This window comes from Suillus clintonianus (assembly GCF_016758775.1).
Source record: "Suillus clintonianus strain FC179 chromosome Unknown DEU56scaffold_139, whole genome shotgun sequence".
In the NCBI taxonomy this organism is placed as follows: Eukaryota; Fungi; Basidiomycota; class Agaricomycetes; order Boletales; family Suillaceae; genus Suillus; species Suillus clintonianus.
The window spans coordinates 1-108,978 of NW_024539363.1; the positions used below are offsets into that span (position 1 = coordinate 1).

Sequence of the window (108,978 nt, forward strand, 5' to 3'; positions counted from 1 at the left end):
AAGGCTGTTGGGTAGGTGTTAGGGACTGGGGACAGTGGAGAGGGAGGAGAAGACGCACGTTTCGCGGTTATATCTCTTCTCATCTGATCGTTCAGTATTCCACTTCCGACATTGATCAGGCGTAGCGAGGACATAGACCTACTTTTCTCGGTTCCGTCAGTTGTGCGACCGAGTTTATCGGGACTCATTACACACCGTAGCAACCCTTACGCCTGCCTCTCGCGCCTTGCAATACAACTGGTATCTAAACCCCTTGATGTAGTTCATCCCGTCTACGATTAAGATCGTATCTCTGGCTATATGCCTTGTGATAGCGGTGAAGAGAGTGGCGCGGGCGGTTTTTTCTTGAAGGGAGTCTGATTGGTAAGGGGGGGTATGTCAGTCTACTGGGCACGAAGGAAGGAAGAAGACGGAGACAGACCATCGTAAGACGAGCGGTCGACAGCCAGATCATCGTCTGATATGACTTTTACTTTGAGCTGTGGGCTCGGATCTGAGGATTGGAGTGAGGAGGAGAAGAAGTCGTATATTTGGGCTGCGCGGGTTGATTTTCCAGAGGAGGGATAGCCTGAGATGGTGATGAGGGCCATTAGCCAAGATCAGTCAATCAGTTAATGCTTTCGGAGTCTTCCGCGGGAGTTGTACGCGTCGCACGTGTCACGTCACGTGCGCCTCCTATGATCAAGATTCAAATTCAAAGTCTTCTCTCCGTTTCCTCAGTCCTCACAAGGCCTCCCATTCTGACATGAACACTGGTTCGATTTTTCCGTTTACATCCAGATCAACTGACAGACTGGCTGCCCAGCTTCCTAATCCCGGTACTCAACTTGATACTCTAGAGCTGACGTGAGTTATACTTCAACATTCACCCACTCTAAACCAAGATAAGTACTTGTCAGCAACTTGTCTTTTGCATTGGGATCTAGACACGCCGATGCCATTCGGTATTGCAGGCCCCACCTCTCTTTCGGAGAACAGAGAACACATCCTGAGAGGGTTCTTACCGAGGTATGCAAGACGTGGCGTTCCGTAGCTGTGTATACTCCTGCATTCTGGACTTCCATTTCAGTAGTGTCACATGAGTCCATCTAGCTCATGAAGAAGTACCTCGCTAGAACCTGTGACAGACCGCTCGACCTCTACTTGGACTCGTGGTTGGATGAAAGGAATTGGAAAGGACTGCTCAAGTAGCGGTTAGGTGTCCTCCTGAGAAGTTCTCAATGGAGGTGCTCACTGTCGTTGAAGCAGATGGACGAAAAAACAACATGCAACTGCTTCTCTCCAGAACAACCTTAGTTACCTTCCCCTGCTCAGACATTTCATAGTGCACAAAAACGAAATGGCAGGCTTCGAGGTATTTCGACTGGCAGTCCAGTCTTCATTCCATACCGTCCTGCCCGGGTAGATTTAGGAGTTAGTGTTGCCCATGTTGTCGCTGGTAAATTCGATGATACCCGATAATGTACCGGAGGTGGGATTTCTCGGCTTCATGCTCGATTTGGCGGCCTAGTTTAGGTCTGTGCATCGCAGAGCGCCATTTACTCTCGAGATACGCATTCCGCCCCCAGCAACTAGATGGTCTAGAGGGTTGGTCATTGTGAATTTGCCGCGGCGCTATTGGAGCTGTAGGTTCATAATTAAGCTGTGGTCATGACAAAAATGTAACTCTTTTATCTGAAACGAAGGGAATTCTGACGACCACTGATATCATAGAGGGTGCATCTGCAACATCGCGAGGTCTTTCGTTCGTACCATGAAATGTATCCCTTTCAAATGCAATAGGATATCGAGCGAGAGTGCTAAACTTTATATAAGACCATCAAAATTACACCACTTTCCGTATGTTACCCACCAGTGATGGCCACAGTATCATCATAGCACGGTCTGTTGCGCTCTTAAAGCAACACGAGGTGTATGTGGAGAGCGTAGTGTAGCTGGAGGAGTATCAACGGCACCGTGTGTAGGGTCGTGAATTCAAAGAGTCCACGTATCCAGATCTAAGATTAGCCACGAGAGCCACCTGAGGAACAATAGATGATAAAAGACCACCGAACAAAGGGGAGAAAAATCACGAAAGGCCACAGTGGATGAAAGGGAATCATGCGCCCAATTACTACCTCAATCATTTCACGCACCATGTACCCATCATTCGAGCAATCATGCTTGGTATTCGAGCAATGGGTCCAAAACCTCAAATCCCAGGTCCGAGCCTACATCATCATTCTTCAGCGTTATGTATAGCATACTAAAACCTTACCTCAATACCACAGATCGCCTCGCCCATCCAGGACCCTCAAATCGATATCCAGTGCCCCCCTAGACAAAACCGCGAGCAACATTACGGTTATCGCATCGACCAAAGTTTCATTGTCGCCTTTGAGAACGAGATCAAGAAGTTCATCGATCCCGCCGATTTTTATGATCCTTCGTGCGCTTCGTTCAACTCGTTGACTCGGAATTGGATTTTGAAGGAGTTGCGCCTCCATCAATTGGATTACAAGTGCTGTGTCGACCCGGCCTTGGAGCTTGAGGATTCAGTGCATGAAGACTCGGAGGGAGAGGTAGAAGGAATAGTTGATGAAAAGGAAGACGACGCAAAGACTGGCGAGGGCGAGGGCGGTGTAATTGGCTACGAAGACACCAAGGAAGACGAGACCAAGGCTGACGAAGATGTGGGCGACACCTATGACCACGAAGATGAAAAGGACGACGACACCAAGACTGACGAAGACCAGGGCGACACAACCCACTACGAAAACGAAAAAGACGACGATCCAAAGACTGACGAGAATCAGGGCGACACAACCCGCTACGAAGATGAAAAAGACGACGATACAAAAACTGACGAAGATCAGGGTGATACGACTCACTATGAAGATGAAAAAGAGGACGATACAAAGACCGACAAAGAGGAGGCCAACACTCATGACCACGAAGACACAAAAGAGGACAACACAAAGACTGACGAAGAATCATCGTCTCCCTATGAAGACGAAAAGGAGGACGAAGACGAGGGTTATACAAGCCACGGCGATGGTGACCAAACTGAATTTAACGAGGCCGACGACGAACTTGAACTTGAAAATGAGTGCAAGTACGATTCGGTGGTGGTAGTCATCTCCGTCTGTTCAGACAATCCCGTCAGCTTCCAAGCACGACCAACACAAGCGCAAATGGACATGATGACGACGTTGCTCGCCCAACCGCCCCAATGGTGGGTGAGCTATAGGGACATTTACTAAAATGTAGGAACATGTGAGGAATATCAACGTTTGTACTTACAAACCCCCGCTTCCAAGTTACCCCGCTTTTGTCATGTCGCGATTATCTTTTGTCATGGCATCAAACAATCACACCTGAAACAAAAATCTGTAAAATTGCATGTACAATACACTCATCGGATAAAACGACAAGTCACGACATTATATATATATATACCATTATGAACTCTCCACGGAAAGCAAACAAGAGGATGACGATAAAAAGATGGATGTAGACGTTAGTAGCATGCAAGGTTTTGAGTGGAGTTGTATCAAACACGCGGAGCCGGCGCAGCGCGGGTTATGCAATGCACGCGGGGTTGAAGCAACGTGCGCGACGAGCGCGGCGCAGGTGATGCTTGGATGACGATCGTGACCTTGGCGATGTATGTGCAAATGACGATCGTGTTATGCATATATGCAAGCGGGGTGTATCGGTACAAGGATGTCGGTAAATGTATATGCATGTATAACAGTGCATCACGAGCGTACAGGGGCCTTGACACCAAGTGGAAGACGTACAACGAGGTGACAGGCGTACAACGAGGTGCAAGGCCCATGTGGGGAATAATCAATCATGCGCGGGATACAACAGTAGATTGAGACGCCTAACGCGCCTACAAGGGCCGGGCCAGCGATGTATATCGTCCGGTCCTGGGATGTAAATGGCAGCGGCGAGAGCTCGCTGGCATAACCAAAAATCCTATAATCCTGAAATGGATCAGGAGAAAGTATCGCTACATTGATATTGTGTGGGGGTGGTAGGTTTTGTGGCGGGGGCGTGATGAGTGACGGTGAGTGTGTGATAGGGCGAGCGTATGTGATAGAAGACGAGGTGAACGTGACGAGGTGAGGGTGAATATGGCGTGACGAGAAGGCGAATGCAATCAGTACAACAAGGCAGCTGACAATAGACATGCATCATGTCGTGTGTGTGGGCATGAATAATCATCAGGCGAACGACGACCAGCGCATTCACCCGAGCGCAAACCGCAGTGTACTGTCCGCTTCCCCCACAGTCTGAGAAGCACCCAACGTGCCCATTCCTATCCCTTGCGGAACACCCATTCCTGGCCCACCCGAGCCTAGAACCCCCATGCTTTGCGCCCCACCCAATCCAAGACTCTGCGCCCCACCTAAACTACCCATTTGCGTCCCACCCAAAACGCCCATGCTCTGCGGAACGCCCATCCCCTCACCACCCTGCGCAGTCTGCGCCTCAAGCTCATACCACCCCGCACTCCCCGTCCCATCCCCTTCAAGCATTGCGAATAGGAAACTAGTCCATTCGCCTGGTACAGAGTGCGTATGGGTATGTGTATGAGGTGGATCTTGGTGTTCGTGGGTGTGGGGGTGATGCGGATCTTCGTGTTGTCGGGGTGGGTGTTCATGGGAAGGTAGTTGAGGGTGATGTGATGGGTTTTCAAGCTGCAGCGCTACCACCGGGTTCTCTACGTGATGATGCTGAGACATATCCTCTTTATGCAGCTGTTCCATGTTCTCCCTGTACTGCTCCACTTGCTCCCCATGCCCGTGCCTTCCCAAACTCAACCGTCTCCTCTCAGCGCCCTTGCCTCCATATACCTGCACACATCCCCACCTCCCCCACTCGCTCAGCCGTCTCCTATCGGGAGGAGTGCCACGCCCCATGAATGCGCGGGGAGGCTCGGAGAGGAGGGTCACGTGGAGGGAGGAGAGGGGCGGGGTGCGTGGGAGGGTTATTTGATGAGTTTGTGGGGGTGTTTGGGGCGGTGTTTGGAGTACGGCTGGAGATGTTTGGGGCGAGGAAGGTGTTTGGGGAGAATGTATCGGCGTTGGCGTTGGATGTGATGGTACATGGGGTACGGATGAATGTGTTGATGTTGAGAGCATTTGGTTGGATGGGGGTATTGAGGGAGGCGTTTGTGCGGGCGTTGATATTGAGGGAGGCGTTAAAGGAACCGGCGTTGAAGGAGCAGAAAGACGTTGGGGCGTCAAAGGAGGAGAGGGCGTCTGTCGTGGAGGCGAACATGGTGGAGACACACACAAGGGTCGAGGAGAGGGCATTGTATCCAATAACGATCGCACAGCAGGCGGCGAAGTAGATCTCGGAGGTGATGTGGGTGGTTTCTGTGGTACCGAAGCCACAGTCGTAGGCGCCGGTGGCAAAATCGACGGAACCGTAGGTGTCAAAATTGACGGCACTGTAGGTGTCACAATCGTCGGCACACAAGGCGGCAAAATTAGCCCCTTGCCACCCTCCACATCCATCAAAAACAAGCTCTCATCCCCATCCTCTTCATCGTCATCATAATCATCATCATACTCACCCCCAAGGTCACATTCATCCAAATCTTCATCTTCATCCTCTTCGTCGTCCATATCAAAATCGATGGCTTCGAACTCTGCAGACTTGTAAGTGTAGCTTGCGCGTTCGAGGTAGGAAGCGGGTGTGTAGAGACGGAAACGGGTGTTGGAGGGGTGGGTGGAGGGAGATGGGAAACGGGCGCGTGCTTCTGATGCGACAAGGGCTTTGATAGTGTCTATGCCGTAGCGACGAAGTCTGCAAGACATCAATGGGGTGAAGTGAAGAAGGAGAAAAGACTTACAGAAATTCTACTCGTTCTTGACATGCCAATTTCCAGATGTTGACTTCTCGATCGCGGTGCGGTGCTGGTGTGTATTCGTACGAGTTTGGTTGGGAAAAAGTACCTGGGGTGGTGTTAGATACTGGAGTAAATGAAGCGGGAGAGCCATACCTTGTTGGGGGTATCCGTTGGATTGGGTGTATGCATTGGTATACTCTTGGGTAGGGAATGCATTCCCGCCTGTATTTGAAAAGGCGTTGTCTTGTGACGGAGCAAAGTCGGGTTGCGACTGGGTAGGGATGAATTCGTGAGAGAAGCCTGTGGAGAAGGAGCCGGGATTTGAGGGGAATGGATTTGACCCGAAAGGCCCCGGAGAAGACAGCTGGGATGAGCCGAATGGAAGGGTATTTGAAGAGAAGGGGTTCATATCTGTGCCAGGGGGAAATTCGGAGGTAAATGTGGCGTTGGATGAAAAGTCAGGAGAGTTGGTATAGGGCGGGTCATGTGGAGGGAATTCGGGTAAAGGATCTAGTGGGATTAAAGAGTCGAGGTCGACTTGTAACGGCGACGACGATTTAGACTCTTGTGACTCGATCTGTGGTTGTGGCGGGGAGTCGTCATCCTTGGGCGCTAAAATGCTCGGTTGATCGGTGAGAATGTCACGAAGGGATTCTTGAGTTGTGACGGGTTGTATAGGAAGATCGATGATTGTTGGTGCAAGAGGTGGAATGTGGCGTGGCTTGGGCACGTTTTGAGCACGGGGTCTGACTCGTACTTGGCGCATGCGGCGACGCACCTCCTTGACAGCTCCGACGGTCCCGACGATGTTGGCATGACTTGTATTGCCGACGGTGGCATTGTCATTCTCTTTACGTCTCTTCCTTCGATGATGTGTCTCTATGTGGGGGAGGAGAAGACCATCCGAGTCAAGGGCTAGACGCCGACGTTTAAGTGCTCTGAGTGCACGTGGAGTGAGCTCGTCAGACTCGCTGGTTGAACTATCACCCTCTAGGGTATCTAATAGTTCAGGGTTGTTATTCGGTGAAGGACGTCGTCTGGTTGTATGATGAGGGTGTTGTGCTATTCGGGAGGAACGGCGTAGTACGAGGAGGTCAACAGCAGCCATAGAACGAGCAAACAACGAGTTTGCAGCCAGCTAGACCTTCGATCAGGAAATAGAAATTGCAAAATGAATCAAACAAGCCCAACAAGAACCAGCGGGAACACATCCATAATCAACGGATCACGTAATCATGCACGGACCATATCACGTGATCACGTGTATCATCCCAGGGTACCCTGAGCGTAGTCATTAGACGCGAACTGACAAGGTGCCAAGTATCTAGACGCCCCCCAAGTGCACTAATCAGTTGGCATACAAATCATTGTATGTCTACCATGAATGAGACCGGGGTTTAAACGCTAGTTAAAACTCAACCCTCAGCGGCCCCTTTCCTTGGTGTGAACTGACGCCGTAAGTCACTCAGACCTTCGCCACCATCATGAACTTACACGAGAGCACCAGTTTCGCATCCCGTTTGCCAACCGAAGTCCTATGTCATATTTTTATTCACACTCTCCCCAAATACAAACATCCCAATTTAAAATCGTTTCCTATTCTGCTCACCAAAATATGTCGTCGATGGAGGGAGATTTCTGTGGATATGCCCTCATTGTGGTCCAGAATGCATATAGATGTTTACGTGACACATTTGCAGCAGGCGGCCTTCTACTACGACTCGTGGCTCAAGCGCACACGAGGACATCCCATCTCCCTAGAAATCAATTGCATCACAGACGACTATATCTGCCTACAAACCCTTCTTCAGCCTTACATCCATCAAATCTCCTCTCTCATCATCGCAATTAACAATCCAGTGGCACCCGAAATCTTGTTCAACGACCTACCAGCACTTCAAGAACTTTCAGTTGTCTCACGGAGCTTCAGTCATATTGCGAATCATGATACACTACTACCTATCTCACCTCACATCTCCCGGCCCTCCACTCTACGCACTCTTAAACTCTATAGAGTATATTCCACCACCCCCGACTCCGACCTCCTATCTCGCCTCGACCCCGTATGGGCCCATTTGACAAATGTGGAAATCGGATCGTCTGCGGCACGCGTTGTAATGCGCTTGCTCCGATTAACTCCCAACCTCTCCTCATTTAGAATCTGCAATTTGTACGTTTATGGATCTCGCCTATGTAGAACCACTAACCCACACCAACATCCGATCCTTGTCCATCACGTTTTCTGGCCTTTGTACTTTCTCCGCACGAATATCGGCTCGCTTTCTAAACGCACTCACGCTCCCCAATTTACGTGTGCTACACATTGGAAATAGTAGATCTTGGCAGCATGAAGAGTTGATAGCTGTTGGGAGTGGTACGGTCGGATTTGCGATTGGGCTTGAGCAGGAACAGCGAGCAGGTGATACTTTTTATCACATATACTCGCGACGTACTGTGCTTGTACACTGTTCATGATCTGTCTCCTGTGTAAAGTCATATTCGACGACTTGACCTTGCCCTTTCTGTACACGGAAGATTCAATCAAGATGCTCGTTCCCGGAACCTGGCAGCAGTCCCATTTCGACCTCAAGGGGTCATCATGCCTCAAATCCGTATGAGCCCACCTGGTAAATGTTGAGATCGGGTCATGTCAGCCGCATGTAGTACTCCGCTTGCTCCAGCTATCCTTGAACTTCTCCTCGTTAAAGATCTGCAGTCTTCCCCGACGATCATCCCTTAGAGTCATTCGCCCACTCCAGTGTTCAGTCTTTTCACATCACATATCCTTTCACAGCAGGAAACTAATTGGCTCTGCTGGTCAGTTCACTCACACTTCCCAATTTACGTGTACTCAAAGTTCGCTGAGTACCCCACCCTCATGCAGAGTTGAAGGCATTTTTATACGCTCGGATTGTCCGTTGGAGAGCCTCATTCTCGGTCCCGATGTGCTGACGACATATGAGCAGCAAGCGGAATACATGGTCCTTGTAAAAAAAAAAAAAGACTTACTCGCATGCAATCATCAAATGTCTATGCCAGAATGCCTTGAAATTTTACATATACCGTAGTGATGTCTATTTTGTACACGTTATTTGTCTATTGGGTACAAACGGTGATGTATCCGATGTGACACTGGCAGTCGTTAATCCCCTTCGTTTTAGATCAGTCGTATCGGACAACCTCACCCCAGCAACTTTATTAACACTATGACTCAACCTCAACTAATTGCGAGTCTAGACCAGAGTACGTGGACCAGGCCTTTATAGCTAACGGGAAGATGAGACGTCCCTCGATCGTTGTGTGATAGATAGTGATCGACTTGAGCTGCGCCAAGAGACATTCCGTTGTTATACTCCCGGACTCTATCTCCATGGACAGCATCAAGCAAAACGCGACGACGGCATGATGAACAAGTAGAATATGCTCGACGCTCGGAAAAGCACGAAGGAACTTGGTTCCATGAACGAATGCAGGATTTGTGCAATTGCTCAGAACAAGTATCTTTACTTCGGGGAATCGTGTATCGCCAGAATCATCGTGAAGATAGGTGTCTGGATCATCCCAGAATTTGTCCCTTTCATACGTAGGCTTTTCATCATCCACCGGATGGAAGAGCATAAGACGATGAAGATGAGGGGCGAATATGCCGCTCAGAATGGAATGAAGCTGATTCAAGCTGTGGGGTTGGAGGATGAGCGTGCGTAGAGTTGGGATATGCACGACGCCGTAATAGGGACAGTCGGTAAACTCAAAATCCTGTTCATCGAAATCGAATTCTACAACATCTCCTTGAAGCTTGAGGAATTCCAAGTTTGGCAAAGACAAAAGTAGTAGTTTGAACCTTGTCCAGCTGGGTACGACATAGTCATTTTCGGTGTCCACCGTGAGGTGCGTCAAAGAGTTGAAGAAGGAGGACGTGCCTCCCGCGATGGCTATGCCCAACTCTGTGAGGGCAGGACCGGGGTGTGAAGCGATGTACGGGAAGCAATGACGAAATTCTTCGGGACCCGTTTCCTTCTTGTGCACTGTCAAATGTCTGAGCAGTGGAAGATAGCCAAGGTTGTTGACTCTGGAGAGAACCAGTTGTGTGTTTCGCACGTCCATGCCTATCAATGACAGTGAGCGCCATCTTTGAGAACTTCTCATGAGAACAGCCAGCCGCTGCTTGAGTGGTCCCTTCCAGATCCCTTCATCAGACCACGTTTCGAAGTAAAGGTCAAGCGGGCTGCCACTAGATCTGGACAGGTAAGTCTTGATGAGCTGGATAGACCCCGGCGGCACTACCGAGATTGTAGTCCAGAGTGCAGGAGTGTGCACAGCTACGGAATACCACTTCTTGCACACGCCAGTGAGAACCCTCTCAGGATGTGTTCGTTGCCCAAGGTCGAGATTCTCGAAGATGGTGGAAAGGAGTTCATTTGGAAGATCATCTATTCTGAACACATCTTGCACCCTATGTGACTCTGAAAGAGAAGTGGGGCATGCGATACCGGACGCGCCATTTCCAAATGACAGGTTGCTGACCAGTATGTTAGTATTAAATGTGTGTATGTTGAAGCATAACTCACGTCAGTTGTAGAACGATGTCCATCAAATTCGATACTAGGAATCTTAGGAAGCCAGCAGCTACTCTATCAGTCGATCTGGGTGTAAAAGAAACGTTAGTCAGTGTTCAAGTCAAATAGTATGGATAGGACACGCCTTGGAAATCTCGGTTGATGTGATAGGACATTAACTTGTCATTAAGGGTGGAATCACACGTGCCCTCGTACTACTCGTTGTAGATTCTTCAATCTTTCTTCTGACCGCCTTTCAATTGTACGCGCTGGAGCTTGGAATAGTACTACGAGCACAACCAGGAGTTTGCGATGATCATTGACTGATTAGTCAGCTCGATGCAGTCACGGCGGCATTGTCGAGAACTCGCACTTCACCATGAGCATCAGCTCACCTTTTCATTGGTCACTGCCCCGGCACCAACCTGGTGAATATTTCTGCAGGATCTAGACGATTGGTGTCCCTGCGCGGTTCCAAATCCCCAGTGTCGTCTCTCGCCCCTGCAGCATTGACCAAACCATTATTCAAGTGGTTTGATCAACTTGTGTGCTCAGTATCAATTTTTAAGTCCTCCACTTATGCCGGGATTTTTTCCAGATGAAAGTTTACTGTGACACTCAAGCGTTGCCGGCATTTTATAGGGACACACACTTGTCTTTGACTCCTTGTTCTTTTGTGACTTCACGTTTTGAACGGTGCACGTTATACTCACAAGCACAAAGAGAACTCTTGAGAAAGACGTCAATCTTTAGTAGGGACCGCAAAAGACGGTTATGACTACGGAGAGCAGACACCCTGACCTCTTTCATCAACATCCCCTCGCTGAGCGTCCGCACCCGCACTTCAAAAAGGGCATGTCGACACCAACCTCCCTCCATCGTCAATAGCATGGGAGGTAGCTTTGATGTGGGAGTTGTCTTGGAACTCGCGGATCTTCGGAAGGAACATCCATCTTCCTTCTACTCGGTGGGCCTACTGCTATACAATCGACGACCGTAAACTAACAGTCAACCTGTGCTCTTGTGCTGGTATTAAGACAGTGTCCAACTCAATGCCGTTCCACGAGATGAACTCCATTACTTTATCAAACTATTTCGTTCACACTGTGGGTTGCAGTGGATCCACAATTATAGCTCAATATAACACCGATTTCAGTATTCTCCAACTTCTCTAACGTTTGCGTCACTCAGACTCGACATTCCCTCTATCACATAACATGTCCTCTCTTTTTTTTCTAGGGTTGTTCGAAAACCTACAGGCAGGTCTCATTTACCATTGTCGAATGTATTTGGATTTTTAATGACTTGAAGAATTTTGCGGTCCTGCAACAGACTGGACAGTCCATGAAGCGATGACCCTTCGAACTCGTCCGCCCACAAAGGCAGCTGCCAGCCAACCTGCGCACAGATCTTCCTTATGCCCAGTACTACGGATTTACAGTCACTCCTGAATCGTTTATGGACTTTGCGGAGCGGAAGAGCTACTCTCTCGGAATTCAAAATCCTATGAGGATGTTGCTATGATGCGAGCATTTCAGTTCATCTGGGATTGGGTGCCTATCTACACCTTAGCAAGCAGAACTTGTTTCAATCCCAAAAGTGGCTCAGTACCTCCGGAGACTCTAGTTTGTTCGGTATATGACTACGAAGATGACGGACTCGACATTGGAACCTTTCACGTGCTTGCTGTGTGCTCGGATCAAGAAGATGGCTTTGAACGGCGCCCTTCACGGGACAAGCTGAACGCGATCACAGAATTGGCCGGGCGTGCGCCGCGGTGGTTTGTGAGTTGTGGGTACGCCAAGTTGGAATGTTCAGTCCAAATTACAACAGTATAGATCTACAATCTCCTGTTCACGCCTTGTACTTATTTTCTTCTTCATTGGCGATTGTGCTACGGCCGCGAAAGACGGATCATGAATATGTATACTTGTGCAGAGTAATACTAATACTTAGTCCACCTCCTACCATTTGCGCACACGGAAGACACGATCAAGAAAGTGCTCGGTCTGAAAACCCTTGCACTCCGAACGGAGGTGCTATCAGCTAGAATGAGTTCCGTGATCTACTCGTATTGAATAGCTGCTCACTGAAAATCAGTGAAGTTTCCCAGTCAGGTCACTTTTCCCAGCATCAGAACGTCGCACTTTTCACACATTTACTGCCAAGCTACGTTATATTCGATACATGTCAGGTGCGGATCTAGGTGCCTGACCATATGGCTTCAATTCACCGTTTCTTCTGAAAGTACACTGGTCAAATCCTTGGCAGCATACCACGGTTCACCAAGAGTCTATCCATCACACCGTACAGCAGACCCCACAGGCACACATTTTAACAAGCACTTGGTTCACCGTTCCTGTGTGCGCCTCCAAAGCAGTTACAGGCGCCACATATGTCTTAAAAGATGAACAGTAATAGTCAATCCCGCAAATTCTGAGCTACAACACCCAAGCAACGCAAGCAAGCATCATGTTATCATTCAACGGCACGTTCTATGGTGAGATTGCCCTTGTCTGGCTCCTAGCAGCATCTAACTCACTGGCTGGTAGGTTGCATTGCGGGAATGTGGACAGTGGACTTCGCGAACACAACTCTTTGCTGCGATCAACTCGGAGGAAAGATGTTGAACGCAAACGGCTCGTATGCGTGCGCTTTTGTTCAGAATCAGTTTCCTGTTACGAATCAATCCATAAATGCTTGGTTTAATTGCACCAGCAGTCATCATACCAGTTCTATTTGCGAGACGCCACTGTCGTCTTTGAACTATACTGGTCTTCCGTTGGACGGTAGTACCACTAGTGGAAGTGTTGGTTTGGGGGGAAGGAGCGGTAGGGGACGCTTGATGATTGGAGTGTTTTTGTTAGGATTAATGGCTCAGGCTGCGCTAAACACATGACACTGAAGTGCATAAATGTCTGGGCACTTTAGCAGAGTTGCCCAATGAGGTTGTGGAATGCACATACCCGCAAATTCTTCCATTTATATCGTGACAGTTATTGATTCCACGGTGCGGTTCGACGCGAACAGCGTTTGCCTCCTCAACTGAACTGCGACAAAGGTTATCAGTGTACGGACAATTGAAAATGTAGGGGGTGAAAATCAATGTTCATGAGCTTGAGAATGTGAAGAGTGGAGAGTCGGGAGATGCGTGGCGAGATGGATCCGTAGTTTATCGAGTCAAATTGCACTTCTTAAAGCGCCGGGAGGTCGTTTAAGGATTTCCGGTCCGAAAGTGCTGATGAATGTAATGTTGAAAGTGGAGATATGACGTTTGTGAGATGGAAGGGTTCGTAGGTAAGAAGAGTCGTCGACAGTGCACATAATTTATAAGGGGATGGAATAACCTTGTATTAATATTCTCTAGATGAGCCATGAGTCATCTAGTAGAATTGCCTGTTGCCAGTTATCTCTCGTCGACTTCTTCTATAGACAGGCTGCACCACAACGAGGGCATTTCCACGGCAACGTCCCTCCATCGTTGGCACACACTGGGGAGCAGCATAGACTATTATTGTGATTGGCGAACAGTGGCCTGTGAGGGGGGAAGAGGATGAAAATGTGGGATACGACGATACCTGCGAAACTAGTATACCGTCATGACGGTAGCCAGAGTAATTGGACCGTGACTGAGTTCAAACAACATACAGAAATGTTCCCACGCCTATCTCCTCTCTGAGACGCTCACCAACAAGCGCCCTTGTACATATCACTGGTTCAGCTGGCGGATAGGTGATCGTGCATCTGTTCCCATATGATGAGGCATATTGATGATGTCCAGATTTCGACATAGGGACCAGTCTGTCATCGGGCTTACAGCTTTACAGACTCGGTTGCACCGCGCCCTGAGCCAACATCTTCACCAGCAGCTCGCCAAAAAGCAAGCCACCGCCATGCAACTGCACAAGGAGATTGTATCGGGTTTTTGCCGCTTGCCAACTGAAGTCTTATGCTATATTTTTATTCACTGCCTCCCCCAAATTGGCCACATGTTGCCCAATTCAAATTCACCTCCTATGTTGTTGACAAGCATATGCCGACGTTGGAGGGAGGTTTCCGCAGATATGCCCTCCTTGTGGTGCAGACTAGCCATGGATTTCAAGCACGCTACCAGAAGAAACCGGCGACAGGCAGTCTTCTGTTATGATTCATGGCTCAAGTGAACACAAGGACGTCCGCTCTCCTTAGAAATGATGTGCATCAAAAATGACACTACCGACCTACGAAGCCTTCTTCAGCCTTACTTCCATCAGATCTCCTCTCTGGATATCACATTTGACAAGGCTGCTGCACCCGCCCTCTTGCTAAACGACCTCCCAACACCTCAGAAGCTTCGAGTTGATATACGCTATCATGGTATTGCCGATGCGAAAGAAGACACACTTACATCTATTTTACCACCCATCTCGCGACTCTCCATTTTGCGCAGTCTTGAGTTGGAAACGCTGTCCCGCTACGACTCCAAGTGCTTATCTCGCCTCAACCCAGCATGGGCCCACCTAACAAATGTCAATCTCATTTTGTGCAAGCCACGCGAAGTTATGGGCTTGCTCCAGCTAAGCCCTAACCTCTGCTCGTTGAACATAGACATGCTCCTCAGTGATGGATTGTCCTTGGAGCCATATACCCACACCTCCATTCAGTACATCTCCATCACATTCATTCACGTCACTCTCTCGCATTCAGCACGACACCCACTGGAACACTTGTTCAATGCACTCACGCTCCCTAATTTCGTGTGCTTAGAGCTTGGGAATTACCTTTCACACTATGAGTATGGTGAGTAAATGAACACTCACCAGATGTCTAGCTGTACCCCCGTTTTGGTCACGACGACATACGAGTAGCGAGCGGGATAGACGCCCTCATTTATTTCCTTGCAGTAGTTGTGGGTCACATAGTTCATGTTTCGACAAGATTTACTTGCTGCGCATTTTCAAAAATGAGGACATGAAGTTGTGTTACACCTTGCGACCTCGAAACAGCCTACTGTGAGATGACAATCCTTCGAATTTTTCCGTCCGCAACGGCAGCCTCACCTCCAGTATTATGAACATGCAGTCTCTCCTGAGTGGCTTATCGATCTTGTGGAGCAACAATGGCCAGAAGTGTTACCCGATCGAAGCGCGAAATGCTATGAGGACACTGCCACGAGGCGAGCATTCAACCTCATTTCGGATTTGGCGGGTATACACAACTTGGGCCGCAAAAATTGCGTCAATCCACAGGGTGGTTCGGTGTCTCCGGAGTGGATCACTGTGTTTGAAGGTGATTACGACGACGAACTTGACGATGATGAACTTGCGGCCATTCAACTTGACACCGTTCTTGTGCTCACTGTATGCTCTAATCAAGGGGACGAGTTTGAAGAGCGTCCCATTCATGAAAAGATGGACTACATGACCAAATTAGTCGGATGTGCGCCCCGATGGTGGGTGAGCTGCGGGTTGGGAGCTTGAGTGGGTATCTACCGTGCATCGACATCAACATATTCTAAAATGCGCCACTAATCAGTAGTAGATAGGTTGACATTGCGGTTGAATCTCAACACATGAATAAATATCCTAATGGCTCAAGATATCAAGACATAATTAACAAATGTTACAATTCTTACTGTGTCAATGGCCTCAATATTACATCCCATTGTCACGGCCGTGGTCGACTCCCTGAACACTATCAATCGAGCTCCTCATCGGGAGCTCTTCTTCGTCGGATATCGTCCTCGCAAAACAAACATCTATCATTCCTGCACGACGCAAGTTGTCCTCCGTCGGATGCTCCACATCTTCCAAAGCTTCGTGGACGGATGATGAATGATGACCCAACCACAACAGTTGCAGTGCGCCTGTATTTTGGATGGAAGCCTCAATATCGTGGGATGCGTCGAATGCTCTCGTCGTGTGTAAAGCCAATCCCAACATGATCACCGACGCAGAGGTCGCAAACAGCAACTAGAATCAACTTCAGCAAACTGACATTGTGTAGGTAGTATCGCAAACTCACAGGAATAAGGGTGATCTGCAACGTGTGTGAATCAGTCAAACAGAGAAAGATTCTGTGCAGTTTAAACTGACATTGAGTCGTAGGGCAATCACCTCCTCGTTGACAAGGGCCATCCCCTCACCAGGTAGAATTCCTACGTTGGATCCCGTTCGGCTTGCCGAGGTAGTGACACAGTATGAGTAAGAACAGAGCCATGGCATATGATCCCTTACCCATCCAAGTGAGTTGTGCGACTGTTTGCGCAATAGCGGTTTCTAGTTTATCCAGGCTCAGGACGAAAAAAGCAGGAGGAGGTGCATCGGCGTTGAGCGATTGGTTATATTGAGCTGGGAGATCCAATCCTACCAAAGACATGATATACCTAGAAGAAAAAACTGTAGGTAAGGCATTGTAGGACGCAGTGAAGGTAAGGTCTGAACTCATCCATAATCGAGGGTTCATTACCATTTGCAAATTGATACCCACTACTGCCTGAAGTAGACAAAACTTGAGCCATCTTGTGTCGACAATGGATCATTGAACTTTGATAATCCCTCAAAACAAGTGTTATTGTTCAACGCACAAATTTTGACCACGGGGTAGATGTCGACTGATCCATTTCCTCCCATTCCGTGGATAACTGCGAGATGGGCATCGGATTCTGTAGAGTGTTGGTTTGCATGTCGATCACTACTGTGGTATTGTTGGTCGACAGCGAGCATTGCACAAAATAGACTTCAATGGATGTGTTCAAATCTACAGAAGGTTTATCATGGTTACATTCTGGGAAAGCCATACGTACATTCACCGGTAAAAACATTCAAGTTGCCTTCTAATATTGGAAGTTCCAAGGTCATCGGTACCGTAACCTCCTGTTGTACTGAAGGCTCGATCTCCAACAAGGTAGAGATCATTAGCACAACAGAAGGGAGTGTGTAAGTCTGACAGCCATCAATTAGCTTCAGAGTTGCGCACTAAAACCTTGGCACGAACGTCATTGATTGTATTGCCATCAATCTGAAGTTGTTGTATCTGGTCTGTCCCTGTAGGCATTTCCAAATATGATAAAATAACATTTCACGCCATGTTGACGTACAGGGGGGGGTTACGGCCACTTGGAATACACCTCCATTGCCAAATGGAGCAGTTGCTCTGCTGCTATCCTGAGAGTAAGTGGCATTTGGAAGCACTGCACAACTCGAGGTTATCGTCGTCGCATTCACTTCTGCATATCCGACTATAGAGTTTGTTTGCGAGGTGTCGTAGACTGTATTATTGGATAACCCTGTAGAGACAAGTCCAGAAAATTGAATGATAGTCGGTAAGGATGAAGTGATGATGGTTTTCCAGTTGTCGATGAGCGAGGTGGAGGTTGACAGATCTACCCATCCTAGTGATGTTGACACATTAGTCGTTATAGAAGAATTGAATGTTTGAAATTGTAGGAGAGTGGAAGAGGTGACGTGTAGCACAGAAACGCATAAGAGGTAGGATGTCACAGCAGTAGTCGCCCACAGCGATGCAGGGGCACCAGTTTGTTTCCAGACAGTATTGAGTGCGGAGCCAAGACCTGCCCATGCGCCGGAGATGTCGTGGATTGAGGTCAATTTCAGACGGCGCACAAGTGCCCTTGACATCGCAAGCCGTTGAGTAAGGAAGACCAAGACAGCTGTGTAGAGCTAGACGAAGTCCTGTGATTGATGTATTGGTGAGATAACAGTGAATACATACCGTATAAAATGCTTGTAGTGAAGCGCTCAGTACCACAGGCCAAAAATCGGTGTTCGTGGGCGTGAATGGGAGAGTCACACGGTGTTCCCAACAAGAGATATAAGACACGGTGAGGAAGATGTGTATCATAACCAACATGCCATGCAGCACGTAACATGCGCGTGCAGAGAATGATCCCCCGCTTGCATTTTCTGAAGGATTTTTCGAGCGAGTCTTCCAGGACGCTGGGGCAAGGAGATATAGTTGTTGGCATATAACAACATGACATTTACATACCGAACCAAGTACCTGGCGGTTGCATTATGGGGTGCTCGCCGTTTGGGGTTGAGGCCTCAGGGTTTTCGAAGGGAAGAGGCAGCACTAATGTATCTGCGAGGAAGGTAAGCGAAAGTGGGGTAGAACGACCCTAAGAATTGACAAGTGACTTATGGAAGTATCAATGTAAAAGAAGATGCTTTCAGCCTCTTAAGCGCCTGATTGCGATTCGAAGGAAAGAACCTAAAAGAGTACAGCGTGGCTGATGATGCATCACCATCATGATCGCACTGCAGCTGATAATCAGAATGCCGTCTAATATCAGTAGATATTTGCAGTGGATCCCGAGCCTAGCACTGTGCTGATGATGGTGTAAGATGGACAATACTTTACATGCGATGAATCAATCATAGCGCCGCTGAGGGCAGCAGTCCCCGCTCGGGCGTCGTAAAAGATGACTATCTTGCGAGCGCTAAGGTCATGATTTTGCAAGTCATTTGGTATTGCAAAATGTTTCGCCTCCAGTCACGACGACTCCACCAGTACTGAAAACGCTCACTAGAGAGCTAGAAAAGCTTGTTTTAGCCTTCGAGTCTTTCAAAGCCTGAACGGAAAGGAGTACTGAGTCACAAATTCTCAATTATCAGACTATCTTTCCTTTTCGGTAAAAACACTAAATATCTGTAAACAGCGTATACCAGTACTTACGTCGCGCTGTCACCTAGTGCTGTTCAGTCCATGTCTTACCTACGCGGTTGGTTCTCGCTTGATACGTCAAGCCCCGCTACCAAGATCGAGCCCAATGGCTCCTACCCAATCCTGTCACTTTCAGTCCCGGAGTTAAATGAAGAAGATGAAGACGATGGATCGGACACAGCAGGTGAAGACGACGCACCACCTGCTTTCCCCGCGATCAATAGTGCACAACGCGCAGCCGCCTCGCCTTCTTCATCCTCGCACTCATCTAGGGGACTCGGCATACCAATGATACTCACCGACTCAGCATTGATGCCCCCGCCGCCTGTTCCCAGCCTTGCCACACGCCGACCAGGTGTTCCCCCCCCACAGAGTTCATCATCTCTTCTTGCACCTATGACTACGAATCAGCCGCCGAAACGACCTTCCAGACGAGACAAAGTGGCTTTAGCGCCTGGATTTGGCCCTCTCGATTGGGGAAATCTTAAAGCATCTGGTCAGAATCTACGAGTAAGCATGTCTATGCATATCTAGTGTGCAATGTAGTGAAATTCTTAAGGGAGTTGATGCATTAATGCGCATCCCACCATCTGTGCTCAAGTTGCATAACAAGAAAGACGATGCTTGGACAGCGATCAATGGAAAGGTTTATAACATGACACCCTACCTCCCGTATCACCCGGGCGGTGAGAAGGAGCTCATGAGAGTAGCGGGTAGAGATGGAACCAAATTGTTTTGTGAGTGCTCGTTGTATCTTCGTATGGGCTGCACCATTGAACGGGGTAATTCAGCATCAACTCACGCGTGGGTAAATGCGGACTTCATGCTTGACGCATGCCTGGTCGGATTTTTAGTATCCGAGCCAAGCTCATAATAGATCGGACATGGCGTTTTGGTTAGACTGCGTGGATTAGAATTGCAGGCTGCTATCGATATCTGTATCCAATCACTTGCTGTGCTATAACGGGTGCCACATACTGGTAGATGCTGTGGCGCAAATTGCCCCAAAGCCGGACCGCCAGAAGATGGACATTTATGCTGTGGCTGCTTGTATGTTTCTATTCTGCTAACTTTAATGCCAAGCCCTAACCTGTGACTGCGAGAGTTGTTCGCATTCGTAATATTCAGTTTCCCCTATCACTTACTACGGGGCTATGGAAACCCGCTGTTGCCTTGATCATCACGATAGAAGCGTTGTCGTGTTGCCGAGGGCACCTCTAGCACCGGGTCGTCCGTCGAAGAATGCAAATATTGCATCAATGGTCATAATGTGGCTCAGAATGCGTGCTTTGATTAGATCGCATCCAAATATGGCAAGTAAGCATGAATAACAATCCCTCACATGCCCCTCATTGCGCGATAAGGGCTTCCACTGGCACCACATTCCGTCTTGAGTTTCCGGGAGTGGTCGCCTGACCTCTTTGCTCTAGTATAAAGTGCGATAACTGTATCCTGCAGAAGCTGACATCAGATTCTCCCCTTCTGGATCACGACAGTATGGCACCAGTGGCTACCAACCAAGAGAGCGGCAATGGAACCATTGACCGCGTTGCAGAGTTGAAGAAAACTTCAGCCAATAAGCCTATTGAAGACACTCAGTTCATCAATCCCTTCTACTCGCCCAGTGCTGGGAACGATAACGACGATGACTACCAATATGCCAAGTACAAGGTGAGCGACTTTGGATTTCAATCTTGTAGGCAAACACTGATACTTCACCAAGCCCCACTTCCCCGTTGTGAATTGGGAACCGCTCACAGAAGTTGAGGTCACCGATCGTGGCCACTTTGCAGACTCAAGCAAGACGGCTCTCTTCAGTGCTGCACAGAAAGTCAAACACCTTACACCCACTATTGGCACGGAGCTCGTCGGCATCGACCTCCGGCAGCTGACGAATCAGCAAAAGGACGAGCTGTGAGTACCACATCCACGACTGCAACTATCTTTTGATGAGTTTATCCTGCCAGCGCCCTCCTTGTTGCGGAGAGAGGCGTTGTCTGTGAGTAAACTAAATGCGTCACAAAGAGTTAACATAACATATCCCTCGCGTAGTCTTCCGAGACCAGGAGCTCAACGTCCACGAGCAGCTTGACATTGCCAGACACTTTGGACCCCTTCACAAGCACGCGACGACCCCCGTTCCTCGAGAACCGGGACTTGAAGAAGTTCACAGTGAGTCGGATCATTGAAAGAAACTTTGGAACTGTCAATGTCATCCTTCAGTCGTTTACAATGACGCTGCACGACGCCCTGATACTAGCGCGTTTTCGAAGATTGAGCTTTGGCACAGCGATGTGACATACGAGATCCAACCACCGAGCACCACTTCTTTGAAGGTGATTACTGGTCCCGAGTACGGCGGTGACACGCTCTGGAGCTCTGGGTAAGCAGCAGAAAATGACCCAGAAGTTATTCTGATGCATCGCCTACAGTTATGCTCTTTATTCATCCCTCAGTCCAGGCATGCAGGCCTACCTCGAGGGTCTTACAGCTCTACACAGTGCGGTCGCGCAGGCGGAGGGATCTCGTGCGGCTGGACTTCACGTCCGTCGTGAGCCCGTCGAAACCGTACATCCTGTCGTTCGTGTCCACCCAGTAACTGGTTGGAAGAGCGTTTACGTCAACCCTGGCTTCACACGTCGCATACTCGGTGTCCCCAAACCTGAATCCGACACGATTCTCAATTTCTTGTTCCACCAGGTCGCTGAGAATGTCGACTTCCAAGTGCGCTTCCACTGGGAACCGAATTCAATTGCTTTCTGGGACAACAGGGTCAGTACTGTTTCTTCTCGACGAAAAGCGTGAAGTTTGACCAGATACTAGATTGTCACACATACCGCGACTTTTGATTTCTGGCCTCAAACTCGCCACGCACTCAGGGCTACTCCTCATGGCGAGAAACCTGAGTCTGTTGAAGACTACGAGCGCCGGACAGGCAAGGAGGCGAAGGATCGCCAGATTGAGATCTGGAAGCAGCAGGGAATCGAGGTTCCTCAATCGAAGAAGGGTTTGTCCCGGGCACGCGGATACAATGACTGAGAAGCTAGTCTGTGCTTTTATTGCAGAATATGACAGAAGTCCAAGCCAGAGTGTCGTGGTGTGTGGACAGAGCTGGTGATCAGTCACGCAAGGCTTCAGCATTTGCATAACATCTGCAACTCCCTCCCACATCCCAAAACGTTGAACGCTGAGCGCTGAGCCTTTGAGGAGACCCCATTAGAATCTACTACTAACGACTTCGCAACCGGTATTAAGAAATGCTACGAGGACACTGCCATGAGGCGAGCCACACCTTGGGCCGCAAACCACAGGGTGCCAGCTCGGTGCCCCCGGAGTGGATCGCTTTATTCGATGGTGGTTACGACGACGAGCCTATGGTGATTTAAATCAACACCGTTGTAGTGCTTACCGTATGCTCAGGTCAAGAAGACGAACTTGAAGAGCGTCCCATCCAGCAAAAGATGGACTATATAACAAAATTGATCGAACGTGCACCCTGATGGTAGGTGAGTTGCGGGATAGGACATTGAATGCGTGGTTTTACTTGTATCATTTTGAGTCCTGTTCAGTAAAATTGAGTATATATACTTACCGATACATTCAGTAAGTTTCTTGGCGTCGGATTGGCTCTAAAATGGTCTATATACCAAGTAACTGTAGTCCGTGTTATTTAGTATGTGGTTGCCATTACACTGAGACAGCCACATGTCAAGGTATGATATAGTATCACGGACATCCCGCCAGACTACAGATCACAAACGCGTTAGAATCAGTCCCGCGGACAATTGTATGTGTCTTCCTGCCTGTTAGTGCTCAAACATCGCGAACGAAAATGATATACGCACGTACTATCGTCATGGGCTCTCAGAACCTTCACCATTGATTGCATTACTGAAACTTAGGCAGCACTTTGCCAGACGGAAAAGTTGTTTTCCGTCGCGATCGATAGCAAGTGATAGTGGAATAGGGATGCCATACTGTGGGTTGGCACCCAGATATTCAGCCAGATTGCGCAGGGCTTTTGCGCGATGTGCGATGTGTCCTGAAGGCTCCGCGTCCACGTTTGAGTGATCCCCAAATCCCTCTAAGGCGCGTTTTTAGTCAAGCATACACCAAATCAGATGAAAGAATTTTGCGCCATCCCGCTCAACAGCCTCCAGTATCCGCCCATCCGTTTCACTCTCGCCAAGGCCATCAAGCCAATCAGCAAACTTGGAGCAAAGTGATGCAGTCCCTGGCGCGTCTTGGATTGTGTTTGAGAAACATGATGATCGGTCGGGTGATCCTCGTTCATCATCCTCCCCATACTGAACATTTTCTCAGTGTGGCACATGTGTGGGATTGGGGAACCTACCTGTTTCCTTGGAGGCTGGCGTCCAGTGGATTTGCGAGCGATGTTCTTCCGATGGCGTTTTACTCCGCCAGGAATGGAAGTTGGAGTTGGATGAGGATGAAGAGAGCCTGCCATAGAGATGTTAGACGACATGCAAAGATATGGCGAGTCACCAGTTACTGTTAATAATGGGGGCTGCTCGCCGTATCAGGTAAGTACTCGTGGTCTAAGGTGCACTTCTGTGCACGTGGGACCCCTGAAGTTTGTAACTTACTTTTATGTAACGGTGTAGGCGTGCAGGCCAGTCACGGTATCATAAACGTTATCATGCAACGTCGCACCCCAAGGTCGTCATAACTATGAGAGGTTGAAGACTCCATAAGCGAGGCACTATAACTGATGTTTCCTCCAAGTATCTTCACAATTAGGTGCTAGCCTAAAGATCCGGTTCGGCTTCGAGGCTGAAGATCTGCGGAGAGAACATTTGATCAGTGCCATTGGCTTTCACATTGTAACTTACCGGGTCACCAACATCGCATTGACAGGCCGGTCGATGCGTCTAAGTTTTCGGAGACCGGTATGGATAATCCAAGGACACCCACAGGGTATTTCTCACATCACCTTGATACCATAAAGGTGTGCACAACAGACCTAAAGAAAATTTCTAGACTTGTGCCGAACCATGGACATGATCACTCACTGGGCATATGGTGTAGCTGGTTATCACATCCGCTTAGCATGCGGGGGGTCTCCGGTTCGAGTCCGGATTTGTCCACTGTTTTGCTCGGTATCCTGAGGCTCTACTTTGTCAACTTGCAGTCGATTGTCGAGTCGACATGCATGATCTGGCAGCACAACATTTTGTCGAATCTTCACCAAATTTTCATCTCAAATTGAATAACCTATATTTCCTTTCTTGCGAAAAAGCAAATACCTATAAACAAGTGCTACATCGCCTTCTCGCCCCCATTCAACCAAACACCAGATAACTTCGAGAAAATGCTTTCATGACGACTACATCCCCGATTACACCCCAAATCGATCCAGATCTCTATTCCAATAACTCTACGGATTGAATCTTGCTTCCGCCCCGATCAATCGAGATCTACTTAGCGTTCTATGGATAAATCCTGGAAAGTAAGCACTGTATTCGCGGTGGTCGTTTGTGTCAATTCATAGCGCACCTCACCAGACTATGTCAATGGTATGGGTACAGGACACAATTTAAGAACGCTATGTCAACGCTTGTCACAATTCACGCTCAATCCGAAATACTACAGGAGCAACCCACCCACCACTGTGGTCCATGCCCAATCAACTTTGTCATGTACTTGATTTTTTCCTGAACGCGACGCTCATCAAAAGAGTCTTCTTCATCCGAGCATACGGTGAGCACATCAACAGTATCTATGGGAATGTTCATGAGTTCTTCGTCATCGAGTACGTTGTACTCGGGACCAAGTAATCACCTTCAAAGAAGTGGTGCTTGGTGGATGTATCTCGTACGTCAGATCACTGCGTCAAAGCTCGATCTTCGACGCGAGAGCAGCAGGGCATCGTGTAGTATCACTGTAAATGACTGAAGGAATGACATTAACAGTTATAAAGTTTCGTGAACTTGAACAATTCGACTCACTGTGGACTTCCTGAAGTTTGGACTCTCGAGGAATGGGGGTTGTTGCGTGCATGTGAAGGGGGTTTAAAGTGTCTACTAACATGACTATGTGCTCATGGACGTTGAGCTTCTGGTCTCGGAAGACTAAGCTAGGGATAGATCACGTTAGCCTTCCAAGAGCTTCGTGACATATTTAGGTTTACGACAACGTCGTTCCCTGCAACAAGGAAGGCACTGGAAAGACTGGAGAACTGATGCGATAATGGCAGCGATCGAGATATGAAATCACCCAGTTTCCAAACATCAACACACCCAACTCCTCAGCACCGACTGCGACTAAGGAGGCAGGTGCCAAAGCGAGGGTCAAGTCAACACTCGAGACGGAGGTTGGTGCACAGCGGGTCGGTGGTGTGCCCGTGCCGTCGCGTGGTAATGATGCGCTGAGTCGTCGATGATGTGCCGAGGCTGTCGTCGGCGAGTGAGTGATGCGCTTGATTGTGATGAGACATGGCCTGTGATGGTGACGCGACTCGGATATGCACGCCGATGCTGAAGTAGCCGTTTGGTGAGTCGTAGAAGGGGCTTTGAGCGGTTACCGATGCTTCCAGTAAGTGTGGGTGCGCAGCAACAAGCGTATGCGACGCAGGTGTGGAGACAGAGAGATGAGGTGAAGATGGCTGCAGCTATGAGCGCCTCGAATAGATAAACAACTTCTTCTGTGCATGCTGTCGTCTCAGTGAGCTTTTCAACAGGAAGCCGCAAGCGCGACTGCCAAAAGGTTTGGAGGATGGCTGTAACGAGCGATGTTAGAGGTGGGATTAGAGAAAAGTGACGTGTTTGACTAAGGAGAAACATTTGTTGATCAATTGGGGGATATATGGGTTGAGAAGAAACGAAAAATCAAGACATATAATGTACTCGTCCCCTTCTCTCTATAAAAAATCTTGAAGTTGTGTTCAAGTGACCAGCAACATAGCACTGGCAAGTTAGGCCCCCGGAAGCTCCTTTCGATGTTCGGCCGTCAAGACCCTCAAAAATGGCCGTATAAGAGCAGATATAAAGATCCTGTCGGCATGGCTCCCTCCCAGAGTTATCTGCATTAATTCGGAAGGGGTCGAGGGATGGACGCGAAGGCTGCCGTCGGACACAGCCATATTCGAGCCCTGAGGCCGCAATTTCAGGTCATGCTGGAGGACCTTAACCACGGGTAGCATTATCTCGTCCCATATTATCCGCAAGAGTACTCGCAACTTCATCCTTGGCATATCTAGGCGCGTATGAGCCGTGTGCCGGATTGCGGTGGCGAAATCGTCCTTGAGCTTCTCCAGATCTGCGAGAGTAATGCGCGGGAAGCGAACATGGTGGGGCTCTCCTGACGTTGGGACAACAATGGCGCTGCATGAGTATTGACTCGTAATGAGGATGATAACTGGGCCATGGCGTGCTGCGGCTTGCAACTCTGTGTATGGTGGCGGGAGCAGGAACCGCGAGAAACCTTGAAGATTAAGTATTTCAGCTACCCCAGCTTCCCAGTGCCTTATCAGTTTCCTATACTCTGTTGCTGCCCGATCAGCGGCAGCTCTGTCTATGCTGTCTGCGGAACCCTGAGCGCGCTGTCCCCACACGACACTGCAATGATGACGAGTGAACAACGAGGAAAGATGAAATGCTACAGCATATGAAACATTTCTCGGGACATCTGGACGTGCCAGAGTCCCACAAGCACACAGCAACACTGGCGTGTGATAAATAAACGAGATTGACGCTCTAGCTTTTGGACTCACAGCCATGACCGCAGTTCCTGTGCAGATTTACGAAATAGCGCGCCTTGCTGCGCTCACGTTGTTAAAATCATCCTCTTGGTAACTCCCGTCTGAACTTCCAGCGTAGATCAACTGACGATCAGATCTACTAGAGGCACAGTGCTCTCGCAAGTGTTCCGGCGGGAATCTTCAAAACGACCAACATCAGATCTACAGCACACGAAGAGAGCGCACCTTACATTCAAACACATCCAGAGAATACCTCCCGGATTTAACTACTTGACAGTTTCTCTCGCAGAGACGCAGCCATGGCTTCCACATCGACGAAGGCAGCCGCCACGGAATCGGTTTTGAATCCAAAAATGACTTTGAAGGGTCATGGAGGGGAGATTGGATCCATATCCTACTTTCCTGATGGCCAGCGAATGATCAGCGGATCTTGGGACAAGACCGCTCGGCAATGGGATCTGAAGGCGGGTAAGGAGATTGAGGAAGCCCGGGGTGTTTACGAGAAGGCGGCGGTACGGGCAGTGGCGGTATCAAGGGATAGTCGATGGGTTGTAACTGCTGGTGGAGATATCGAACCCAGGGATACGGAGCTGAAAGCCTGTGAGGTTGAGACGGGGATTGTGAAAGAATTCAAAGGCCACTCAGAGAGCATCGAGCGCATTGATATCTCCGTGGACAGCAAGCTACTGGCGAGCGGGTCAATCGATCTTACAGTGCGGATATGGAAGTTGGAGACCGGCGAACTCGTGGCCGGTCCATTCGAGTTTGGTGATTTTGTGGGCGCCGTTCGATTCTCGAGGGATTCGAAAAAGCTCGCAATCACCTCGTGGTTGGGGACGTGCCTTGAGGTCTGGGATATCGAAAAAGAGAAATTGGATGCGAGGAAAGGGGAACTTAGTGATACCGATGCATGGTCATGTGCGCCAATATTCTGGACAAATAAAAACAAAAACATCTTGGCCGCATTCAACTTCACGCCGTTCACGGATGACCAAGCCAAGACAATTTACGAGTTTGACGCCTCGACATTGGAGATTCTTGGAGCTCCCTTCGAAGGGCACACCGAAACTGTCAATGGTCTTGCACTTTCATCCGACAACACTCTCCTCGCCAGCTCCTCGTTGTGGGACCACACCATCAAGCTCTGGGCCTTCGAGTCACGCCAACTCCTCGCTTCCTTCGACGTTCAACATCCCCGTGCCCTTGTCCTATCACCCGACTCGCGCCAACTAGCTTACACGAGTTACAATGAGAACAAGCCCATTATTTACATATGCGATATTCCACCCGATGTGCTTGCTCAGGCCTGTGTACGCATTCCCCGAAAACTTCTACTGCTCGTGTGCTAATATTTCCTTACAGACCAGTGCACTTCTAAATGTACGTGCCTCATTCATTTACTCATTACACCGCTCATCCATCGTTTAAGTTATCATTGCAGTCTGACGCAACTCGTCGTCCTCCTACAGTGCGTCGCAGCCCGCCGATACCCGTCACACCTATGGTGCAGAGGCCTCGTGAACTCCTTCTCTCTCCTTCCCACACCGATACAGTTCTCCCAGTTCGTAACGATGAGTCTGGTGGTTCCCCCATTGAAGCGATGCTCCCAAATCTCACGACATACATCACCAAGGACGACGAATATCCTGTTGCTCATGGCGGGTTTGGAGAGATCTGGAAATGCACCTTTTCCATAGATAGGAGACTGATCAAAGTTCGTTGGCAGTATTCTGTTTCTCCATCAGTCCAAAATTGACAATTGCGCAGGTTGCAGTGAAAGCATTGCGTGTGAACACTGCTGATCAACTTGGTCCAGCGAAGACGAAGAAGATCAAGGTAAGAGTCTTGCCGAAAATTTACATCTAATGTCACTTACCTCAGAGGTCGCCACTTCGCAGAGGATAACGCGCGAACTCAAAATATGCGCCAACCTCAAGCACAAAAATATTCTCCCCGTTTATGGTTATACTTACGGCTTCGGCCCAATTATAGCGCTGGTCAGTCCTTGGGCAGAGAATGGAAACCTGATGGTCTATTTAGAGCATGTGGGTGCGAATCTTACTGTCATTCGACGATTTCAGATCGTAAGTCCTCGCTTGTATTTCGTAAAGGCTACAGACTAATGGCAATCTCAGCTCAGGGATATCATGGCTGGTCTCCGATATCGTACGTGCTAGTTAGTTTAATGCCGGACCAGGAGTCAAAACTACTCCCCGTAGTTCACGACAACAGCGTCATCCATGGAGACTTCACTGCTGTGAGTTCGGACATTCTCGTTAGTTTCAGCTTGATTGAGATGTAATCTCCAGCCTAATGTACTCATCCATGGTGATGGTACTGCGTGTGTTGCCGACTTCGGTCTCTCCTTGATGTATTCGGAGGTCATAAGCATCTCTCAAGCCTCCTGGACATCCACGCTCAACGGCAATGTACGATGGATGGCTCCCGAGCTGCTCGCATTAGAGCGGGAGGATGGGTCTCTAGCACGGCCGAGCGAGCAGAGTGACATATATTCATTAGGCGGCATCATGTTGCAGGTACGTCTGGGGTAATTTCAACTTTTCAATGGGGTCATTACCTCCGCTTTTAGGTCCTCACCAATAGTACTCCCTATTATTACCTCCGGAATGATGCCGCCATCATATGGGCTATGCAGAAGTCAGAGACGCCTTCCCGATCGCGTTATCCTCCACTGCCTGAAAAATACTGGGAGTTTATTGAGGAATGTTGGTCTGCTGATCCGCGGGACCGTCCATCGACAGAGGCAGCTGAGGGAGTAATCAGGAATGAATATTATGCGCTATCCAGATCTCCTTAATTCTTCAGTTGTTTTTCATACAACCATGTGTTTACGATACGACCAATTGGATAGCTAGCTCGATATGCTACTCAGGCATAGCAAATGTAGGCCCCACCCCATACTTCTCTTGTACACTGCAGCATATGGCCATGCCTTCCCTCACATTTAATTTCAGTTGTGAAATGCTATATATACGAACGAATTCGAATTGCCAGTGATTCGTGGAAATTCATCGATACATGTACAGCTATCATTTTACGCAAAAACGGACGTAATTATGGAGGGTTTGACTACTTAGCTGTAAGGATATGCCGTCGGCGCGTCAGCTATATATGCCGCTGGGGACTTCACATGTTTGCTGAGCTCTGAGAATGTATGAGCTAGGTTGGAATTCGTGGACTCGAGGTCTTCCAGTGGAGTCCTGAGTCGAGAGGCTAGGGATCACTGCTGGCCACGGCCCTGCTCCATGAGTTCGATTGCCTGTCGTTAGTTGCCGTGACGTATGGCACATGAAGCTGCATTTACTGGCAACAGTGATTGTGCACCGCGAAAAGCGGTTACAGCCTCGCGCCGTGAGATAATTGACGATCGCGTTAATACGTGGTTGTCGAAAAGCTCCAAGCACATTTGGTACGCTTCAAGGGCAGAGTCATGTTGATGACTTTCAGCTTCATTGACCCAGCGCAAGGCGGTTAAAATACGATGTGGAAAACCTTGAGTGGGGTGTGTCCCGATACCAGTCTGAAGTTCTCCACTGCGAGCGCCAAATCAGCGGGGTCGTGCTGCATCTGGTAACGAGACAGATAGGCATTCTTCAGTAACATGTAGCTGAAGTACCTGTCAGGGTGCAGTGAAGGTAAGGCCACCAACGACTCTTGGGAGAGTTGAACGGCCTCCTGTTTGCAGCATTCTTCATCTAGAATAGAGGTCTGAGAATCAGAAATGGGCGCGTGGCCGTCAGTGACACATCGCAATTCGTCTTCAAAGTTGCTCACTGGAGTTGCGGATCGTCTAAATTCGACGCGTTCTGCAACTTGTCCCGTCCAGCTGACAAATCCCCGACTCCCACGATTAGTGGGAGAAGGGTTGTTGTTTGCAAGAAACGTCCAGGCACCTACAAACGCATGCGTGTGACTTTATTTCTTGTTTCCTTCCCGTGCGATTTCCTTAACTAAGCTGGTTTCGCAAATACCTTGTACGTCACTTTTGACCGAAGAGCTCGTCCGAAGGCTACTCAAGCTTTCCGTGGATACCCTGACAGCATCCATCCGCCTTCTGCCGTTGATCGGGCGTCCTGCGCTCAATAGTCGCTCCCGCGCTAAAATGTGTAACGGTCTCGTGACTCTCGTCCTTCTCTGGTGGAGCTGCCCACAGCCTATTGTTCTATAAGAGTCTGCAATAAGTAATAAGTATCCTCGCGTTAGATGGAAAAGTTGATGCACCCCGAGCAGATGAACTTATGGTCAACCATAGACTAGTAGTATTGCCGGATAGTGGGTGTCCATACGAATAAATTGAAGTGATTGCATATTGGAACAAGGCAGGAATGACCACAAGTGTATGGCCTAAATATTATTTGTGCTCTATGCCGGTTGGACTTACATCGGAGTCGGGGACCTGGTGCACAGCACCGTTACGATATTGCTAAAGCTTGCACACGATCGGATATTTCCGGGCGTTCACTGGTCGCTCCAATTGCTTCAAGAATGTTTCTCAATGTCACTCAAACGCGTTGGTGGCAAGTCTGACGGCGGCATCGACTTACTTGGCTGCTGGTGGTTACCCCTCTCCGAACCACAGTCTTCTCAATCCACCCCAATCACCCTTCCTCATAGACGCATCCACGTTCTCGCACAATGCAAAGCGGAAAAGAGAAATTCTCGCCAAATTATGTTCGGGAGACGGAAGGTGTATGGAATATGCACACTACCACTCAGGCCCCCTCCTCCACACGTGTCTGAACTGGGTACAGTGGCATTGCTCCTCTCAGAGTCAAAATTCACCACTGTGACCCTCACCCGTGCACTTGGTTCCAACTTCCAACGTCCCCTTTCTCCTTATGCACCTCCCACCTCTACCGGTGTCCCCAGATCCACGCGTTGAAACCCCCCTCGGAGAAGTCGGCTCCGCTTTCTGGAACTCCGCTCTAGGTGGTGCGCAAGGTCTTCTTCGCGGGGACCTTGATGTTCGCTGGGAACGTGACCCGGGAGGGGGCGGCCTGGGTTATGGTGTCGTGACAAAAGGTTGCAGAACTAGATACCGGATACACACGGGGAGTGTCTTAATGCGCTCGAGGACGTCGATCGATAACTAGGATAGTGAACAATCGATGGATGATTTGACTTCGGCATTGAATGTCGCTACAACTGCATGTTTGAGTCGCATTCCATGACCGAGGCACGAGGTGTTGGAATGCAGGGTTTAGGGCAAGTCGCGGGTGCCTTATAGTTCCGCTCATATCGACTTCACTCCTTGTTCCGCTCCTCCGACGTAGTCTGTAGCTCACACCCGTTTGTACTTGCCTTAGCTCGCTTAGGTTTTCTTTTGTTGCTTTAGTCACGTCTACGTCGGTGCCTTCATTTCTTTCCGTCTGTCGCCTTGTTTCCCCGTATGGTTAGACAATGTCGTGTTACACGCGCCGCTTCCCCCATGGCGGATACTTCCCTTGAGGTTCCCTCAAATATCCTTGCTTCCTCTGAGGACAGTGGCTCCCCCTCCATAGGGCCCTCTCCTTTCGATTCCATCCTTCCTGCGGCGGGCTCTGACCTCGATCTCTCCATGATCGCCGCTGCTGCAGAAAACGCTGGCGCAAACACACCCAGTGTTGTTCTTACTCGTCCTTCCGATGAACGGGCTCCTCACGAGCCTCCCACTTTGTTGACCCCAGATAGACAGACGAGGGGGCGTACCCGCACCTCAGCTGCCACTCCAGCCTCTGCTCCCCAGAAGAAGAAGTCCAAGGGTAAAGAAAAGGCCTTACCGCCCTCTGAAGGTGACGAGTCTCCAGGTGATCCCCACCTTGGGCTGCCTCTAGCCTCGGGTACTCCGTTCGCCCCTCGGGGCCCTAGCATTTGTCTTCCCGGCAGAGTCTTAAGTCAGTTACCAGCTTTCGCTCACGCCCCACTTGCCGCTTTGGCTCCAACCTCTGGTCCCAACCTCGTCGCAATCTCCAATGAGGCGGCATTGAAGCTCTTCAACGACCTCACCGCAGGTCACGACCTCCTGGACCCTATTATCCGTTCCCAAATCCGTCTGGCCTTCTTCCACGAAGCGCCCTGGTTTGACGTTGACGCGCTTCTCCCTGTGCTTCCCACTAGTGGTATAATTCCCCCTGTGGCTATTCCCCAGCCTGGTCAGTCTTCTTACCTTTATTGTTGGCCCCACTCTCTTCCCGGCACTTATATGCGCCCTCTTTCCACCCCCCTGGTGCCTATATGCGCCTGATTGTTGCTTCTAACACCTATTTGACCTCTTCCTTTCTGTTTCTGCTCATCTCCCTCTGCCCTGCTCCTGGCCTTGGCACTAATTTTTCGCCCTCAGCCATCAGGAACTTGCCTGCCCCTGCAGGGCGCACTCTGCTTCCAGGTGTAGTTTTGGACGATCGGGGCTCTCCACGCTTGGTCGCTTCCTCACACCGCTCACTTCCTTCCAACCCAGTGAAGCTTCAAGGGAACACGGTGCCGGAACCCAAGGCTATAGTGACCGCCCTGAAGAACAACTGGAACGTGCATATCCTTCTTAACGCTCTCTCCACCAATGCCCTCATCCTCCTGGGTTCGTCTTCGCGCTCGCAAAACGACTCTGACCACTCTCTCGCGGTTAAGGATGGTGTTCTCACTGTCGCCTCTCCTAGCCTCGATGCTAAACGCGAACCTGACATGTCCCTAGAGGACTGGATCCACGCTTGGCCCCGCCTTGTGCGGATGATATCCGTGTACCTCCCAGGCCCCTCCAAAGATGATATTTCAGCGGCTTGGGAGGTCCACTTCAAAACCATTTCCAATCGTCTAGACTTCTTTGTCAACTTCAAGCACTACCTGCTTTACGATATTCGCGTTCGCCAGTCGTTCGTCCACAATCAAGAATTCAACCCGGACGACTGGCAGGAGGAGGTTTGGAACGCTATCGGCCGAGAACGTAATATCTCTGACTTCCACGGGTCTCTCTCCCAGCCTGTGCAGCCTCGCGCTTCAGGCTCGTCCTTTCGAGGCACCACCGCCCCTCCCAGGAGCTCGCGGGCGAGTGGTAGCAGTTCGCAGCTCCGTCCAGGTCCCTCCAATCACAAGTGCATTTTCTGCGGCTCAGCAGACTGTCGTGCACGGGCCTGTGGACTTACCCAAACTTCCTTCATCAAACGTGATTCCTCGGGCCTCTGGGCGACAGCTGCAAACGAGCAAGTTTGCTTCCGCTACAACGGAGCTCGCGGCTGCCCAAAATCAGAGTCCGAGTGTGGACGAAAGCACCTCTGCACCCGCTGCGGACAACCTCACCCGGCTCAGAACTGCGCATAAGAACGGTTTCCTTCCCATTGTCACTCCCTTTCGCTGGGAGAAGTGGCAGGAGCTCCTCACTGAAGCAGGGGCCCTGGATGATTTTTCTGACATTCCGCTTGGTATCCGCTTTGGCTGGCGCTTAGGCGTTTCAGACTCTTTCCCTCTCAATTCTTCATTCATTCCAGACAACCATCAGTCGGCCGTCGAGCATCCCGATTTTATTCTCAACTACATTCACGCTGAAACTCGCGCTGGTCGTTATACCGGCCCCTTCTCCCCAGATCGTCTAGAATGTTTAATCGGCCCTTTTCGCACAGGCCCCCTCGGTGTCGTTCCCAAGCCCGGTTCTGCTAAACTTTGCCTCATCCAGGACCATTCCTACCCTCGAAACCATCCAACTATTCCTTCCATCAACTCCGACATCGACACTTCGAAATTCCAATGTGACTGGGGTACTTTCGCCGAGTGCGAAACCCTGGTCACTAACGCCCCCCCAGGGACACAGGTAGCTGTCTTCGATGTCGCGGCAGCTCATCGCCATTCCCCCATCGCCCCAGAAGATCAGTGTTTCGTTTGTGTGATGTTTGTCGTCAACGGCGTTAAACTCTGCTGGATCGACCACACCGGCTGTTTCGGCTGCGCTAGCTCGAACGGCCTCTTCGGTCGCCCCGGCGACGCGATCGTCGTCATTTATAAGTTCAAAGGTGTCCAGGACATTCTGAAGTGGGTGGATGATTATATATTCTTCCGCTATCCAGTTCCTCCCTCCGCTTCATCTCCTTGGCGTTATTCTTACAACGAATCTCTTATTTTTAGCATCGCGGAATCCTTAGGTTGGCCTTGGGCGCCAGAGAAGTTTGTTCCATTCGCCTTCGTTTTCATTTACCTCGGCTTCTCTTGGGATTTGCCCAACAAGCTCGTCTCCATCCCCCCAGCCAAACGAGAGAAGTATCTCGCCCGCCTCGCAATCTGGATCCAAGACTCTACCGTCTCCCGCTTAGATTGTGAGGGCCTCATCGGCTGCTTACAACATTGCACGCTGGTCCTTCGCGAGGGGCGCTCTCACCTCCCGGCCCTTTTCCGTCTCCTTGCCTCCTTCAAGAACACGTCCTCACCTCTCCTTCGTCATAAAATCCCTAAACAAGTTTTGGCAGACACGTCTTGGTGGAGATCCCAGCTATCTTCAGATTCATGCTCTCGCACCTTCCGTCCCGCGCCAGACCCTCTTCCCCTTCGCGTCTTTGTGGACGCTTCGACCTCCTTTGGCATAGGATTCGTCGCAGACGACCGCTGGCTCGCCTGGAAACTCCTCGATAGTTGGAACTCGGAGGGCAGGGACATTGGTTGGGCAGAGATGGTGGCGATCGACCTCGGTCTTCGTGCCCTCGCCCATTCCGGTTTACGCAACGCCCACATCCATTTCCGTTCTGACTAGTGCTGCCGCAGTCCGGTCCCGAACCGTGGTTCGAACCCGAACCCATCCAGACTGGACCAGTGGTTCGGTCACAGGTTTGGTCTCTCTCCTGGACCGAACCCCCTAACAGGTTCGGGGTTCGATGTCGTCACTGAAAAATGCGGACCGGTTCGGACGCGTCCGGACCGGTCCGAACCTGCACCACGCGCACAATTCCAGCTGCGTGTTTTTCGTGAGGCTTCCTGTCAGTTTAAGTAGTGCGCTCACCAACTTCTGTTCCTTCTCTTCTTTTGACAGTAGTGTTCCCCACATTGCGCAAGCAACAAGGGTGCTTTTTTCAGCTATGCAACGACTCGAAGCACCGGTACTATGTTCACCGTCTCTCATGTTTGATAAGTTGCTAACTTCTTATGTTTTTTCATTCAGAATATACCTACTACTGTGGTGATTCCTGGGTTTTCCACCAAGTTTGCGCAATGGATTGTCATTTTGGAACTTGAAGGTGCGCAACATTTTTTTATTTAGTTTGAGATATATATATTCACTTGTGGTATAGGTTCGACATTCGCACTCCCTGCTGCAACTATGTTCGAGTTGTCTGCACCAGCCCGTCGTCCTGACGGTTCGTTGAAAAGCGCTGAAGAGATGGAGTGGATACACGACCCGGATGATGACACTACCATCCTCCCTCCCCCTCCTCCATCCAAAGGCACACTCAATTCATTCATCCGTCGTTCAGGCCGCGCTGTCAAGCCTACAGAGAAGATCCGGGAGACTGCCAGCAGTATCCCGGCCAAACGGTCAGCTGTAGGACCTCCTGCCCCCGCACCCAAGAAAGCACTCATGCGCACCAGAAACGAAGAGCGTGACGACAACGACAGTGACGAATACGACGCTGAAGAAGAAGCCCCTCCACTTGAGGATTTTACAGATGATGAGGAAGACGATGAGAATGAGGACGAGGAAGCTTACCAAAAGACGAAGAAGCTTGGTGACCAGGATCGTGAAGACCGTAAATCCCTCAAGAAGGTCGAACGCAGTGCCGATTTGACCACGATCTTTACTTTCGAGAAAGATCGTGTTAACCCCCACACCCAGGAGCGTGAAAATGGGTGGTGGTGTGAGGTATGCAAGGCTAACAATGTTCCGCTTCACCAGTGCTTTTTTAAGGGGGGTATTTCGACTCGACGCACGCACATTGCACGGAATCCCAAGTGCCATTACCCTATCTACAAGGACCGCTGTGAACAACGGGGTCTCACGATGCACGATCGTGCAATCCCTCGTAACTGCAAAGCGGACGTGCCGCAGCCTACCTTGGACGCCTCACTTACTCCCAAGATTCCTGCATTCACAAAGGCTGGACTCATGGATTACATTGTCGAACTCATTGTTGCCGAAGATGAGGTGAGCGACTCTCATTTTTGATATATTTTAAAACACTTATACAACATTATAGGCCTTTCAACTTGTAGATAAAGGACCCTTCCACCGCCTACTTCAATATCTCCGGCCATCACTTTCAGACCGAGACATTCCCCACCGTACCAAAACTCGGGACGAAATACTCGAACGTGCAAAGCTGGCAGTCGAGCGCGTGAAAGAGAAGCTCAGCCGTGTCGATAGCAAAATTTCCATGATGTTCGACTCTTGGATGTCTTTTCCTGGTCACCCTTTTCTGTCAATTACAGCGCATTACATAGATTCCCCAGCTGAAAACCCTCATGAGTGGGAACTTAGGGTGGAGCAGCTCGCGTTCGCACCCATTCACGGCAATCACAGCGGTGCGAACATCGGGAAGATTTTGATCGAGAACATCAACAAATATGACATCCGCACGAAGCTTGGGTGGTTCACGGCTGATAACGCATCAAACAACGATACTGCCATTGAGATGGTTGCGACCTCTATTGACCCTTACGGAGTGGAGTGGAAACCAATTGAGCATCGAGTACGGTAAGTTCGTTCATTAAGTACTGAATTTGAGATTACTGATGAATATTCAGTTGTATGGAGCACGCACTCCACTTAGCTGCAAAACACTTCGTTGAAGAAGTGGCTCCTACACCGGCAAGCGTCTTGCACAAGAAGGCAGCTCAAGCTGAAGACGAGGACGAGGACGGCGAGGAAAGTGTAGAATTTGACATTGGTGACACTATTGGCAAGGCGCTTGCATTTGTAGCGCAGGTAAGCTCTTTAATGATCTATCTGCTATTGTATAGTACTGACACGAGACCTTTGTTTAGGTCCGGAAGTCTCCTCAAGCTCGCGTCTTCCTTCAAAAGTGCTGCAAGGAGGTGAATGAGCCCCCATTGGAGCTTTTGAAATGGGTCCGCACACGTTGGGCGTCTCTTTTTAATATGTTGGAGCGTTTTTTTAAATTGCGCAAAGTAAGTTTTCTACTACCGACTACATGAACACATTACTGACTTGATTATTAGGGAGTAAACAGATTCATCCAGCTCGCTGATGACAGCGACGAGGTCCCAAATCTGAAGGGAAAATCATACGCGGATTTCAGGCTTTCAGCGCACGAGTGGGCAGAGTTGGAGTTGATCTGTGAAGTCCTCCAGGTAAGTCATTTCTCTCTACCTTCCGCAATTATGCTTATGTGCTGCACACCGCACACCAAGAAGCCAGCAGATGCTCAACAGAGCTTCTCTGCCACACGTGAACCAACCGTATGGAGAACCATTCCAGTGCTCGAATGTCTTCAAGACACTTTGCAAAACATGGCGAACGCATCAAAATTTGCCCGTTTCTCAACGGCCATTGAAGCTGGTGTCACTAATCTCCGCAAGTGGTATAGTAAGACTGACGACACAGATGTATATTTCATTTGTCTTGGTATGTATCTCGTATCTATTCTAATGCCTTTGAATGTCATTGACCTTGTTGGTATAGCGCTGGACCCCAACTACAAGGTCGCGTACGCGAAAGACAAATGGACCACTCATTCTTTCAAAAAAGGCATGCAATGCCTCGAGAGCACGGTACGTCACTCATCACTCATTTCTGTCAATTGTATACTAATCTTACATAGTTTGATATGTATCATCGCAGTAGTACTCCCTCGCAGGCTCCTGCAGAGCCGTCTGTTACTGCGCCTCCCTCGCTTGCTCGCCAAGGCTCGTATGGCCATAATTGGATGCGAAGCTCTGTCAAATCGCGTGTCATGAATGACGCAACCACACGAAGGCCTCGTCAAGAACTCGAGGACTATCTAGATGCACCGCTCGAGGACGTCAACAATGTGGTGGCCTGGTGGGGTGTACGTCTTGTTATTCTATTTGTATTGCTTTCATACTAACATGATTCAAAAAAACTTTAAAGCACCATTCTATACAATACCCGACTATTTCCCGCATCGCAAAGGACTACCTCGCCATTCAGGGATCAGCTGTTGCGTCTGAGAGAGCATTTTCGAGCGGCGGCGTTACTGGGACCGTGCGTCGCAGCTGTTTGAAGCCGACAACATTCGAGGCTCTTCAATTGCTCAAGAGCGCATACCACCAAGGTCATATCTCCGCAACAGCCCAGGCTGAATTCGCCACTCCTTATGATAACCGCGTCGACGTCAATGAAGAGTTCTAGTAGCTATTCATATTGTACATGTCATTTTCGTTTTGATTTTTTTTGCTAATTAAATCAATGGTTCGAGGGTTCGAACGCGTTCTGAACCTGAACTGAACCCTTGTGAACGCGTTCAAAAGGCGTCCGGTCCAGGGTTCGGCCATCTTGCCTGAACCTGACCACTGGTCGAGTTCGGGGTTCGCAGATATAGGGTGATGAACCTGACCGAACCGGACTTCGGCAGCACTAGTTCTGACAATCAAGGGGTGGTAGGGGCGCTCAAAGCAGGCAGATCTCGCGGCCTACCTCAGAACGATATTCTCCGTCGCCTTTCTTCCTTTGCACTGGACAATGACTTATGGTTCTCAGTGGAATGGGTCTCTTCAGCCAATAATATTGCAGATGCCGCTTCTCGCGGAATTTTTCCTTCTTCTCGTTCTCGTTTTGCCAAACCGCCTCCTCTTCCTAATTACTTAAAGCTCTTTGTCCACCTCGTTTAGTTTTAGCTGCTCTTCTGCTCTTATGTTTCTCTGTCCGTATCCACGCATTCCGTATCCACGCATTCTGTATCCCTGCAATTTTCTTGTCGTCTTGTTCTCGTTTAGCACAATCCAAGTTGCTTAAACGACTATGGCTTATCTGCGAAACATTATCTTTCCGGTAGGGATTGACTATGATGGTATGACTTATCTACGAAACATTATCATTCTAGTATCTAACGGTTATGGCTTGTCTGCGAAACATTATCATACCAGTATGAACCCACAAGAGCGCTTCTATTAGCTCTCCTACTTACTCTCCCATGAGTTCTGAGCTCTTCCTAAAGCTCTCATTAGGGCTGGCCTCAATCCCTCATCCATCACCTTCATCCGCCAGTTTTCTCTCTGATTCTGCTCATTCCCGCATCCAACTTGCCCTTGACCATGCTTGGGCAGACTCAACCTTATCAAAATACCGCGCCGTCGTCACCAATTTTCTCTCCTTCTGTGACTCAGAACACATTCCTCCTGCTGCTCGCTGCCCAGCCAGTGATCTACTTCTTTGCGCCTTTGCTGCTTCCCGCGTGGGTGGTGTCGTGACAAGAGGCTGCAGAAGTGGACACCGGATACGCATGGGGAGTGTCTTGATGTGCTCGAGGACGTCAATCGATGGATGATTTGACTTGGGCATTGAATGTCGCTACAACTGTATGTATGCTTTACTTTAGTCACACCTTGCAGAGGCGTCGACTAGGCGTGTGGCTGCGTTCGCATGTTCATTACATTCAAAATAAACGCTCGCTGGTGGTCCAGATCTCTCGATATCTGTCGAACCTGGGCTCAAGCATATTCCATATCTTAGCGCTCGCTGACAGATTTAGTGCAAGTGATTATCAGACGGAACAAACCGAAGTGTATCGAAATTCGAAGCACTGCCGCCAACAAGTATTCTCACCAAGGTTGCCTCTAACCACAGCATGCAAATCTGAGCATCTAGCAGATACACTCATCATTACCATCTTTCCTTGCCCTCGACTATTGATTTACGCATTCCCGTACCCGCCCTCATCGTCTCTTCTTGGCCATGCCCCGCAAAGAGGCCGAGTCAAGTACGTCAACCGGACGGAGAGAAGCGCTGTTAGACTCGCCAGCACGTGTTGCACCGCTTCGAGCGGGAGCAAAGTATCCACCACCATATGGTGCACAGCGCCGCCAGGATGCTCTTTGGGAAGGTGAGCAACATTATTATGATGTATATTGAGTTACCCATCAAGAAGCAGGCGGAAATGAAGCGCTCCCTCCTCGATGGCAACAGTATCAGGTGTTGGGTGGTACAATAGGATATCAAGACGACACGCTTACTATGGCTTCATACAGCCGACCTTTACCAGGAGTGCGACTAGGTGAGCGAAGAACGTGCCACTAGGAGCAAGGAACTCATGGCTGAGCATAGATCAACCTGGACAACTCGTTATTGATGGGTGCGAATGGCACATCTCGCCACTCGGCCGGTCCTACTTTGTCAACCACAACAGTCGGACCACATCCTGGAAGAAACCAAAGCCAGTGCGTCCGGCAGAGAGCTTGGTGCCGGAGTGCATCATCGAGGGTCACTCTAAATGCATATGGAGCCTTGCCTGCTTGGGCACCAGTTGTAATATACTGAGTGCGTCGGAAGACTATTCGATTCGCCACTGGAAAAGATGCGGAGAGCCAGTAGGAAAGCCTTTGGATGACGATGGTTGGGGGATATGCTCGATGACATTATCTCCGGATGAAACAATGGTCGTGAGCGGAAATACGGACGGTAGACTACGACTGTGGAACATAGAAAAGAGCATCATGGTCGGCGACCCGTGGGAGGGGCACAATGATGCGGTGAGGTGCCTCGACTGGTCCCCCAATTCCTTGGAGATAGCAAGTGGATCGCAAGATGGCACCATACGACGCTGGAATCCGAATGATGGCCGGCAAACAGCGACGCCAATAGAGACCGGTCATGGTTGGGTGAATGCTGTCAAGTACTCTCCGCAATGCGACAAATTCACGAGCGGTGAAGACGAGATTATCCGCGTGTGGTCCAAGGACGGGCAGTTGCTCATCGAGATCAAGGGACATGATTACTCGGTTACGTCATTGTGTTGGTCCAAGGACGGCGCACATATATTCTCCGGGTCACTCGATTACACCATCAGAAAATGGCGGTCAATTGATGGGGAGGAGCTCGTTGTTCTTCGGGGTCATACCAACTCCGTCGACTCCCTGTGTCTGTTACCTGATGAAGGTCATCTTGTTAGCGCATCACAAGACTGCTCAGTTCGCATCTGGGACCTCAAGACCAATCAGCCAGTCGGAGATCCACTCTTACATGACGACGAAGTCTTAACTCTTGCCATATCCCGTGACGGACAATACATTGCTAGTGGTGGATTAGACGCAAAAATCTATGTTTGGAGCATGGAGGCAGCGCTCAATCAGCGGGGTGGCGACCAAGTTGGCGTGCGTATGTGTATTGACGCCTTAACACGTTTCTAACGGTTCTGGTTTAGAGCATGGATGATGCCAATGCAAAGCCTGACGCGAAGTCCCAGGCAAGTCAGCCCCGATCCTCTTCTCTTTCCCACTTGATCTTACCTTTTCCTAGGGGCATCCAGTCCGACCGAGAGATGTGCGCCGATCAGTTGTGATTAACCTTGTCCTTCGCTCATTTGTTTGTTCAGCACTTCTCCTCACACCCAATTTTCTCCACACAGCACGCGAGTAACAAAGGCTCGGCGAAATATGTCAGTGTTGCTTTTCGTTCCTGGGCTCTTTCTCCCTGACACTGATATAGGGCAAAGACTTCTTCGCCAACGATACAAATCACGCGCCAGCTCCGCCTGCGAGCCCATCAGCTGTCCTTCATAGTTTGTTCGGTTCACTACGTTTCCGTACTCGACCTCCAAATTCACCTCGACCAACAACGCGCGAGCCCCGACATTGGAATTTCAACTTAATTCCTGTAGGGAATTCCAGACGCGCTGTTGATGTACCCGCTGCTCGTGATGAAGACGTGAGTTTTCTCGCCGTCACTTCTCTTTCATTCCATTGAAACACAATGCAGAGGTACGGTATTACCCCTGAATCTGATGCAGAAGCTGCCGCAGCTATGCAACGTACGAATATCAACAACGAGGCTGATAGTTCAACGCAACCAGGTCAACCTACGCCGGTGGTACAAGGGTCTCAGGGGCGACCAACAGAAACACAAGGCCCAAGTGATGGGACGGGAGACCTGTCTTATGAAGTTAAGTGCTGCGGCTGCTGCGGATTTTTCTTTGGTCGCCGTCATCCCACTTCGCATCGGTCCTGAGGTCATTTGCTGGAAGTCACTCCATATTTTTCTCTTCTCTCTCGTGTGCGGTTAGGCTTTGTATCTCACTCCTAGCTCGTGCTGTCCTATGCAGATGTACTGTATGATAGACGCTGGTATAATTACGGTAAGCGCTGAGAAAGATGACCGACTACCTTGTGTTAGCGGGAGAGCCTGGCGGGTTTCACTCATCTGGAATAAACAAGCGCCTCCTGGTGCGGTGACCTTACAACAATTTCTTTCCCAAGGAAAGAACCTGATATTGTGCAGATTCAGAGCCGCGTGGATGCCCAGCCAGAGTCAATGAATGGATTTGGCAAGGAGTTTTTGAATCAATCGTGTTGCAATTGTTGGCTTTGCATCGATGCGATCATGGGTTCGACAGGCTAGTGCCAATTTGATGATCGTTTGAATGATCGTCTGCGTGTTGCGGCCGGGGGCAATCACCTCATCGGGCGTTCCCCAAGTAAATATGTTTTATAACTGAATATTGCTCGACAACGCCAAGTCGCATGAACACAGAATGGATATGCACGAGAACGCCTGTGTTCAAAATGTCGGACCGTCGCAACACTTGTACTGGGGCCCTAGGAAATTGCCACATCTGTGCCGCACCCTGCTGCACACTTAACAATGTCTTATATGTCTGTACAATACGTCTACGTCGTACGCACATGTCTTAAATATGTTTTCAGAATAAAGAATACTATATTCCAAGTGTTTGTGTAAGGATCAGTGGTTTTACACGCCCGCAAGTTAGCTATGAATAGGGACGAGAAGAAATTTAAAGGATATGGTAATAAAACACTTCTTCAAATCAACATGGATAGAGCAGAAAAACAAGAGCAACGACAGAAAAGAAATACTCGAGGACATCCATGAGAGCCGCTAGCAGCAGAAACACGACTTGCCACCTCCATGTTCCCCAGCGGCTACCTGCATTGCTACTGGTTGTCGTTGCTGCTGCGTATTGTGTTGTTGTGTACTGGGCTGTTGCGTATTGGGCTGTGCATTGGGCTGTTGCGTATTGGGCTGTTGTGGATCTGGATCATCATCATCGACATATTCAGCACGTATTATGTCTGAATCGTCATCGGCAGGAGCACCCGCTGCAGCATTACGCTGTAGATATATGCATGAGACACCCAAGACAGTAATAAAAATCGAGCGAGCGCACCTTTCGACCCTGCGCGAAAGGAACTTCGACGACGGGCGGTGCTGTATGATCAGGTCGCCAGGTGAATAGGTGTCGTACGTGGGCTGTGAAGGTGGTTGGAGCAGCGGCAGGTGGTAGGGCGGTGGGCGGTGCTGGTGTGGGTGTAGGTGCAGGTGGTGGAACTGGATGAAGATTTCTTGTCATAGCGAGCCTGAGTTTCTTGAAGCGCCCCGGGCGCTGCTGAGGTTGTGGTCTGGAGATTTGAGAATTCTGTAATGAATAGTGTGTGTGAGAGAAACAAAGATAAAATGTACTGTTGCACCCACACCATCCATGCCCCGGAAGAAATGAGGTTCTACATCATAGCCATCTTGATCTTGCCCCGGAATCTCCGCCTGCATAACTCAGGTCAGTAGCGAAAAGGGTGAGGAAGGGAGTACATGCGCCAAGAATACGGTCATCACGAGCAGCAAGCGCACATTGTTCCTTGAAGTCTGAAAGAACTGCGGGTGAGTATGATAGCCTTGAATGCCATCACTTAAAACTTGCCGTTGGACCAATCGAGGCAGCTGGCCATCTCAGTTTCGTCGAAGGCGTCCAACATATGTTGGTGTGATTTAAGGGCTTCTTCGACTTTACCTGCCGAAAGGAAAGCCTGACAGCGTTTCTGGTGCGTAGTGAGCCAGAAGGACTCAAGATCCCAACCGAAAAGCTGGAGAAAGCACTCAGTTATGGTATTTTCCGATGCATGATGTAAACGTACCACGGCCAAGTCCTTGTAAAGTTCATGTATGGTTTCAGGGGAAGCACTGGAGTTGACGGCGGCGGAGAAGTGGTCAGCGGCCTCGTCATGACGCGCGCCATCCAAGGCCTTGGTTCCGAGCTGAACGCGTAGATATGCCTAATGTGCGAGTTGCAAAGATCAGTATCGATAACCAAGTGTAGGCATGATACTTACTTCCACAACACGTTGCGCGAGAGTATCAGCATTCGGACAAGCGGTGGCTAGTTCTTTGATGATCAGCATCGCCTCGTCATGTTGATCTGCATTGAAGAGGGCAATGGCCTGAAATATGGAATGGAGCAGAGAGCATGCGAGGTGAACATAACCTACCTTGATCAATAGAAGAAAATGAATGATGTCTGAATCTTGGTTTGTGAACATGGATGCAACGTCAAATGCTACCCTTGCGTCCCGGACATTGCCTTTGCCGCAGAGGGCTATACCTTTCGAGATGTAGCCTACCAATGAGGGCTGGATGCTGATGGACTAGTATGTCACGGACGAAAGTTAGCCTTTCGTATAGGGCGATAATTGGTTGGTATGACTGACCTTGATTGCATCCTCCAGGGCGCGGTCCCAGTCTTGTTCTCGCGCCATAACAAATGAGCGACTGGCATAGGAGGTATTGACATTGGCGCCAATCCCTTTTGTGAGTAGCTGTTCAGCGGTCGACAAGTCTCCAGTGATGGATGAACCACGGGCTGCCGTGATAGTAGTGGGGATCTGTGTGAAGCATGCTCAACTTGTGTGATATGAGTCAAGCTTTCAAGGACGGAAACTCACGCTTGAATGAAAACCCCTGCGTGCGTCCCACTCCGAGATCCGTTTACCAAAACCTCCGCTGAGGATGCTATTGCCGTTCATAGAGAAAGTGAGGCACTCCGGGCTGGACACGTGCTTGAAGATGGCAATGGTTTGTCGATTCAAGATCCGCCAGAGACGGACATGGTTGTCTTCAGATGCGGAAGCAACGAGCGTGCCAGCAGGATTTACGGCGATGGCGTTGATTGTACCAGTGTGGCCCATCCAGGGATCACCAACCTTCTTCCAGGTTGATGTATCCCACTCTTCTATGTCGTTACGCGCGGCAGAGAGAAGGCGTGTGCCATCGGGCGTCCACGCGAGTGTGTATGCGGAACCAGTGTTACCCTGTAAGGTTACGATGTGTTCCCTTGTGTCTGAATTAAAAATTTCGATATCGCGAAGTGTTGCGATGGCAAAAAGTTCACCGGACGGCGAATATTGAACCTGGTAGACATCAGATTTAAATTGAAAATCAATATGATTTCCTTGTTGCTGCCATGTTTTAGTGCACCATAGCTTGACCGTGCTGTCGGTTGAACCAGTGGCCAACACTGTACCATCCGGGGAAAAGTCCAGCGATGTGACTTTTTTGAAGCTCGAGTGGGCTTTGATGGGTTGGGTGAGAGATTCTCCTGTTTCTCCGTTCCAAACGATAACCTCTCCATTTCCATCACCGCTTGCTATTATTCGCCCATCTCTTGATACCGCCAATGCAATCACCATACTGCGATGCTCTATCTTCTTCAACAAAACACCTGTCTTCAAGTCCCAAAGACAAAGTGTCTTATCCCTCGAGCCCGTAATCATTCTTCGTCTATCAGGGAAAACTGCGACTGCGCTTATGCTTGCTTCATGATCAAAAGTTCGAAGGGATGTGGTGATTGGAATGAGCGTTGTCATTTTACTAGATGTTGGTAGCGTTGAGCACGGTCGAGGTCGACTTTGGAGGGCTTGTGAGCGTCTATCAACTGCAGAGGTTGCGTGTATCGTGCGTTTTTACCTTACTTCACTAAATTAACCAGCCTCATTTCCATAGACGCCCAAGAAACGAGGTGGTTCGCTTCCACACCTTCATGAAATGCTCCCTATTGTCACACTTGCTTCCTCGACAGTAGACCCTCCTGCTACCTCAGCAGTATACATTCGTCCGACTCTTGCTTCCCGGCGCTTGTATCAGGCTGAAAGTTATCTATCATAGATGATCGCATCAATATTGTTGTTTCTGTTGTCGAGCAGTGTCTCCAACATATCACCGTGTAACTTGCCCGAACAGTTTGCATACACCTGACTGCAATATAGTCTCTTCGTTTCGTTGACTCCCAAGATCTGCGTGTGCACTAGATGCAGCCGACTTTCTTTCCCCTCACGCCTCAAATCAGCCACTAGTTGTGTAGCGGAGTTTGCGCCTTCCGAGGCATATTCTATCCAACACTTATGCGATAATCTTTGCCAATGGCACGCACTGGGCCAGCCAGTGGGCCGCACGATGCCGGAACCGATGTTCAGTGTGGATGCGAGCACCAGTTTCCAGAGGTCATCACGGTCTCAGTCAGTCATGTCCATGCAGACATCGGTTGATCACTTGACTGTGATCAGCAAAGGGCACATCCATCTGGAGCCACGGTGGTGGCTCAGTATCTGGCGTAACGATTGGGAGTGAGCATAGATATTATTCGATCTCGAGTCCGGACCAGTGCCCACCACTGAAAAAATCACTCGTCCGGTTACCGCGGTTCAAACTTGCACAGGTCCACGTGTTGCATCACGTGCATGCGACCAATTTTAGCACCACCAGCCAGTTACGATCGGGACCTACTTCAAGAACGATCGTTTCAAATCCGTATCTGTAGCACGCTCTGAAGTGGCAGAAGATCTCTGAAGCAATATAATGTATTGTACGATAGTGAACACCCTGACGCCTGATCTTCTTCTAGTGCTTGAATTATGAAGCGCCCCAACCAGGCCCTAGGCCCAAAGTTAGAAGTAGATCACATCACGACACCTGCGCAGCGCTGGAATGGAGATCGATCTATCAGCGTGATCCACCTTGATCAGACCTCGTCTGAATCATAGGGGACATCTGCAATAGCACAACTTGAAGATCAACCATATAGGTAGGACACAAACACGGTACACGATGCCTCAACACACTCAGATCTGACAGGATCGATAAAGCATCTCGACAATCGATTAGATGCCACGTTGTCGAGAATTTGACACACCCAAATCGATCGAGATTTCTATTCCGCGGATTCAACTTTTTACTTCTGGCACCCCGATCAATCTATAGATCTACAGACTGTGCTTCCAAGAGTTCTTCAGATCTCGTCCTTCGTAAACTACGAACCACAGATCCGATATATCGATACCAGTACCAAGTATTACACTAATTATCAATTCAAAAAAAATCATCATGAGAGGTCAAAAAAATACGTATCATCTCGTATCAGTATCATTATACCACACTCTGGCAAAAAAAAGCCAAGAAAAGAATTACAAGTTCATTAGAACCGAATCATTATACGCGATATACATATACGACAACAAGCGTGCACCGCTGATGGAAGATGCACAAGATAAGATGGATTACAAGAGCGCATTTGAAGCGTTAACAAAGCCAAGTCTTGGAACAAAAGTCAGAGTACTGAGTAGATGAAAAATATGCGATGCGTGATACGAAGAACAACTCGGAAATCAGGTTTTTGAAAAGTTGGAAAAATTGTTGGAAAGGCGATGCGATGGATGATTACGAACCTCACGGATGGGTGTAGTTCCTCGGTGCGACCCCTTCCTTCGATTTGTGGGCAATGATAGAGATTCATTCACTGCCCAAGCCTCACTGCCTCAGCATCGAATGCGACTGAGGAGCAGCGGGCAGGTACCAAGGCGGCGTAGGCGGAAGTCCAGGCCGAGACGGAGGATGGTGCGCAGAAGATTGGTGGTGCCCTTGCGCAGACGTAGACTGATGGTGTCCTTGCGCAGACGTAGATTGATGATGTCCCTGCGCAGACGTAGACTGATGATGCCCTTGCGCAGACGTAGTTTGATGGTGCCCCTGTGCACTCGCAGATGGATGATGTGCCTGCGCAGTCGGCTGATGATGCCCCGAGGCATTCGTAGCCTGATGGTGCCCTTGATTCTGTTGAGAAGCAGGCTGCGCCACAGGCGTATGAGACGCAGCAGGTGCGTGACGCGACGTAGACCCCGATGATGAATTAGTAGTTTGATGAGTCATAGAAGGGGTCGTGTGATGGGATATGGACGGCGTCTGGTGATGTTGAACAGACGGGGTTTGATGATGTACAGAAGGCGTCTGATGGTGTTGCGCAGACGGGGTTTGGTGATGCACAGATGGCGTCGACCCATGAGAAGGCGTTGTATGATGAGACATCGACGGAGTAGCATGATGAGACATCGATGACGTCTGACTATGAGACATGGACGGCGTCTGGCTATGAGACCCAGACGGATGATGCGGCGAAGACTGATGTTGAGCACCCATACCAGGGGACTGCATCACCCTCGTCGACGACGGACGCTTCGACGTCGCCGGGCGCGGAGGACGCGTATACGTCCCACTCCCGCTCCCGCTCCCACTCGATTGGGCATTCGGACCCGGGCCCGGACCCGGATTTGGATTCGGATCTTGATCTTGCATCGCATCCCCAGCGTCCGCTGTGTTGATCTGGAACGAGCCTTGATGGATCCCCAGGTTCATCTTATCGTCTCCCCCACCGCTACCACTCCCGCTTCCATGTCCATTTCCGCTGCCTGAACTCATCACGCCTCCACTGCTGGATCCACCCCCTCCTAAAGCAGCACGCGCCCCTTTATCGGCATCAGCAGCTCTCGCACTCGCACGTAACATCTCCATATCGATGCGTTGAAGCGAAGGCGTTTCCCCATTTGCAAGGGCTTTCTCGCGCTTTCGGACGAGCTTTGCGTAGTCTGCGAGCGAGTTGGAGTTTGGGTTGAAACCAGAGCGAGTTGAAGCATAGCCAGAGCGAGTTGGAATATAGCGAGTTGGAACACATAAACGATCATCAAAAAAAAACCCATCAACATCGATCCCACACAAAAGAACAAAAACATCACATACGCAACCCACACGCATTACACAACGTCCTCGCACCGTCCGGTCCCCGTCTCCACTCTGGCGTCTCTCGAATATTGCAGGAATGGCATTTTCCAGGGGGTGTTGCTCGCTATCCACCACCGCAATCACAATCACAATCACAACACCACACGGAATCACGACAAATGACGAGCAAACACCAAAACCAAATCACGACAATCAACACCAAATCACATCCAAGCAAAAACATAAATGACTCACACTCCGCTTCCGATACTTATTCTTCCCACTTCCCCCTCCCCCACCACCCCCTCCCAACGCAGCAGCAGCCGCCATAGTCGTCAACGCCCTCTTCGTCCGTATAAGCTCCATATCCGCCTCAGCCGTCGTCCGATCTTGTTCTGGCCCCGTTCCTGTCCCAGTCCCCGTCGTCGTCGTTCCAGTGATCTGCTGCGCCAACCCTGACCCAGATCCAGACCCCGTAACCGGAGCAGACGCAAGAGGAACATGTCCTACACCCAACAATGAAGACCCAACACCAACGCCAGACCCAAGAGGCATCATACCTTCAACATCCTCCCAAGGCCGCTTCGGCGCCCGATCAGGCGCGTCTACGTCCATAATTCCCATTCCTATGCTGGAGCTGGAGGTGACGTGTCCTTGGGTTTTGGCTATGCTTTCTAGGGAGTGGGAGTGGGGGTGTACGGAGACGAGCGCGTGGGGAACGGATGTGGATGTGAGTGTGGATGGGGAGGTGGAGAGGAGGGAGGAGGGGAAGATGGGCGTGTCGTTTCGGAGGGCGTCGAGGAGACGGACGACTTCTCCGGCGCGGGCTGTCATTTCTTGGAGTTCTTCTGCGGGTGGTTGGAGGTGTGGGTTGGAGGATTGAAGCATGGCTGTGGGAGACGAATTAGTGTTGGAATTGAGATTGGAAAGTGGGGGGTATGAAGTATCATTTCGTTAAGAGCATGAAAAATGAAACAGAGGAACACAAACATCGACCAAAAACGTAAAACTCGACCAAAAGAAAAAAAACAAAACGGAAAATCGCACCATAATGATCCGCAAACTTATACAGCGCCGTACAATGCTGAACGATCTAAAGACAAAACGTCAACGTCGTCCCCTCGAAGTGGGGCTCCCACAAAACGTCAAATTAAGACTCACCTCCCGAACGACATCTTCCTTGCCCATCCTCTCAGTACCGGCAACCCTCTGAGATCCCTGAGGCTGTGACTGTGACTGCGGATGCGACTGTGAAATGAACCCTGTAGATCTTGCTGGACCTTCCAACATCATAGGCGGTCTTGTCTGTGATTCCAGAACCGTAGGTCTCGCTTGAGACTCGAACGCAGCAGGTCTTGCTTGCGATTCAAACGCTGCGGGTCTCGCTTGCGATTCAAACGCCGTAGGTCTTGCTTGTGACTCGAACGTTGCGGGTCTTGCCTGTGATTCAAACGCTGCGGGTCTCGCTTGCGACTCAAACGCCGTAGCTCTCGGTTGAGACTCGAACGCCGTTTGCCTCGACTGCGATTCGAGAACCGTCTGCCTCTGGGACTCAAACACCGCAGGCCTCGCTTGCGACTCGAGAACCGTCTGTCTCGGTTGAGACTCGACCACCGTCTGCCTCGGCTGGGACTCGAACACCGATTGCCTCCCCTGCGTCTCCACTCCTACTCCTCTAACCTGCGTCTCAAGCACCGCTGGCCGTGTCTGTGACTCGAATGTCGTAGGACGCGCTTGCGATTCGAATGTAGGCCTAGTTTGCGACTCGAACGCCGTAGGACGCGCTTGTGACTCGAACGCCGTAGGCCTTGTCTGCGACTCGAATGTAGGCCTCGTCTGCGACTCAAACGCCGTCGTCCTCCCCTGCGACTCAAACGCCGTAGCCCTCCCCTGCACTTCAACCCCAACCCCCCTCTGCTGCGAATCCAAAACCAACCCCCTACTCTCGACACCCACACCCCTCACATCACTCCCAGACTGCCTCTGCATCAAACTAGGCCTCACTTCCACCGCACGCGGCTCGACTACGCCCACGCCTGCACCCATATTACGCGTATCGTTTGAAGTCGATCCACGCGCGTGCGTTTGTGTTTGTTCTCGTGGTTGGGGTTGAGGGTGAGGTGGTTGGGATTCTAACACCGACGAACGCTGATCCACCGCTCTTCCCTGTTGTCCATGCGTCTGCCCCGCATGAGTATTATTATCGTGCGAATAACCCAACTGCTGTTGTTGCTGCTGCTGATGGTGATGGTGCCTCTCGCCCGCATACGCCCGCACCTCCGTATGCGAATAACTGCGTTCGACAGGCGCGTACGTTCTTGTATCCTGTGCCGGTTGCTGCTGCTGCTGCTGTGACGACGGGTATGATGGAGTCTGAGTTTGGGGAGGCGCAGGCGGGGGATACGTGTTTCGGGGTTCTGTAGTAGGAGTATACCGCGTGTCTTGGGGCTGCGACTGCGATTGCGTTTGTGGTTGCGGTTGTGGAGCTGCCTGCTGCGGTGGAGGAACATAACCCCTCGAATCGTACCTGCCGTCTGCGGAATAGCGGCCGTCTTGATATGCGGCACGCGCGTCCTGAGGGGGATAGACGGACCGTGTATCAGAGGCGTATGTCCTGTCGACCTCAGGGCTTGTTGCATACGCGCGTGGATCAGGAGGTGGATACGCCCGTGTTGGGTCTTGGGGATATCTTGGGTCTTGGGTGTAGGTGCGAGTATCGGGGGGTGGGTAAGCTGCTGCACGTGCGTCTTGGGGGTACCGCGGATCGGGTGGGTAGCGTGGGTCTGTGTATCTAGGGTCAGGAGTATAAGTTCCTCTAGCGTCTTGGTTATACCGCGGATCCTGGGGATAAGCGGGGCGTGTGTCTGGTGTGTAGGTTGTAGGGCTTGTTTGTACAGTTGAATATGCAGCTGCGCGTGCTTCTGCGGGTGTGTACACGCTTCGATCGTCTGGTTGTTGTGGGTCACGTGGAGTAGGGTTTGGGTAACGGGGGTCATGATAGCGGGGGTGTTGTCGATCTTGTGGAGTTGGGTACCCTGTGCCCGAGGGAGTTCTGTCGTTGGGGAATGGTTTGTCGTCTATGAAATTTGGGTTTCTTGTTGAGCTTGAAGTGGAAGTTGTGCTTTCTGCTGTTGTTGGTGGTACGTAGTGGAATGAAGAGTTTTGAAATTGGTTTGAGTAGTAGGAAGTACGTTGAGTGAGATGTGGACGTGCACTAATTGGGGTTGGGTATGGAGCACTGGCTGCTGGATCTACCGTTGTTGGTACTAGGGGAGTTGTACGAGCGAATTGTTGATTCGGTGGCCATGCTGCACTGAGAGGAGTTGGGTAGACTGTGTCGCGATCTGGTTCTGCGGTTGTATGTGCTAGTTGTAGTGACTTTATTGGTGGTAGTCGTACTTGAGCTTCACCGCTTGAACCTACTTGAGGACGTGAACGACGAGCTGGCGAGGCCATGTGCCAGCCTTGATATGTTTGTTTGTTTTTTATTTTTTATATATTTTTTGTTTGGATTGAACGTTTTGAACGGTGTGGGGGGGGAATGTTGTAGTGGATCTTCGGCGTATCTCCCGATGGCGGCGGATAGATCTGAGACGAATCTCGGTGAGATTCAAGGATGCCCGATCCAGGTAGATGATAGTTGATAGCTAACCTTTGTTTATGTTAGGTTGTATGTTTAACAGTCCCAGCCCACTCTACAGACGTCAATGAAGGAGTCAAGTCAAGTGTGTTGAGCGAAAGGAAAGGAAGACGAGGAGAGGGACTGGGCTGGTGCAGGGGTTAGGGCGTTCCCGCTGCGTTTTTCTTTACAAAAGCGGAGAATCAATACAAACACGTGGGCTCTTAAGTCGGCTCTCGGATCTCGTTTCAATCTAGCCTCACCTTTAACACGTTGCAAGCACTGCAAAAACAAAACCTTTGTCACCGTTGAGAGAGACGACGAGCTCGATGTTTGAGGAGAGTTGTCGTTGTCGCAGTCGCTGAGAATTCGCTCGATCTAAGATAAATTACAAATCATAAAAAAATAGTTGTTCAAAAATCGGCGATCTGATTCCCGATAGATCGCATAATGTCGCCATCGTTGGGTCACTGAGGGTCCCCATCGATACTAGCATCCTCGGTTTATCCAGGTGACCCTGCACAACGCTGGCATAACTCTATTCAATAACTCAAAACAATCCAATCTTATCGTCATCCTCTCTGTCTTATTTAGACCCTGGTGTTTTTGCCAGCTGTCGCAGTCCGTCATCTCGTAAATATGTACCTTCCCCCTCCCATCGCCATCGGACTCGGACAAACGTACATCGACGTAAATTGCCCTTTGTCTTCACACGTTCTCTTTTTCAACGTTCCTCTTTGTTCGCCTCTCCCCTTGTCCTCGACCCAGACCAGTCTATTGTCTAATGCTCAAGGTTGGCATTTCTGGTGTGGTTGTCTCCAAGATATGCTCTGACTCCTTGCCCCCATCCATACCGGCAGCCCAGATTCATCTGACTTTTCAGTGTATCACCCATCACGAATCCACTTCTCCCCCGAGTACTGTCCACATGACGTCTAACAGCGCAGAATACCGCTCTCTGTGCTGTCGCAATGACTCGCAGTACCACGTGTCTCGCAAGATCAACTGATCAAACGACATATGGCACCATCAGTCATCTAGGCTTTGACGGTCGCGGTCGTTTCTCTTATGTTTCTTTGTGATCGGATAGATCATCCGCGATACATGTGCGGATTCAGATATCAATTGTCTGAGCTCAAATACGCCATTTTTACTTCTACTTTCTAGCCCCGTTGTTTTCTGTTCGTCCGTCCAGATGGATGATGTCTTTGCTATCGATGGCGTCCCGTCTAGCCAAAGTACATCAGCCATCTGGGCTTTTACGAATCAGGTCCACTTCTTTGTGCTCAGACAGATGATGGCAGTAGGAACCAACGATTCACGTGTACTTCCTCCTCTATCAGCTGTCTGAGCTCAGACGCACTACTCCAAGACCACTCTCATCGATGCCGGTGTATGTGTCGTAATCTCGTTCGATACTTTTTACTGACTGTTGTTCTTGGCAGGATGGGCTTCAACAGATCATAAGGACCCGAATACACATCTGACGCATGGTTTTGAGATCACTGACATGTCCCATCCCTTCGTTCCTTGTGCTCTGACAGACGATACTCGGGATTCATTGATGTTCATGCGGAATTCTGGGCTATCGGCTGTCTGAGCACAGACATGCTACTCACGTACATGTGCCAGCAGATGATCAGAGACAGTGATTGATATATCGTTTCTCATGATTATCTACTGGCCCTAGTAGGGCCAAACAAGTATCACTATTCATGCTCGCTTTGTGTTCAGATAGATGATGGGTAATGGAGCCGCGCGTGCGGAATCACTAACCTTTCAGCTGTCTGAGCATAGACGTGCTACTCACGCATATGGGCCAGCGGATAAAAATGTGAAGCGACATGTTACATATCACTTCGCATGGATATCTGCTGGCCTTGGTGGGGTGACTCTGATCGATGTCTGTGGTACAGGGTACGTGTGTGTAGTTTGGTGTCTCATTTTGTGCTTTACTGACGGTCGTATTTAACAGGATGGATTTCGCCAGATCGTTGCAATTTGCAGTCGTGTGTGTGCAAGATTGCTCTCCAGCTCGAATATGATCAAAGTAAGTACGCTAGGGTCTCTGAATATCGTAATCGGTATCTTACTTATACTTCGTCAGGTGCGCTCGGCACCTTCTCATTTGAATATTGAAGCCCCGGTTCTCTTTCGCAATTCCCCACTCTGGGAACCTTATCTCCTTGCCATGTGCGGTTCGTGATTGACGCATGTACTCGAGTTGTAAGTCTCTTTTCAAACCATCATATTCTTCCCATTTACCGTTCACGCGTGGAATCCCGTTCCTGTTCCTGTCCCTCCAGGTACACGTGTTCGATCTAGACCTGCCCATGACGCAAGGGCGATCTGATCGGCCCCCATCTATCGATGAAGTCATACATGCCAACGTCCAACGTGGGTATTTCTTGCACATTATTTGTCGGGATATGCTCTGACTTCAACTCCTTGTGACCTGCATGTTGGCCTTGTTCCTTGGTGCTCCATTCATACGCGAGATCGAAGGTCGGGGTCATCGATGCACGATCAACCATCTAGGCTTCCACGAACCATAAATCGCAAATCGCGAATAATTGTCACTTCTCCTGCTCTCTGTGCTCGGATAAATGGTATGCAGGGGCTTGAGCCTCGGGTTACCATGTATCCGAGCGGACAGCACTAATGTCGCTTCTCATTCTCTCTGTGCTCAGATAGTTGGTATGGAGGAGTTTGAACTTCGTGTTACCACGTATCTGAGCACGGACAGTACTAGCGTCGCTTCTCATGCTCTCTCTGTGCTCAGATAGGTTGTAATTCGGGGCTTGGACCTCGGGTTACCATGTATCTGAGCACGGACAGTACTGGTGTCGCTTCTCATGCTCTCTGTGCTCAGATAAATGGTTAGCATTGGGGTGAATCCTGTGTTACCAGGTATCTAAGCACGGACAGTGTCGCTATGACTGAACATGATGGCTGCTGGTGAATACCGGCGTTCATCGAAACCAATTGATCGATGAGTCAATATTAATATTCCCCGCATTCCCTTCATCTAGCCCAGATGGATGGTATGATAGTCTATTCTGCGTTATTCAGCAGGATTGCTATGTTATCAGCCCTCTGGGCTCGCTCCTTTTTTTCTTCGTGCTCAGATAGACGATCTGTCAGCTTCTTCTTGTACAATAGGAATGCTGGCATATCGGCTGTCTGAGCTCAGACACGCTACTTCTGCTTTTCAGTCGTCTACAGAATTCTCGTATCGCACCCTATAGGTCCGGCCAAAATGGAAGGAAGGTAGCACGCTGTGCACTGAAGTCCTTTCTCCTTGAAGACGCATCTGTCCTCAACGTGCTACCTTCATCTGGGGCTTTCACAAACCGTCACTTGTTCCTTCTTTCCTTCTTTCCTTTTTTTCCCTTCTCGCCTGCCCAAATGGAAGGCGGCGGCACACTAAGGACTGATGCGCTATTGATATTATGCAATGGTGCATCGGTCCTCAACGTGCTACCTTCATCTAAATCTAGGTTTATACAAACCGTCACTTTTCCTTGTTTGGGCTCACAGATGCTCTGTCAGGTGTCTGGGCTTTGACGCGCACCTAGGCTAGCAGACGTCTACCTGAAGATGTTATAGATTTTCGAGTGAGCATCTGCTGGCTCCAGTGCGACTCTGATTGACGTCGACGGGTATGCATGTCAGTATCTCGTCATTTAGCTGGATGGGATTTAACAGATTAAGTTCATTGCAAGGGGCCCTGATACAAGCTCGACGCACGATTTGCATTGGCACGAGGCATGCTAGTCCAGCGCGACTCTGATCAATGTATGCGTGTGCGTATCTCAGAATATCATGGTTGGCGCCTTGCTGATTGATACATTTGTCAGGTGCGCTCGGCGCGTTCTTGTTTGAAGCCCAGATTCTCTTTGTCTGCTCCCTACTCAACACACCTTATCTCCTTGGTATCCAGAGGCTATGCGTGTTCGTGATAGAAACATATAGTCTCTGTCGAGAGATTGTTTAGCGATTAGGGACGAAAAACATGCAGTCGGTGAGTATTTGAACATTGTCCAGGATACATATGGGCCTCGCCAAACACATCCACTTCATCATCATCATCATCTTCGTGCTCAGACAGATGATGAGATGGAATCGTGGGCGATGGTTAATCGCCCCGATTCACGTCATCAGTTGTCTGGGTTTCGTCTATGAGATTGGTATTCCTGTTAGAGATCGGTCTGCTGCTTCCAAGCGTTGAGAGGGGTACAGTCCTGTCGTTTCATATCGAACCCGTCAGACTCGAGCGAGGTGTGTGATGTGACGACACAGTTATTCCATCTCTAATGCAACTTTCATGCAGATGATAGCAGGATTATATCTTGGACGTTCAAACTGTGGTAAGTCTTTGTCACCACATTGATTAAAACGTACCAAGATGACACTTCAGGAGAATCAAAGTCGAAGAGGCCCGTGTCACCGTCTTATCCACGACTCCGGTGATTCAGTAGAAAGGGCGTTCTACGGTCGGCTCGACTCACAGGCGCCAATTCGGACCTATGGGCTTCTCAGGCACGCCTTGAGCCAAACATGTAGACTCGCCTCGCCTCGAATTCACTCTATCTAGATCGACTCGAATAGGTCAAATGAGACGATCTGTTGACAGATCCTCTCAACATGGTCAATTGTTCCGCCATCGTTCGTGTCCCTTTGTGTCGTCGTCATCTTGTACGGTTGTACCACGATGTGCGTTTGATCTCTTGATCAATCAACCAACGCCGTATAGTTACTGGGTATTCCTCGATTGGAATCATCTTTGCGATTACTACGATGACTTCCAATTTGTCTAATCGAAGGCTTATCTAACATCCAACTCTTCTCTATAGATCCATCGTGGTCCGAATTAATACAGAATTTGAATTTGTGTGCCGTACAGATTGACCATAATCGAACACGCTTGCTTCGTATTCAAGGCATTCCTCCATAAAAGACAACTGGTCCCCATCGATACCTGAAATCATTAATCAGAGTCGTTTTCCGTTCATTCGCTCCGCATATCACCCACAAGCAGTTTTCCTATTGGTCGGCCCAAACGAGGCCGCGGAGACATCACCGTGACGGTGCCCTTCAACCTTCTTGCGCATTCATATCTTTAAATACGTACTCATCATGTCCGTTCTCCACCTTCTATCAGCCAATTCATTGTCCAGAACCACGATTGCCCTCTTTGACTACCAAATCCGGAATTACCTCTCTTTAAGCCTGGTCACCGGCCGCTACCATCGTGCTCACGATCGTAGCACTCAATTGAAAAAAAAGTTCTCTCTTATCTTCGCACCGACCCCATACATACGGGGACTCCATGTAAGTCCACTGTGCTGGTATGACTATCTCTACTCGCAGAATCGAGTTCCGAAAGGAATTCCCGATATTTCCGATTGTAAGTAATTTGTATTTTGACCACCTCCACTACTTTGATGTACGTACGTACTCCAGGAACTGAACGTCGATGATAACGCATCGTACCTGCCCCTTCCATCAGACTTGAAGACTACTTCTCTATCTCCCCTTTTTGTGGGGATTGGACGTAATTGCCTTTGGCACCCTGCACGCGAGGTTATTTGGGACCTGCCTACCCCCCTTTGCGTTCACACGTTTCCGATTTCTGAATGTTCCTTCCCTTGTCTTTGAGACTTGCTCAATCTTCGATCCGCGTCTAGACCGTACCCCATTACCCCACCAAAAATGATCATCCCATCGATCGATCTAATCAAGCATTCCGATGTACAAGACAAGCCCTCCCTACGAACTCCCTGCGCCCCACCCACATATTCCCCCTCTTGTACTCCATCCGCTTTACCCCTCGCACTCCATTCACCCGAGTCCAGTGCAGATGGCTGATAATCCATCGGCTTCCACCTAAAGCAGAACCGTTGCATATCAGTCACGCAGTATCGAGCAGAAATGACTGGGTCAGTTGCTAGACTGAATAATTTCAGCTTGTCACTTGGTGTGTGTACAAGCAGGCACTTAGTTCTAATAGCGATACAATAAGAAATTGGTGATTCCAGACCTCCTTTGAAGTATACCATAACTAACATGTATAATACGACGAATTCTGCAATAAATTTCTTGCCCCCGCAGAACACCCGGCAAGCATTTCCCGTGCTATACAGCACTGCTGGTTGATATGTGTATACGTTCCTGGAACGCAATCGAACACATGCCGGGTCCTGCATCAGAGTCAGCCACGAGCGTAGCGTGATATACTCGAACGCTAAGGATGAGGCGTGGTCCGAGCACAAACATCTGCAACACAAGACAAATTTGAACGACACCATTAAAAATCGAAGCTTCCAAAGAATTTGGATACTAAAGACATGATGAGCAGTTGTTCCATGCAAATTATCGTCACAGATGAGCGCACCCAAAGATTTGGAGAGAGAAGACATAGGGTAAAGCAAGAAACACCAACAAAGCTAGCGTATACGGAACTTGAGCAGAAATAGATTACCACATTCATATTATAAGCTCACCTTGCAAAATAAAGCGCGTGAGATTTCATCAATATTGTAAAACAGCCCTTGATGGTTGATCCCGTCGATGATCCGAGTCGCCGCAGGTCACGGAAGTGTTTAACACGGATCCATGATGACAAACACAGTGCGAGGACCTCCCATACAGTATTGAGCATCCAGATCATTGCTACCAGCAAAGTGAAGCCTCCCGGATTGTGGTCAATGCATATGTTGGTGCCGCTAAGTATGAACTCCCCTGGTATTCCTTCAATCAGCTGGATTCTTTGAATGATACGTGACTGAGGCTTGAGCTTACCTGCTGAAACATACCTAAGTGCCATTCCGGCAAGCACTCCACAGGTCACATTGATGGCCAGGAAGATGACAACAAGAAAGATGAACACCTTCCTGGATCCAAAATACATGGCATACAATCGAGCAATCGTGATGACTTGCATCATATTTCAGTCAAGTCAATATCACTGGGGTATTGCGACTGGGCAGCTCACCGCCTAGCATGGCAGCTACGACTAAATTTATCCCATTGATCAAGAAGTTTGCAATATCGCCTGACACACCCTATCAGCGATCACCCAGGCTCGTAGGATCAAATAATCCAACTCACACCTATTGAGTCGTGTTGAGCCGAGTTCAATGTTCAGAATTTCACTCACCCCTACATATGTGTGCGTTAATGGGACGTGAATGGAAAGTATCAGTGCAGAATACTCACTGCATCTGTCATCGAGATAAATGGCATATATTCTGTTTTCGCTGGTGAGAAGAATTGTATACAGTGCATACGAGACATACTCAGAATGTTGATACTGGTCGTGAAAGATGGGCGATTAGTACAGCCGCCTTGTAAGCCTTGTGGACGTACACAATATATGGTACTCCAATATAGCGTATCTAGGACATTTTTGAGTCAGCACAACATGCCAATCACGCAATGGTATGACATGGGTACGAACGACGAGATACAGGACAGTCATGAGGGACCAGCGCCGCCTCTACCCCGAATTCATTGTATTCCACTCAGGTCTGTTTTTTTTTATAGGATTGTGTTGCTCACCCAAATCAGCTCAATCTAGTATGACACGACTCTTAGCACGTTGGCTGCTACGGCAATGGGGTCTGCCTACCTCTTGTCCAATTGTTAGTACTAGAAATGTTATTAGAATATATGAGTGGATTTCAAACACTGTCCTGCTCACCCCAATCGTATACCACCACAGCGGCGACGGCAACTACAAAAGTCAACATTAGATCGAGGCTCCACCAAAATGATATGACGAGCCTATGCAATAGCTGATAAAAATAGATGAATTAACTGTCGGCCAAAAACTGGGATCATCTGAGACTACAGTCATATTCGAGTGACGGGTGTAAGGGAGTGACGAGCTTGGTGGATGTATAATGATGGCGTTTTTGCTAGATATACCACCATTCAGTGTTTGTATCGACAAACATGATGGGGATAGATGTTGGTTACTGGACCTTGGTTGTTTGAATAAGTATTGCGGTGCGAAATCAAGCAAAAGTAGAAGTACTCTACCGAATCAAAACGGATTTTGAAGCGTAGATCTGCAAACAAGCCATTGGGCTATCGATATCAGTACCATCGCGAGTACAAAGCAAATTTGATGCAAGGTACTGTTTCATGATTCGTGATTGATATCTGTTGCCAAAATATCGACGCTATCCTCAGTCTGCCGCATATATGTGAAACTGTAGTGAAGTTTTCAACAACTTGTACTGCGGCAGTTTCATATATATGCAACACACTGTACTTACTAGGTTGAAAGAGAAATCGCGCATGGATACAAAGAAGCCCGAAACATAGAGAAAGGCCCAGTTTCTAATTGTACAGGCTCATGCCGATATTAATTGTGTTTCAGTGTTCTTCTGTCCTGACTTGAGCCAGTGTGAGTGAGATCACGGTATGATGTCAGATGAGTTGAAAGAGTTCAGCCAAGTCGGTGACTCGGATATTGATCCTTCATCATGCGTAGTGTGCTGCCGGTCGTTGAAGGTTCGTTGTGTTTCAGTGTTCTTCTGTCCTGACTTGAGCCAGTGTGAGTGAGATCACGGTATGATGTCAGATGAGGTTGAAAGAGCTCAGTCGAGTTTGTTTGTGACTCGGATATCAATTCTTCATCATGCGTAGTGTTCTGCCGGTCGCCGAAGGTTCGCAAAAGACAGCGAAGAATTCCAGGACGTGTGTCACAAAGTGATGTTCGTTCATATGTATGTAGCTAGAGTTGAGTAGTCGCGCACCCGATACTATTTGTCTACATAGTACAGACCGGTAATTTCCGAGCGCCTGCCAAAATTTCAACCTTCCTTTCGAAACCTTGTCTCGTACCTGCTCCCTCCCATCGCCATCGGACTCGGACCCACGTACGTCCATTCTGCCTTTCTATGGGATTTGGACATAATATTATCCTCAAAAAAATCATTTTTATATTCGCACCGACCCCATACGTACGGGGACTCCATGTAAGTCCACTGTGCTGGTATAACTCAGGCTATATCTACTTGCAGAATCGAATTCCGAAAGGAATTCCCGATATTTCCGATTGTAAGCAATTTGCATTTTGACCTCCACTACGTATACTCTGAGTGTATGTACGTACTCCAGGAGCTGAACGTTGATGATAACGCAGCGCCGCTCATGCGACTCTATGTGTCCGTTATACATCCATGTCGTTACACCTTCATAGAGCTCGGCATCTCGTATTACTCTCCTCGTACCTGCCCCTTCCATCAGACTCGGAGACTACTTCTATATCTCCCCTTTTTGTGGGGATTGGACGTAATTGCCTTTGGCGTCCTGCATACGCGAGGTTATTTGGGACCTGCCTACCCCCCTTTGCGTTCACACGTTTCCGATTCCTGAATGTTCCTTCCCCGTGTCTTTGAGACTCGCACAATCGTCGATCTGCGTCTAGACCGTACCCCATGACCCCACCGAAAATGATCATCCCATCGATCGATCTAATCAAGCATTCCAACGTACAAGACAAGCCTTCCCTACGAAGTCCCTGCGCCCACATATTTCCCCTCTTGCACTCTATCCGCTTTCCCCCTCGCACTCCATTTTCCCGCGTCCAGTGCAGATGGCTGAGAGTTTATCAGCTTCCACTTAAAGCAGAACCGTTGCATATCAGTCACGCAGTATCGAGCAGAAACGACTGGCTCAGTTGCTAGACGTTCTGAATAATTTCAGCTTACCACTTGGTGCGTGTGTGAGCAGGCACTTGGTTCTAACAGCGATACAATAAGAAATTGGGTTTCCCAGACCTATACCATAACTAAAATGTATAATACGACGAATTCTGCAATAAATTTCTCTACCCCGCAGAACACTCGGCAAGCATTTCCCGTGCTATACAGTACTGCTGGTTGATATGTGTACACGTTCCTGGAAGGCAATCGAACCCATGCCGGGTCCTGCATCAGAGTCAGCCACGAACGTAGCGTGATATTCTCGAACGCTAAGGATGAGGCGTGGTCCGAGCACAAACATCTGCACCATAAATAAAATACGAGCAACGCCAGTAAATATCAAAACTCCAACACAATCTGAGTCCTACAGAAATGATAATCAGTGGTTACATGCAGATTATCGTCACAGATGAACGCACCCAAAGATTTCGAGAGAGAACACAGAGGATAAAGCAAGAAACACCAACAAAGCTTACATTTACAGAACTTCAGTAGAAATAGATTACCACATTCATATTACAAGCTCACCTTGCAAAATAAAGCGCGTGAGATTTCATCAAGATTGTGAAACAGTCCTCGATGGTTGGTCCTGTCGATGATCCGAGCCGCCGCAGGTCACGGAAGTGTTGAACAACAATCCAGGCTGACAGACACAGTGCGAGGACTTCCCAAACAGTTTTGAGCATCCAAATCATTGATATCAGCAAATTGAAGTCTCCCGGATTGTGGTCAATGCATATATTGGTGCCGCTGAGTATGAACTCCCCTGGTATTCCTTCAATCAGCCGGATTCTTTGAATGATACGTGACTGAGGCTTGAGCTCACCTGCTGAAACATACCTGAGTGCCATTCCGGCAATCACTCCACAGGTGACATTGATGGCCAGGAAGATGACAACAAGAAAGATAAACACCTTCCTGGATCCAAGATACATGGCATACAATCGAGCAATTGTGATGACTTGGATCATATTTCAGTCAAGTCAATATCACTGAGGTATTGCGACTGGGCAGCTCACCGCCTAGCATGGCAGCTATGACTAAATTTATCCCATTGATCAAGAAGTTTGCAATATCGCCTGACACACCCTATTAGTGATCACCCAGGCTCGTAGGATTAAATAATCCAACTCACACCTATTGAGTCATTGTGTTGAGCCAAGTTCAATGTTCAGAATTTCACTCACCCCTACATTTGAGTGCGTTAATGGGACGTGAATGGAAAGTATCAGTGCAGAATACTCACTGCATCTGTCATCGAGACAAATGGCATAAATTCTGTCTTTTCTGGTGAGAAGAATTGTATACAGTGCATACGAGACACACTCAGAATGTTGATACTGGTCGTGAAAGATGGGCGATTAGCACAGCCGCCATGTTAGCCTTGTGAACGTACACAATATATGGTACTCCAATATAGCGGATCTAAAACATGTTGGAGTCAGCATAACTTGCCAATCACGCAATAGCATGCCATGGGTACGAACGATGAGATACAGCACAGTGATGGGGGACCAGCGTTGCCTCTGCCCCAAATTCATTGTATTCCACTCATGCTTGTTTTTTTCTATAGGATTATGTCGCTCACCCAAATCAGCTCAATCTATGACACGGTTCTTAGCACGTTGGCCGCTGCGGCAATGGGGTCGTGCCTACCTCTTGTCCAAGTGTTAGCGCTGGAAATATTATTAAAATATATGAGTGGTTTTAGAACACTGTCCTGCTCACCCCAATCATATACCACCACGGCAGCGGCGGCAACTACAAAATGTCAATATTAGATTGAGACTCCACCAAATGATACGACGAGCCTATCCAATAGCTGATAAAAATAGATGAATTCACTGTCGGCCAAAAACTGGGATCATCTGAGACTACAGTCATATTCGAGTGACGGGTGTAAGGAAATGACGAGCTTGATGGATGTATAATGATGGTGTTTGTGCTAGATATACCACCATTCAGTGTTTGTATCGACAAACATGATGGGGATAGATGTTGGTTACTGGACCCTTGGTTGTTTGAATAAGTACTGCGGTGCGAAATAAAGCAAAAGTAGAAGTACTCTACCGAATCAAAATAGATTTTGAAGCGTAGATCTGCAAACAAGCCATTGGGCGATCGATATCGGTACCATCGTGAGCACACAGCAAATTTGATGCAAGGTACTGTTTCATGATTCGTGATTGATATCTGTTGCCAAAATATCGACGCTATCCTCAGTCTGTCGCATATATGTGAAATTGTAGTTGAAGTTTTTAATAACTTGTACTGCGGCAGTTTCATATATATGCAACACACTGTACTTACTAGGTTGAAGAGAAATCGCACATGGATACAAAGAAGCCCGAAACATAGAGAAAGGCCCCAGTTTCTAATTGTACAGGCTCATGCCGATATTAATTGTGTTTCAGTGTTCTTCTGTCCTGACTTGAGCCAGTGTGAGTGAGATCACGGTATGATGTCAGATGAGTTGAAAGAGCTCAGTCAAGTCGGTGACTCGGATATTGATCGATATTGATCCTTCATCATGCGTAGTGTTCTGCCGGTCGTTGAAGGTTCGAAAAATACAGCGAAGAATTCGAGGACGTGTGTGACAAAGTGATGATCGTTCATATGTATGTAGCTAGTTGAGCAGTCGCGCACCCGATACTATGTGTCTGCCGGTAATTTCCGAGTACCTGCCAAAATTTCAATCCTTCCTTTCGAAACCTTGTCTCCCTCCCATCGCCATCGGACTCGGACCCACGTACGTCCATTCTGCCCTTTTTATGGGGTTTGGACATAATATTATCCTCAAAAAATCCTCTCTTATCTTCGCACCGACCACATACATACGGGGACTCCATGTAAGTCCACTGTGCTGGTATAACTCGGGCTATATCTACTCGCAGAATCGAGTTCAGAAAGGAATTCCCGATGTTTCCGATAAGTGATTTGCATTTTGACCTCCTCCACTACGTATACTCTGAGTGTATGTACGTGCTCCAGGAACTGAACGTCGATGACAATACAGCGCCGCTCATGCGCCTCCATCTGTCCGTTATACATCCATGTCCTTGAGTCTAGTGTCGTTACACCTTCAGAGCTTGCCATCTCGTATTACTCTCGGCCCATCGAGCCTCCTTTCACCTTATCTCGTACCTGCCCCTTCCATCAGACTCGGAGACTACTTCTCTATCTCCCCTTTTTGTGGGGGTCGGACGTAATTGCCTTTGGCACCCTGCACGCGAGGTTATTTGGGACCTGCCTACGGCCCTTTGCGTTCACACGTTTCCGATTTCTGAATGTTCCTTCCCCTTGTCTTTGAGACTCGCTCAATGTTCGATCTGCGTCTAGACCGTACCCCACGACCCCACCGAAAACGATCATTCCATCGATCAATCAAATCATACATTCCAACGTACAAGACAAGCCTTCCCTACGAATTCCCTGCGACCCACCCACGTATTTCCCCTCTTGCACTCCATCCGCTTTCCCCCTCGCACTCCATTTTCCCGCGTCCGCAGAACAACCGGAAAACATTTCCCGTGCTATACAGTACTGCTGGTTGATAGATATATACGTTCCTGGAACGCAATCGAACCCATGCCGGTTCCTGCATCAGAGTCAGCCACGAGCGTAGCGTGATATTCCCGAATGCTAAGGATGAGGCGTGGTCCGAGCACAAACTTCTGCACCACCAAAAAAAATTGAAGAACACCATTAAAAATCAAAGCTCCCGTAGAATTTGGATCCTAAAGACATGATGAGCAGTGAGTACATGCAGATTATCGTCACATATGAGCGCACCCAAAGATTTGGAATGAGAAGACAAAGGGTAAAGCAAGAAACACCAACAAAGCTAGCGTATACGGAACTTCAGTAGAAATAGATTACCACATTCATATTACAAGCTCACCTTGCAAAATAAAGCGCGTGAGATTTTATCAAGATTGTAAAACAGTCCTTGATGGTTGATCCCGTCGATGATCCGAGTCGCCGCAGGTCACGGAAGTGTTTAACAGCAATCCAGGCTGACAGATACAGTGCGAGGACCTCCCAAACAGCGTTGAGCATCCAAATAATTGATACCAGCAAATTGAAGTCTCCCGGATTGCTGCCAATGCATACACTGTTGCCGCTGAGTATGAACTCTTCTGGTATTCCTTTAATCAGTGTCGGATTCTTTGAATGATGTGTGACTGAGGCTTGAGCTCACCTGCTGAAGCATACCTGAGTGCCATTCCGGTGACGACTCCGCAGGTGATGTTGATTGCCAGGAAGATGACAACAAGGAAGATAAACACCTTCCTGGATCCAAGATACATGGCATACAATCGAGCAATCGTGATGACTTGCATCATATTTCAGTCAAGTCAATATCATTGAGGTATTGCGACTGGGTAGCTCACCGCTTAGCACGGCAGTCGCGACAAAATCTATCCAATCGATTAACAAGTTTGTGATATTGCCTGACACACCCTATTAGTGATCACCCAGGCTCGTAGGATCAAACAATCCAACTCACACCTATTGAGTTATTGGGTTGAGCCGAGTTCAATGTTCAGAATTTCACTCACCCCTACATATGTGTGCGTTAATGGGACGGGAATGGAAAGTATCAGTGCAGAATACTCACTGCATCTGTGATCGAGACAAATGGCATATATTCTGTTTTCCGCCGGTCAGAAGAATTGTATACAGTGCACATGAGACATACCCAGAATGTCGATACTGGTCGTGAAAGATGGGCGATTAGTACAGCCCACTTGTAAGCCTTGTGAACGTACACAATATATGGTACTCCAATGTAGCGGATCTAAAACATTTTGGAGTCAGCACGACTTGCCAATCACGCGATAGTATGACATGGGTACGAACGACGAGATACAGAACAGTCATGAGGGACCAGCGCTGCCTCTACCCCAGGTTCATTGTGTTCCCCTCAGGCTTTTTTTTCTATAGGATCATGTCGCTCACCCAAATCAGCTCAATCTATGACACGATTCTTAGCACGTTGGCTGCTGCGGAAATGGGGTCGGCCTACCTCTTGTCCAAGTGTTAGTACTGGAAATATTATTAGAATATATGAGTGGATGTCGAACACTGTCCTGCTCACCCCAATCATATACCACCACGGCGGCGACGGCAACTACAAAAAGTCAATATCAGATCGATCGAGACTCCACCAAATGATATGACGAACCTATCCAATAGCTGATAAAAATAGATGAATTAACTGTCGGCCAATAACTGGGATCATCTGAGACTACAGTCATATTTGATGCAAAGCGCACTGTAGGTCGAAAGAGAAATCGCGCACGGAGGAAAAGAAGCCTGTAACACGGTGATTAGCAAGCGCAGCACGGTTTCTAATTGTACAGGCTGTGTCGATTGATACTGCATTTCAATGATCTTGTGTTGAGCCTGAAAAATTTGTGAGTGTAAGAGTGAGATCTGTCAAATGAGAAAAGACCTGATTTTCGGATCTTCATCGTGCCCAGCAATTTCATGGGCAGACTACGAAAATTGCATCGTCGTTTGATAGTTCCACTTATTCAAAGGCTTACGGCTTTCAGTCACTCGTTGTTGCCGTTCACGGGACCGGTAATTTCCGAATGTTTCAACTAACCTTCCGATCAACTTCCGATCATGGTTCGAGCGACAATGGTGTGACTCTCATCAAAGTATATATACATGCGTTCGCTCAATCTGTATCTAGGCGTATCCACGACCCAAGGACGATCTGATCGGCCCGTCCATCGATGAAGTCACACACATCAATGTTCAAGGTAGGTTTTTTGTGATCATCTTTTGCCTTGAATGTGCTCTGACTTCATGCAACCCGTATATATGTTCCTTCATTCTTCCTGATAGCCCAGAGGTGAAATCGCAGGTCAGGGTTACCGATGTATAATCAACCTTCCAAGAATCACGAATCATCTCTTTTTCTCTGTGGTCAGAAACAGGATAACTGCAATAGTCGGCACCTTCAGGTGCGCTTGATGAATCCCGACTTGAATTTTTCCCCGTGCTACACAGTACTGCTAGTTGATATATATACACGTTCCTGGAAGGCAATCGAACCCATGCCGGTTTCTGCATCGGAGTCGGCCACGAGCTTAGCGTGATATTCTCGAACGCTAAGAATGAGGCGTGGTGCGAGCACAAACATCTGTACCACCAATACAATTTGAAGAGAACCATCAAATATCAGAGTTCCCGTATATGTGTCCTACAGAAATTATAAGCAGTGGTTACATACAGATGATCACGACAGAGCGGCGCACCAGAGAATCCGGAGAGAAAATCCACAACATCAAGGAAGAAACACCAACAAAGCTAGGCAAGTCCGGAACTTCAGCGAAAAGAGATGACCACATTCGTATTACAAGCTCACCTTGCAAAATAAAGCACGTGGGATTTTATCAAGACTGTGAAACAGTCCCCGATGGTTGATCCTGTCGATGGTCCAAGTCGTCGCAGCTCATGGAAGTGTTTTACACTAATCCAGACTGAAAGACACAGTGCGACGACCTCCCAAACAGTGATTATCATCCAAACCATTGAGGCCAGAAGTACAAGATCCCCCTTAAATTCAAAACTGCACATATAGATACCAGAGAGTATCATCTCCTCTAGTGTTCGTCCAATGAGCTTTGGTCTTCCAGCCAATCAGTAAAGCTTACCCCCCACATTATACTTGAATGACATTATCGTGATTACTCCGCAGGCAATGTTAGCAGCCAGGAAGGTTACAATGAGAAAGATAAGCATCTTTCTAGATCCCTGATACATGGCATATAATCGAGCAATCATGACGACTTGCATGATGTTTCAGTTTAGTCAATATCACCTAGATATTTCAGCTGGGTAGCTCACCGCCCACCATGGCAGCTACGACCACATTTGTCCAGTCTATTGCGTAGTTCATAATATTGCCTGAAATACCCGATTAATGATTGCTCTTGTAGGATCAAACACTTAGACTCACACCTGTTGTAGTCATTATGTTGAGCCAAGTTCAATGTCCAGGATCTCACTCACCCCTACATGCGAGTGCGTCAGTGCGACGGGAATGACAAGTATCAGTGTGGAGTACTCACTGCATCTGTCAATGACACATGAGGCATATCAACTGCGTGTAGCCAGTAAGAAGAATCAAACACAGTCACAGTGCATATGGGACATACACAGAACGTTGATACTGATTAGACGGGTTATTAGCACAGTACCAATTTGTTGACCTTGAAACATACACAGTATATGGCATTCCAATATAGCGTATCTATGAAATTTTGGCGTCAGCACAACTTGCCGACCACGCCATAGTATAACACGAGGTACGAACGAGGAGATACAGCACGGTCATGAGGGACAAGCGTTGCCTCTGCATGGTATTCTTCCTCAGGCTGGTATTCTTCTGATGTAGGATTGTGTCACTCACCCAGATCAGTTCGATCTATCACACGATTCTTAGAAAATTGGCTGCTCTGGCAATAGGATCGACTTACCTCTTGTCCAAGTACTAGTACTGGAAATGATATGAGGATAAGAGCGGTTGTCAAACATTGTACTACTCACCCATATCATATACCACCACGGCAGCGGCAGCAACTACGAAACCACAAGTCGATGTTAGATTGAGACATCACCAATTAATGAGACGAACTTGTCCAATAGTTAATAATAAGAGTTGATTTGATGTGCGGCCAATGACTGGGATCATTCGAGACTACGGTCATATTCGAGTGGTGGGTGTAAGGGAGTGGTGAACTTTGTGGATGACGTTCGTGCTAGATATACCACCGTTCAGTGTTTGTATCGCCAAACATGATGGGGATGGATATTTACTCCTACCTCGTGGTCCTTGCACCATCGGGATATAAGATAGATGGCCGGGCGTAGCCCCCCGAACTCGAACAGGGCTATATCTGACATAGGGTCTTCGAACCCAAAGGACAATAAAATATATGTTTTTTAAAAAAAAGAAACGCATCAGGAAAGTTCAAGCAGTCATGTCAGGAACTTCAAGCACAATTTTGAGGTATTCTTGCTGCACTTACATCAATTCAAGAATTCTAGATATGAAACCATGTAGTCATCGATCTAACACAAGTCTAAGTGTGTGATCGATTTAGAAGCATATGCACTGCACTCGCTCGGCCTCGCTGGAAGAGCCCGGGGCGTTACAACCCCCGTGATGGCCGGGCCCTTTACAGGTCCCATTCTGTTATGTGGTCTGACACCAGGGGAGTCAGACAAGAAAAATAAAGTGAGTGGAAGCGGAGAAAATCTAACTCACCCCCGGACAGTGAATAACTCTCCGCAATATCTCCAAACACACCCCTCAACGTCAGATCGCTCTGCTCCTTCTCGCCCTAGTATCTGTCACCTCGAACGTGGCTATCGTGATTGCGTCAAAACGGCTAACATAAATATGGTAAGCATGGAACGAATGCGATGCAAAGTGCACTATACTGAATGCATCTTGCATCTCGTGTTGATTGATACTGTGTTTCAATGATCTTATGTTCTGGCTTGAGCTTGTAAAAGTTGTGAGTGTAAGAGTGAGATCTGTCAAACGGGAAAAGAACTGATTGTCGGATCTTCATCGTGTCCAGCAATTTCATGGGGCAGACTACGAAAGGTTGCATCGTCGTTTGATAGTTCCACGTATTCAAAGGAGTGCTTATGGCTTTCAGTCACCCGTTATTGCCGTTCACGGGACCGGTAATTTCCGAATGTTTCAACCAGCCTTTTGATCACAATCGATCACGACGTCGACACACTAAAATTATCTAGGCCTAGCTACTATTACTCCAGCGTGACTCTCATCAAAGTACAGAAGAAGTTGTGGTTGGCGCCTTACTGATACTTTGTCAGGTGCGATCGGCACGTTCTCATTTGAAACCCCGATTCTCTTTCTCTACTTCCTACTCAACACACCTTATCTCCTTGGTATCCAGAGGTCGTGCGCAATCGTGATAGAGGAATTCATTCCAGCTGTAAGTCTTTTTCTGAATCATGTTCGATGGCATGTTGTTGAACCATGCATGATACAGACGATTGTCATCGCTGACTCATTATCTCAGAGATAGGCTGGTTCATGTCAGTAAGATCTGCAATGTCTTGACACCCTGCATCCACCCTTCACGCACGATACGGATCAGTGTTTGAAAATTTCCCAGGATATTGACGGTCTGCTATCTCTGTTTTATTCACTGCAGCCCAAATGTATTGTGTGCTTGTCAGCAGACCTGATGCATTATCAGTCATTCGGGCTTCACGAATCACAGTCACTTCATCATCACCTTCGTGCGCAAACAGATGATGAAATGGGTTGGCGATGGATGATCGCTACGTCTCATGTCATCAGCTGTCTGGCTTTCGAGCATCAGATTGGCATTCGTGTTCGAGACCGGCCTGCCGCTTCCAAGCGCTGACAAGGATGCAACCCTGTCGTTTTATATAGAACCAGTCCGGCTCGAGCGAGGTGTGTGATGCGACGACACGGTCCTTACTTCTCTAACGAACTTTCATGCAGATCGTAGTAGGATGATATTTTGGACATTCTCTAGCCTTCGAACTGCGGTTATCACGGAAAACATAAACTACACGCGATCAGCGCATGTCGCCACAGTACATATAGTAAGTGACATCTCAACCTATCGAGGCTCATCCCATAATGACTGGTTTTCATTGGGGGTCAGTAAGAACATGGAGCGTCTTGTCAAAAGATACAGTCTTGCGATATGTCTTTGCAGCTAGTTCAAACTCTTCGGCTTTAAGGTAGGTGTCAGCGGCTTTGAGGTCCTGTCCTCCTCAGGCGTAGCAATTTGCTGAGGTGCGGTAGTATTGATGTCTCTCGTTGTCCGTTGCAGCTGCGCCGCAGTTAGCAGAGGCATCTGCTGCCGTGATAAAAGCTCTTTGTTGAACGTTAAGCAAGGCCACTCCGACACTGGAGCGCTGCTTCCCGTAATACAAAAGCTTCGCAAACATCCACTTCGCGGCGAAGGCGAGCGCGCTGAAAGCAATGGATAGCCTGCGAGTAGCGCTGGTGCAAGAACAAAGCTTCAAGCCTGGTCACCGGCCGCTAAATACTTACTTACTCTCAGTTCATCAACCCTCCTTTCACCTTATCTCGTACCTGCCCCTTCCATTGGACTCAGAGACGCCTTCGGCCACTGGTGAATGTTGATGATGAATATCGATATTCGCCACCCTCCATTAATATTCGTCTAGCTCAGATGTATGATAGTGCGTTGGCCCTCTTTTATATATAGCGGGACTGATGTGTTATCAGCCCTCTGGGCTTCTCTCATTACTGACATTTCTTCTTTGTGTTCGTGTCCATACAGGCGATAAGTCACCTTTCCGATCCATTGTGGAAATGCTGGATTATCAGCCGACCGAGCTCAGATATGCTACTTCCCTTCCAGTCCCCTTGCTTTTCATTTATCTGGTCGAGATGGATTATGACGCTGAAGTACTGTGCATTATTCAGCAGGACCGATATGTTATTAGCCATTTGGGCTTCCGGCGGTTACTTGTTCTTCCCTCTGTCTTTGTGCTTAGACACACTACTCGTGTACCTGAGCCACCAGGTGGTGGTTCGGGGGTGGTGCGGCGTGCAAATACTTTCAAATCATTATCTGCTGGCCCTAGGGTGACTCTGATTGATGTCAACAGGTGGATATATGGATATCAGTATATCGTTCGGTGTTTTACTCTGACGGTCGTGGTTAGCAGGATGGGCTTCAATAGATCATCGGAAAGGTCCCAATGATAGACGAATTTCAGTCGCATGGATGGAATGCTACCACAGTGCGACTCTGAATAATGTACGTCAGAATCTCAGAACATCATTGAATAGTATTTCAGTATCGGGCAGCAAGGACCAGTTCGGTTGCTAGACTTTCCGAGTAATTTCAGCTTGCCACTTGGTGTATATGTGGGCAGGTACTTGGTTCCAATAGCGATACAACAAGAAATTGTTTGTCCCAGACCTCCTTTCAAATATACATCGAAACACCATAATTTATGTAAATAAATATCAGAATGAATCCTGCGATAAATTTCTCCTCCCTGCAAAACACCCGGCAAGCATTTCCCGTGTTACACAGTACTGCTAGTTGATATATGTACACGCTCCTGGAAGGCGATAGAACCTATGTGGCTTCCTGCGTCGGAGTTGGCCACGAGCTTAGCGTGATATTCTCGAACGCTAAGTATGAGGCGTGGTCCGAGCACAAACATCTGCACCATCAATAAAATTTGAAGAACACCACCAAATGTCAGAGCTTCCGTAGAACCTGAGTGCTACAAAAATGATAAGCAGTGGGTTACATGCATATGATCGTGACAGAGTGACACACCAGAATATTTAGAGAAAAACTCCAGAACATCAAGCAAGAAACACCAAAAAAGCTAGCACATGCAGAACTTTAGCAGAAAGAGATGATCACATTCGTATTACAAGCTCACCTTGCAAAATAAAGCACGTGGGATTTCATCAAGACTGCGAAACAGTCCCCGATGGCTGATCCTGTCGATGGTCCGAATCGTCGCAGCTCACGGAAATGTTTCACACCAATCCAGACTGAAAGGTACAGTACGAGGACCTCCCAAATCATGTTTATCATCCACACCATCGAGGGAAGAAGCTTCAGATGCCCATCATAGCCATAATTGCAGATATGTGCACCAGAGATTATCAGCTCCTCTGGTATTCGTTTGATGAGCTTTTTTGTTCTTCCACCCAACCAGTAAGGCTTACCCGATACAATATCATTGAGTCCTGCTGTCGTGATTACTCCGCAGGCGATATTGGCAGCCACGAATACTACAATGAGAAAGATAAGCATCTTTCTAGATCCCTGATACATGGCATATAATCGAGCAATCGTGATGACTTGCATGATGTTTCAGTTTAGTTATTATAACCGACATATTTCAGCTGGGTAGCTCACCGCCCAGCATGGCAGCTACGACCACATTTGTCCAATTCATTGCGTCATTCACAATATTGCCTGAAATGCCCGATTAGTGATCGCCCTCGTAGGATCAAACACTCCGACTCACACCTGTTGTGGTCATTATTTCGAGCGAAGTTCAACGTTCAGGATCTCACTCACCCCTAAATACGAGTGTGTTAGTGCGACGGGAATGACAAGTATCAGTGCGGAGTACTCACTGCGTCTGTCACTGACACAGATGGCATATCAACTGCATGCAGCCGGTAAGAAGAATCAAACACAGTGCATACGAGACATACACAGAACGTAGATACTGATGAGATGGGTTATTAGCGCATCAATTTGTTGATTTTGAAAACATACGCAGAATATAGTATTCCAATATAGCGTATCTGAAACATTTTGAAGTCAGCACAACCACGCTATATTATAACATGAAGTACGAACAACGAGATACAGCACAGTCATGAGGGACCAGCGTTGCCTCTGCCCCGAATTCATTGTGTTCTCCTCAGGCTAATTTTCTTCTGATATAGGACTATGTCACTCACCCAGATCAGTTCAATCTAAATCACCATTCTCAGCAAGTTGGCTGCTCCGGAAATAGGATCGACCTACCTCTTGTACAAGTACTAGTACTGGAAATGCTATAAGAATATGAGTTGTTTTTGAATATTGTATTGCTCACCCCAATCGTATACGACCACGGCAGCAGCGGCAACTATAAAACCGCAAGTCAATGTTAGATCGAGACAGCACCAATTGATGAGACGAACACGACCAATAGCTGATAATAAGAGACGAATTGATTATCGGCCAATAACTGGGATCATTTGAGACTACGGTCATATTCGAGTGGTGGGTATAAGGGAGTGGCGAACTTTGTATATGAATAATGATGGTGTTCGTGCTATATATACCACTGTTGAGTGTTTGTATTTCCACACATGACGGGGCTGGATATTGACTGCTGCCTCAAGGCCCTTGATCGATAGACAGTCCTCGATCGAATCAATGTAGATTTCAGAGCGTGGACCTGCCAACTAGTATCACGTATGTGAATGTTGGAACATCAGGAAAGTTCGAACAGCCCGGGGCGTTACAGCCCCCCTGGTGGCTCTTAACCAGTCCCATTCTGTGGCACAGGTTGACATCAGGGAAGTCAGACAGATAAAATAGAGTTGGTAGAAGCGGAGGAAATATAACTCACCACCCCGGACAGTGAACACCTCTCCGCAATATGCCCAAGCACAACCTTCAATGTCCAATCACTCTTCTCCTTTTGATCCTAGTATCTGTCCCCTCGAACGCCTCATTGGGCTATCGTCATTGTATCAAAACAATTAACAAACACCTGGTAAGCATAGATATAGAATGAATGCGATGCAAACGCACTGTATTCAATGACATCTTGCATTTGATGTGATGGTGACGTATCACACCGCAAGACATCTTGACTCATACTATACGACGCCATCTGTAGGTCAAAAGAGAAATCACAAATGGGAGACAAGAGGCCTGTAGCACGGTGACTGGCAGGCACAGCCCGGTTTTTGATTTCAATGGACATTGTGTTTCAGTGATCTTCTGTCCTGACTTGGCCGGTAAAAACTGTGAATGTAAGATGCACGAAGAACTCATTGTCGGATCTTCATCATGCTCAGCAATTTCATGGGCAGCCTACGAGAGTCGCACCGTGATGTCCACATCGTACACATGTATTCAAAGTCCAAGGAGAGCTTACGGATATGCCAGATATGACGGAGGTAGATCATGGAGCGAGTGTTGTCCACGGGACCGGTAATTTCCGAGTGTTTCAACCAAATTTCAGCGATCGTAACGCATCATGCATCATGTGTTATAACACTAACATATGGAGAATACAAGAACATACCTGTACAATACCTGTACCACTCTGTTCTCATCTCGCGTTGATTAACTTTAGGAGGTCCAGAAGCTAAACTAGACCTAGACATGAAGCTCGACGATCACGAGGCACATAGGTGCCAAGCCGCTGTGCTTCCGGCTTTGTCGCTTTGTCCGACTCATTGATGATTCTCATGATTAACGAAGGTCAGTTGCTGAGTATTCTTCATCTTCTCCGCGTCTAATTGTCATCCGCCAAGTCTTCCTCGGCCTTGACTCCATTCACTGCATGCAGCTGCCCTGAATTGGACTTTGTACGCCACGAAGATACTCCAAAATCGAACACCCTTGCTTCTTATTCAATCCATTCCTCCATAAAAGACAACTTCCAGCCATCATCCCCATCGATATAGTTGCTCTCCATCCATTCACCCTCCATCAACCCGCTCTACAAGCTCTTTTCCCCATCGGTGCACCAACGTTCTCCTTCTGTTCATTTCCATCCACGATTTCCCTCACTGTCCAGAATCAAGTTTCCACTCATCCTTATTAATATTTCTTTGCACTGACCCTGCATAAACGCTCACCCATGCTTGTCTGCGGGTATCGCCCTCCAGCTTATTTAGGGCCTCTTATTTTTTTGCCAGCTGCAACTCATTTACCCCGCTCCACTATGTACTCTGACTCGACGTCATGCATGACCACAGTACTGCAGCACTTGGTCATCTTGATTATCAGCTGTCCGAGCTCAGATACGCTACTTTGACTTTCCAATCCCCTCACCCTCTATTCGTTCGTTCCAGGTGGATGATGCTGCTGCAAACCGATGCTGTTCACCAGGTCTGATGCGTAATCAGCCATCTGGGCATTACGAATCACTGTCGCCTCTCTTTATGTTTCTTTGTGCTCGGATAGATGATAGCTAATGGATCGTAGGTGTGGAATCACTGGGCTATCAGCTGTCTGAGCACAGACACGCTACTCACGTATATGGGCCAGCAGATAAGTCCGTAAAATGACATAACACACATATCGTTTTACATGATTATCTACTGGCCCTAGTAGGGTGACTCTGATCGATGTCAATGTATGTACACAGTATCTCGTTCTGTGCTTTACTCACAGATGTATTTAACAGGATGGACATCAACAGATCATTTTCAATTTGCAGTCGCGTGCGTGGAGGACTACTCTCCAGCACATCTAGAAGTATGTATGCCAGGGTCTCAGAATATCGTAGTCGGTGTCTTACTGATACTTTATCAGGTGCGCTCGGCACATTCTGAATTGGAGCCTAGATTCTCTTTCTCTACTCCCTACTCAACGCACCTTATCTCCTCGATATCCAGAGGCCATGCGTGTTCGTGATAGAGCTATTCACTCAAGCCGTAAGCCTTTTCAAACCATGTTCAACGCCATATCGTTGACTCACTATCTCAGCGATAGGTCGGTTCGTGCGAGTGACATCTGCAATGTCTCGACACCCTGCATCCACCCTTTACGCACGATTTGTTACTCCTTCTCTTTTCCGTGGCCCAGATGGATGATAACTCGTGGCCTGGTGCTTTCTGCTCATCCCACGCATTATCAGCCATCTGGGCTTCCACGAATCACGCTCATTTCTTCTTCTTCTTCTTCTTCTTCCTCCTCTGATTTGTGCTCAGACAGATTATAGACATTTAGTTGTCCATTGGTTCGCAGGATTCTTTATGTTATCAACTGTCTGTGCTCGACAGATAATATTGGTAAGAGTCTAGATGTGAACTGACGCCATGACGGTTTTTAGCGGTGGTAGAGCAATTGCGATCAATGTATGTATGTCAAAACATTATCGTGATCGACGCTCATCTTATGTGTCGTAGAGCTCTTAGGCTATGAGCCGTCTGGCTTTGACAAATCGCAAGGCACCCGATAGTCCTTGGATGCACAGATTCCGGCGAAATTCTACGCAGCGTGCTACTGTAGGGCGACTTTGATCAATGTGTGTATGCATAGACTTGGTGTCTCGCAGTGAATGCTGATTTTCACAAGAATCACTGTCGCTTCTTATATTGCTTCCTGCTCAGAAACGTGATCGAACAGAACTCTGCATGCTCGTGGAATCGACTGTCTGGGTTATTTCTAATGATTATCGTTGTATTTCAGTATCGAGCAGAAAGGACTGGATCGGTTGCTAGACGTTCTGGATTTCAGCTTGCCACGTGGTGTGTGTGTGGTGGGGGCAGGTAATTAGTTCCAATAGCGATACAACGAGATTTTTTTTGTCCCAGACCTATGCTTTCGGATATACACCCAAACACCATAACTCGAAAAATACTGCGACGAATCCTGCGACAAGTGTCTCCTCCCTGTAGAACACCGGCAAGCATGTACCATACTACACAGTGCTGCTAGTTGATACATGTACGCGCTCCTGGAAGATAATCGAAGTATTGTGGGTTCTTATGTGAGGGTAGGCCACGATCTTAGCGTAATATTCTCGAACGCTAAGGATGAGGCGTGGTCCGAGTACAAACATCCGCACCGCGGATAAAATTTCGAGAAGACCACCAATTGTCAGCATTCCTATATTATTCGATTCCTACAGAAATCATAAGCAGTGGTTACATGGAGATGATCGTGACAGAGCGGCGTACCACAACATTTATGGTGATCATCCAGAGCATCAAGCCAGAAACGCCCAAAAAGCTAGCACGTTCGGAACTTCAGCAGAAAAGAGATGACCACATTCATATTACAAGCTCACCTTGCAAAATAAAGCACGTGAGATTTTATCAAGACTGTGAAACAGTCCCCGATGACCGATCCTGTCGATGGTCCGAATCGTCGCAGCTCACGGAAGTGTTTTACACCAACCCAGACTGAAAGACACAGTGCGAGGACCTCCCAAACAATGATTAGCATCCAAATCATTGAAGCCAGAAGCCGAAGACCCCTCTGAGGCTCTTTGTCAGAGTCGCATGTATGGACGCCAGAGAATATCATCTCCTCTGGTGTTCGTCCAATGAGCTTTTTTGGTCTTTGAGCCAATCAGTAAAAGCTTACCCGATACAATATACCTGAGTGCCATCATAATCATTACTACGCAGGCAATGTTGACGGCCAGGAAGACTACAATGAGAAAGATAAGCATCTTTCTAGATCCCTGATACATGGCATATAATCGAGCAATCGTGACGACTTGGAGGATGTTTCAGTCGAGTCGATGTCATAGACGTATTTCGGCTGTGTAGCTCACCGCCCAGCAATGTAACAGCTACGAAAAAATTTGTCCAATTTACTATATATTTCATAATATCGCCTGAAATACTCAATCAGTGATCGCTCTCGTAGGATCAAACACTCCGACTTACACCTGATGTAGTCATGATGTTGAGCCAAATTCAATATTCAGAATCTCACTCACCCCTACATATGAGTGTATTAATTGACGTGAATGGCAAGTATCAGTATGGAATACTTACTGCATCTGTCACTGAGATGAATGGCATATTTTCTGCGTGCCTTCAGTCAGAAGAATCGGACACGGTGCATATGAGACATACTTAGAACAATGGTACTGATTAGATAGGCTATTAGCACAGCACCGATTTGTTGGCCTTGAAAACATACATAGAAAATGGTATTCCAATATAGCGTATCTAGAACAATTTTGCGTTAGTACAACTTGCCAACTTAGCTATAGTATAACATGAGGTACGAACGAGGAGATACAGCACAGTTATGAGGGACCAGCGTTGCCTCTGCCCCGAATTCATGGTTTTCCTCAGGCTAATTTTCTTCTGATATGGGATTATGTCACTCACCCAGATCAGTTCGATCTATAACATGATTCTTAGCAAGCTCGCTGTTTCGGCAATAGTATCGACTCACCTCTTGTTCAAGTAGTAGTACTGGAAATACTATAAGGATGTGAGCGGTTGTCGAGCATTGTCATGCTCACCCCAATCGTATACCACCACCACGGCGGCGGCAACTACGAAATCGCAAGTCAATGTTAGATCGAGACATCACCAATTGATGAGACGAACGCGTCCAATAGCTGAAAATAAGAGCCGAATTGATGAACGGCCAATAACTGGGATCATTGGAGACTACGGTCATATTCGAGTGCCAGTGGGTGTAAGGGAGTGGCGAACCTTGGGCGAACCTTGTGGATGAATAATGATGGCGTTCGTGCTATATATACCACCGTTAGGTTTTTGCATTGCCACACATTATGGGGATTTATATTTACTCCTACCTCAAGGCCTTGCTGAGTACCTTGATCGGTCGACATGTATTGCTGTGCGAAATCAAGAAAATGTAGAAGTCTTCGATTGTAGATTTTGGAGTGTAGACCCTGCTAACCACTATCACGTATGTGAATGTTCTGATGGCTCTTAACAAGTCCCATTCTGTGGGATAGGTTGACGCCAGGGAAGTCAGACAGATAAAATAGAGTGGGTTGAAAATCTAACTCACTACCCCAGACAGTGAACACCTCTTGGAGCCGCAATATGCCCAAACACACGGCTCAATTTCCAATCACTCTACTCCTTCTCGTCATGGTATCTGTCACCTCGAACGCCTCCATCACAATATTTGGCTATCGTCAAAGATATTGTAAGCATGGATCTAAAATGAATGCAATGCAAAATGCACTGTATTTGCATTTTGCACTTGATGGGATGGCGATTATTAGTATCACATTGCGAGACATCTTGATTCATAATATACAGCGCTCTGTTCAAATAAATCGCACAGGGGAGAAAAGAAGCCTGTGACATGGTGAATGGCAGGCGCAGCCCGGTTTCTGTCTGTACAGGCTCAGCGTTTTCGATGGACATTTCGTTCGAGTGATATTCTATCCTAACTTGGCCGGTAAAAATTGTGGGTGATTGTCGGATCTTCATCATGCTTAGCGATTTCATGGGCAGACTACGAAAGTCGCACCGTGATGGTTCCACCTCGTACACACGGATTCAAAGTTCGAGGAGGCTTACGGATATGCCAGGGAGCTAGATCGAATGTTGTCTACACGACCAGTCACATAGGGTACAGGTAAAAATGCTGCGGTAATTGCCGTAATGTTGTTGCCGCAGCAGCCGCAGCTGGCCAGCATTTTCACGTTGCTCCCAAATTTGCCTTCCGGAATCCGATCACGACGATGTGTAACACAAAATATGAACAACACAAGAACATACCCGTACGTACCACTTTGTTCTCATCCACTCACGTTCATTAAGGAGGACGAGAAGCTGAACTAGACATGAAGCTCAAGGATCGCGATGCATATAGGTGCCAAGCCACTGAAATCCCATTCAGAAGCTCGCAACCATGAGGTTTGTATTTGGTCTGCCTGGCATGGGAGACCACATAGCTATAGAGCGCTAGCGTTGCATTGCATCGCCGAGAATGAAAATTGACAATCTGATTCCCAATCCTCTCGACATAGTTTCTTGCAAGTCCCGCAACTATTGGTACCTTCCGGCTGTGTCGCGTCGTCCGACATCGATGATTCTCACGATTGACGAAGGTCAGTTGTTGTTCCTTGTCTTCTATGCGTCTAATCGAAGCACCATAGCATATATATGCTACTGTGTCATTCATGTCTTCCTCGTCCTTGACATTCACTGCATGTTAGCTGCCCTGAATGGACTTTGTGCGCCACGACGATACTCCAGATCGAACACCCCTGCTTCTTATTCGACCCACTCCTCCATAAAAGACAACTTCTCATCATCATCCCCATCGATACAGTTGCTCTAATCCATTCACCCGTTCCACTGCAAGCTCTTTTCCCCATTGGTGCACCAACGTTCTTCCTTCGATTCGTTTCCGTCCATGATCGCCTCCCTGTCCAGAATCAAATTGCCACTCATCCTTATTAACATTTCTTCGCACTGACCCTGCATATTTTTTGCAGCATTAACGCTCACCCATGCTGATCTGCACGCGCCAATATGGGTGTCGCCCTCCGGCTTTTTTAGAGCCTCTTGTTTTTTTTTCGCCAGCTGTAACTCATTTACCCTGCTCCACCATGTACTCTGACTCGACGACATGTATGGCCATGGTACTGCAGCGCTTGGTCATCAGATGTCCGCCGCTCAGACATTCTACTTTCGCCTTCCAGTCCCCTCACTCTCTATTCGTTCGGTCCGGGTGGATGATGTTGCTGCGAACCGATACCGTTCACCAGGTGTGGAATTATTGGGCTATCAGCTATCCGAGCCCAGACACGCTACTCACACGTATACGGGGCTAGTATATAAATCCGCGAAACAACATGGCACATATCGCTTCGCGTGATTATATGCTGGCCCTAGTAGGGTGATTCCGATCAATATCAATGGTACATGCATGTGTGTATGTCAGTGTCTCGTTTTGTGTTCTACTCACAGTCGTTTAACATGATGGACATTGCCAGATCGTTGCAGTGTGCAGTCGCATGTGTGGAAGACTACTCTCCAGCGCGACTCCTATCAAAGTACGTGTGCTAGGGTCTCAGAACATCGTGGTCGGTGTCTTACTGATACTTTTTTTTTTTTTTTTTGAATCCAATTTCTGTCCATTGGGGTAAAATATCCTATGTCGGACACTACTGGCTAGTCTATTACTGATACTTTGTCAGGTGCACTTGGTGCTCGATTCTCTTTCTCTATCCCCACTCAGGAAACCTTATCTCCTTGCCATCCACGTTCATGATGAACGCACGTACTCGAGCTATAACTATTTTTTTCAACCATCATGTTCTTCGCGTTTATCGTTCACACGTTGCCGTTCCCGTCCCTCCAGACACACGTGTTACCCCATCGGCCCATCCATCGATGAGGTCATACATGTCAACGTTTAATGTAGGCATTTCTTGCAATCGTTTTCTATTCAACACACCTTATTTCCTTGGAATCCAGAGGCCACGAGATTCTTGGAGTAATCAACTGTCTGAGCTCAGACACTCTACTAATACTTCTACTTTCTAGCCTCCTTGTCTTCTGTTCATTCGGCCAGATGGATAGTGACTTTGTGGAAAGTGTGGCCTGTCCCGCATTTTCATAGTATCATCAGGCAGCTGGGCTTGTATGAATCACAACCACTTCTTTGCGCTCAGACAGCTGATATTACAGTCAGATTCTCCTACGTAGAAATCTCACTGCAATATCATCTGTCTGAGTTCAGACACACTACTTGAAGGCCACTCTGATCGACGTCAATCTTACTGGGCATGTATGTCATCATCCTGTTTGCTGCCTTACGCTGACTGTTGTGCTTAGCAGGATGGGCTTCAACAGATAACAAGGACCTGAACACAAACCTGACGCATGATTCTGTGATCACTGTCATTTCTTGTTTTCTTTGGTCTTTGTACTGAGATGGATGGTAATTAGGGAAACTATCGTCATGTGAAATTCTCGGCTATCAGCTGTCTGAGCTCAGACACGCTACTTTCATTTTCCAGTCCCCTCACTCTCAATTTGTTCGGTCTGGTCGCCTCTCTTTATTCTTCTTTGTGTTCGGATAGATGGTAGCTAGTGGATTCGTAGGAATTACTGGGCTATCAGCTGTCCGAGCACAAACACGCTACTCACACGTATACTTATGGGCCAGCATATAAAGGCGTGAAGCGACATGTCACATATCGCTTTGCGTGATTATCTGCTGGCCCTAGTAGGGTGACTCTGATCGATGTCAATGGGTGTATGCATGCATGCATGTTAGTATCTTGTTCTGTGCTTTAATCACGGTCGTGTTTAACAGGATGGACATCGACAGATTATTGCAATGTGCAGTCGCGTGTGTGGAAGACTACTCTCCAGCGCGATTCTGATCAAAGTACGTATGTCAGAATCTCAGAATGCCGTAGCCGACGCTTTACTGATACTTTGTGCAGTGCGCTCGGCACCTTCTGGATTGAATATTGAAGCCTCGAAGCCCCAATTCTCTATTCCTCACTCGGGAAACGTCATCTCCTTGTCATGCGCATTCGTGATAGAGATATATACTCCAGCCGTAAGTCTTTTTTTAATCCTCTTCGCGTTTACCGTTCACACGTTCCCGTTCCTCCGGATGCGTGTTCGCTCAATCTGCATCTAGACTTACCACGACCCAAGGACGATCTGATCGGCCCATCTATCGATCAACTCATGCATATGAACATTCAAGGTGGGTATTTTAGGTACTTAGTTCCAGCAGTGATACAACGTGAAATGGGCTTGCCCAGCCCTCCTTTCAAATATACTAAACACCAAATAACTTAAATAAAAACTAAGACGAATCCTGCAACAAATTCCTGCTCCCTGTAGATCACTGCAAGCGTTTCCCATGCTATACCGTACTGCTAGTTAATACATGTACACGCTCCTGAAAGGCAATCGAACCCATGCCAGTTCCTGCGCAAGAGTTGGCCATGAGCTTAGTGTGGTATTCTCGAACGCCAAGGATGAGGCGCGGTCCGAGCACAAACATCTGTACCACCAATAAAATTTGAAGAGCACCAGCAAATATCTGAGCTCCCATAGAATCCGAGTGCTACAGGAATGATGAGCAGTGGTTACACGTAGATGATCGTGACAGAGTGGCGCACCCAAAGACTTGGAGAGAGAATATAGAGAGTAGAGCAGGAAACACCCACAAAGCTAGCACGTACGGAATTTCAGCAGAAAAGGATGATTGTAATCACATTACAACGTCACCTTGCAAAATACAGCACGTGAGATTTTATCAACGCTCTGAAACAGTCCCCGGTGGTCGATCCTGTCGATGGTCCGAGTCGTCGTAGGTCACGGAAGTGTTTGATACCAACCCAGATTGAAAGACATAATGCGAGGACCTCCCAAACGATGTTTATCATCCACACCATCGAGGCCAGAAGCCGAAGACCCTGCTCATATTCATCAATGCACATATGAACACCAGAGAGTATCAGCTCCTCTTGTATTCGTGTGATGAGCTTTTTTTTATTCACAGAATCAGTAAAGCTCACCCCCCACAAGATAATCGAGTCCTACTGCCGTGATTACTGCGCAGGCGATGTTGGCGACCAGGAAGGTTACAATGAGAAAGATAAGCATCTTTCTCGATCCTTGATACATGGCATGTAGTCGAGCAATCATGACGACTTGCATGATGTTTCAGTCGAGTCAATATCATCGACGTATTTCAGTCTGGTATCTCACCTCCCAGCATGTCAGCTATGACTGCATTTGTCCAATTCAGTGCGTAGTTTATAGTATTGCCTGAAATGTCCGATTAGTGGTCACCCTCGCAGGATCAAATATTTCGACTCACACCTGTTGTAGTCACTAGGTTGAGCCATGTTCAATGTCCAGGATCTCACTCACCCCTACATATGAGTGCATAAATTAACGTGAATCGTAAACATCGGTGTTGAACACTCACTGTATCTGTCACCGAGACGAATGGCATATTTTCTATGTGCTTCCAGTCAGAACTATATCTGACATGGTGCATATGAGACGTACGCAGAATTTTAGCGCTGATTGTGAGAGATGGGCTGTTAGCAGAGCATCAATTTATTGGCCTTGCGAACGTACATAACATATGGCACTCCAATATAGCGTATCTAAAATATTTTGGAGTCAGTACAACCACGCTATATTATAACACGAGGGACGAACGATGAGATACAGCACAGTCATAAGGGACCAACGTTGCCTCTGCCCCGGATTCGTTGTATTCCCCTCAGGTTTGATTTTCTTCCGATATGGGACTATGCCACTCACCCAGATCAGTTCAATCTAGAACACTATTCTTAGCGAGTTGCTGCTTCGGAGATAGAATAAACCTACCTCTTGGCCGAGTGCTAGTGCTGGAAGAACTATGAGGATATGAGCGGTTCTCGAACAGTGTCCTGCTCACCCCAATCGTATATCATCACGGCGGCGGCGGCAACTACGGAACCGCAAGTCAATGTTACATCGCGACACCACCAACTGATACAACGAACCTGTCCAGTAGCTGATAAAAATAGACGAGTTAATCATCGGCAATAAACTAGGATCATCTGAGACTACAGTCATATTTGAGTGATGGGTATAAGGGAGTGGCGATCTTGGTGGATGCATATAACAACTTCGTGCTAGATATACCACCATTCGGCGCTCAGCGCTTGTATCGACAAAATGATCAGGATGCGGCATATTGGTTCCTGGACCTGAACACGTTAACCCTTGATTGTTTGAAGTAAGTACAAATGCGCTGTATTGCGGTGCAAAATCAAGCAAAAGGTACAAGTACTGCATCGGATCAAAGTATATTTTGGTGTGTGGATCTGCATATTGTTGGGCTACTGAGATCGGCTCGGGTATTGTATCAAAGCATCAACATGATAAACAGCGCATTTCATGGGTCCTTGATTGTCGCCAAAATATACGACGCCACGGATCCGTAGGTCGACAGATAAATCGCGCATCCATGGGAGAAATGAGCCTGTAACATACCAGGAAGCCCGGTTTCTGATTGTACAGGCTAACCTCATGTCCGAGTTGATAACCATTGTGATGTGGATGGCAATTGTGTTTCAGCGTGAATGATCTTGTGTCCGGATCCTTTGAGGCAGTAGTGGTGTGAGTGACATTACACCGTAGTCTGATGACTCCGAGTCTACCTCCGCGTCGTGCACGTTCACTGGCAGGAACCGGTAATTTCCGATTGCTAAAATTTCAAACCAACCTTCCATCGACGTCCGGATCCGTACGTTGAAACCAAGCTTACAATGTGTAACACTTAAATATTGACAATGTGCATCGAGCTCAAAGAGCTAGTGCTATGACAACCAGACAGGTTATGAACGCCCTGCACTAGGCTACCACCCGAAAGGCCGATCCGGAAACCACATTCGTGCCGCTCTATCTTGTCGCTCCACTCGCCTCCATCAAGGAAGACGAGAAGCTGAACTACTAGACGCGAATCTCGACGAACAGGCAACAATTAGGTACCAAGGCGCTGAAACTTAAGAATTGCACATAGAAGAAATGACTATCTTCCATCGTCGAGAATCAAATTGGGGATTTGATTCCTGATAAATGTTAGTCTCCCTTAGCCAGACCATATAGAAGGAAGACAGTCGTTCCTTCTTGATTATGGATAAATGTGACTGGTCCTCAACTGATCCTCTCGACATAGTTCATTGGGAGTGCAACGTGCCTTCTCTCCGGCTGTGTCGTCCTCCGGCGTCGATGATTCTCATGAAGCTCAGTTACTGGGTATTCTTCGATCAGCATCATCTTTGACACTCTTCCTATTGGTCTAAGTATCATAGCCTATATATCATTGTGCTTGCTTCTTATTCAACCCATTTTCCCATAGATAACAACCACCCGCTATCGATACAACCATCGTTCTCCATTCATTCTCCCTCCATTCGCCCGCTCCACAAGCTCTTTTTCTCGCTGGTGCCCCTCCATAACGCTATCCGCCAATATTCACATCTTCCAACTCATCCCACCTCTACCTTTTATTCATTTCCAAACACGATTGCCATCCGTCGCTGCTAGATCTCTAACCCAGGTCACTGGTGCCTATCAATATTACGATAGCAGCACTCAACGCAATGATTCTGAACTCATCTTCCCACCGACCTGCATCAGATTCAAATCCGTTCATACACCCCATGTAAGTATTACGTACCTTTTGCGAACACGCTGGCATAACTCTATTCCATGACTGAATTTCATTCGTAGTCGACGCACTTCTGAATGGGCTTGTGATACGACTTCTTGCGATAAACGCCTCCACGTATACTACTCCTATGCCGATCTACGCCCTCCAATACGGGAGCCTTCATATGGCGCTCGCGTTGGAGACGGCTTATTCAGAACGACTTGTTTTTTTTGTCAGTTGTAGGAATATCGCACCTTGAACCTGCTCCACTAGTACTACTCTGATTCGACGTCATATTCTAGGAACTGGACATCAACGATGCCACACCTGCGGGGTATTCATGCGCCTGTGTCCGACTGCCATCCTCATGAAACATCCCACAAGTACGTACTTTCATACTCTCGGTCCTGAATTCTCCTCTCACCTTATATCGTTCCTACTCCCTCCTATCGCCATCGCCACAATCGGACTCAGACACCATGTACGTCCACTCCCTCCCGCGAGGTTATGTGAGATGATAAATGTGTCTCGTGGTCTGCATTAGTACCGCCATCCACATTTATCGTATACACGTTTACACGCCCTGATCGTTCCTCCCCTCCCCTTATCTTTGAGACTCGCTCCGTCATTGATCTGCATCTAGACCCTACCTCCAGCCCCACCCCAGGACGATCAGCGCAGCCCATTGATCGATCGAACCACGTAATTCAACATTCAAGGTAGGAATTTCTGTAAATCTTCGTCTAAGATATGCTCTAATTCTGCGAACAACCTATTTTCCCCTCACAGTCTATCTAGTATGGGTAGCCTAGATGGAATATTCAACGTCTAATTACCGATGTTCAATCAGCCACGAGTCACAAATCACTGCCATTTCTCCTTCTTCTTTTGTCGTGCTCAGACAGATGATATCCAATAGATGTGTTGCTATTGTAAAATCATTGGAGATATCAGCTGTCTGAGCTCAGACGCGCTATTCCAATAAATGGCCACCGGTGAAATTAAATCATTCTTCAAATGTTTGATTTGATCGACACAGTCATTCTCCGCTCTCCATTCCCCACACTCAATTAACAGCTATCTTCCCAAACGGATGATATCGCGTCGGCCCTGCACGATATGCAGGACTGATATGGTATCGACCCTCTGGGCTTCTACAACTACCGCTCTTTTTCGTTCTGAGCTCAGACACGCTACTTTTACTTTCCATCGGTCCACATAATATTCGCATCGCACTTAGCTGCGTCTGCATATTCATTACATTACATTCAAAATAAACTCTGGCCGGTGGTCCAGGTGTCTCGATATATGTCAAACCTGGGCTCAAGCATACTCCATATCTTAGCGCTCGCTGACAGATTCAGTGCAAGTCATTATCAGACGGAACCGAACTGTATCGAAATTCGAAGCACTGCCGCCAACAAGTATTCTCACCAAGGTTGCCTCCAACCACAGCATGCAAATCTAAGCGTCTAGAAGATCCGCTCATCATCACCATCTTTTTTCCCCTCGACTATTAATTTACGCATTCCCGTACCTGCCCCCATCGTCTCTTCTTCGCATGCCCCGCAAAGAGGCCGAATCAAGTACGTCAGCCAGACGGAAAGAAGCGCTGTTAGACTCGCCAGCACGTGTTGCACCTCTTCGAGCAGGAGCGAAGTATCCACCACCATATGGTGCACAGCGCCGCCAGGATGCTCTTTGGGAAGGTGAGCAACAGTATTATGATACATATTGAGTTACCCATCAAGAAGCAGGCGGGAATGAGGCGCTCCCCCCTCAATGGCATCAGTTTCAGGCGTTGAGTGGTGCAACAGGATATCAAGACGACACGCTTAGTATGGTTTCATGGAACCGACCTTTACCAGGAGTGCGACTAGGTGAGCGAAGAACATGCCACTAGGAGCAAGGAACTCATGGTTGAGCATAGATCGACCTGGACAACTCGTTATTGATGGATGCGAATGGCACATCTCGCCACTCGGCAGGTCCTACTTCGTCAACCACGACAGTCGGACCACATCCTGGAAGAAACCAAAGCCAGTGCGTCCGGCAGAGAGTTTGGTGCCGGAGTGCATCATCGAGGGTCACTCTAAATGCATATGGAGCCTTGCCTGCTTGGGCACCAGTTGCAATATACTGGGTGCGTCGGATGACTGTTCTATTCGCCACTGGAAAAGAGACGGAGAGCCAGTAGGAAAGACTTTGGATAGCGATGGTGGGGGGATACGCTCAATGACATTATCTCCGGATGAAACAATGGTCGTGAGCGTAAGTACGGACGGTAGACTACGACTGTGGAACATAAGGAAGGGCATCATGGTCGGCGACCCGTGGGAGGGGCATAATGATGCAGTGAGATGCCTCGATTGGTCCCCCAATGCCTTGGAGATAGCAAGTGGATCGCAAGATGGCACCATACGACGCTGGAACCCGAATGTTGGCCGGCAAACAACGACACCAATAGAGACCGGTCATGGCTGGGTGAATGCTGTCAAATATTCTCCGCAATGCGACAAATTCATGAGCGGCGGCGAGGACCGTATAATCTGCGTGTGGTCCAAGGACGGGCAGTTGCTCATCGAGATCAAGGGACATGATTACTCGGTGACGTCATTGTGTTGGGCTAAGGACGGCGCACACATCTTCTCTGCGTCAGCTGATGGCACCATCCGAAAATGGCGGTCAATTGATGGGGAAGAGCTCGTCGTTCTTCGAGGTCATACCAACATTGTCAGATCCCTCTGTCTATCACTTGATGAAGGCCATCTTGTTAGCGCATCAGAAGACTGCTCAGTTCGCATCTGGGACCTGAAGACCAATCAGCCAGTCGGAGATCCACTCTTACATGACGACGGAGTTCTTGCTCTTGCCATATCCCGTGATGGACAATACATTGTTAGTGGTGGATTCGAGGCAAAAGTCTATGTTTGGAGCATGGAGGCAGCGCTCAATCAGCGGGGTGGCGACCAAGTTGGCGTGCGTGTGTGCATTGGCGCCTTAACACATTTTTAACGGTTCTGGTTTAGAGCGTGGATGATGTCAATGCAAACCCTGACGCGAAATCCAAGGCAAGTAGGCCCTGCTCCTCTTCTCTTTACACTCGATCTCACCTTTTCCTAGGGGCGTCCAGTCCGACCGATAGATGTGCGCCGATCAGTTGTGACTAACCTTGTCCTTCGCTCATTTGTTTGTTCAGCACTTCTCCTCACACCCGATTTTCTCCACACAGCACGCGAGTAACAAAGGCTCGGCGAAATATGTCAGTGTTGCTTTTCGTTCCTGAACTCTTTCTCGCCTGACACTGATATAGGGCAAAGACTTCTTCACCAACGATACAAATCGCGCACCAGCTCCGCCTGCGAGCCCATCAGCTGTCCTTCATACTTTGTTCGGTTCACTACGTTTCCGTCCTCGACCTCCAAATTCACCTCCACCAACAACGCGCGAGCCCCGACATTGGAATTTCAACTTAATTCCTGTAGGGATTTCCAGACGCACTATTGATGTAGCCGCTGCTCGTGATGAAGACGTGAGTTTTCTCGCCGTCACTTCTCTTTCATTCTATTGAAACACAATACAGAGGTACGGTATTACCCCTGAATCTGATGCGGAAGCCGCAGCAGCTATGCAACGTACGAACGTCAACAACGAGGCCGACAGTTCAACGCAACCAGGTCAACCTACGCTGGTGGTACAAGGGTCTCAGGGACGACCAACAGAAACACAAGGCCCAAGTGGTGGGACGGGAGACGTGTCCTATGAAGTTAACTGCTGCGGCTGCTGCGGATTTTTCTTTGGTCGCCGTCCCACCTCGCATCTGTCCTGAGTTCATTTGCTGGAAGTCACTCTATTTTTTTCTCTTCTCTCTGGTGTGCGTTTAGGCGTTGTATCTCACTCCTAGCTCTTGCTGTCCTATGCAGATGTACATGATATCATTTTGTTAGATAGCTATGAATTGCAAAGTAAGGTAAATGAACCACATGCAGACCCACGTCTAACCAAGATGTCCCGGTGAAAAGTGCATGCAGACGCAGACGCAGACGCAGAGATAGGCTTGAGAACAGGCGGCGTTACATTCCTCAGTGTGCACCGTACGCTCCTCGTCATCATCTTCCAGCCAACTCCCCGCGCGTCAGCAGTATGTAGATACGTCGAGCGCGTCGGTGGTGAGCTCGCGTTTGATGATGGGATGAATAAACAAAAGGAAGCGGTGCTGGGTGAGAACTGCATAGGGATGTGGTGTCAGACGAGGGCGTGTGCAGGGGTGGTGCCGGTGCTGTGGAGGTGGCACTGGCCCTATGGATAATGCTGATACAATGCAATCATTTGAGAGCAGGAGGGAGGCATGTTGGAGAACCTGGATGATGAGTGCTAGTCCATCAACCTGATAGAACATCTAAGAAAAAAGAGCTGCAGAGAAAGTTGAAAACCAGGACGAGAAGTATTATGTCGCCTCCAAGCTTTCTCTCCATGCTCCACCACGATTTACCGACCACTTAACGAGCGATCGGACGCGCATAGATGAGGCAGGTAGGCATGTCGCGAGCGATGAGTGTTTGCTTGGTGTTCATGAGGACCCTGCACCGTCATAAATGATCGACGCGCCCACCACCAAAATGTTTGTATCCAGTTCTGAATTCGACTTACCCCGAAAGATGGGTGGTGTCAAGTTCCACTGGTGCTCGTACAATTGCACAAAGTGGTACACATAGATAACACAGGAGGATAAGACACATTGGGCGATCCAGGTGTAGATGAGTTGCTATCGCTATCGCTCTGCATGCTGCCTCGGAGAACACTGTTTCTAGTGTATTGATGCAGGAGCCGGTGATGAGATTGCAGAGTCGCTTGGATCGTTGGCCTGCAGTCAATAGTCTTACGCCTACTTTGAGCATGTCACGGTCTATGACACGGTCTATGACAGAGGTAGTAGCTGTGAACGTGTGAACGTGTGAGCAAAAGGGAGGCTAGGATAGTTCGCAGGTCAGAAATCCAGGCATCAATGGAATGTGCACTGAACGAAGGCAGCGAGGAAAGAAAAAGAACGAGAAAAGTATGAAAGAAAGAAGTTACATACAACTCCCCCTCAACAGCAGCCAGCTTTCAGTTCGAACCATCTACTCTCAGCGAGTGTAATTATGCGTACGAGCTTGGTGAGCCTGAGATACAGCCTCTTTCGCGCGTTCTGCAAGAGGTTTGCACAAAGATGCAGAACAATTTTCTTTCCGCCAAGAAATGCATGGATGGCACCGCCGGTGGCGAAGAGTGTCCCAACGTGAGGTACTCGGATTTAATGGTGTGGTCAAAGATGACGCTGCCAATCCAGTGGGTCAGTGACTAGTTAGTGGGACATGTATAAATCCAGCCTTCCCTTAGATGAAACGTTGACTGAGACCTGGAGTGGCTTAGCCTGCGTTCCAGCGGCTGTGATTCACGCCACGATTCTGGACGAGAAAAAACGATGTAACATGATCGTCGTGTGGAATGTACGGCACCTGGATCCCAGTGAAAACCCACTATGGCGTGGTACGACCCGGGGTTCTGATTATTATATGTTTGTACCGTAGTTGATATGGCCAGATCTATGAAAACAACATTGTTGTTGCATTGTTTGGCGTTGTTCCTTGCATCAATTACATCGCATTGCGTCGTCAATTTAACGTTTCAACTTGAAGCAGCCGACGAAGATACCACAACATTAATGGCAGCATACACACTACCTCTCAACAAGACTCGACTGTTGTGCTTGGAGGCCCAACCGCACGACAGCGCATCAGGCGAATTATCAAATCACAGCGATCATATCGGGACGGTCGTTCAGGTCACCGTCAGAAGCAGAAACGCAAGGTAACAAGATAACTGCAGGCAAACTGCAGGGGATGATATTATCTTTATCCTTAGAGGGTTGACCACGTTTTATTTTCCAGTCCTTCTAAGGCAGAACTATCCATATTTGCTATAGAGCAGCACGATATCACCGTAAGTGTCGTGACGCATGCTGGCGAGCTCGGTCAAACCTGAAGTCGCTTACATATCCAATCATCTATGTCTTGACAGAAGGCTATCGAGGCACTGCTACTTGGACACGTCAATGGACTCGAGAAGCTTCCCAAGCGCGTGGTCATTCGAGAAGACAGGCTACTGGGATACGTTCTTGTCGGCGGTAAGGAACTGCGTTTTCCGTGTCAACTGGAATCGTTCAAAATCCGACTGTTAAACCAAACATCGAGCTAATTGTGTTCGTTATCGATTTTTAGAGCGACGGGCATGGACGTACGGACGGCGTAAACAGTTCTACTGGGGCAGACATCCGCTAAGGAGTGGCGAAGACAAATGGGTATTCTACTTCGAGACCACGAAATTGTAGGTTCATTATGCAGGACATTAAGTCTGAAATCCTTTTTGTAGACAATGGCTTAATGTCTAATGAACTGTCAACAACAGCCTTCAGATCACCGATGTGAAGGCACCCGGCGACACTATCTTGCCTTTACTTGTGCTTACCCAGGCGCATATATACTCTTTATTGTAGGCTTTGTATTACGCCATCCTGCTCATATAAATTGTATGCGTACATTACCATTCACGCGGCCAGATGCAGCATGTAATTAACTAACCACATGCTATCAGCCAAAGATAAGTCTTTGAGACGCATGTTGGGTTGTCTGCGAGATGAGATTCGCTCCGGGATGGACTGGTTGAAAACCGCTACATTGTTCGTTTGGTCCTCAAGATGTTCCAGACACGCCTGCGTATTACGCAGGAATTTGCAGTAGAATTTTATTGCACGGGGTATGTAATCCATGTCTTTTGGCTTGTTTTTCACGCTGATCGAACATACTATTCACTGAAGGACATATATGGGTGTTGCGAATTTATATGAATAAGAATGGGAGGTGGCACATTGGGTGTGCTCTTTCTGAATATAGCTCGCCAGTGATACATCCAGACGTTGACGTTATAATTCAGTCCCACGTGCACAGGCCGTCGCCTGGCTTTGACACTCCGGAATTACTTCTACATTTGAGATCACCACCGCATATACTTGTTCCAATAGACCAAAATAACATGACTGTATTCTGAATATCCTATCCCACTGACAGAAAAATTGCGTGTGTATGTATCTTTGACATCCCGTATTTCACCAAATCTTGGGGCCTGAAGGCGCATACACGCGTGCGTAATGTCATCAATGTCATGTATCGTTTATATCAAACCAACCAAAGTATTTAGAATATGCTACCAGAGACGTCCACCCACCCCTGAAACAAAGCAGGAGGTTCATGCCGTGCAGATCTTCCGTGGAATTCACGACGTCCCGGCTTGTATTTTCGCGGTTTGGCACGCACCTGGGAAGTGCTGCCCTGAGGCTTCGTGGGTGTTTGAACAACGGTTGTGGCATCAGAAAGGATGGTCTTGCAGGTGGTACACATATTGTATGAGATGAAGCAGTACACGCAAGTTATCACATACCATTGTTGATCCTGAGCGGGGGGGAGACGCTCGGAAGTCGTCTGCGCCCTTCAACGCCAAAGATGGACCTGACACGACGGAATTCAAAGTATCCTCCATGTCCAGGAAATTAGAATGGCTGGCCTCAGGACATGGATGATCCTGTTGCTCCGTTATCGCAAGCGGTTTGATTTCTGGTTGTTGTTGAAGGAGGCTCCTCCGCTCCAGTATAATGGCGCTCTGCATCATGAGCAAGTCGATGTGCTCCTGGATTTCATTGATCTGGTCTCGAAGCGAAATTAATTGATCCTAAAGAAATATGAACGTTTTAATTAGACGTAGAAGCTGCAAGGAATTGCTTGCCTCTGTACCGAGGGCAACATTGTCATGATTACTGTGCATTTTTTCGTCTAGTTCTAGTGACTAGCAAGAGAAACTGGCTGAACGAGTGGGATATATGGTCAAATGCTTCAGGAAAGGGTGGGATTCAGGGAATGTACAGACAATACCTGCACAGCCTAAGGATTGCGCCTTTATACGACGGTCCGATGACAACGCCGGGGAGAACCTTCAAAAGACGCCCATTGCTGAAATGAGATTTTTGGGTTCTTGATCCTTGCAGTTGCGCCGTTCACTGATCTTCACTGCACTGCCTATGCGGCGGCACCTGCCTGTGTTGGTTGCAGATGACGGTGAGGTATTACGATATAATACCATGATTAGAATTTGGTACCTCTTCGTTTCAGCATGCCTGTGGAATGACATCAACAGGCAACCACCAAGACATGCTGGCCCGGTGACCTTCGCTAAAGCTAAGCGGAAAAAGACAGGTCAATGTCGCAGCCACCATCAATAACGAGGACACACTTGTCACTGCTTCTAAGAGGTCCCCACAGCCTGTCAGGAAGTTCCCTCTGATTCCCTGAATGAGTCCACGGCCACCAATCTCGGATTTGGTACTGTATGTGACCTACATGCAGAGAGATTTATCTGAATTTCTCTTGTATTACACAGTAGGAAAAGGAAAACCGTCCATATGGGATCTCTTCCGTTACTGATAACCTGAAAATAACTGAAAATAAGTTTGATGATTAGTACAAATATTTCGTACTTTTGATGGGTTGGAAGATTCAGCGAGGTCTGGAAGCTTGGCTAATATTAGTCAGGCCTCAGCTGGCGTGCTGAATTCTCTTGGGCTGCATGGCAACAAAACTTGAAGTTGCAGCTCTTCGGGCTCGGACTCGGAGGCATAGCTTAGTCAGCAGTGTGGTAAACGTGACTTTTGGTTTGCATCGTTTCAGCGTACCTTGTCTCGAGCTGGCATAACATCATGTTTGAATTAAATATCCTTTCGCCAGGTGTGCACTCAAATCACCTAAACGATAAGCCGCAGTCCCTCTTACATAAATGACGTGGCAGCACCTCACACTACCGAACGTTTGTCAACTGTGAATGCATCATGACGATGAAGCTTCCGCAGCGGACTGATCTGCACTACTCACTGGGCAACTGCCACGCAACTTATCCCGGCTGTTTCCTTTAACTTGCCTACTAGTCCTAGTTCTGGAATCCTAATTGCTGTATCGTGACGGTGCCACACCTTGAAGCTCTCGATAACTCCTGGTTGAGGCCTAGGGTCCGCTGGCCCCGATTTGACAGGGTATGTGATCGTGTCTTTTCGAGCGGACATGTCAGGATTTATAAAGAGCCCTCTCGAATTTCCAGTGTAGTAACATTGCAAAAGTAGTCACTGCTCTTGTCCCTAAACATGCAGCTTTCTGTGCTCTTTAGCGCGCTCATATCTTTCGTCATTCTCGCTGCAGCGGCACCCACGCCAAGAGCCATCTCGATTGAGGAACTTTCCTGTGAGCATTCATGATCATCAGCATTATCGTAGTTACTCAAATGCCTCGATGTATCACTCAGCTAAACGAAAGGAACTTGACACGAACTCTCAACGTGATCTCCTAGAAGAAGGTAGGAAACCCGACCAACTTGAGACCAACTCTGTGACTTATATTTCGTACGTTACACTCGATGGCCTTGTTATTCCTGAAGGTGAGAATATAACTAATCTGCTATGTATTCATTTGAGTATCAAACCTTTTGCACCAGACAAGAAGCGCGAGGAGTTGGGGACCAACAACGCCTCTTATTCTCCACGCGAGGAGTTGGGGACCAACAACGCCTCCTATTCTCCACGCGAGGAGTTGGGGACCAACAACGCCTCCTATTCTCCACGCGAGGAGTTGGGGACCAACAACGCCTCCTATTCTCCACGCGAGGAGTTGGGGACCAACAATGCCTCCTATTCTCCACGCGAGGAGCTCGCGTCGGCCATTGATTAAGTCGGCTAGGACAACAGACTAGTACTACATAACAGAAACAGACGGGCGGGAGAAAAGGAATACACCGATAATTTTTTTTTTTTTTCTTTTTTCCTCGTTTATTGTCCTGTGGGGCGGAGCCCTATGTTGGACATTACATACAGTATTTAATCTTTGGCGTGTAGGTTGTGTTACGAATGGTGTTGTCGAGTCTCTGCAATGGCCCAGGCTGGGAGGCGAGGACAGTAGCGCCGTCTTAAGGCGTTGGAGTGTAGTTGATATGAGTTTCCCGGCGTGTTTCCGCTACCTCTCTATCCTTCTTCCTCACGTCATCCTTTTCTCTTTCCTCTACTCCTTTTCCTTTGGGGGTGTGACGTCTCCGAAGACTGTTTCCAAGCGTTTTGTGCGTGCGATGTATTTGAGTGTCGCCCGTATGCCTTTCGTTTCACTGAGTAAGTACTTTACGTTGAGCTGCCGTGGTCCCACTTCCAGTCCTAGCGCGGATCTTTGTCTAGCATACTTGGGGCATACTAGCAGAAGGTGATGGACTGTCTCTTCGTGTACTCGACATTGTTGACACATCGCGGATGGTGCGCTTCCTATACGATGGAGGTATTTGTTGAGGGCGATGTGGCCAGTGCGAAGCTGGAACAGTAGGGATCCGTGTTTTCTGGGCAGATCTTCTATTCTCTTCGCAAATTTCTTGGACGGGGCAGTGTGGTCAATGGATTGGAGACGTGTGTAACGGGGGGATTCCCGCATTACGTTTGATGCCTCGTCTTTGATTCTGCCATAGAAATTTTGCTTGAGTGCTGACTTGCTTTGCGGTAGGGTTGCGACTGTGTTGTCCTTTGCTAGAAGTGACCTTGGTAACGAGCGCGTGTCTGACGTGCTTCCTGCTGCTGCCCTTTTCGCTTCCTCGTCCGCTGCCTCGTTCCCCGGAATGCCCACATGGCCTGGTGTCCATCTGATGACGAGTGTTCTGCCATCGTTGTGGGGGAGCAGTTTGCGTAAGTCGTCGTGGAATATGTCGGCCAGATAGTGGCCTGGTCTCGACTGGAATGTTGTCATCGCGCGTATCGCGGCCTGGTTATCCACCCCTAGTACCATTGTCCTTCCTTCATTGACGCCTTCCTCCCTCAACAGCTCTAATGCCAGTATCATCCCTATCAGCTCCGCCTCATATACGGTGTGGTGTTCGATGCCTCCCAGGTGCAGTCTCTTGCTCCTTATGACCTCGTCTCCCCTCATTAGGACCACCGCTCCCCCGACCTTCCCTTCTGTTGCAGAACCGTCCGAGTACACTCGTAGGTCCTCCGTCGCGCTTTTGTCCTCTTCCACGGCTCTCTCCTTCGTCTCTGCGATTCTCGTGTCGACGTCCGGTTCCCACTTGGGATAATGTCTTACAGCTTCGATCTTCTCGATCTTCGATGGATCTGTTTGGAATTCGTTCATTAGTCTATGCAGGGGTGACGGGTAGCGTTTTCTCCCCTTGAATTGCCTCTTTTCGCTGTATTCATATGCTCCCTTGATCTCCTTGACTAGTGGGTGCGGTGCTGGGAGCGTGGCCATCCTTATTGCGGCGCGATAGCATGTCTTCCTTAAGGTCTGTTGAAACGGGAGAACATTAGCGTGAGTAGTGTTGCCGTGGGTCCGGCTTCTGTCCGGCTTTAGCCGTGGGCGGAGCTGTAATTAGCCAAGCCGTGTGATTAGTTATGGCTTACATAATTCATGGCCTGGCCCAGTTAATAAAGCGCGCTTACTGTCTCCGAGCCGGCTTCAAGCCAGCTGATTTAAAATTAGAATTTTATATTTTTATATTTTTAATTTTATGATTACACATTGATCAAAAATAGATTACATTTACAATTATCGAAGATCTAACTACTACCAACGCACGATCGATAATCACACGGGCGCTAATGGCCCCCCAAGACCAAGTATGTCATTATTTTGTTAATGTTTGATGAAAAACTCAACTAAAGTAGGAACTGTGCTGCGTTTCTCCCCCACGGCAGCTACACAAGCCATCCGTGACGAAGAAACACTGCAAATTAAAGCAGCGAGGAGGTGAAAGAGGACGAGAGGGTTGGAGAACGAGGTGGCGGGGTTGGATGGTGAGGGTGTTTGGTCGTGAACGGCGGGAGTCGGCGGCGTTGGGTGGAGGCGTTTGAGAGATCGCGAAGGGCGTCGAAGGGTATGGGGGATAGGGGGATAGTTGCGGGTGGTAATGAAAGAAGCGGGTTCATCAGTTACATGTTCTACCTCGATCGTCGGTTGCACGCACCTTTAGCCGCTATGATACTCGTGCACACGAACACACACACATGCCGCCCGTCCTCCGGTCCTATAAGCCAATACCGCACCTGGGTTGTATATCACGTCAGCGCTAGAACACGAGTACAAATAAGCAAGTACGTACCCGCCCTAGAGTAGGTTAGCATATGCACCTCCGCTATACAAGTCCTCTGGGTATACATTCCACGATGGCAATGAGCTCGGAAGGTGCGCTAGGGATGTGTGGATGATGGGTACAGTAGGTGGTCGCGGGGAAGATGCTGCATATCCCTCCTTGTGGAACTGATTGGGAGGAGCCCATGAGCCAATACTGTGGTTCGACTCCTTGTCCCAGAGCTCGTTCTCCTGTAAACCAGATCAGTAATATATTTACAAAGGGACCTAAAACCACGCACGTAATCATTCCATGACTTGAGAGGAATCGCGCGAGGATCGAACTTGCCTTTGTCCTAAAGAAACTTCATCAGTATCAATCAAAATAATGGGGACCACAAAACACCTACATGAACGATCATCTTCTTGCCAGATTCACCCAACATGACACGGGTGGCACCCCAGGAGAAGTCATCCATACACCAGAACGAATAGAGCGGGAGCATGAGAGAGAAGATCGGGATGGCCAGTAGTAAGGTATCGATCTTCTCCGAGGTGCAGCAAGTTCTTCATGTGCAGGGTATCAACGCGGTTCTGCGAATAGTCCTGGATCATCTGGTTGGATATCAAAAGGGGCTTGTGGGTATTGGGAGTCCGCAAACGATATAGGGTGAAACAACCAGGTAAACAGGTAACAGATCCGAACAGACTCTCGAAAGCCTTGGCCATGTGATGCGAGATGAAATATTCGTAGACCTAGACATCCATTAGAATTTCCGACAACTTTATAGGTCTAAAAACTTGCCTGCATCATTGTGATAATCGACTGCTTCGCGTTCGCTAGTTCAGTCTCACCGCAAACCCCAAGCACCTTCTTGTCATGAATGCACCTACAGAAAAACAAACATCAACCTGGAATTCCCGGAATAACGAACATTGACTTACGCAGAGATCAACCGGTGGACAGAATAAGGCTCCACTGTTGTATCAGCATCGACCGTAAACAAATACTCGAAGAACGTCGGGTTGACACCAATCACATTCTTGATCTGGTGGTACATCTCCAGTTCGAGCGGGTTCATGGGCGTACTGAAGTGAACCTGCACATCAAGGTTAAACGACAACCCCACAATTCCACGAAAAAGATGCTTACCTTGTTCAAGAAATGCATGATCACCATCTGATAATCACGCTTGCCACGGTTACCCGGCCGTGAACGTTCAGAAATAGCCAGAGTTGGCCATGGTACTGATCTCCGCAGGCGTGTAACCCATGTATCCGACGCGGTTGCTCCATCGCATAATGGTCATACTCTCAAAGTACCAATCTGGACGGGAATCATTGGTGAAAGCGCGGAAGTCGTGATACGAAGCATTGGGATCGGTGTCGTTGGCAGAGCTGAGAGTCACATAAGGGCTGACGGAGCCACTCACGCCATTACACAACGCAGAGACCTAAAAGCAGGTAAGAAAGAACCAAACTGTCCATATGAATCCCACTAACCTGAACAGGGAAGATCTTGTCTGATGAAGTACCGCCATACGTCTGAAGGATTGTCTTGACAGGCACGATGCTAACAACGCGCTGATGAGTCGCCGCAACGGTCATAAGATCAAACACCTCTCCCCGAACCGACGTATACACATTGTTCGGCGAAGCGGTATACAAATGTGACGCCAATTCCGAGGTGCTGAAAACATGCTCCGTGGGACAGATCACCAAGCCCAGGAAGACGATGACGAAGAAGGAACGACGTGCCGGCAGAGACAGGAAGGTGGTAAGAGAAGGCGACAATGTTAGTCAACGGTCCAGGGGGGGCAGAGGTTTGTATGGTGGCAGAGGCAGGAAGGTGGTAGGAGAAGGCGGCAATGTTAGTCAACGGTCCAGGGGGGGCAGCCTGATAGAAACGAGCTCTGAGAGGACCAAGACCACCTAAATACACGGTCAGTGGCATCTGAGTTCGTGTCTTTGGGTCTTCATAGAAGAAGTGCGACACGGTCATTTCGAGTATATTGTTCGTCGGTCAGTAAACTGGCGCCAAGAAAGGGCGATCCTCGAGCTCAACATATGTCAAGGATCTTACCCAGTAGTGGACTGAAGAATATCCGGATTGCCTAGACGAGGAGACTATCAGATAACAACTGAAATTCAATATGCAAACACAATGCAAGAAGAATCATAAGGTGCGTGAGGGTAAACAAAACGTGAAAAACAAAAATGAAAGATCAAGGACATGTCAGATATCATAAACGACAACCTCGTCGTCGATGTCATCGCACTCTTGCTCTGCGATGGCTTTGAGGACAGCGTCATATGCGCTGCTGTCATCTGTAGGTCCACTTGAAACAGGCCCCAAAAGCTCATCGAAGCTATTGTCAGATACCACCCCAGTTTCCATGGCCCATTGCGATGCCGCCCAACCTTTGGTGAAGTTAAGTCGCCCATTTTTTAAGGAGAACTTCACCATCTGTAGAGCTTCCATGAGGATCGGGCTGATACAGTTATGCCTCTTTGTGTACGTTTCGCTGCTCGACGAGAACACTCGCTCACAGAGAACAGCAGATGCCTGGACTGGGAGGTAGTCCATAGCAACGGCATAAACCGTTGGGAACATCCCCTCAGACATCTGGTCAAAATCTCGTGGTCAACAACAAAATACGTCACTTGACGGAGACGACTCTCACCTGCCAGAAGGAGAGTATATTTGTTCCCCTGGGGCTGATGTTAGCTGTGGTATAAGCCGCAAACTCCTGATCGATTGTCTGGACGATATCGTCGCCAACTGGCGGTGCATCCCCCTCACGAAGTCCGTAGACACGGGAGCCTAGCGTGCGTGATTGTAGTTTTGGGGGTGGTTGGATTGGAGCCGGTGTATTGGAGGTCCACTGTGCTCTCTTGATATGCATCTAAAGGACATATGAGCGCATGCTGTTGCTAGCTAGATAGAGATAGACGTACTAGTTTGAAAATGAATTCCTTTGCTGACTTTACCCGGTCCTCATCCCAATGATCCGTAGCCCATGACATTCGGCAGGTTGGATCGACAACTATAAACCGATCATAAGACATCAAATTTTATAAAAATGTGAGGGACTCACACATCGCAACGGCATATGCATTTGTGCAGGACATCCTGTCATCATACTTCTCCGCCCAAGTCAAACCAATGTTGATGAGCGGTGCACAGTGCGGGGCGCTATTGGCCACCTGCTTCCAATCCTCAAGTAACCTTTCAAACGCTGGAACCGCACGACCCAACATGGGAGTGCTCTCGCTCGACATGGATTGCTGAGCTCTGTGGGGGGGCTGAAATTACAAGGTTAAATACAACATAGGTTACGAAGATGTCGATACTGACCTCCAGAATGACTTCGAAGTCCTGTAGGAAATGCCATTCTATTGGGCTCAACTTTTTGTCGTATATAGAACGTTGGTTGGGAGACTCGAAGAAACATATCAACCGCCTGAGCAATGGTTAGCCCACGACAAATATTCAGTGAGATGAGACCTCACCTGACGTAGATTGCGTAGACGATTGAGCATGACATAAACTGAATCCCAGCGGGTTGGCTCATCGAGCAAAAGCTCGACTGTAGGGAGCTTATAGGCTCGCCTGTATCTCCCCGGAACCAATCCTTTTCATTACCTATCACGATGGTATCCCTAAAATTCGAACGTCGTTGGTTTGATGCACGGATGGAGCGAACAAGATTTCTGGCCCGTTTGAGAGCTTTACCGGTGATGGCGCCGACATACTCATTCTTGACGACGATTTGACCACACACATTCCAGGTATTCTCCACGGATGAGAAATCCGCTGTCGCATAGTCGTCAACAATATGTTTTACACATATGTTGATCACGTGCGGAAAGCAAGGAATTCGGTTTTCGATTGGATCATATGTGATCTCGCGTTCTTCGAGTAGGTTTGAAAGTTCCTTCATGCATGTTTGATTATTCGCCGCGTTGTCCAAAGTAAAGTGTCCAGGCTAAACGAAGTCAGAGCACATCATACGGTACAGCTGAACACTCACATCCTTTGCAACATCAGCGCGATTGAGGAGATTCAGTATTACTGAACCGAGAGATTTGCCGGTATGACTTCCTGGAACGTGATGAAATGCGATTAATGCTGCCTTCAGGACGAGCACCGACGTCTGCTCTTCCTTGGCAATCCAATGAGCCGTGAGAGCCAAGAAGGGGCGGAGCTTCTGATCAGACCAGAGGTCAGATGTAAAGGATATTTTCCTTGCGCCCTCTGTAAGAATACATAAGACGTATGGCGGGATTCTCGATAACTAGACACTCACGGCAAGATCACCTTTCAACACCTGGAAATATTCTTGCCACGCTACAATTATGAGCTCACGAAGTTTTGTGCGGTGGAGAATGTCTGAATCGGTCAAATCCTCCCGCAAAAAATGTATCAGGCGTCGAAATTCTAGACATTCTATAACGTTCATCGCCTGCAGAAATTGAATTAGCAAGGGCACGTAGAAAGTAAATATCAACTTGCTTGATCATCCGCAACGATGAATTTCACCAATTGACGGTGCATCTCGTCAATGCTGAAATCGGGGATAAAATCGTCTGGAGATAAGGTGGTTCCAGGTGGAAATTGCCGTGTCCCTGATTAGGGATGGTACCGAGCGACTCAATGTGATACGCAGGGTCCCGGTGTGGGAGAAATCGTAGAAGTCCGCTATAGTGATAGCGTACCGATCCTGCTGGGTGCGAGAATAGTAGTCGACCCAAGGGGATAGCTCTGAGAGCAGTTCCTCAAGTATGAGCGAGGGGAACAGTGAAGAAGGAAGTGATGCGCTGAAGACAGAACAGCTAGGTATGTGAGGAGATGCGGAGATGCGAGAATGCGCGGAGATGCGAGGTATGCAGATGCGGAGATGCGAGGTATGCAGATGCGGAGAAATGAGTGAATGTCAGGTGGGTACCAGGTATGCGAACGGATAGGGTACCAGGTATCAGAACAGGTAATCGGGTAGAGCAAACTAGGTACCAGGTATATGCGAAGACGTGCAGAAACCGCCTTGCAAAGGAACTCAACTAGGACTAGCAATAGTCAACTGTCAATGGCGATGCGAGCGTTTGCGCGGGATGAGAAGGCAAACAAGTGATTGCTCAAGCAAGGAAAGACAAGGTAAGACTAAGCTAGTGACTCCGCAACACACAACCAGAGAGGGAATGTAGGAAAGTACTGGATACGAGTCTGCAACGTAGTATATATCATAGTCCGTAAGAAACCGGAACTGTATAAGCGAGCGCATATGTACGCGAAGTCGGAGGGGATAATATGTAAGTAGCGCTATGCGACCTCATGCATGGGAACGGTATGCGGATAGTTCTGCGAATGATCAGGATCCAGTAATAAGAGATAAGAACGCACCAGTGGGAACTGACAGATACGGACAGGATATGGACGGACGGTACATTGCGATGCGATGCGTAGAGTGCGTGGATTCCGCAACCTTGTGTGATGGTCCGCAACGGCCTGTGGAAGGTAGGCATGACTTCGTCCAGTAAGGGAAAATGGTGCCGTACGGGGGCTGCAGCCAGGGCGTCTCCTACACCTGCGGGGGACTCAAACACTGACCATCCCTGGTCAGCAGCATGCGTGGAATGTGGACTTAGCAAGGGACGTCCAAGGATAAGTCACGTGACCGGGCATATCGGAACGGTAAAGAAAAGGATGCGGATGCCGGTGATCGGAGTTGCGGACTTTTGATGCTTCTGTGGACCCGGAACAAGGGTTGCGTGTTAACACGTTGCGTGCGCAGTTTCCCTTCCATATAATCCTCTTCTTTTCCCATTCTTTCTCGTTCTATCCTTCCTCTGCTATGCCTCCTTTCGTGTTCATCGACAAGCCATCTGTAGAGGACGAATCCGTGCGCCTTCGCAAGGAGTTTGCGACCCTCGTTGACAAGCTGGACGCAACAATCAAGACCATTCCGGATGACAGACCAGAGTTGATGCAAGAGAAGCGGGACTGGAATGCGCAATGGGATGCGTTATCTGTGAGTGCCCGGTGTTCCTTTCTTCGTGTTGTGCTGATTGGTGCGTAGGCTGCGTTCAGTGCTTGCTTTGCTGCTGCGCAGAAGCGAGGGGTTGCAGCTGTCCTTGTCCACAGCTGATACCACTTTGGTGAAGAGCGGCAATGTGACCTACGCAATGCATGAGTGTCAATTCGCGGAGAAGTTGCAGGACGATGCGGAGAAAATGGACGTGGTTTGGGCGATGCTGGGGGTGGGGAGGAGGATGCGGATGGGGAGCCTGAGGTTGCGAGCGCCACAGTGGTGACGTCTGCCAACGTGCGCGTAAGGCGAAGAAGCCCGCAGAAGCTGATGAGCCACGCGTGTCGGTGCGTTGATGTCCTGTTCGTTGCGTGTCAGGGACTGTTTGGCTAAGGATGTGGTTTGCGCAGAAATCTGGTGCTCGTGCGGTCGTCCCGGGTGCTAAGGTTGACCACGTTCTTCCTTGTGGCAATTGCAAGAGGCGTGACCAGCCTTGCAGTGGTTCGCGGGGTCAGCAATGCGATCCCTGTAAGGTTGCGAGGACCAAATGCGAGTACGCGTCCTTTGGGAAGGCATCCACTAAGAAGGCCCCGTCCGCAACTCCTGTTGCTGGTGGATCTCGCCTATCCGCGCCTGGTTCCATTCGTCGTACCGTCTCCTCTCCGGAACGCCAGATACTCGAGGTCTCTGATAGTGAGGTGGGTGCTAGACGACGTTCGGTCGTTACTGGGAAGGGAAAGAAGCTGGCAGTAGAGGACGATGTTGGTGATGCGGAGGATCTGGAGGAGTTGCACGAGATGCGCCAGGTGCGTGCGCAGCTCATGCAAGCCTATAGCATGATCTTCGAGGCCACCCTTGCGCTCGACAAGCAGGAGCAGCGCATCCTCAAGAAGCGTGCTGCCCGCAAGTAATTACCGTCCTACTCATCTGCTTCCTCCTGTACTACATTCGTTTTGCCATGTATGTGATCGTGTTTCTTGTCCGTTCCCGTCCGTGTCCATATCCGTATCCCGTCTGGTTCCTCACTGGGTGCCTATGAAACGAGAAGGATGGTGAGTGCGCGCATACGGTTACTTTGTTAATTTGAGAACTAAAAGATTGAGGACGTGTCTGGTGCGTGCGGAGTACCGTCCGTCTTATCGTCATCGTGCGACTGGCCTTCCTCTGTGTCAAACCTGTGTCCCGGTGTGTGGTGAGTATACGATGCGAACTTTATATGAGTCAAACTGTGCGTGATGGACATATGCCGAGTGCGAATGAGAAGGGTCTCGGTTGGTTGCGCATCGGGTCTCAGTCCATTCTGTCTTGTATGTATATATGTCTGCGTGCGGTGGAGTACCGTGTTTTTCTGAATTAGTTGCGGTGTGGTTTTATAGGGTTAAAAAGAGGCACCGGACAAAACCCGGGGTAGAAATGCATACTATATTACTTGATATATACTGAGACGAAGCGAGCGTATGTGTTGAGTGAGGTTTGAAAGTTGAAGGTTGCGGGGGTGGAAACGAGTGAGCGTAACGAGTGTCGGGCAAAAGGAATGTGGGAGTTTTATGTGTCTGGGTCCGCATCTTCATCTTCCGGTTCTTCAGTTCTCTTCTGCAAGGTCATCCAGATTGGCGTCGCGGATGGTCTGAGCAGGCCTCATCTTGTTTGCATCCGGGGCAGAACTTGACCCAAGATTCTGTGGCGATGCGAATTTCCTTGCGACTATTAGGATCCGTAAGCGTGATGTCTTGTTCTCCGTTGGGAAGGTCTTCAGTACGGCAACTCGTAAGAGTGAAGAATGGTCGTCCGAGGAGTATGTCGAAGTGTGCGGATTCTATTACCTGTACTTGGAACCAATTTCCCCTGAACCAAAATCTAGCGCAAGGTTTTCGATGACACCGAGCGTGCAATCTGTGGAAGTATTGACCGATTCCATGGTTAGCTTGTGATCCGAACGCAAGTACTTCTGATCCGAGGCTTTTCCATACTCTCCTTGGCATCACGATGCATTCAGCGCCTGGTCTAGGATGCAAGAAAGAATCCGCCTCCCTTCAAGGTTGCTTTGATACATCTCAATGCTTCGAAGTGTTCAGATACGATGCGCCCGTCGTCTGCTGCGGGGAGACAGTGATCATACTTTCGTACGAATGCTTCGATCGGAACGCGAGGTTAACTCATTGACTGATAATACCTTCCATGACTCGCTTCGGGGTGATGAGCTCCCGGAATACCTTGCGGATGTCGGGTGAGACTGCCATGAGCTCCGTATGGGTACATTGACATTTGAGTCTAGCATGCGGTCCACGACTCG

General features: G+C 48.5%; 26 protein-coding genes and 1 non-coding gene across 27 annotated transcripts; 16 read left to right on the forward strand and 11 right to left on the reverse strand.

Moving 5' to 3' along the window:
- Positions 1 to 18: 18 nt before the first annotated feature.
- Positions 19 to 590, reverse strand: DEU56DRAFT_747387 (chromatin associated protein KTI12; the record flags this gene model as incomplete). Its single annotated transcript, XM_041349270.1, has 3 exons — positions 19 to 138; positions 196 to 356; positions 422 to 590. 3 exons carry the CDS (start codon positions 588 to 590, stop codon positions 19 to 21), a joined length of 450 nt encoding a protein of 149 aa, XP_041202407.1.
- Positions 591 to 2,082: 1,492 nt separating this feature from the next.
- Positions 2,083 to 3,304, forward strand: DEU56DRAFT_836684 (uncharacterized protein). Its single transcript, XM_041354812.1, has 2 exons — positions 2,083 to 2,202; positions 2,271 to 3,304. The coding sequence occupies exons 1-2, from the start codon at positions 2,101 to 2,103 to the stop codon at positions 3,240 to 3,242; spliced, it is 1,074 nt and encodes a 357-aa protein (XP_041202408.1). The 5' UTR covers positions 2,083 to 2,100; the 3' UTR covers positions 3,243 to 3,304.
- A 723-nt stretch (positions 3,305 to 4,027) lies between these two features.
- On the reverse strand, positions 4,028 to 7,035 carry DEU56DRAFT_124691 (uncharacterized protein). The gene is made up of 3 exons (XM_041344663.1): positions 5,999 to 7,035; positions 5,849 to 5,951; positions 4,028 to 5,802 (listed from the first exon to the last, which is right to left on the reverse strand). Exons 1-3 carry the CDS (start codon positions 6,951 to 6,953, stop codon positions 4,236 to 4,238), a joined length of 2,625 nt encoding a protein of 874 aa, XP_041202409.1. The 5' UTR covers positions 6,954 to 7,035; the 3' UTR covers positions 4,028 to 4,235.
- Positions 7,036 to 7,278: 243 nt separating this feature from the next.
- On the forward strand, positions 7,279 to 8,406 carry DEU56DRAFT_836690 (uncharacterized protein). The gene is made up of 2 exons (XM_041354813.1): positions 7,279 to 8,015; positions 8,182 to 8,406. The coding sequence occupies exons 1-2, from the start codon at positions 7,330 to 7,332 to the stop codon at positions 8,318 to 8,320; spliced, it is 825 nt and encodes a 274-aa protein (XP_041202410.1). The 5' UTR covers positions 7,279 to 7,329; the 3' UTR covers positions 8,321 to 8,406.
- Positions 8,407 to 8,869: 463 nt separating this feature from the next.
- Positions 8,870 to 10,704, reverse strand: DEU56DRAFT_865531 (uncharacterized protein). The gene is made up of 3 exons (XM_041355383.1): positions 10,547 to 10,704; positions 10,414 to 10,488; positions 8,870 to 10,364 (listed from the first exon to the last, which is right to left on the reverse strand). The coding sequence occupies exons 2-3, from the start codon at positions 10,434 to 10,436 to the stop codon at positions 9,050 to 9,052; spliced, it is 1,338 nt and encodes a 445-aa protein (XP_041202411.1). The 5' UTR covers positions 10,437 to 10,488; positions 10,547 to 10,704; the 3' UTR covers positions 8,870 to 9,049.
- Positions 10,705 to 14,294: 3,590 nt separating this feature from the next.
- Positions 14,295 to 14,480, forward strand: DEU56DRAFT_689297 (uncharacterized protein; the record flags this gene model as incomplete). The annotated part of the gene is made up of 1 exon (XM_041347083.1): positions 14,295 to 14,480. A coding segment is annotated over one exon (186 nt), but the record flags the coding sequence as incomplete, so codon positions are not given.
- A 111-nt stretch (positions 14,481 to 14,591) lies between these two features.
- DEU56DRAFT_929068 (uncharacterized protein) lies at positions 14,592 to 15,860 on the forward strand (the record flags this gene model as incomplete). The annotated part of the gene is made up of 2 exons (XM_041358662.1): positions 14,592 to 15,180; positions 15,463 to 15,860. The coding sequence occupies 2 exons, from the start codon at positions 14,592 to 14,594 to the stop codon at positions 15,858 to 15,860; spliced, it is 987 nt and encodes a 328-aa protein (XP_041202413.1).
- Positions 15,861 to 15,924: 64 nt separating this feature from the next.
- On the reverse strand, positions 15,925 to 18,248 carry DEU56DRAFT_836709 (uncharacterized protein). Its single transcript, XM_041354814.1, has 11 exons — positions 18,115 to 18,248; positions 17,480 to 18,062; positions 17,377 to 17,426; positions 17,192 to 17,342; positions 16,967 to 17,166; positions 16,824 to 16,900; positions 16,617 to 16,765; positions 16,476 to 16,537; positions 16,405 to 16,419; positions 16,223 to 16,352; positions 15,925 to 16,195 (listed from the first exon to the last, which is right to left on the reverse strand). The coding sequence occupies exons 1-11, from the start codon at positions 18,241 to 18,243 to the stop codon at positions 16,035 to 16,037; spliced, it is 1,707 nt and encodes a 568-aa protein (XP_041202414.1). The 5' UTR covers positions 18,244 to 18,248; the 3' UTR covers positions 15,925 to 16,034.
- Positions 18,249 to 19,107: 859 nt separating this feature from the next.
- DEU56DRAFT_747392 (cytochrome b5-like heme/steroid binding domain-containing protein) lies at positions 19,108 to 19,939 on the forward strand (the record flags this gene model as incomplete). Its single annotated transcript, XM_041349271.1, has 3 exons — positions 19,108 to 19,575; positions 19,625 to 19,802; positions 19,857 to 19,939. 3 exons carry the CDS (start codon positions 19,108 to 19,110, stop codon positions 19,937 to 19,939), a joined length of 729 nt encoding a protein of 242 aa, XP_041202415.1.
- A 623-nt stretch (positions 19,940 to 20,562) lies between these two features.
- On the forward strand, positions 20,563 to 22,104 carry DEU56DRAFT_747384 (uncharacterized protein; the record flags this gene model as incomplete). The annotated part of the gene is made up of 7 exons (XM_041349269.1): positions 20,563 to 20,736; positions 20,789 to 20,979; positions 21,033 to 21,064; positions 21,118 to 21,237; positions 21,289 to 21,448; positions 21,498 to 21,837; positions 21,889 to 22,104. The coding sequence occupies 7 exons, from the start codon at positions 20,563 to 20,565 to the stop codon at positions 22,102 to 22,104; spliced, it is 1,233 nt and encodes a 410-aa protein (XP_041202416.1).
- Positions 22,105 to 24,099: 1,995 nt separating this feature from the next.
- On the forward strand, positions 24,100 to 24,173 carry DEU56DRAFT_t114. The gene has a single exon. It is a non-coding gene; the product is annotated as a tRNA-Ala (tRNA).
- A 1,030-nt stretch (positions 24,174 to 25,203) lies between these two features.
- On the reverse strand, positions 25,204 to 26,158 carry DEU56DRAFT_124881 (uncharacterized protein). Its single transcript, XM_041344664.1, has one exon. It carries the CDS (start codon positions 25,866 to 25,868, stop codon positions 25,377 to 25,379), a length of 492 nt encoding a protein of 163 aa, XP_041202417.1. The 5' UTR covers positions 25,869 to 26,158; the 3' UTR covers positions 25,204 to 25,376.
- Positions 26,000 to 26,712, reverse strand: DEU56DRAFT_761041 (uncharacterized protein; the record flags this gene model as incomplete). Its single annotated transcript, XM_041350495.1, has 2 exons — positions 26,000 to 26,642; positions 26,699 to 26,712. The coding sequence occupies 2 exons, from the start codon at positions 26,710 to 26,712 to the stop codon at positions 26,000 to 26,002; spliced, it is 657 nt and encodes a 218-aa protein (XP_041202418.1).
- Positions 26,713 to 28,251: 1,539 nt separating this feature from the next.
- DEU56DRAFT_836751 (kinase-like domain-containing protein) lies at positions 28,252 to 29,703 on the forward strand. The gene is made up of 6 exons (XM_041354815.1): positions 28,252 to 28,621; positions 28,651 to 28,869; positions 28,921 to 28,951; positions 29,005 to 29,042; positions 29,095 to 29,322; positions 29,376 to 29,703. Exons 2-6 carry the CDS (start codon positions 28,651 to 28,653, stop codon positions 29,601 to 29,603), a joined length of 744 nt encoding a protein of 247 aa, XP_041202419.1. The 5' UTR covers positions 28,252 to 28,621; the 3' UTR covers positions 29,604 to 29,703.
- A 1,562-nt stretch (positions 29,704 to 31,265) lies between these two features.
- Positions 31,266 to 31,829, forward strand: DEU56DRAFT_929096 (uncharacterized protein). Its single transcript, XM_041358663.1, has one exon. It carries the CDS (start codon positions 31,302 to 31,304, stop codon positions 31,686 to 31,688), a length of 387 nt encoding a protein of 128 aa, XP_041202420.1. The 5' UTR covers positions 31,266 to 31,301; the 3' UTR covers positions 31,689 to 31,829.
- A 1,391-nt stretch (positions 31,830 to 33,220) lies between these two features.
- DEU56DRAFT_709772 (uncharacterized protein) lies at positions 33,221 to 34,096 on the forward strand (the record flags this gene model as incomplete). The annotated part of the gene is made up of 1 exon (XM_041347475.1): positions 33,221 to 34,096. A coding segment is annotated over one exon (876 nt), but the record flags the coding sequence as incomplete, so codon positions are not given.
- Positions 34,097 to 39,776: 5,680 nt separating this feature from the next.
- On the forward strand, positions 39,777 to 40,411 carry DEU56DRAFT_836768 (uncharacterized protein). The gene has a single exon (XM_041354816.1). It carries the CDS (start codon positions 39,868 to 39,870, stop codon positions 40,219 to 40,221), a length of 354 nt encoding a protein of 117 aa, XP_041202422.1. The 5' UTR covers positions 39,777 to 39,867; the 3' UTR covers positions 40,222 to 40,411.
- A 7,835-nt stretch (positions 40,412 to 48,246) lies between these two features.
- Positions 48,247 to 50,718, reverse strand: DEU56DRAFT_125155 (uncharacterized protein). The gene is made up of 5 exons (XM_041344666.1): positions 49,977 to 50,718; positions 49,740 to 49,845; positions 49,465 to 49,588; positions 48,395 to 48,999; positions 48,247 to 48,263 (listed from the first exon to the last, which is right to left on the reverse strand). The coding sequence occupies exons 1-4, from the start codon at positions 50,607 to 50,609 to the stop codon at positions 48,477 to 48,479; spliced, it is 1,386 nt and encodes a 461-aa protein (XP_041202423.1). The 5' UTR covers positions 50,610 to 50,718; the 3' UTR covers positions 48,247 to 48,263; positions 48,395 to 48,476.
- Positions 50,636 to 52,023, reverse strand: DEU56DRAFT_125146 (uncharacterized protein). The gene is made up of 2 exons (XM_041344665.1): positions 50,883 to 52,023; positions 50,636 to 50,814 (listed from the first exon to the last, which is right to left on the reverse strand). The coding sequence occupies exons 1-2, from the start codon at positions 51,765 to 51,767 to the stop codon at positions 50,668 to 50,670; spliced, it is 1,032 nt and encodes a 343-aa protein (XP_041202424.1). The 5' UTR covers positions 51,768 to 52,023; the 3' UTR covers positions 50,636 to 50,667.
- A 5,288-nt stretch (positions 52,024 to 57,311) lies between these two features.
- Positions 57,312 to 58,160, forward strand: DEU56DRAFT_904886 (uncharacterized protein; the record flags this gene model as incomplete). The annotated part of the gene is made up of 5 exons (XM_041356687.1): positions 57,312 to 57,621; positions 57,674 to 57,710; positions 57,761 to 57,809; positions 57,977 to 58,056; positions 58,097 to 58,160. The coding sequence occupies exons 1-5, from the start codon at positions 57,522 to 57,524 to the stop codon at positions 58,158 to 58,160; spliced, it is 330 nt and encodes a 109-aa protein (XP_041202425.1). The 5' UTR covers positions 57,312 to 57,521.
- Positions 58,161 to 66,592: 8,432 nt separating this feature from the next.
- Positions 66,593 to 68,320, reverse strand: DEU56DRAFT_918637 (uncharacterized protein; the record flags this gene model as incomplete). Its single annotated transcript, XM_041358139.1, has 13 exons — positions 66,593 to 66,796; positions 66,852 to 66,903; positions 66,961 to 67,198; positions 67,261 to 67,395; positions 67,454 to 67,523; positions 67,681 to 67,712; positions 67,762 to 67,775; positions 67,832 to 67,860; positions 67,923 to 67,961; positions 68,022 to 68,036; positions 68,089 to 68,108; positions 68,161 to 68,193; positions 68,248 to 68,320. The coding sequence occupies 13 exons, from the start codon at positions 68,318 to 68,320 to the stop codon at positions 66,593 to 66,595; spliced, it is 954 nt and encodes a 317-aa protein (XP_041202426.1).
- A 4,869-nt stretch (positions 68,321 to 73,189) lies between these two features.
- On the forward strand, positions 73,190 to 73,994 carry DEU56DRAFT_125562 (uncharacterized protein). Its single transcript, XM_041344667.1, has one exon. The coding sequence runs from the start codon at positions 73,336 to 73,338 to the stop codon at positions 73,828 to 73,830; it is 495 nt and encodes a 164-aa protein (XP_041202427.1). The 5' UTR covers positions 73,190 to 73,335; the 3' UTR covers positions 73,831 to 73,994.
- Positions 73,995 to 92,409: 18,415 nt separating this feature from the next.
- Positions 92,410 to 92,911, reverse strand: DEU56DRAFT_836949 (uncharacterized protein; the record flags this gene model as incomplete). The annotated part of the gene is made up of 2 exons (XM_041354817.1): positions 92,654 to 92,911; positions 92,410 to 92,625 (listed from the first exon to the last, which is right to left on the reverse strand). Coding segments are annotated over exons 1-2 (265 nt in total), but the record flags the coding sequence as incomplete, so codon positions are not given.
- A 1,240-nt stretch (positions 92,912 to 94,151) lies between these two features.
- Positions 94,152 to 95,084, forward strand: DEU56DRAFT_125767 (uncharacterized protein). Its single transcript, XM_041344668.1, has 5 exons — positions 94,152 to 94,336; positions 94,417 to 94,468; positions 94,547 to 94,652; positions 94,747 to 94,856; positions 94,934 to 95,084. Exons 1-4 carry the CDS (start codon positions 94,191 to 94,193, stop codon positions 94,854 to 94,856), a joined length of 414 nt encoding a protein of 137 aa, XP_041202429.1. The 5' UTR covers positions 94,152 to 94,190; the 3' UTR covers positions 94,934 to 95,084.
- A 2,163-nt stretch (positions 95,085 to 97,247) lies between these two features.
- Positions 97,248 to 98,407, forward strand: DEU56DRAFT_125834 (uncharacterized protein). The gene is made up of 5 exons (XM_041344669.1): positions 97,248 to 97,299; positions 97,361 to 97,601; positions 97,667 to 97,806; positions 97,868 to 97,999; positions 98,057 to 98,407. Exons 3-5 carry the CDS (start codon positions 97,710 to 97,712, stop codon positions 98,287 to 98,289), a joined length of 462 nt encoding a protein of 153 aa, XP_041202430.1. The 5' UTR covers positions 97,248 to 97,299; positions 97,361 to 97,601; positions 97,667 to 97,709; the 3' UTR covers positions 98,290 to 98,407.
- An 869-nt stretch (positions 98,408 to 99,276) lies between these two features.
- Positions 99,277 to 99,903, reverse strand: DEU56DRAFT_691093 (uncharacterized protein; the record flags this gene model as incomplete). Its single annotated transcript, XM_041347133.1, has 2 exons — positions 99,277 to 99,447; positions 99,505 to 99,903. Coding segments are annotated over 2 exons (570 nt in total), but the record flags the coding sequence as incomplete, so codon positions are not given.
- A 6,608-nt stretch (positions 99,904 to 106,511) lies between these two features.
- On the forward strand, positions 106,512 to 107,596 carry DEU56DRAFT_761052 (uncharacterized protein; the record flags this gene model as incomplete). Its single annotated transcript, XM_041350496.1, has 3 exons — positions 106,512 to 106,728; positions 106,876 to 107,032; positions 107,080 to 107,596. The coding sequence occupies 3 exons, from the start codon at positions 106,512 to 106,514 to the stop codon at positions 107,594 to 107,596; spliced, it is 891 nt and encodes a 296-aa protein (XP_041202432.1).
- Between the last annotated feature and the right edge of the window lie 1,382 nt (positions 107,597 to 108,978).

Bases quoted from the DNA above. Each gene is read 5' to 3' on its own strand.
- DEU56DRAFT_836684 (XM_041354812.1), top strand. From the start codon at position 2,101: ATGCGCCCAATTACTACCTCAATCATTTCACGCACCATGTACCCATCA. The intron at 2,203-2,270 runs GTCCGAGCCTAC...TCAATACCACAG, and splicing joins TCCAAAACCTCAAATCCCAG to ATCGCCTCGCCCATCCAGGA.
- DEU56DRAFT_124691 (XM_041344663.1), bottom strand. From the start codon at position 6,953: ATGGCTGCTGTTGACCTCCTCGTACTACGCCGTTCCTCCCGAATAGCA. The intron at 5,952-5,998 runs GTATGGCTCTCC...ACACCACCCCAG, and splicing joins CAACGGATACCCCCAACAAG to GTACTTTTTCCCAACCAAAC. The intron at 5,803-5,848 runs GTAAGTCTTTTC...GATGTCTTGCAG, and splicing joins CAAGAACGAGTAGAATTTCT to ACTTCGTCGCTACGGCATAG.
- DEU56DRAFT_836690 (XM_041354813.1), top strand. From the start codon at position 7,330: ATGAACTTACACGAGAGCACCAGTTTCGCATCCCGTTTGCCAACCGAA. The intron at 8,016-8,181 runs GTACGTTTATGG...TGGAAATAGTAG, and splicing joins TCATTTAGAATCTGCAATTT to ATCTTGGCAGCATGAAGAGT.
- DEU56DRAFT_865531 (XM_041355383.1), bottom strand. From the start codon at position 10,436: ATGGACATCGTTCTACAACTGAC. The intron at 10,365-10,413 runs GTGAGTTATGCT...CATACTGGTCAG, and splicing joins GACATCGTTCTACAACTGAC to CAACCTGTCATTTGGAAATG.
- DEU56DRAFT_836709 (XM_041354814.1), bottom strand. From the start codon at position 18,243: ATGATACACATCTTCCTCACCGTGTCTTATATCTCTTGTTGGGAACAC. The intron at 17,427-17,479 runs GTACGTCAACAT...AAATGCCTACAG, and splicing joins AGTGGCCGTAACCCCCCCCT to GGACAGACCAGATACAACAA. The intron at 17,343-17,376 runs GTTCGTGCCAAG...GCAACTCTGAAG, and splicing joins ATGGCAATACAATCAATGAC to CTAATTGATGGCTGTCAGAC.
- DEU56DRAFT_124881 (XM_041344664.1), bottom strand. From the start codon at position 25,868: ATGTTTCTCCTTAGTCAAACACGTCACTTTTCTCTAATCCCACCTCTA.
- DEU56DRAFT_836751 (XM_041354815.1), top strand. From the start codon at position 28,651: ATGTCACTTACCTCAGAGGTCGCCACTTCGCAGAGGATAACGCGCGAA. The intron at 28,952-29,004 runs GTACGTGCTAGT...TACTCCCCGTAG, and splicing joins CATGGCTGGTCTCCGATATC to TTCACGACAACAGCGTCATC. The intron at 29,323-29,375 runs GTACGTCTGGGG...CTCCGCTTTTAG, and splicing joins TAGGCGGCATCATGTTGCAG to GTCCTCACCAATAGTACTCC.
- DEU56DRAFT_929096 (XM_041358663.1), top strand. From the start codon at position 31,302: ATGTCACTCAAACGCGTTGGTGGCAAGTCTGACGGCGGCATCGACTTA.
- DEU56DRAFT_836768 (XM_041354816.1), top strand. From the start codon at position 39,868: ATGAGTTCTGAGCTCTTCCTAAAGCTCTCATTAGGGCTGGCCTCAATC.
- DEU56DRAFT_125155 (XM_041344666.1), bottom strand. From the start codon at position 50,609: ATGCTTCAATCCTCCAACCCACACCTCCAACCACCCGCAGAAGAACTC. The intron at 49,846-49,976 runs GTGAGTCATTTA...GGTGGTGGATAG, and splicing joins ATAAGTATCGGAAGCGGAGT to CGAGCAACACCCCCTGGAAA. The intron at 49,000-49,464 runs GCGTGCTGCTTT...TTCTCATGGGTC, and splicing joins GCTGATGCCGATAAAGGGGC to GACGCCATCTGTGCATCACC.
- DEU56DRAFT_125146 (XM_041344665.1), bottom strand. From the start codon at position 51,767: ATGGGTGCAGGCGTGGGCGTAGTCGAGCCGCGTGCGGTGGAAGTGAGG. The intron at 50,815-50,882 runs GTGAGTCTTAAT...TTTTGTCTTTAG, and splicing joins AGGAAGATGTCGTTCGGGAG to ATCGTTCAGCATTGTACGGC.
- DEU56DRAFT_125562 (XM_041344667.1), top strand. From the start codon at position 73,336: ATGTGTTATCAGCCCTCTGGGCTTCTCTCATTACTGACATTTCTTCTT.
- DEU56DRAFT_125767 (XM_041344668.1), top strand. From the start codon at position 94,191: ATGGCAGCATACACACTACCTCTCAACAAGACTCGACTGTTGTGCTTG. The intron at 94,337-94,416 runs GTAACAAGATAA...TTTATTTTCCAG, and splicing joins GTCAGAAGCAGAAACGCAAG to TCCTTCTAAGGCAGAACTAT. The intron at 94,469-94,546 runs GTAAGTGTCGTG...ATGTCTTGACAG, and splicing joins TAGAGCAGCACGATATCACC to AAGGCTATCGAGGCACTGCT.
- DEU56DRAFT_125834 (XM_041344669.1), top strand. From the start codon at position 97,710: ATGCAGCTTTCTGTGCTCTTTAGCGCGCTCATATCTTTCGTCATTCTC. The intron at 97,807-97,867 runs GTGAGCATTCAT...TGTATCACTCAG, and splicing joins CTCGATTGAGGAACTTTCCT to CTAAACGAAAGGAACTTGAC. The intron at 98,000-98,056 runs GTGAGAATATAA...CTTTTGCACCAG, and splicing joins TGGCCTTGTTATTCCTGAAG to ACAAGAAGCGCGAGGAGTTG.